At 33.4% G+C, this 144179-nt stretch overlaps 6 protein-coding genes and 1 pseudogene across 6 annotated transcripts; 3 read left to right on the top strand and 4 right to left on the bottom strand.

The window, feature by feature from the left end:
- Positions 1 to 9003: 9003 nt before the first annotated feature.
- On the bottom strand, positions 9004 to 11387 carry LOC145600283 (heavy metal-associated isoprenylated plant protein 7-like). Its single transcript, XM_081656205.1, has 5 exons — positions 11184 to 11387; positions 10739 to 11027; positions 10323 to 10528; positions 10022 to 10109; positions 9004 to 9541 (listed from the first exon to the last, which is right to left on the bottom strand). The coding sequence occupies exons 1-5, from the start codon at positions 11190 to 11192 to the stop codon at positions 9072 to 9074; spliced, it is 1062 nt and encodes a 353-aa protein (XP_081512331.1). The 5' UTR covers positions 11193 to 11387; the 3' UTR covers positions 9004 to 9071.
- Positions 11388 to 51177: 39790 nt separating this feature from the next.
- LOC145586899 (potassium transporter 7-like) lies at positions 51178 to 91857 on the bottom strand (annotated as a pseudogene).
- A 316-nt stretch (positions 91858 to 92173) lies between these two features.
- LOC145575070 (uncharacterized) lies at positions 92174 to 93115 on the top strand. The gene has a single exon (XM_081633000.1). The coding sequence runs from the start codon at positions 92174 to 92176 to the stop codon at positions 93113 to 93115; it is 942 nt and encodes a 313-aa protein (XP_081489126.1).
- Positions 93116 to 102955: 9840 nt separating this feature from the next.
- On the bottom strand, positions 102956 to 105668 carry LOC145575078 (uncharacterized). Its single transcript, XM_081633006.1, has 5 exons — positions 105600 to 105668; positions 104819 to 105114; positions 104508 to 104533; positions 104350 to 104379; positions 102956 to 103233 (listed from the first exon to the last, which is right to left on the bottom strand). Exons 1-5 carry the CDS (start codon positions 105666 to 105668, stop codon positions 102956 to 102958), a joined length of 699 nt encoding a protein of 232 aa, XP_081489132.1.
- A 3999-nt stretch (positions 105669 to 109667) lies between these two features.
- LOC145586908 (uncharacterized) lies at positions 109668 to 110143 on the top strand. Its single transcript, XM_081643873.1, has one exon. It carries the CDS (start codon positions 109668 to 109670, stop codon positions 110088 to 110090), a length of 423 nt encoding a protein of 140 aa, XP_081499999.1. The 3' UTR covers positions 110091 to 110143.
- A 282-nt stretch (positions 110144 to 110425) lies between these two features.
- LOC145575094 (lysine--tRNA ligase-like) lies at positions 110426 to 118590 on the bottom strand. The gene is made up of 4 exons (XM_081633017.1): positions 118577 to 118590; positions 113891 to 114027; positions 111324 to 111780; positions 110426 to 111107 (listed from the first exon to the last, which is right to left on the bottom strand). The coding sequence occupies exons 1-4, from the start codon at positions 118588 to 118590 to the stop codon at positions 110426 to 110428; spliced, it is 1290 nt and encodes a 429-aa protein (XP_081489143.1).
- Positions 118591 to 124650: 6060 nt separating this feature from the next.
- LOC145575106 (uncharacterized) lies at positions 124651 to 125265 on the top strand. Its single transcript, XM_081633025.1, has 2 exons — positions 124651 to 124682; positions 124911 to 125265. The coding sequence occupies exons 1-2, from the start codon at positions 124651 to 124653 to the stop codon at positions 125263 to 125265; spliced, it is 387 nt and encodes a 128-aa protein (XP_081489151.1).
- The last annotated feature ends 18914 nt before the right edge of the window (positions 125266 to 144179 follow it).

A 144179-nucleotide genomic window follows, 5' to 3' on the forward strand; every position in this document is an offset into this window, starting at 1 on the left:
TGCCTTGTATTCATTACTTCTTGCCGCCTGGAGGGACAGGAAGTTTATTTGCATCCATCAAGTCTTGAATGACGTCCTTCAAATTCCAACATTGCTCCGTAGTGTGGCCCCTTCCTTGATGGTACTTGCAATAGGCATTGGGATTCCATTTTGCGCTCCTTTCTTTAGGTTTTGGCTCTGGAAATGGCCCAATAGGTGTGATCAAGCCTTGACTGTAAAGGCGATCAAAGGTTGCATCATAAGTCATTCCTAAAGGAGTGTAAGTTCTTTTCTTCTTGGGCAATGGAGCATCAAGAGCTAACACTTCATTGATATCAACTCGGCTTATATTGTTGGTAGTATTTTCGTGCTTAGAAGACGAAGAAGAAGGATGGTCGTTCTTCTTGTTTTTCCAAGTGTTATTATTGTTACTACCAGCAGTCTTTATTAGCTCATCCTCGATATTGATGCCGATGTCGTATACAGCTTCTAAAGTGTTCAGTGGAAGAAATTTGAGATGTTCCCTATATTTATGAGTCAGATTTTGAATAAAGAGGCGAACCATCTCTCTTTCTTTGGGAGGATCTACCAAGAGTGAAGCTGTTTCCCTCCACCTGTTCAGGTAAGCGGTGAAGCCTTCATTCTCTTTCTGTTTGAGAATGGAGAGTTCACGTTCAGAAGTTTTAGTTTGAATGTTACACTTGTAACGATTCATGAAACTTTCGGTGACATCTTGCCAAGTCGCAGTACGCTTGGCATCTAGGGAATAGAACCATTGTTGGCAAGCATGTTCTAAGGGGAGAGGGAACACCGTAGGGAAGAGTGTTACGTCCAATCCCTTAAGAGCCATGGTTGCAGAGAACGCCTTCAAATGGAATATTGAATTGTCGGTAGGCTTGAACTTTGGAATATCAGCAGTGGAGAACTTTTCAGGAAGTCTGTCCTTCACATTCAAAGGAGTGGGAGGCCGTTCCACATAAGTGAAATCCTCAGAAATCTTACTCATTTGTTCCTTCAGTTTGTCAAGGGTGGAAACAGTGACCTTGTTTTGTTCCATGGTAGTGACCCTAGTGGTAAGGGTTTGCATCATGGAAGACAGTGCCTCAATGGATTTGTTGATGTTCTCAATGTCTTCTTTAGTGGCCATTGAAAGGTGATGAGTAACGGAGATGACAAAGTTCTCTTTGAACGCCTATTAGATCTGAGAGATTGTTGCGGTAATGGCTCGAACCGTATTGATCTATCTCTGTTCCTTGAACAAGTACTGTGAAATAAAATAATTCACTTAATTGTTTGACTCATTGCTCAAGATAGGAAAGGAAGGAAAAAAAAATAGACATTTGAAAACAGGTGAGAAAACTCCACTCATTTTTTATTATGACGAAAAAAGGGTGCATGAACCTAATATACGATCATAAACGACCTGGTGCACGACTCGAGTCAGAACATAAAGAAAGTGTGTGGACTATACTTGACTCGTGAGTGACTAAGTGATGTTATAAGACTCGTGGTATGATCGTATGGCTAGACATGTGAACAATAATCAAAATGACTGACGCGAGGACCAAATTAACACGGAAGACTTGACTGGCGCTTTTTTTTTTTGTTGCCGTGACACGGAAACTTCTCCCGTCAGACGGGATAGCATCCCGTGTCACGGGAATATTTGACTTTTTTTTTTTTTTTTTTTTGCCGTGACACGGGACATTTCTCCCGTCATACGGGATAAATTCCCGTGTCACGGGAGTCTCTCTTTCCTTTTTTTTTTTTTTTAACACAAAAACAAGACTTCCCTAAAATACGGTCAAAAAAGTGGTGCACGACTTAAAGCAAAAAAGTGTGTGAACACGACATGTGAGTGATTAAGTGAAGTTATAGACGCGTGTTTTGACTGTATAGCTAGACACGACTCAAAACTGGACACAGCATTCGCACAAAAATCGAGAAAAAGACTGACAGGACACTTTCCTGGGCACCGTGTCACGGTGCAGACTGTCGTGACACGGTCCAGTCTACCGTCAGACGATAAACTTTCCCGTGTCACGGCACTGTTCACCGTGACACGGCAGAACATGCCGTGACACGGTGCGCAGTTCCAGGTCAGTTTTGTGATTTTTTCAGATTTTAATCGATTTTAAGTCCGTACTAATTACTATGTGAGAATAAAAATCCTCGGTCATGGGTTAAACAAAAAGAGCAAACACATGAGGGTTAGCACCAAACAACCACATAGCATTTAGGCACGATGATGTAAAAAAGTTCGCAACCTAGGGTCGAGATCTATGTTCAACTATTGGTCAAGCTTTGGGTGTCAAAGGGGTACCATGGTTAAGAGTTTGGACGCGTTAGCAAGGCAGCCTCCCTTGAGGGTGTATGCCAACAGGCGGCTCCGCGAGTTCGTGATGAAATCGAACTCGACTCCATGGTTTGGGTGGATTTAATGACTCGGATGAACCCTTATTGCCATGAACGTTTTTGGGTTGATAGAGCTTAAATCCCCCGGGGCTAAGACGCATGTAGAACACATACGTTTTTTCAGAAAAATCGAAGGAAGTCGACTGTGAGAAAAGAAAATAAGCCACCGGACTGATTTTAGGACTGCCGTGACACGGCAGACTCTTCCGTGACACGGCAGTCAGAAAATCTGACTGGTGCCCCGTTTGCTTTTGCGCGCAATCAAGTTATCCAATTTTTCCTACGGGACAGACCTGAATGCGACGTTAAAACGTCTATGCAGATGCAAAAATGCCAAATTAATCACAGGAATATTTTTTCAAGAATCTTTCAAGTCTCATCCACTCATCTTAATTAAATACCGATCACTCAAATCGATAAATAATTAAGAATCCTCCCCAGTGGAGTCGCGAAATTGTAGGCGTCGTTCGAAGTGCGCCTACGTTAAAAGCATGTGGTGAATATGCTTGGCACTCATAGGAAGTGAGAATTGACATAATACGATTAGGGACAAATAAAGTAGGGAGCCGCCAACAAGTTTTTAAGGAACTTGTAAACCGTTCACGGATCATAAAAGGCAACCACGAATAAGGGACAACGAAGGCAACAACGATTGACCCGTGAAGGTTACACCCCATTCATAATCCATGAGATTACTAACTCCATATGGTTCGGAACCACGAAAGGAGGATCGGGGATGATGGTACGAAGTGAGTCATGGAGTCACATTCGCCCGTATTGGCCTCTACTCGATTCTTATAGTGAAAAGCATTCCTTCGATCTCAAAGGCATACAAACAATAATTCAATTCGCTCCAAACTATTATTTAACTAAATTGGTTCAAAATTAATGCACACATAATTCTAAAAATTTGGTGATCACTTCAATTAATAATAAGATTAAAAGGATCCTAAACCGGTTGTCCAAATTATCTTATTAGGCGTGATTTTCAATTACATATTCCCTTTAAACATGCAATATGGTGATCAATAAAAATAATAGAATAAATATTAATATTAAAACCAATTTAATCACAATTCCAACAACATAAAAATCGTTAGAGAAATAATAATAATAAAAAGAGCATGATCCTTCCTTTGAATCTGTTTGTTTGCAACTACAAAATAATAAACGAGTTAGTAACTTCAAGGAAATAATAAAACAACAACTAAATTAAATTAAATGAAATAAGGTTGATTTTGGGGCCAAACCCTCAAACGATTCTACCTTCCACGCCTTGGCTTAAGGACAGAACCTCGAGTAAAATATGGACTCCTTTGAGTGCTTGAAGAAGGAATTTTGAAGTGAAAAGGGTAGGCTAGTGTTTAGGTTAATAGCATAGAAGAGAGAAAATAAAATAATAAAATTCCCGGTCGCCCCGTTCATCAGAAATGAGGGGGTATTTATAGGGAAATGTGCTGAGGGAGCACACGGAACCCTAAAATGATAAAAACCCTAAAAAAGTATCCCGTGACACGGTTAGACTGTACCGTGACACGGTCAGACTGTACCGTCAGACGGTACACTTTCCCGTGACACGGTACAGTTTTGGAGTGACGCGGGAAATTTTCAGAAAACGGAATGAAAAACGCGTTAAGGGTTTACGCGGAAAGGACACGGAACATCCCGTGTCACGGCAGACCTCCCGTGTCATGGGAAGTCCCACCGTCAGACGGGAAGGGTTCCCGTGACACGGTCAGACTGTGCCGTGACACGGTCACTTCCAGTCCATTTTTCCGTCTAAATTCATTTTTAACCCTAATTTCTTTCGGCTTTTTAAGTGCCGATTGATAATTTCGGGCTTTTTTCTGACTTTTATTATTCGGGCTAAAATAAGAAAATAATAAAATAAAAATAAATAAAACATTTGGGCCAAAAATAAATAATAAAACAATAAAATAAAAAAGGTTTGGGCTAAAAATTAATTAATAAGTTTGGGCTAAAATAAAAACTATGCTTTTACCAAACATCAAGACTAATCCATGGACCTTTCAAAAGTATGAATAAAATACGATTTTTTAAGCACTCTCGGGATTAAATACTAAACCCGACCAACAATGGCGGTGAAAGGTTATTTATCATCGGGTTTGATTTTTGGGAGACATTTTTAGGTGTCTACAAGTATTGTAAGCATAATTTGTTTAGAAGCCTTGAATACCTGAAAATACTCTATCATCCTGATACATTAATAAAGGAATCAATCCTCAGTACATAAATGATAGACTAGTGATGTACACATAATTTGTTCACGAGCCTTAAACGCCATAAACAAAGTAACTCATTACATTTCATATTTGAATTTTGAACATAAGGTAAATTTCGAAAAAGAATAGTACTAGTACCACATAATAGACAAACTTTCATAATTTCATTTTTAAAAAAGTACAAAGGTATATATAAAGATAATAAAATACATATATAGTAGACACATGCATTGACATATCCATTTCAAAATAAAAAAAAATTGAAAAAAAAAAAAAAAAAAAAAAAAAAGGTCTGGTGGGCAGAAGCTCTACCATTTCTAGTTGCTAATAATTGCAATAAGAAGGGAGCAAGAGAACAGAGCACTCTGTTTTTTTATGAATGAAATTACCCTAAAAAATAAAAGCTATAAGAATGGAGACAATGAAGTAAAATCTATCGCATTAATTTTATCTATCATGGCTTTCTGAACCTACCTTTGTCCCCACTTTTCTTCGTGGACAACTATTGCTTCATTACACTTTTCTATGTTATTAATACTAGGAGTATTAAACTTCCGACGTCCCTAAATTTTACATCATTCTTTGTTGCTAATTTAGTTCTACTTTTCTTTTTCAAGTATATGGAATTTTAAAATGGATTATATTAATTACAAGTTTGACCCTTTTTCTAAAACTCAATCTCTTGGTGATTGTGAAGTTGTAGGCTTGTAGCTACAAACCTACGATATATAAACTGATCATGGACTTCAACCATTAAATTAATACTCCCTCCGTCGCTAAATTATATTCCTCTTTCTCTCTATTATGTGAGGAATAAATGTTAGAAAGAGGAATGTAATTTAGGGACGGAGGGAGTAACTCGTTGATTGACTAGTTTCTCTGATTTGGTATCAATAGTTAACATAATAAGAAAATTATGTGTTCAAATCAGATACCTCTCCTTCTAAATGAAATATTTAGCATTTGAATATGCTTACTATTCGAAAATGATAAAATTATTAAATAAATAAATTTTATATTACTAGTGTCTGTTTTGTTCAGTTTAATTTTAATTAAATCAATTCAGCTAGCTTTAATCAGTTCAGTTTACTTCAATTCAACCTCAATGAGTTCAGTTTAGTTCATTTCATTAAATAGGAACGGAGGCCCTAATTTAGAGGAAAGACTTATTGAGTTCTTGTACAATCTTTCTCTCAACACCCATGGATCACCATAAAGTTGTATAAATCATTTTCCAAATAATATAATAACGCCTTTGTTTCTTAATCTTTTTCCCTTACAGAAAACATGACTTTGAGTGACCATATATATAATATAATCAATCAATACTACGGAGTATATACTAAAGTAATCACCAGCATTTCCCCCAAAATACACGTGTCACGCTCACATTAAAAAAAATTCCCCCAAAAATCTTTTTTTTTTTTCAAAATAAGATAGCTAATAATAATCATAAAAATAAATAAATAAATAAATAAATAAATAAATAAAAAGTGAATAGACAACCTAAACAACCTGAAAGATAGAACAATAATAACAACTTAAATAAATAAAAAATTTAATCATTAATCTATAAAATGTATTATATATAATCACTTGAATCTATGTATTGTTCGTTTTCAACTTTAAAAAAAGAATTTTTACTCAATTTCAAATTCATAACATTTCAGCAAACTAAAATTAGAGATAAGTACTCTACATTACCGTATTTAATCTATAATATTTAGATAATATAAATAGATACTTCGTACAAATTTATAATAATTTATAAAAAATAAAAAATAAAAAAATTCCTTTTGAATATCCGAGCGTTGCTCGGGAAAAGAACTAGTAGTATGTATACTCATATAAAATCTTATTAGACTAGTATTAATTGCAAAGATTATTATTGTTTATCATTGTAAATATAAAAGTTGTTGCGCAAAGTTGTACATCTATACTTCTACACTATGGTTTTAAAGCTGTCTCAATTAAACTCTACTATCAGTCTATCACATGACACACTCGCCCATTTGATTTACATTTAAAGTCTCGTAAACATATAATAGAAGAATAAATTAAATAAATAAACTTATTAGTAGGCAACTCGTCATACAAGATTTGAACCATATAACCTCCCATTCTAACACTACATGCCTTCATACCAAGCTAATAAAGCTTTTTTGAGGCAAAGCTATGACATACTTTTATGCTCTCTTCTGAAATTAAAATATTAATATGTAATGAATGACAATATAAAAAGTAAATTTAATAATGAGAAGATGGAGTCACTAATAATTAACCTCATCATGTAACGACTCGAGGCATTGCTCAGACCCAAATATTAGTGAAATACTATTAAAAAGAAATAACGGAACAAACACACATCAAGCAAACAAAAGAAAGAGTAAAAATAAATACATCCCTTAAAAATGTATAAGTATTTCACTCATTCACAAATTGATATAAAGTTAGGGACCATGGTCGTTAAGATCTCAATTTGGATTTTGTATGATTCTAAGACCTAAAAAATTGTCACCAATCCAAATCTCAGGTTAGGTACTAATGTTTGTAGATGAGTAAAATTGTGGTAGGACCTTGACAATTGAAATACATGTTTAGTTACGTATAGAGGTGTCAATTCAAGTGTATAGGTAAACTTTAATGATGGGTCAAGTCGGGTTGAATCGGATCAATTTTAATATTAAGTCATACTAAATTATTGTGTTTATAAAACTTATATTCTGAATTTAATTTATTTCAAATCGGTTTCTGATTGGGTCCATCGAGTCAAATTTTACACCACTAATTATCAAGCATAATACTTATAGAGTTATAATGTGGCAAATGCTAACGAATGCCCCGGGTGCATTGGATAAGGTAGTTAAAATTAGAAAGATTAAATTAAAATTAACATTAATTACACCGATCGACGCGTGATTTTTCATGATTTCCCAAATTAATGCCACTTTAGCAAGATTTTAAATGCTTATCCAACGGCCCGAAGACGTTCGGGTCTGATTGAGCCATAAGGGGTGAAGGGATTGGCACATATAACATATCGAACAAATGCATTAAGTATTAATCATTAGGTGTAGACCTCATTGAAATAGATGTAAATTTCTAATAAATTTCACTTTTAATCAGAAGTGATTAAATTATAAACATCTCAATTAAAAAAATAAAATAAAATAAAAACCCTAATGCACTACAGTTCAAAAAGAAATGGAGAGCAGTTGCAAAACCATATGGTATTTTGGGACCAGAGAGCAAAGGCAGATAGCTCAGTTCCACCCCCACTTGAATCTTAGGGACCCATCTCTTTCTCAGTTTCTCCTTTGGTACATATTTATAAATTACCAAAGATTCTCAAAATATGCTACTATGTCTAGATTGCCTACTAAATTAACTATACTCAACTAACTGCCATGCTAATGCTTAGGATTCCAATTTGTAAGAAACACTTAACTATCCCTCTGTTGTACTTTGTGTCTTAGTTGCCTTTGATTCGTAATTTATTTCTACTTCCTAATACGGCTAATGTAATGAAAGCCAATTCGATATTGATAGAATTTACACCAATCTGAATACGTTCCCTCAACCATCAGTTTAGATTTTTGATTAATATATGTTGATCTTAAAAGTATATTATAGACCAATTTGACAACTCCGACCATCAGCTAAGGATTTTGATTAGGATGTTGATCTTAAGAGTATTTTTTTTTTTTTTTTGAAAACTGATCTTAAGAGTATATTGTTTTAGTATATATATTGAAAAACTTTATACAGCCTCCATGATTATGTTAATCATTTAATCATGTTAATTTCGTCGAATAACGATAGAAGACAAAAATCAAGTTACAAGAAACAACGATAACCTAGTTAACTTAAATCTTATGATCATGTTATATATTTAACTAGTTCAATAATCTATAAAAGCATTAAGATTTTCTAGAATATCAAATTGGTAATATAGCTAAAACAACAGTAAGGCTTGCATTGGAGAACCAAATTGGATTCCAAGTGGTATGTTACGTATGTACTATAAATACTTATTTATTTACTCATTGTTAATATAATACATTACTACATTATTAGTAGTATATGTACTACATAAATCATTATTTTGATTTCTATTTTTCTACTACATTATTAAAAACAACAAAAAGGTACAAAAGGTCCTCACCAAAAATTTCATTCTAGGATTTCTCTGCATGGATTTTATACTAAACTACTAAAAGGAGCTTGCTAACCAAAGAGCACATGTAAAGAGACAAAAAGAAAAGGCGAATTATGAATTTACACAATTACCCTTCCATTCCTCCCACCACTAGGCCACCACCCCTCACTTTTTTTTTTTTTTTTTTTTTTCTTTTAACATATCCCAAAATTATACTTGTACTAGTAAAATCAACTAAATATTTATCCCCATAAATTGGTTTTACAAGTAAAAATTTACATTATAGAACAAGCATTAGGGTTTTCATCACTAAAGATTTGAGGAGGATATGCATACATATCCAATGCATACCTAGGAGGGTAATGGTTAAACTCATTCCTCTTCAATTCTACAATCCTAGGTCCCTCCTCCACCACCATGGCCGCCCCATCGCCCTCGCCCGCTACTCCTTTTCCCTCCTCTCCTCCCCCGCCCCCTTCGCCACCGCCACCGGCTTCTTCCTTTTTGTCTCCCTTCCCCTCCCCTTTTTGTTCACCCTTTTTCCCTTCATCATTTTCCCCTTTCTTTTCTTCTTTCCCTTCTTTGCCCTTCCCATCCTCTTTCTTCTCCGCAGGAGGATCTTGGCTCACTATGCTAGCATGCTTCCCGGTGCGCTTGTATACATACTCCACTATCTTCGCCGCCTCGAACGTACCCTTTACCGTCACTAATGAGTTCTTTAGATCTGGGGTTGCTTCTTCGACCTCTGAAATCATTCAATAATTTATTCAATAAACAAATCACTGACTAAATTAATGTATGGCTGAATTAAGAATCAATTTTTAACCAATTAACTAATCATGATTTCTTCAGTTGTTAAACAATAGATAAAAATAGAAGAATGTCCTCATTTTGATGCAAGGAATAGAAAATCACATCAATTTTTTTATATTCATTGACAGAAAATCACATCATTACTACAACGAGAAACAATAAAATTCATATCAAAAATACTTGATTTGGCAAATTCGTAATTGTAGCCCCACAAAAAGTGTTGATATGAAAATACTAGTGGTGTATAAAAGATGATACACTTGGGATATAATAAGACCAATGTTCAAGTCTTAATCCTAACAATGGGGTCGGTTAATGAACCAAGATTTTATCTCTGGTTTATAATAGGGAAATAATAATAATAATAATAAAAAAAAAATAAAAAATAAAAAAAATAAAAAAAGGGAATCACCTTTCATTTTCTCTATACGTTTTTTGATCTCTAAGGAGCAAGCCTCACAATGCATGTGAACCTTGAGCACCACAGTTATTATTTTTGGCTGCATAATACAAAAATAAACACTTTTAAAATTAAACAAATTAAAATAATATTAGCCCAATTGCAATAAAGCTAAAAAGAAAATAAAAGTAGTGCGAGTATATCGAACTACACAAAAGTCACACTATAACGGAAAATAGTTAATTTAGGAAAATCCAAACAAATTAAAAGAAATGTAAAGTAACAATAAAATAATTAAATGAAAATACTACACCTCTTCCTTTTTCTCTTCTGGTTTAGGTGCTTCTTTCTCCTCGGCCTTCTTAGGCTCTTCGGCGGGTGGTTTCGGAATCGGCGAAAGTAGCTCGACTTGACGATGCGTCTTTTTTTGTACTCTACTTAACACCTTCAGCGGATCTGCTTTCTCTCCTTTCACCACCACTTTGTGCGTCTTGCAATCCGTCGTCACGTCTTCCACCCCTAACAATCGAAATAAAAGCTCAATTAATCGAATCAAAGCGACACAGGACTGAATCTCAAAAATAATAATATTAAAAATAATATATAAATATTAACTCCGATTTTTATTAGTTGCAACTTTGAAATATTGGAAATGAAAAAAAATCGGAGGTAGTATTAATAATAGTAACGGACTGTTACTAGAGCAAGGTCACTCTGCCACTGACATACCGTCAAAGCCTTTAAGGCATTTACGGACTTTGCGAGCGCAACCTTCGCAATGCATGTAAACTCTCAAAACAATCTCCGGAGGCGGAGGTGGTGGTTGTTCTTCTTTCGAATCTTTACCATCTTTGTCATTTTTATTTCCATCCTCTGATTTCTTTTCATCACTTTTTGGTTTTTCTTCCGTTGCGGCCGCCGCCGCAGCAGCCTTTTCAGTTTTCTCCGCCTTCTTTTCCGGTTCCGGGTTTTTCCCTTCCTCCGCCTTTTTCTCCTCTCCTTCAGCCTTCTTCTTCTCCTGAACAAAACAGACCATAAAAAACCATTCAAATCAATTAACACCCAAAAAAACAAAAACAAATACGAAATCATTTTAATTTACTGGTGATAAAAATAAATAAGAGAAAATCCAAGTTTGATGACTGAAATTAAATTAATAAATAAATAAACAAACCTCTCCCATTGATTTTATGAAGAGAATAGGATTTCTTTAAAATTTTGTTGATTTTTTTTTTCTCTCTCTATTTTTGAGGAATTTTATTTAAAGTTTGGTGACTGAAATGGTGGGAGGAGTAACAGTGAGCGGAGTTTAGGAGTTAAAAGAAAAGAGAGAGTGTGAGGGGAATAGAGCCAGATCTGTGGCCACTCATCGTCATCATCAACGCCCTCCAAAATGACGTGGCTTTTTATAGGGAAGCACGTGCACTGCATTTTGAGGCCACTTCTAGACACATGATATGCTCCACCTTACCATTTCCCCTCCTGCTATACAATCATCTTCTGAGATAGATTATTAGCAATACTAATGTAATTATGATGGTATTGAGACACTATCATTTTATGGCTAGATTGTATTTTGGGGTATGTATCATGGCTCAACTTTCGAGGTTAGAGTTTGGGTTTTATCCAATTCAGTAATTAAGTGTTACGGTTTGATCGACATATATTTTAAAAATTATTTAATAAGATTGAACTTTGTGATAATGAAAATTAAGCTCAGTGCACTGAGTTATTGTAAGATTATTTCATAGCATGATATCTATATATAGTTAGTTTGTCAATAATGGATGAGTAGAAGAAAGATCATGAAGGTGGAGTGAGTGAGTAAGTGAATTGATGAATCATATGAACAAGGGAATATGATGATAGCCAAAACGTAATAGATGAAATTTGAAATGACGTTAATTTAAGATAATAAATATTCGAATTCTAGTTTTGAATTTGTAATTATAAAAGTGTGGAATTTAGTTCATAAGCGAGTCGGAAACTTAGCTTAATCAAATTAATTTAACCTAACCATCAAAATAATTTGAAATGAATGGAGTATATTTAAGGGTCTGTTTTGATTTATTGAACTGAGCTGAACTGAACAGATTGGAACTAAACTAAACTGAACTGATTGGAACTGAACTAAACTGAATTAATTGAATTGAACTGAATTGTTTATAAGAGAAATAAATTAGGAACTGAACTAAACTGATTGAAGCTGAAGTGAACTGAACTGAAATTAAGCTGTGAGAACATGCCCTAAGTTTGCAATATCCATTGTATTCTTATAACAAATCACGGTCATTCAACAATACATCATAGCCAACCCTTAGCCCTTTGCTATGTCCTCGTCCCTTAGCTAGTTAACAAGTGATATCAGTTAGTAAATTCACTTATGATAATAATGTAGTTGTAGAATTTGATTAAAGTGATTTTACAGTAAATTACCTTCACATGACGTCAGTAATTACAAGATGTAAGGAGACCTTTAATTTATCACCAGTCCACAATCAAGTTGTCTTGACACAACCTTTGCGCCTTTCTCTACATTAACTTGGAACAAACATTAAGGACACCTTAGGGCACCAATTTAAGCTTTCTTAGATTGAATAGATTCATAAACTATATTAAGGATCATGACTCCGCACTTTGCAATTCTTTTCAACTAGGAAAACCTGCTAAAATTACATCTCATTGAATCAATTTAAGATGATCATAGGCGTGAATTTGATAGTACTGCTTTAAACTATTTTATGTTAAAAATGGATTGGTGTACATACTTAATCATGCGTGCATGTCTTCTTCGTCTTTTTTATTACTAATAATCAATCAACTAATCACATCATGCAGGTAAGAGGAAGCAAGTAGCTTCTGCAAGTAGCAATGGGTCGTGGAAGCCACCTCAACCAGTTTATGTGAAAAATCAACACTGATGGAGCTTGGAGTTCGATCAATGTAGCTACTAAAGCAGGAACTACAAGGAAGTAAGATTGCTCTTGGTTCTTAGGGTTCTCAAGCAAATATAACACAATCACCTCCCGCCTTTCCCAAACCCCTCCCCCTGGCTACTTAATTGAAGTGGAAAATGATACCCCTGCTTAGGTTATTAATTACACATATTTACGCGTGATTTTGCCATGCATTCCTAAATTAATACCAAATTACGAGTAGAAAGATATTAAATGCTTGTTAATGTTACATATAGCATTACCCTATTGTTTATGCAACTCATTGATGTGTCTCACAATTTTTATACTTCTTTTATTATTTATAAAAGTTCGAATTACTTTATGTTTTAAGGTGTTTCATAAAGTTTGAGTTACTTTTATTTTGTGCTATTGTTACATTTTGTGCTATTATTACATTAATGAGCTAACTTAGAAAACTAATTGAGTCGAAGTTTCAAAAACTAGGATATTTATTTAAAATCGTCAAAAATAAGACTTTGATTTACCTTTTTAAATTGATCACTAAAACTAAGTTAAAAACGTAGTCAAATTGGGTAACAAGTCCAAAATGTTTACTTGAAAACATAAAAAAAGTAAATTTATGCATAGTTGCGTGATTGATCCATGCTACGCAAGATCACTATTGGTGGTAAATTTGGATTCTTTTACGAGTAGAATTCAATGATATTTCCAAGAGCTCAAAAAATAACAAATTGGAAAGGACGCCAATACCTTCGATTCAATTTTGGCTCTTCTGTATTGGTGATTAATTCTAATGCTATAATTGTCATGTAATTAAATCTACCCAACTAAGATTTTTGTTTCCCTTCTTTAGTGATAAACAATAAATCTATTCAACTAGGATTTTAATTTTTCTTTTATTTTCATGGACTGACATTTATATTAAATGCCATGTGTATATGTGTATGGTGAAACTATTATCATTAACATTGGTTACAGAAATAGGAATTACTTGTCAGTGGTCAGTGGGCATCAAGATCGAATCCGATAATTAAAATTACAAACGGTAATGTTGCAATATATTTTCAATTATTTTCACAAATTAACAAAGGAAATAGCCAATTTGTTGACTAGATTACATGTAATATAGAGTCGTGGAGTACAATTGTAATAAGTTTTATGTTGAAAACGGTTATCATAAGACACTAGAAGTCATGAGTACAATTGTACAATATTGCCATTGTATGCTAGACATTAAGTTATCGGTCCATTTTTATTATACATCCAATTGCACATTGTTGTGTACATCTGGTTATATGTTTCCCTGCTTGCGAAAAATGAGTGTACTGGTTTCACTCATTTTGCTTTAATTTTTTAACATGTAAAAATTAGGTAAATATGTAAAGTACTCTGTGATGGGTAAGATGAGCAAAACCAATTTGCTCATTAGTGCAAACTGAATAAATTTGATTAGCTTCATTAGTGCAATTGAGTATTTTATTGAGCAACCTAGGCAACCAATGGTACCGACCTTGTAAGTTACTATTAGTTGTTGTTTGTATGACGAGGAAATTTAAATTATCATCACCAATGAACTCACCAAGTTTATATCCTTAAGTTTGCTTTACTATTGGTTGTATGACGAGTACAAAATAATCATGTTACCTCTCTTCCAATAATAACGGTGAAGAGACTGTAATGTTATTTGAGCACCTTTTTGTCATGCTAATTTTCAATTCAAGTACGAAGTCTTATATTAGCCACACATCAAAAGATAAATTAACAGACTTATAGTTCATCATCTAAGGGGACTATTCTGTCCCCTTTGTGTTTAATCATTTCGGAAACCAATGATCATCACTTGGATTATATTCAGTAGTGTTTCTCTCCTCTTTGCCTTTCACCCATTTATAACAAGTGGTATTAGAGTCATATTCAACTAGGGTTTTCACATTGTATATATGATATATACAAAATTTGCATTGGGAATTGAATGTGGAGTCGAAATCAAATTTTTGGTGGTCTCCTCAATGCTTCTTAATCGCATGATTACCTTAGTTTTTACCCTTTTGTTAGAAGGGTTGAGTATATCCATTCCAAAATTGACAGATGAACTAAAAAGTTTATATTTACTCTATATTATATTAGTTTCTTAGAATTTCACCTTTTAGTAGTCCATAATTGGTTTTTAGTTTTTTACACTCTTTTTGAGAACACAAACTCTTAAAAAAATCGGGTGTACAATAATTATTGTACATCAATTATAAAGATAGCTATAGTGATCAAAAGTTGTCCCTGAAATGAATAAAACTTACCCCAATATGCATTAAAGTAACCCAATACAAATAAAAATTATATAAGCTTTATTAGTAAAGAATCACATTTTAAATGACTAAAAATCAATTATTAGTTAGTTAATGTAATTAAATTACCTTTATAAAACTTTTCTTGTTGTCTATTTATTTAAAAATTGTATTATGTTTAAAGTTACCAAAAAAAAAGGCAAAAAGTTACCTTAAAATTAACTAAAAGTTACCCTTAATACATTATCCTTCCTACCACTTAGTGTCCCAAAATCTCTCACATTTAACTAGCTAATGATTGTCATATGAGCTTCTATCACATTTATTATTTCATTCTACATAATTTTTTTCAAATGAAATAACAAATAATGATCAATAATAAAAACAACTTATCATTTGTTTTAATTTCATTTCAAATCTTCTCGAACCATATTTGATCAATTTCCAACTAGATTTTGCCTAGCGACTACTATTTATTTATTAATTAATTTATTTTTATCTAGTGACTAATATTAATCACATTAAAGATATGATAAGGTATTTAGTCATGTAAAAATGGGGAAAATATAGAAGTGGATATGGATGAGTACGAGTTATAAACTTATATAATCACTAAAGATAAGACACTGATCTAAACTTTTAATCTTTTCATTAGAGATAGTACGTACAAGTAATCCTCTACTTTTTTTTTGTACTTTTATTTAGTGGAAAAAAATGTTTGATATCTACATATTAGCACTCAGTTAATGCTTCAAAACTTTTGTGAGCCTAAATGATAAACACTGAAGAACCGCCGTCAAAATCACTATCAATGAAAATAAACAAAATTTAGTTTAGAAGAAAAAGGGAGATGCGTGCAAAATAAGGAAGGTGATCAAGAGTTGAGAAAGTGAATGAATTGTGGACATTAAGCCAAAACAAGACAACGAACAAGCACGAACTTGTAGGATGCGGTGGAAGTGTTGCGTATAATGTGAATAATGTGATGGCCTGATGGGGTTAATACTTGATACTAGTAGGGGTGAGCAAAAACATCATGTAGTTCAAAGATCTAACAAGTCCAATAAAAATTTTCAACTAATAACCTGCTACAAAGTTGCATTATCAAACATTTACCTGGTCCAAGTAAGAAACCATCTGAATTTGCAATGATTTGTATGTATTAATGTATATACAACCGGAACTCGAACAATGAATGACTTATAACTCGAATTCGCAAACTTCGTATGAACTAGAAATTTTATTACCTCAATCGAAATTAACTTATTTGACCAGATCTGACAATGATCCAAATTGGAACAAACGTCTAAATCTATTAGAACTCAAACCACTTACCAACTGAAACATTCTATTATTGGACATCAGTTTTCATAGTCTTCTTTAAATAAGAAATTACTAGTTCAAGTTTTAGTCCAACCTAAGTGATCAAATACAAGTCTGGCCTAATTTGATCGTAATTTGATAGGGATTTATCTGACTCTGACCCGAATTTGACCTGAGCCCAAAAATGACCTACCTAAAAATTTCTGATACAATTCACAAGATGGCTAGCTAGATGCATATATGATTTTTGAAACTTTTTTTTTTTAATTTTTTCTTATTTTATAAAATCACCCAAACCCAATTTGACCAATTCCAAACCTAAAGTTGAACTTGTCCCTACTTTGACTTGAATCATACTTATTGCACCCGAAATGGTGAGCATCTTGTAATTACCTAAGCTGAACATAAACTGACTTGAACCCAAACCTAACATTGAGGACAACTAGCTCAACCAAACTCAATTCACAATGACGTGAAGCCTATCTTATACATACAGGCTTGAGTCGCACCTCTAACATCAAAGTGAGAGGGTCCAATTCACTAGTTTGAAGATTTTTGATCTTAAAACCATAGGATAAATGAAAGAGTAGCCTCCATTAAAACCAAAGTCTCAAACCGTAGGCTTGCTCTAATAGCATGTTAAATACAGGTTTAGGTCACATCCATCACCAAAAGAGAGGGTCTGCTTCATTAGTGTAAGAAAGTTTCATCATATATATCAAAACCAAATGATAATAAAAGGATTACAATTATAAGTGTTTAACTCTCTCATCTTTCATCAATGTAGGGAAATTACATGTGTAGTTTAGGAAGTAAATACTTTAATGTTAAAATTTAAAATAAACAGATTTGGGTAACCTAAACAAGGAGAGTTTCATACTAGAACCAATTGGTAATAGTAGGTAGGAGTAACTCATTTACCTTATAAGGTGGTCATTTCTCTCTTTTTTCTCCAATGTGAGATACTTACAAGTGAGCCTATAATAATGGGTTTCAACATTCCCCCTCATTTGTAAGTGTTCTAAGAAATTCAAAGCTAACTGGAAAGGTAGTTGTCAATAATAATCTTCTTGGGGCTAGCTAGACATCTCATTGAGGCAAGTTGCCATTATCTTAACCTAACTTGAGCTATCAAATTGATAGCTACTTGCAACAAATACAATTCCCTAAGATCTCGTATTCTTATTAAGAAAATAAGATTTATCAACATCAACAACGGTGGTTCATCAATTATTTAACATATATTTTCCAAGTATATAGATTCTAGAATGAAAAGGTTTGATAATTTTAATTTGATGTCACATATATTACATGGATGATCAACTGGCTAAATCAGTTCGTTAAAGTCTTGATAAGAAGTTTTATTTAATATGTTAGATCAAATCTCTGTCACATTATTTGCTCTTACGGCTCTCTATACACCATATCATTCTTGAATATAAAGTTATTATGATATCTAGTCAGTAGTCTTGCATTTAGTGAAAAAATAAAATCAAGTGAGAAAACTAAAATAGAAACATATACGTGCATGGAGAGTCTTTCAGTCCAACTCATGAGGGCCTACTCTTATGAAGTTATGATAGATAAAGTCCCACAATATATTCTTGGAACCTTATTAGGAACCCAATACTTTGCTCATCATGTGAACGTGTACAAGGTTTGAGAATAGCAATTAATTGACATTTTTTCAGCAATCTTTATGCTGCTTAATGCGGACTGGTAGACTAATAGTTCCAAATCTACAACCTAAACAAAAACAAATTAACAATAAATATCAAGTATTTAAGGGCTTTTATGTTCTACATACAACTCTGTCCTTTCCAGGATTATTATTTTTTTCCTAGCTGGCATTTTTGAAGATAAATCTCAATAATGGAGGCATATTGACCTACTGTATAGTGACAAACAAAAAGTATGTATAAATTTATAAATAACTATATCAAGTTCATTCATCATTTACTTGACAAATAAAGTTTGATAAATATATGTACTACCTACATGACTACATGTATATATATACGAAGTATATATTTGAATAAATTGTCCAAGACATTATTTTATACTCCGTATTAAGTTATATAATGGTAAAATTCAACTTATATAAACTAAGGTTAGAAAATAAAATTTAATAAGTAAAGGATGTATACAACAATTCGGATTTTATAAGAATATGTACATTGTTAATCATGTCTTATTGATTAGGGTTATTAAAATCGTCAAAATAATAGCCTAAAATTAATTTTGGTAGAAAGAAATAAAGTTTTTATTATTATATTTTTATCTTTAAATTTTTCATTTAATGTTGTCAAATTCTCAATCAACCTACAATTCACTTTAACCTTTATAAAAATGACTATCAATCTTATTATCTGACTCATTACTAACACACAGTCAAACACCATCCATGACCCGACCCGTGCAATAACCAAGACTATACAAAATATAGCATAGATAACTATCAGTTTAATTAAAATAAATATTAAAAAAAATAAAAATGGTACGTGTTTGATATGTTAGACTGCCATGTAGTTTATAAACATGATGTTCTCCACTTCTCCAGTCCAAATGCTTCCAAGTAGTACTAGCAGAATTTGCCATCATGACAACATCTTTGTTACGGCTTTTATCCACGTGTATTACTTTCATGTCTTATACTTTCTTAATTTAGCAAGGCTTTCCTCAAGGTTTCTTATAAACAAGGAAAGCTATTAAGCTAAAGATTATAATACAAATATCTTATCTCTTCTTTCCTATTATAGTATTATTTTTTAAGAGACTATAATACTATAGTATATTACAATTCAAGTAGTTTTCACCTTTTGCTAACAAGAATATGGCGAAATTTATCAGTGTATTTTCTCATCTATTATCTTTTTTCATTTATTTATTTTATAAAGATTGTAAAGAATAACCTAAAACTCAAAAAGTACAAAATGATTAAGACAATAACATTTTTGTTGTGTACAAGGTCAGCAGTATTATAAAGTATGTGCAACTTGGTTCATGAGCCATAATAAATACTACTTGTAGTTGTTATGGACCACCAAAATTATTTGCATTAACTTTTGCTTTATATTAATGTCTTTACTAAAGACTTGAATTTACCACGGTATGAAACTTCAAAATAAACCCATGTGCAAGTTTGTAGTATGTCATATTAAGCATAAATGACTTTATATTGTTAATTTGTTGTAGTAACTTAGTAAGTACAACATTAAAGAACAGAGAAAGTATTGAATATTTATGTGTTTACGTAATTGATATACGTAGTATATATATTTGGTTATGGCCAAGCTTTTTGGATAGCTAGCTTATCTTTTGAATATGTTGTAATTGTTGTTAGTGTTATGAAAGCAAACAACTAACATGTATATTCCATAACAGTTTGAATAATTTTTTCACTTTTGTTTTTTAGAGGAGGTGACATGTGTTTGTGTTTTTGCCGAAATAACTTTTTAAATTATATTTACACAATTGTATCCAAGTCAATTCCCAAATGATAATGAAAAATAATGCTTATAAGATGATAATATAATTAGATGTAAGAACATCGCTTTAAATAAGTTATATTTCCGACTCACATAATATTAAGGAGTATATGCTCCCATATTGTCCCTTAATAAAAAAAAACAAAATTATTGTATTTTGTAAAATTATAGCAGATAAACATCTAATACACTCTAAAACTACAAATAAATATTTAAGAGAAGTTTGATAGAAATAAAGGATATGGATTAAGCGGATAAAATGAGAAAATAAGAGTATAGAATCATCCATTGTTATAAAAATTAGGGATAAATCATAATTGTTTTCTCATGTTTGATACTGGTAGCAACTAAGATTGTGATGATGCATCGCAGAAAGTTATTACTATTGTTTACTATATACTACGTACTAACGTACTATGTAGTTACTATATATATGTTTCATTCTTTTCTCTATCATTTCTAGAAAGTATAAAATGGGTGAGGTAAGTGGATTTTATTTTTTTTACCACTAGCCCTATCTCTCCTCTAGCTAAGCTAGATTTCATTTTTATATCCTCATCTCTTTACCTATCCTTATCTCCTCTCATCATCGGACATATCTCTTTAAACAAACACCCTCTTAGGAACGAAGAGAGGACGTACAATATAGGGACCAAGTGGTTCCCTCTCTTTATAAGGCAATTTTAATGTAAAAATGAAGTAGAAAAGATTTATGGACATATTACATTATTAGTATTCTTTATAGAAGTCAAAATCAATCGATGTTAAGCAAAAAGTTTTAATAAGAGGTAGCTTTGCAACGACCAAAACATGCTCCAGCTAATCCACTCACCAAAATTTGGCCACTCGTTAAAATTTTGATGAATCATAGAAAGTGGAATTTTTCTGAACCACCAGTAAACCAAAATCATTACTAAGTTGTCTAGTTTCTACAGTACTAACTAGCCACATAAACTTTGTCAATAGTTTTCATTTATTTGATACCCTTCTTTATTTTTTTTTAATCCTTTACTGTTGTTGTTTTTTTTTTTTTTTTACAAGCTAAGTCACTTGAACATGGTAGTTTTAAATAGTAGTGCAGTTGAGCAATGTAGAGGTCTAGATGTAAACACTAGAGGTGGCAATTTGGTCATGAAATCTGATTTGGATTGAGTCAATTTGGTCGGATCATTTTTTGTAATACTCGTAGTCATTCGGATTGACTTTGGGTTCACATCAAGTCATATCACTTTTGATTCTATTGCCTGAATAGTGAAAAAATTAATAACAAAAGTCAAAGTAATGCATTATTAAAAAAAATAAAAAATAAAAAAAAAACAACAGAGGGAGTATTAAATAATCCCTTTATTTTTTTGCCGAGCTTGGTAACGCAAGCTTATGACCCAAGTGGGATCATTAAAGTGGTGGATCATGTTGAAGTTTTAGAGCATCTGTGCACAGGTAAGGGACGGTAGCTAATTCGACATACGAATGAAACTGAGCTACTGGCTAACACACACGCAGGGCCGAAGGACAGACCTAAAACAATCCCCATAGACGGATGAGGTCACACCCAAAATAATCAGTGTTGTCAACATTTATTTTTGGATTAAGTCAATTGATTTAGGGTTTCAAATAAGGTGTTTTAAATATGGTGATATCGAGTATAGATCAGTTTTGTCTTCTTGATCTTTGTCTTCTTGATCACAAGAAACACTTGAAATTTAATGAAAACTTGACAGTTTGGATGGCCCAACCAAGGTAGGCAATTGGATCCATTGAGTTACCAAATTAATTAGCCTCTTGGCCCTTGCCATCTAATTATGTTGCCTTTTTATTGAAGTGTTGTGTGATCGAATTGAGATTCCATCAAATTTATATATTGTGGGTCGTGTCATTTGTGATTGTATTAGAAATTATAATTGGTCGGCGCCTTGGTGGGGTTCATAGAATAATCGAATAATTGCATGATTAACTACTGGGTAGTAATTTTTCTCGAAACACTTCATAATGCATTTAATTTTTTTCTTCGTTTAGGATTGAACTTGACTCATATCCACGCTAAAGTACGAATATCATTTAAGATATTACATTAAAAAATTGTATTTACTTTATTGTTTATGATGTATAAACTAAATCATGTTGTTGTATTCAATAACTAATGATGCCAAATTAGTAATTGAATAAGATTTGGATCTGTTATTTTGGTTTACAGCTTTAGTTATTAGGAAAATGTTATACATAACTCTTAAATTAGGATTTTATATAAGCATTGAATATACACTAGTAAATCGTATAAATTTAGAAAATCATAAAAATACAAATCCTAATTATTATACTGATTTACGCGTATTTTTGTCATAAATTTCTAATTTTATATAATTTTCAAGAGTGTATTTAATGCTTACATATAGCCCTAAGGAGTACATATAGCATTACCCTTTTATTTATTAATCTTTCTTCTTGCATCTATCATATCATGCATAACACATTCCGATTAAATCTCCGAACACAGTTAAACAAGTATCACTAATTAATGACATATTTGTTGTATATCAATGTTTTGATCAAGCTACATCAATGATTGTTTCAAGAACGCCCCCACCCCAGCTTTACATGATTAAATCATGATTTGGTAATCAAGATTTCTAAGGCATGTATACAATTCAAACATTTAACAAAAAACTAAATTTCTTCTCTTAAGAAATAAAGAATGATAATATTAGGGGGAATAAAATCCTCTCACTATGCATGTGACCAACATCGAAGTAGAATAGCACAAACAACTCAAGATAAAAGGTCGGCAACCTAAAGCCATTGGCCCTAAACTCAAACAACTAGTTAAGAAACATTATAATAGTGCTTCATATTATATATATAGCATAAATCAATTGTCATTTGAAATGTCTCATAATAGCCTAACAAACGATTGTAGAGCGCAATATGTTTGGCAATGCATGTGATATGTGAACGTAAAATGGATGAATATACGGCCATTTACCCCACTTTGAACAATATTATTGTGTAGCATGCTTCATAACTTTGCCTAGACAAAAAAAGCTTTCAATAATGTTTATGATTCCTTGCACATTAGGCATTCCATTATTTTAATCTACCGAATTTGAATATTTGCTTTATATGTACTGTAATTGGACAAATATTGATGAATTATACGAAGTATAACAAATGATCCATATAAGTCATGTGATATTGTATAAAACTTGTTTTGAAGTAAAGTTTTCAAATATAAACTTGTATTTTAATTTATTGAAAAAATATGACATATATGATCAAAATTTTTTTACTTCTGATGTGGGTCTAAAGGACTGTTCTCATTTACTGAAATGAGCTAAGTTGAACTGATTGGAGCTGAACTGAACTGAACTGAAATGAACTTGGATATTTTATGAGAGAGGGAAATTAAGAACTGAACTAATTGGAGCTGAAATGAACCGAAATTAAGTAAATGTGAACAGACCTTAAGTAGACCCACTTAAAATTAACTAGGATAGATCCCAATTTTGTGGGAATAAGGGTTTTTCATCAATTCTTTTCAAATCCACCATATCAGCAAATGTAAAAAAAATCATAATCACTTAATAAAATTAATAATGTAATATAAAATAACACAAATTCTTATATGTGGCTAGCCATATGGTTTCACATATAAGGTAATTTAATTAAATAATAGGGATTACGGTAATGAATAAATGGGGTTACCTTGATGTATGATTGTATGTGGGTTACTTCAAGAGAAAATGGGGAACCTCTATTAAATAAGTGAAATTATTCTTTCATTAGTAAAAAGGAAGAATAAGAATTACTCGAATAAACTAATGAGTAATTGGGGTTACTTATTTTTTAATTACTTGATTTTACTTACATAATGAATTTGGTTTCCTTTTATAGAAATTTGAACCTACTTTTAAGAACAAAATGACTGCAATGAGGTTACTCATACAGATAAATAAAGATTATTACTCTTATAAACTAACGTGGTCACCATATAACTAGTCACATACAAGACTCGCAGTATAAAAATAAAGTTATTTTTCCTAAGAAAAATAAAAAATAATTAAGCCTATTTGAGGGGTATGCCACCAATGTAGCCAATTGGGCCCTTTGAAGTTTATCACAATCCGAGCAATGCATCACTAGGAAGACTAAACAGATGTGACAAAAGTAAACGATTAGCTTGGATATGAGGCCATTGTCGACTGACGCTTCAAATATGCAATCAAACAGTGAATCTCTTTGGACCCTCCAACTTGCTATTTTTCCTACAACTGATTAAAGAAAAAGAAAATCACTTATAAGCTACTTCCTTTTTATTTTTTTTTATTTTATTTTTTGGAGGAATTATAAGCTACTTCCCTAGTTTGAAGTTAGTAAAACGATCGTCTCTGCATTGATCGATCTAGGGTATGACAAATCGAGTAATTTAAATAGTTTTCCCTTCACTTAATTTCACATATTTTATATTATTTGAATACATTTGTCCTGATATTATTATCTAAACTAATTACTATACTCCTAAACTTTATCCATTCTAAATTTATTAGCTATAAATTATCGTTAAAATCTGAAATTATTTGATCTAATATAAGAGAAAAATAATTTTGGAAGAAGAGGGGCAAATACAAGTTTATCTGTCAGATAAACGAATTTTTGTTAATCTGATGACATTTTTGTAAATATGTTGAAAAAAACGTGTTAATTTATTCAGTACTTTTGGTGAGCTGTTCAATTACTGTTTGCAACTTGCTTTTACTGTTTGGTGAGGAAATTACACATGTACCCCTCAACTAATACATGAAAAGACACATGTACCCTTCCATTGGTACTTGAAAAGACGATTATACCCCCAGATAAACAAATTTTGTTTATCTGGGAAATTAACTGGGTACAGCTCGAAGAAGAGTGCCCTAAACTTATTTAACTAATTAATCTTAAACTCATATAATATGATTTAATTAGCAATTTACTTATGACATTATTAGGCTTTGAATCAATCTATCTGAATGTATAAATCTTATAAACTATGAGTTTAAATTATCTAAAATGTTAAAATAGTTTATGGGTTATTATTCTTAACAAATGTATTTTACTTATCCTGTACTTCGACAACAATTGTTTATTAGTAATTTGGACACTATATAAAAGATGATCGAATTCAAAATTTCCTCATATGAATGATTGACCGCTTGTGTTCATCCAAACAATAATCAATCAATAGTCGCCTTTATTAACTTATCAAGCCACCATAGAGTCAGTTGATAACGCATAGGAGTTCCATCTTCAATTCCATGTACCTAATAACATCAAACATGACAAATACCCTATATTATCCTACTACAATAGGATTACTTGATTTTGTTTTTGAATCATATTTGATCATCTTTGTATCTATTAGGTTAAACCTTGAAACAAACAAGCAATAACACATTGGAGATTACCAAATTTTAAACCATTGTAAAGTATGAAAACTAGGTAAAGAATTTATTTTTCCAGTTTTTGTACGTTACTTTATACTTCCTCCGTTCTTTTATTATTGCACCATAAGGGTTTGATACAATATTTTTGGTAGTGGAAAAAAGGATGAGAGAGAAAGGTAGAAATACAAAGTTGCCCATGTGATTGTACAAAATAAAATGTAAGTGTTGAAAAGCAAGGGTATATTAGGTAATTACAGTGTGAACACAACTATTTCTTTTCCTAAAATAAATATGGTGCAATATTTGTGAAACTTTCTTAAAAAACAAGTGGTGCAATATTTGTGAAACTTTCTTAAAAAACAAGTGGTGCAATATTAAAAAAACGGAGGAAGTACTAGTTTTCAAAATTAACATTATTTGTGTAAGTATAACTAACTTTATTTCATCAACAAAAATTGTTCTATACGCAAAAATTATAAGATATTGTGACATATATTCCTTAGAAGAATCATCAATCAATAACTATATACTAAAAGACACACCAGCAATGACACATGTCAATTTCTGGTGTGTCCTTAGAATTTTTGTAAAAAAACATATTTAATAGAAAATTTATTTAAGGAAATTATTTGTAAAATTTAATTACGATATAAATAGAAATGATATTTACCTTTTTTCTATATTCACATTCAATTAACTAATTAATATGAAAAATAGAATAGCAAAATATAATCTTTGTAAATATTTTTAAAAAATACAATCTTCTACTATAAGTTTTTGTGTGGCAAACATAATGTTCGTTTCAAGGATACAATTGAGATAGACAAAAGTTAATGACTAAAACGAGATATTACAATATATGATCACTGATAAGTATATATGTACATAATTTTTTTTGTCAATAACCGTGCATGGCACGGGACCTAACCTAGTTTACGTACTAACCTTGAGAATAAAATGGCAATCAAGAAATAAAGTTGATTTATTATTTATTTTTAGGGTGAAATAGAGGGGAAAGCTCCAACACTCAGTTGATTACTTGATTAAGGTAAACCAAATAAAAAAATAAAAATAAATAAGGGAACTTGAAAGTTAAAAGGTATTTTAACAATTTTATATTGGTAATTTTGACAATTACCACCTTCTATTTTTTTTTTTTTTGAAAATTACCACCTTCTATTTTCAAAAACATCAAAAGTTACCACCTTCTTGCCTCCCAACTAGGGGTGTTCAAATCCGGGTACCCGGGTTTTCGGGTAGTTGTTCATTCGGAGTTTCGAGATATTCGGGTTCCGGGTACCCGAATTTTTTTTATATTTTTTTTTAAAACAACTGTTTACTTAATTTTATGTATTTATGGTTTAAAAAAAAAATTCTCAAAAAAAATAAAATGTATTTATCCTACTGTAATCTAATGGAAAAAAAAAAAAAAAAACTAGGGAAACAAATACACTACGGATACCTTGAATTCCATGAACAATGAAGAATATAGCCATAGACAAACGCAATACCACAAATTCAACGAAATACACTACGGATTTAGTCCAATTACCACAAAATATTATCAATTGGATTACATAAATTCAAATCTACCACAAATTACAAAGAAATTTAAAATACCCCTAAAAATACCATAGATTGAAGGCTTCAGTCGCTTGAAATTGTGTGAACTCAGGATTGAGTCGCGTGAAGCCTTGAACTCGTGTGAACTCGTGAAGGCTTGAATGAAGGCTAATCCGTGAAGGCTTGAACTCGCGTGAACCCTAATTTGCAGTCTTTCGAAGCAGAGAGGAACCCTAATTATTTCGTAGCAGAGAGGAAGAGAGGGGCACGAAAGCGGCAGTCAGCACGAGAGAGAAGAAGAGGAAGAAAGGAGGAGAGAGAGAGAGAGCAGCAGATGAGGAATGAAGAGAGAGAGAGGAAGAGGAAGAGAGGAGGAGAGAGAGGGGAAGAGAGAGAGAGAGAGAACGGCGAGAGAGGAGAGAGGGGGGAAAAGAGAGAACCCTAATTTGCACTAAACTGAAATACTGAATGGGCTGGGCTAAACTTTGAGGTTTATTTTTTTTATTTTTTTTTTATTTTCGGGAAATCCGGGTACCCGAGTATTAAAATATGCGTCCCATGTCCCGACCCGGATTACAAGTAATTTTCCCGGGTCGGGTACCCGTCCCGAAAAAATAGTTTTTTTTAAAAAAATTTCCCATCGGGTATCTATCGGGTCATCGGGAAATCGGGTCGGGACAATCGGGTCGGGTTTTTTTGAACACCCCTACTCCCAACTACCACATGACGTCATTTTGGGCTCATTCTTTCCCTTTCCTCCCTATCTCTCTCACATTTCTCATTCCTATTTTCCCCCAAACAATAAAAAACACATCAATTCACTACTCTAAATCAAAATTGACGAACAATTATTGGTGGTTTGGGGGAAAAAAAGTGAAAAGGGAGATGAGAATCCACATAGAAATGAGAAATGTGAGGGAAATAAGGAGGGAAGAGAAAGAATGAGCCCAAAATGACGTCACGTGGTAGTTGGGGGGCAAGAAGGTGGTAACTTTTGATGTTTTAGAAAATAGAAGGTGGTAATTTTCAAAAAAAAAAAAAAAATAGAAGGTGGTAATTGCTAAAATGGACATAACAGAAGGTGGTAAATGTCAAAAGTTCCTTTTATATTCATAATTTATTCCTAATTGTAGAATACATGATAATTTTAATTTTTGTTATGTCTCTACTTTATATGTATTGACTTATGAGCAAATTACACTGAGTCATTACTATAAGATTTTTTATTTGAGCTCATAGAAACAAAATTATAGCACTAAACCATGGCATAATAGATTTTTTTTGCTTGTTAGCCTTAACTTTAATCTGTTAAAATGTTTATTTATAATAACATAATAGATAGAAATGGATTGTTAAATCTGTCACTAAACTTCTTGTCTAGTGAAAACCTCCTTTCAGTGAGACGAAACAATGGTTATCCAATAAAAAAACACAGAAATTAAAAAACTTGAATTTAAAAATGGGTCAAATAAGATCGAGAATCTCTGCCAATAAAAAAGAGTCTTGTTTGTAATTACTGTACTTTTGGATTAAAGGTTCAACAATTATTGAAATGCGAGTACAAATTGGTGAGTGCTGAATTCACCTCTTTTCTATAGTGAAAGAGTACTGAAAGCGGCCCACGATCTTGTACATCCAGTAATTACATACTTACATTCATCTTTGGTTTTCAACTGACTAAAGGATATTCGACCCCACATGAATCTCTATTGGAAATTACATAGTGGTAATTGGGTTGTTAGAATCGGGTTAGCTAACGTTCACTTTGAATGATGAGTTCTCTAGCTAGCTAACTAAGGATTTCTGTTACTTTTTCTGTCTCTAAGTTGAAGTTTTTGTTTTCCTCAAAAAAAAATAAAAAAAAAATAAAAAAAAAAATAAAAAAATTGAAGTTTTGTTTGTCTTTGGCGCATATTTTTAAGTATGTAAAATAATTATTAAAAAAAAAATAGTGAAGTTTGGTTGATGAGTCGAAAATATAAAAAGTATGTTAGTATGATAATGAGGTTTGGTTGATTTAGAGGGAAGGAAAAAAAAAAGAGATGGCAAGATTTGGTTTTATTGAAGTGAATAAGGGTTTATTCTCTTCAGATTATTTTCAGTTCAGTTTCGTTCTAATAAGTTCAGTTCAGTTCAATTCTTAATTTCCTTTTCGCATAAAATATTTAGTTCATTTTAGTTTAGTTCAGATCCAATAAGTTAATTTAAGTTCAGTTTAGTCAATTAGAACAGACCCTAAGTTTTTTATTTAGAGACATGAATCTTAGGTGAAACAATAGTTTTATTTAGGGAAGGATGGAGTTCAACTTATGAAGGATCTAAGGGTCAAGAGTAATTCAGTTTGACTTTGGAATTTTCAAATTCTTTCTCTTTCAAAATAAATGTCCTTATTTGATCCGTAAAAAAAAAGAGAGGAGTTCGGTTTTCCGAAACTACACATTGAGACAATTTATTGAAGTACCACAGTCACAATATCATATTTAATGTTATGTAATGTATAAAACATTAACATTGATTAACTAAATTATGTAAATTGTACAAATGTCAAATAAAAGTGTTTATTTAGAAACGTACTATAGATGAATATGACAAAGTACTCTCTCCCTTTTTAAATACTTGCTCTATTTTTCTTGGATATGCATGTCGATGTTAATCTTTGATCACTAATATATTTAATTATCAATAAGTATAAATTCTAATAATTGAAAATTTATAATCTATTTATTGATATGATTCCAACAAATACCCACAAAACTATATTTTTTCCTATGTATAAATCACAAACATTAGTCAAAGTAGGACAAATAAATAGTGTAAAAAATAAAAATGGAGCAAGTATTTAATAAGGGAGGGAGTATCAAATACTTCACCTTACATAAAATTTTTACTTGGGTCAGTTACATTTTGGATCAAAGTTTCGAATTGGCAGAGCTTGATGATTTTTATAAACCATCCGATGCCAAACTAACAAAGTATAAGCTGGGCTGGATATGATTTGGCTAAACTGTACATTAAAGTCAGCCACACTTATAAGAGTTATAGCTGTAAATCTGTAATGTATCAGTCCAAATAAAAATGAATGAGGTTGGAAAACAAATCTACTAGGCCCATATACCATGGACTAGATAATTCACACAGATAATTGCACATCGTCTTTCAATCTAAGAAACAAAAAGATTTCTATGTCCTACTTCCATTTTTTTTAACTAATTTTTAGACCCGAACAATGTTGTTGGTTATACATGTTTTACAATAATTATGAATGATATTCTTGATAATCTCTAGCTCAACTCAAAAAATGGAGAGCGAAAGAACTCTCGAGTGAGGAAAAAGACCAAATGTCAAGATCGAACAAAAAATTCAAAAGAACTCCAGAAAATTCTCCTAGCAATCATACTGATTATCAGATGAATGAAATGGAGACTGAAATTGTGCCTGAAACGGTTGAAATGATGGTTGATTCAACACCACTGGTGAATCGACCCTCCTATAGCCATACGACTGGAAAAGGACATGGTGCGGATGGAATTAGCCTTAATCATTCGGCGATAGGTGAGGACTGGGACTCTGATGACGACGTCCCTCTTGACTGCGATTCGGATGATGAATCATGCCCTACCTTTCTGCTCACAAAAGAAGAGAAGAGAAGGTTGCGCCTCCCATGGCAAAATGCGCTTATCATTAAGCTATTTGATAAAAAATTCAGTTATGAGGTTTTTATCAAGAGACTACGACTCAAATGGAGTCTAAAAGGAGACATTTCCTTGACAGATGTAGGATTCGACTACTATGTGGTAAGATTCACCAACATGGAGGATCATCACCATGTCTTGACTCAAGGGCCGTGGATTATTGGGGATAGTTATCTTACTATTCGAAAATGGGTGCCTAATTTCGTTGCAGATGAGGCACCTATTAAGTTTCTAACAGCCTGGGTTCGTATCCCTCAATTATCCTTGGAGTATTTTGACAAGAGATTTTTGCATCAAATAGGGTCCAAGATTGGCAAAGTGATTAACATTGATAAGAACACTGAGTCAATAAGCAGAGGTCAATATGTTAGATTCAGTATTGAAGTTGACCTGTCCAAACCATTGCTCTCTAAATTCAGACTCAATGGTAGGGTATGGAGAGTTCAATACGAAGGATTAAAGCAAGTTTGCTTCAAATGCGGCAAATTAGGCCATAAAGAAAGTGATTGTGAATTTGAGGTAACTACTGATGTCAATGGTGACAGAGTTCTCAAAAAGATCGGTGCTCCTGTTACGAAACAAAGTCCAGTAATAAGACCAGAGGAGCGTGATCAGTTTGGTTCGTGGATGTTGGTCCAAAGAACCACTAGAAAGTATTCTCCTAAGTCCAAAGGGGAGATTCAGCAGAAAACCACAGAGAGTGCGAAAGCCAAGGGAGGTAACAATGGTTCTAAACCACAGGCTATAACCAAATTGGGTCAACAAAAATCTAATGATGGTGCGAATGGAGCAGCAGGGTCTAGCAAGCAAGGACATAACAAAGGGTCTAGGTTTATCATTTTGAACCAGGATCAGGATATGGAAACTGAAGAGGAAACCTTGAGGCCTAATCAAATGGCTGAAAATAAGGAGGATACAGTTGAATGCTCAACTGAGATTAGCAACTTGGAAACAAAAAAGATAATAAATTTAGGAGAGGATAATATTGAGGGGCTCAAGGATAATTCCTTAGGAAATACTGGACAGCTTGGAATGAAGATTGACTTAGACGGAGAATCAACTATTGATTTGGGTATATCCTTGAAAAATAATTTCAAGAGTGGTCAACAAGTTTTGGAGACTTATAAGGAAATTGATAGGAACGAATATGACAGAATATTGGGTAATACCAATCAGAAATATCTTCCTAACAACTTTCAAGATTCAGTTACCAAAAAAAATAAGGAGAATATTGAACCGAATATTTTTGATATTGAGCTGAATATTTCTCCTACCCAATCGAGTCCTGGGGGTAAGTGTAGTAAAGGGGGTTTCCCAATTACTTCTCACACCTCCTCTCCTTTGACACAACAAGTTGAAGCACTCCCAAGTGATCAACATGCATCCCCTTCGAATTCCAATCTCTTTGGAAACTCAAATACCTCCAGCTTACGCGGCGTTAATGGACTATCCGATGGATGGTCCATCAGTAATCAAGGTGCATCCCTCGGCAAACAGAGCGGAGATCCAAGTGAATTCATTCCTGCCACCGCGACACAATCCCCCGGAGATGTTGGTGACAGTGGAGATTCCAATCCAAACGGACGGACCAATGAAGGCGTTGAGAGACGCGTTCTTAAGTCTACTGCCTAACATTCCTAGTAATGTATATGATCGTTTCCCTATTTTTCCGATGTTTAATATGTCGATAAAAGTCATGGTGTGGAACGTTCAAGGAGTAGGTAGTAAACTAGCTGCAATTCGTGAACTAGTTAGAATTAATGATCCGACTATTATGACTCTTATAGAAACTCATATAAGTGGGGATCAAGCACAAAAAATATGTGATAAAATTGGCTTCTCAGGCCAAACGAGAGTTGATGCTCAAGGTTTCAGTGGTGGTATATGGCTTTTTTGGAGAGAGGAATTGATAGAGGTGACTGTTTTAGATAATCACTCTCAGCATATTATTGTCGAAGTTAAGAAGAAAGATGAAAACCCTTGGATCTTTTCAGCAATCTATGATAGTCTTGACTCGACTTTGAGAAGGGATTTATGGAGAGAATTAGAAAATATTAGTAGGTCTTTTTCTGGCCCTTGGATGTTGGCAGGGGATTTTAATGATACTATGAGCATGACTGAAAGAATTGGTACTGGAGGTTCGGAGATGGAGAGAAGATGCAAAGAGTTCTCAGATTGGGTGAATGAAAATCATCTCATTGATTTAGGTAGTTCTGGTCCACAGTATACTTGGAGTCGGGGTCTCTCTGAAGCAACTTATAAAGCGGCAAAGCTAGATAGGGCGTTGGCTAATGAGGACTGGCGTTTGAGATTCGATGAAGGAGCAGTTCGAAATTTGACTCGTATAACTTCAGATCACTGCCCGATTTTGGTCTCACTAAATGGTTTTACTCCGATCCCTAAGGCCTTAAAACCGTTTAGATTCCAGGCAGCTTGGTTGAAACATGACTCGTTTAAGGATTTTGTTAGTGGGAAGTGGAAAAATAGCGAGCCACTCATTCCATTCTTGAAAGTTTTTGCTACAGAATTGAATATATGGAATAAAGAGAAATTCCACAATATTTTCAGAAAAAAAGCTGAGCTTTGGGCTCGTTTGGAAGGAATTCAACGCGCTATGGCTAATGGAGCTCCTATTCATCTTCTCAAACTCGAAGCTGAATTGAAGAAAAAGATGACAGAAGTTCTAGAGCAAGAAGAGCTTTTATGGTTTCAAAAGTCGAGGGTTGAAGCTATTTGTGATGGGGATCGCAATACTCGTTACTTCCATTTATCAACCATTATTCGAAGAAGAAGAAATCGAATTGAGACTTTACAAGACTGTAATGGAAATTGGATAAGTGATTCAAGAGAAGTTAAAAATTTGGTCATGAAATACTGGCAAGATTTATTCTCCGAAGAGGTTAATACAGGGGTTAGTAGGGGTAACACTTCAGGATTACTCTTGGACTATTTTCCTCATATTGACCAACCTGATTGGGAGCTGCTAACAAGACCGTTTGCATCGTGTGAGATTCAAGCGGCTATTATGCAAATGGATCCATATAAAGCTCCCAGACCAGACGGATTTCAGCCAATTTTTTATCAAAAATTTTGGGAGACAGTCCAACCAAGTGTCACGAAATCAATTCTGGAAATTCTGGAAGGGCGTAATTTCCCTGCTAGTCTCAACGAAACCTTCTTAGTCCTTATTCCTAAGGTGGATACCCCTCAGAAAGCTAATCAATTTCGCCCCATTGGACTTTGTAACATTACATACAAAGTGGTGACAAAGGTCCTTGTAAATCGGTTGAAACCTCTCTTACCTCACTTGATATCCCCGACTCAGTGTAGTTTTGTCCCGAAAAGACAAATTACAGATAACATTATCATAGTGCAAGAGATGCTTCACACTATGAGAAGAAAACAAGGTAAGAGAGGCTATATGGCGGTGAAGATAGATTTTGAAAAGGCTTACGATCGTCTTCGATGGTCCTTCATCAGAGAATCTCTTCTAGAGCTTAGGTTGCCTCAAAGGATTATTGAGCTTATAATGTTGTGCATAAGTTCTACTAAACTAAGCATTTTATGGAATGGTGAACCAACGGAATTCTTTTCTCCTTCAAGAGGAATCCGACAAGGAGATCCACTTTCTCCCTATATTTATGTCATATGTATGGAGAGACTTGCTCACCTTATTGATCGGGAATGTAACTTGGGAAGTTGGATACCCGCAAGAGCTAGTGTTGGAGGACCTCCCATATCGAACTTAGCTTTTGCAGACGATCTTATTTTATTTTGTGAAGCTAGTTTGGACCAAGCTCGATGTATGAAAACCTGCCTTGACACCTTCTGTGAAGCTTCGGGTAGCAGGGTCAGTGTTGAGAAAAGCCGAGTATACTTTTCCAATAACACGAGCTATGACATTCGTGAAGCAGTATGCGATGAATTAGGAATGGAGCATACAGAGGATTTTGGGAAATACTTGGGTGTGCCAACGATCAATGGCCGTGTAACAAAGGAAAATTACCAATTTTTAATTGATAAAATCAATAATAAACTGGAAGGGTGGAAGTCTAAGGTTCTATCGATGGCTGGTAGACTTACCTTAGCCCAATCTACTCTATCAGCAGCTCCATATTATGCTATGCAAACAACCCGGGTTCCTCGAGGTATTTGTGATAAAATTGATAGCAAAATCCGTGGGTTCTTGTGGGGAAGCACGGATACAAAGAAGAAAATGCATCTTGTGACTTGGGATAAAGTGGCTATACCTAAGAATGAAGGAGGGCTTGGCTTGCGTTTTATGAGACAAGTTAATGCTGCTTTCTTGTCAAAACTAGGATGGAGAGTGCTTGCGGAGCCAAATTCACTTTGGGCTCGTGTCATTCGTCAAAAATACTGCAAAGGCCGTTGTGATATTGAGATGTTCAAACATAAAGCTGACTCTTCTAATGCTTGGAGAGGTATAGTTGAGAACATCAATGTGTTGCGCAAAGGGATTGACATAGCTGTAGGAAATGGGAAATCAACTTCTTTTTGGCATCAAAAGTGGGCTACAAAAGCCCCTTTGATTGAATTAGTCACAGTTGCCCCTCCAGATTCTGTTCTTGGATGTACAGTAGATGAAATGTGGGATCCTTCTATTGGGTGGAAAATTGAGTGCTTTGCTGATTATCTTCCAACCAATGTAGTGCAAGAGATATACTCTCATGAATTAATAGCGGATGATGAAGCCATTGATTCGATAGTGTGGAATGGTTCGACAAAAGGGGATTTCTCTTTGAAATCTGCTATGAACATAATTCGAACAGGGAGTGCTGACAGCCCTCAAGAGGATAAGAAATGGAATTATATTTGGAAGCTTCAAGCTCCTCAAAGGATCCGATTGTTTCTTTGGCTAGCCTATAATGATAAACTTATGACAAACGCTAATCGTTTTATTAGGCACCTTACGGCTGATCCCAGATGTTACGTTTGTGGATATGTGGAGGAGAATATGAATCACATCCTAAGAGAATGTCCAGCAGCAAGGACAGTGTGGCGCAAGTTGGGTATTAACTGTGAGGGTGGATGGAATAGCCTGAGCTTCCAGGACTGGTTGTTGCATAATTTGAACCCACCAAAGCCTAATGAGGAAAATGATTGGAATTTAACATTTGCAACCACTTGTTGGTGGCTGTGGAGATGGAGGAACGAGAGATCCTTTGAAGAGAATGCTGTTATTCCACTTGAGCAATGCAGCTTCATTATGGCTCGAGTGGGGGACATTAAGCGTGCGTTTGAAAGAGATATTGTTGGAAGTAATATCCGCAAGAGGAAGAGAACTGAAATACTGATCAGATGGATTGCTCCTCGTGAGTATTGGGTGCGTTTAAATACTGATGGAGCTTCACGGGGTAATCCTGGACCAGCAGGTGCAGGAGGCATCATTCGAGGTCATCGAGGTGAACTATACGAATGCTTTGCCTCTAATTGTGGAATTTGTTCGAATACTAAAGCTGAGATGCTTGCGGTGATGAGGGGTCTAGCTATAGCTTGGAATGGGGGTCATCGAAAGATCCAAGTTACAGTCGACTCGGAGGTTATTATGCGTATGTTGGTGGATCCAATTCCCCCCAACTCTCCTTATATACACTTACTACGGAAATGTAAGTCCTTAATCACTAAGCGTGGGTGGGAACTTACATTTAGTCATTGCTACAGGGAAGCTAATCGGGCTGCGGATTGGTTAGCTAACTATGGAGTAACGGCTACAGAGAAATTAATCATCTTTGAGGCGGTCCCGGACGATCTTCGAACCGTTTTATTGGAGGACTTGAAGGGAGAGACGAGGGCTAGGATGGTGCCGACCGAAGCTCCTTGATTTGGAATAAGAGGCTGCTGTAGGTGGCTCTTAGCAGCAGCCTAGTTTAGTAGTTTGTTTGTTTTATTTTACTGTTGCTTTATTTCCTTTTGTTCCTTGTTTCTTGTTTTCTTTTTTTTCTAGCTTTTTTCTACGTATTTTCTTCCATTTTGGGGCTTGCCCCTCGTGTTCACCAAAAAAATAAAAAAAAAAAAAAAAAAATGAATGATATTCTTGATTCAAATCTTGGATTATAATAATTGTGCATGACATTCATAACTCAAACCTACTTTTATTATTATTTATTTATTTATTTATTTATTTATTTATTTATTTATTTTTTTTTTTTTTTGTATTATGTTGCTGTACAATTACTGTTTTTGCTATCTTAAACACATATTACGACTTAATTCAATGGTTAAGTTCCTATCAATTAAATGAGATAAAGAGTTCGAATCTTATATAAATCATGTTTCTAAGTTTTATAATGTGTAATAACATGGAATAATATAATAGCCAAAAAGAAAGCGGGGAGAGTGTTATGTGGCATGTGGGCTTGATTCGACACATCTTTTAATATATAATAATAATAATAATAATAATAATAATAATAATAATAATAATAATAATAATAATAATAATAATAACTAGTGTGTGACCCGAGCGATGCTCCGGGTTATTTTTTTTAACACCTGTAATTGAATAGATAAGTTCATTCTTTATTATTTATTTATTCATTATTTGTTTAAAATTTATAATAGTTTCTCATTAAACCTTTGAATAAATTATTTATGGAACAAAATTGACTAATTATATAAACATAATCTAATAAAAAAATTATATAGATATATTCTTTGTATATAATTTATAATATAATGAAAGATAATTAAATAAGTAAAATTTATAAAAATAGTTAATTTTTGTTGCTTTTATATATTATCTCGATGATCATAATTAGCAAATAATAGGGTATGGTTAACCCTAAAGGGTAAGGTTGTATATATTATCTCGATGATCATAATTTTTGTTGCTTGAGGGAGCCCAGATTTATCATTTTGATAAACTCGTTTTGTTTATCAAATGGCAGTTCTGTAATTATTTTGCTTTGTTTTTCGTGTAATAGCTTTAAAAAATATTATTTTCGCTACATTGCCAGTTGGCAGTCACATACCCTTGTTAACGGCAACCAAATGTTGTTTTGTTGACTCTAGAAACCAAGAGTTACTTTTTTCATTCGTGAGAAACAATGTTGGACAAACAACCACCCTTCCCACATTTTTCAATCCTCCATTTCCTGCATTGAAGTTGCTTGTGAACTCAACCACCATTCCTAACACCATGCATGTTTCCGACGGCAAAAACCCTAAGAGAAAATGGTGAAATTAAGGGTATGGTTAATCCTAAAAGGTAAGGTTGTATCATTCTCCTCCATTAAAGATGCTTGAGAGTATGTGTATACTTTCTTCTCCATTAAAGTTGAGGAAGTTGAAAGCCGACTTCATTCGTGAATATAAAATTAAACTGTAAATGAGCTTACCATTCTTAGATTTTGCCAAAGCTTCTATCAAGTAAACAAAGAACAATTGCTGTTATGGTAGACTAATTGCCCAGCTCCAGTGTTCGATTGCTATGGTGGAACAAGAATATAATGCTTGATATGGCAATTGAAAGGCACTCATGGAGACATGGCTGCTATGGGTAAAATAAAAGGAGGAGAGAGAAAATGTTAATTATTTGCCATGGTTAAACAAGAGTAAAGCCTTCTAACGTCGCCATGTTATAACGTCAATGAAAATGTCACTAATGTCTATAACTTTTCAAATGAAAGTACAATAAAGCCCCTTAATAAACATAATATGCTTATCATATTGAGAAACTTGAATTTTCTCATTTTTTTTAAAGAATTGCAGTTATTAAATATCAAATCTCCATTCAATCCGTATACTTATATATTTATGAGTCGAGTATTAAAATATGATTAATATATGGATGAAATGGTAAGACATCTAATGCATATTTTTGTGGTTGTGATTTCGAATATCATGATACACATCTATCTATATCTATACTTAGTATTTAAAAACACAAACCACATATTTTTCACATGACACATGTCATCACAAGTCACTCATTATCCTATATGCCACATGTCACCTCCCTTAATTTTTTTGTTCAAGTCTTTATGCATTCTATAACTTGGAAATTCAAGAAAGAAATTGAAGTGTTTCATTTCCACCATAATTTGTACATATTACATAAAATATATGAATTATAATCAAAATTGTCTTTTCATCTCCTACACTTAAAATATAACTTAAACTAATACGTCATTTTATATTCCACAATCTTCATGTATAGATACCTAATCCTTCATCTTCTTTCAAAGTTCTACTCTAACCATTTTTTTTTCCAGTTTTAGCAATGAAACAATTACTTCATATACTATATCAAAAGTTTCAACTTATGAAAAGTATACCTTTATTTGAAAATAATTTATCCAAGTAACAACCCGTGCATCGAACGGGTCAAAAGGCTAGTTTTTATTAGAATATGCTGAAAGATGACATGGCAAAGGTGCCACGTGGCACATAAACGTGCATCTTACTGCATTAATTTCATGATTAAAATCCTTAATACAGTCTATCTTTAAAAACATTCAAAACGAGTTAACTTATAAAGTCAACCACATGAAAGTAAAGTCAAACCAAAGTCAACCTACAACTTGGAAGTTGGAACCATTGTAGGCCCTTCTTAAAGACCAAACCAACTTCAAAACCTTGCGTTAGTCTCACAGATAAAATAATAAAATATTCAAATAAAAAGCAATAAATCACATTGCAAACTTATGGAAAATAAGCATGATTCGCTCTTCACTCATGCCCCATCTTGAAATATGCTTCATCACCTGAAAATATTCTCTCTACTTGTTCTCACTACTCTCCATTATATTAAAAATGGGTCATCATAGGACCAAAGTAAAGACAAGACCAAACAAATATACAAACACACAATCAGCAAAGCTGAGTACATAAGCGTAACAAAACACACTAACATGCTTTCATCCTACCATCACACCACTTACCTTGTTGCACCTGTTTACAAGCATACAACATACAATATGACTCCATGACTAAGTAACTAAATAATTTATTTAGCTTGATTACGCATCGAACGGGTTTCCCCCTAACTTGCCCTAATAAAGGGGTACTAGCACGGGAGCTAACCGTGCTAGTATACAAGAACCACTCGTAAGTGGCGGAATTCTTGCGCATAATAATAAAAGGAAAATATAGCGTCTTGTACTCCCAGTAGAAGTTATGGTCAAATATAAAGTCGCATAACTCCCCCCCATATGCTCTTACTCAAGGTATATACGTTACAAAAGTTTTGGTGCGTAATCTCTTTCACTTTACGTTATTTAAATATTATTAGACTTGGTGATAACTCTCAAACCATAATCATTCAATAAAAAAATAATTATTCAAACAATCAAACATACCAATTTAATTCTTGAATAATTAGTGACCACATAATATTTAATGTTGAACCCTTTTTAAATCTACCTCGGTGTCAAAGACACCTTAAACGCATATAGCGCCACAAATCCTATCCATCGGTGTTAAAAACACCTTAAGTGCACTAAGGCACCAAAATATAATTTAACCCTCGTGTACAAAGACACTTAAATAGCTCTTTCCTCATGCTTAAAGCATCAATAAAAATTATATGAACCATAAATAAATTCCTTTTCAATATTCCAAACTTAATTAAACATGTAGTTTAATTAAACATGCATTCTAACATGCCATAAATAAATGTGCGGTTCATATACAACATGCCAAACAATAATTCCCAATCAATATTCCATCACAAATAAATCATGCTTCATAATTCAATCACCAACATCAATAAATCCACAATTTCCAATCATAATCTTAGCATGATACTGCTTGGGATTAATTAATCAAGCCTAGCATGTTACTACATGATGAGTCTATTTTATATATATTTTATTCCCCGTCTCACGGTCATATTTGTGCTAATTTGAGCTCTACGGAGCTAATTTTATTACTAATATACGTTTCTTAGTGTTTTTGTAGAGTTGGTATTATTTTGTAGAAATTTGCAGATTTATGATAATCCCCGAGCTTATTGAGCCACTACGAACACATTAGAGTCGAGTCGTATTTTTATGACCGGGTATTCAAAGCCCAAAATCGAGTTAAAGGAATTTAGTTCGGTGAATAAGGGCTCGATTTTATTGAGGTCCAACGTTCCCCAAGAAATTACAAACCAAGGTCATTGAGAAATTGGGCTAAAGTTAACAAGATCCAACTTCAAAGCGCAAGTACCACAAGAGAAGTCCAGCTCGCTGCTATGATTGACGGGTCGGTCGGGCAGAAGCTGGCCTGATCGGACGTGCTCGTATACGCTGATACTACGTAGTTTGTTTCATCATAGTGGGCTATGTTATTTAGGCCCACTTGATTGTTGTTATGTCGGTGAGATTAATTATAAAGGGGGTAATAGTATCTTTCATCATAGGAGGGGGGCAGGACGGAGGTTAGCTTATTATTCTTTCTTTTCTTAGTTTTAGATTTCCGTAATTTGTTCAGTTAAGAATTTTCATAGTCTTTGTTTGTTCATCAATTTCGTTTTTATGCAAGTGTTAGTTGACTTCTTTTAATTTGATTATATTATTGTTTTCTTTAACTTTTAATATAATTATTTTCTTAATCTCATAATATCTTTTTAATTATGCTTTGCTTTTATTTTGTTAGTTGAGTATTCATACGTAATTATTATAATAATAATAATAATAATAATAATAATAATAATAATAATAATTATTATTATTATTATTATTATTATTATTATTTAATCGCCTTGATTAGTTTAGTTTTAATTATGCACGAGTAGTTTAATTCTAGGGTTGTGGGGATCCATAATTAATATGAAGAGATACTTTATTATTGTTGATTGTTAATGTTTTGGGTTAATTTCCTATTGATTGATTTAATGCTATGCAATTAGATTAGCGCTGGTTTAATTGTATGAGTAACGCAATATTGATTCGAGATTCAAGAGATGAGAATTAATATTAAGGCCTAGTTTCAATAGGTGGAATTAATTTATAAATGGTTAGGTCAAGATTCGAGAGATGCGATTTAATACCGATGAATTAATTATATGATTATAATACATAGCGAAAACCCTTTATAATCTGGTTAATTTATGAATTGATAATTGATTGTTATGTTTTATCCTGGAGTATTAATTATTGGTGAACCTATGGCCCTAGGCTTTTTATTTATTGATTTCTCCTTACTTTTATTCTTCGTAGTATAATTCCCTTAAATAATAATTACTTAATAATTTAGATTATAATAATTAATTAGGAATAGAAAGACCAGTTTCCCTGTGGATTCGACACTACTTCCCTATCTATATTTAGTTAGTGGTTTTAGGTAATACTTTTGATAAGGTGATACAACTTTAGCCTGTCACTACATCATCAAAAATTTGCTAAGTACGCGAACATACCTTGAATAAGATCTTAGAATCGCCACGACTATGAGAAATCACTTAATTGGAAATCTCCTACAAATCAAAATTATAAGAAGGCATTAATATCTAATCAACAAAAATTTCCAGTAATATTAACACTCATTAAATCCCTTATAAATTAATTAAAACAAGCTGAAAATTAATTATACTTGTGTGTTAGCTAGCCACACCGTGTGGCCAACCATACACAAAACCTGATGTTTTAACAATTTCGTATTTTAATATGAAGCAAATCAAGCCTCAACTTTATAAGGCCAAATGTAAAGGTAGGATTTATGTAACATGTAAAATTGGAATAAAAAAAAATAATAAATGGGTACCCGAAATTTGAATTGGTACCCAATGATATCAACTTCAATAACTAAATTTTAGGATGCGATTGAAGCAGTTTCAATTCTAATTCCAATTCTGAATTTTATAACTCGGTCCAAACCAATTTCAAATCCAGTTCCTAAAATATTGGTCGAGTACCCAATTTGCTCACCCATATTCTCCCCCATCTCTTATTCCAAAAGATTATGGAGTGAAATAAAGGAGAGAGACCACTAAAGATTGAGTGGTGGTGGGAAATTGGAAATGAAAATGAAATCAAAGAGATGAATGGCTATGAGGAAATTTGGGAGAGGTGAAGGAAAAGAAGTTGACTAAGAGTGCTATGTTCAAAGTAGGAGTGCTCATGATGAAAGTTGAGTTCGAGTTTGGGGTAGCTCGACTCAGCTCGTTAACATATCGAGTTGAGCTTAATCGAGTTGAGTTGTGACCGAATCAATCTTTGACCAAGTCGATCTTGAGTAGCTTGCAATTTAATCCATCCTAGTAGAACTCTCTATTAATTTTGTCATTTGAGAAATATACATATGATGATACGAGTACATATATAATGTTTTATTTATTAATTATTAATGTTAAAAAAAAGTTTTATTATCATAATATTTTAATTTTTAGTACATATAATATCATACGTAGTTAAAGGAATTCGAGCTTCTCACAAGTAGAGTAATGAACTAGCTATTCGACTCGACTCATTAACATTTCGAGTAAACCTCAAGTTCAATTAATCGCGCTCACTGAAGTCGAGTTTTGTCCGAGTCGAACTCGAGTAGCTTGCGAGTTGTCTCGTCTCCTAATTCAAAGTCTAAGGAAAGAAGCTAACCACGATAACCTAAGCAATTGGGAGGGGACTAGAATCTAACCACACAGAACTGATTCTCGAATTTGGATTTGCCCAAAGGGTGGATTACCCAAAAAAAAAAAAAAACCTAAGTAATTTTGGAAAGAGAACACAATCGAGGGTATTTTCGGGACATTAAGAGACAATGAATTGCCATCCCTCCCCTATTTATTTCTCACGCCGCAACATTATTTATTCATTCCTCCGCCCTTTTTACCCTATTCCTCCATCAGAAGTTTAGGAGGTTTTTGGCAAGTGGGAATTAAGGGTGAGATTGAGAATTTTAATCCCTTGTTTGTTTGGTGGGAATGAGAATAAAAAGGGATTTGGAAATGAGATTATTTATGGGTGAATTCCCACCATTTTATTACTTAGGGAGGGTAGGTAATAACTGGATGGGAATGGGAATAGGGGTGAAATGACATTTTTGCCATTAATAAAAAGAATGAAATAGTAATCTTAATAAGGGTATATTTGTAAAATTGTTATTTATTCCCTATATATTACCACCCACTATCCAAATAAGGTATTGACAATTTTTCATATATTACCAATTATTTACCATCAATTAATTCTCAATCATATTCCCACCTTTTAATCCCAAATTCCCATTCCCACAATCCAAGCACCCCGTTAGGGTTTTATCAAATTGTCATAATCGATCTCCAATCTTCGCGCATCAGATCACTGTATTGCTAAGGTAATCGATCTTCATGTGTTCTTGTAACTTATGATGGGATTATTGATTGGTAAAAGTGAGCACATGATTTTTTATGGGTTTTTTTTCTAAAACACAATTGAGTAAGTTCTAGGTGAATATGTTTAGAAAGTGGGATGATGAGTTACATAAAGAATTATCCTTTTCTTTTTTTTTTTTTTTTTTTTAATTGTATGAGACGAAGATAATTTTTATTTTTTGTAATTTGTTAGTAGTACCAGACTACCAGGTATAAGTTGTTTTAAATTTGTCGGAGTCGTTTGAATTCATTTTAGAATTGTCAAGATTCCGCTTTTCAATCGATTGAGATAATATAACATTTTTGGAAATTTTGTGTAGAACTACCTTAAAGATAGGGTCATTTGTGAACAACTACCCAATTTTTTTTTATTTGTTTAGAACTACCCACAAGTTTGAAAATATTTGGGTATCACTACCCATTAACAGTTTCCGCCCAATTAAGACGTTATCGGAGCTCATTTTTTTTTCACTTTTGCCACCCAATTAATTCTCCCAATTTGTATATAGGTTTTAATCTACTTTAATTAACCTAATTAGGGTTTTAATCATAATTCATTTTAGGGTTCATGAGTGTAATATTATTTGGGGATTTTAATTTCTAAGGTTTGGAGGTTTAATTGAATTGGGGTTTTTGCTTATTTTAGAATTAATTGACCATTGTAATTGAAAAAAGTGAAAAATTGGACAAAAATAACGTTTTAATTGGACGAAAAACGTTAGTGGGTAGTGCTACTCAAACTTTTCCAAATTTGCGTGTAGTTCTAAAAAAAAAAAGGGTAGTTGTTCACAAATGACCCTATCTTTAGGGTAGTTCTACACAAAATTTCCTTTTTCAGGTTGTGCGAACGATTTGGGACTGATCCGTCACTGGTTGAAGATGGGAAAACGAAGGGTGAGAAAGGTAAAGGAAAAGGTTGAAAGGAAGATTGAGAAAGATGTCAAAGGCGACGGTGGACATAAAATATTTCTACAAACAATAAAAGGGGGTGTAGAAGATTGTTATAGCGAATTCCACATTGTTGATATGGATAAAGATGAGGTGGTAAAATGTCCTTGTGTTCTAGAAAAGGAGGGAGGTAATAGTTCTATGGTAGCTTTGGGAAGTCGGATCTACCTCTTTGCTGGTTTTGATGAAGGTGAAACCAAAGGTCAAGGTCATGGTGGCACATTGTATTTAGATTTGAACAATCAAGTTGAAGGATGGAAGTCATCTCCTCCTGTGGAAGCGTTAAAGAATAGATGTTGCATGCCTGGTTGTGATGCCTTTGGTGGTAACATCTATTTGCTTCTTTATGGGGAGTGCTTTTGTTCAAAACTTAACCAGCGGGTTAAGCTACCTCCACCCCCCGGTATTGGTTTTTTCTCACTATCTAAGCCCTTCCTCACTGACCCTTCCAATAGCCGCCTGTTATTGCACTTCCCTCGTCACAAATACCTCTATGCTTACTATCCTGCTCAAGCCCGCTGGGAACTACTTGCCGAAAATTTTAATTTGTGGACTTCTGGAGTTGTTTTTAATGATGGCGTCCTCTTTTTTTATGTTCCCTCAGATGTCCCTTGTTCGAATTCTAAATATAACGTCATATATGTTGCTTATGATGTTGCCACCAAATGCTGGTTGAATGTTATTCTCTCGTCTCCCTTTGATCCCATAGTTAGGAAATGTCCATTCGAAGCTTTTTTTTTTTTTTTAATTTAGGCAATGGGATCATGTGCCTGGCTACCTATTCCCCTTGTTGACTCGAATGAACAATACAAGAGGGGGGGGGGTGAATTGTATTGTAGAGGAACTAGGGTAGTTTTTGCGGAATTTATAAAGGAACTCAAATAAAAACTAAAAGTGCAAAGAGAGATTTTACGTGGAAAACTTCTTGGCCCTAATCAAGAAGAAAAACCACGACCACAAGGGATTTTAAACTCAACTCTTAATAATAATAGGGCAAACAACCTATTACAAATTAAGATTCTAAACTTAAGTTCCTCAACGAACTCAAGCTCCCTTCAACTGATCCCTCAATCAGTTGATCTCTCTAACTCTCTCTTTCTCCTTGCTTCACTCAAAGCAATAAAACACTCTTAACACTCAAGGACTTAAGTGGATTATTACTCTTTTGAAAGCTAAAAGACTGTAATGCTCAAGTGTGTCTTTCTCAACAGAAAACCGAAGCTATTTATAGAAGAATTAGGAAGTTAAAATAGTCGTTGCCTCAATCACCACTCAACCACAACTCCCTTAAAATTAGGAAGTGCAAGGAGTGGGATCTTGGGCAGCAAATAAAGCGATATACTAGGAAGTGGTTTTACTGCTTCCTCAGTTTTCTCAAAAACACTTTTGACAAAGTAAACATATGTTGATATAAAGATTTTCCAAAAAGATAGGCATGATCAAAACAGAAAATCTTTTCAAAAAGATATTTTAACTTAAAAAGATATTTTCGAAAGTCAACAAGTTAAAATATGGAAAATAAAATCTTTATCATAAATAAAATTAAATCCACTTAAATCCTAATTTATCATTGTACTTAACATAAATACAAGAAGCCTAAAATAAAGACAAAATAAATTAGACTCCTTGAAACTCTAAGAAGCTTTAACTCTGAAGCTTTAGTTCCTCACTCAAGGAACTTGCCTTTGAAGCTTCAACTCTGGAGCTTCAGTTCCTCACTAAAGGAACACGACTTGTGATTGACTTCTTTATCCTCTCATAGCTGACTTAGACCTTGTGCCATGCTCCCTTCTTACTCCAGAATTTCATAGCATAAGCCTGTCATTAATCAAAGCTAAAAACGAAAGTTAAACTTATATGGGTTTGCTTAGGTTCCTTGAGTCATCATCAAAACATAAGGTCAACACCCCTCCAGCTATTAAACCACACTACACCTCTCTTTACACTGCCCTTTTCAAAATCCACCGCAATGCTTGTCAAGACATAGTTGTCACTCCCATTTCTACCAAAGATTATATAATTGAGGATGACTGCGTATTTGGTAATTATTTACCTATATGGTAATCTTCTCTACTTTACTTCTTCCATCTCAATTGCAATTTCTTTTTGTTGTTGTTGTTGTTGTTGTTGTTGTTGTTGTATGTGTATGTGTGCGCTAGTTAGTTTGCTATATGGTAATCTACTCTACTTCTTCCATCTCAATTGCAATTTCTTTTTGTTGCTGTTGCTGTTGTTGTTGTTGTGGTGTATGTGTATGTGTATGTGTGCGCTAGTTATTTTGTAATCTACTCTACTTCTTCCACCTCAATTGCAATTTCTATTTGTTGTTCTTGTGTATGTGTGTGCGTGTTTGAAAAAATACGTTCGGTTCTCCACAATGCTAGCACTAGGCAGTAGTACATGAGATCTATTGTTCACCTTCATCTAATATAATAACAACTGATTCGTTGTATTCTTCCATTTTAGCACCTTTGACTACTTTGTTTCTTTATGTAGATATATTGAGAACTATACTGGTGGGCATTATTGATTAGTAAAAAATATTTTGAATTGTAGCAACTGCATTCTTAACACTGGTACTCTCATCATCACAATATATCATCATTACCAAGCTTACTATCATTGCTGCACATCCCTACCATTGCATCATTAATGCGATGCTTGACACCCCATTGTTTTCATTTGGTATCTTCGTTCTTTTTTTGTAATTGAATGTTGTCTCAATGAAGTCCTTTTTTTTCATACCCCATGTTTGTACCTGAATCTGATGGAAGAGGTTTCTTCTTTTGTGTGCAATTCAACTTATGTTTGAATGGATATATTGATGTGATAATGGCTAGATAGAGAATAACTATCATTTGTAGGTTAATGTATGATTGTGTGTAAATAATTCCAGAATTATATCTGCTGCACTAGGGTAAATTACTTTTTTTTTTTAGGAAATTTTGTCTAAAACCACCCAAAAAAAAAAATGTTGCCTAAGACCACCCAAATAATAAATTTTGTCACGTGGTTGTCACGTGCCCTTGGTCAACGCCGGAATTCAAAGTCAATGCCGGAAAGCTGATCCAGGTGGTGTTCAACAACAGAAATTTGAAATTGGGTGGTCTTAGGCAACATATTTTTTTGGGTGGTTTTTGACAAAAACAAGAATTTGGCGGGTGCTTTTAGACAAAATTTCCTTTTTTTTTATACACCTAAGATCAAAATTTTGAAGTTCCTTGTATCGGATAAAGAGCTCGTATTTCTTACATTAATACTTTGTACAACTGAAGGAATGGTGTTGCCTATGTACCAGAGAACTCTGCTGAGATGGAGGAAACGTGAGAGTTGAGTTGAAGACCAGTTATATTTATATTACGTTTTGGGGCTTGCCCCTCTCTTTCACCAAAAAAATAAAAATATTTATATTATGTAGTATGTCATTTCGTGCTCTGTCTTTCTTTTGGATTTATGTTTTACATTATATTTGGTTGATGATTGAATTTAATGTCTTCGTGGATTATTTATGGATTAAATAGATTGTTTTTCTTTTGGGTCTCTTTTGGACAATTTGATTCTTCAGACACAGCAAAACAGAGCTCTTAACTTTTGCTTTGGTGAGAATATAATCAATCGTCCTTAATTTGGAATATTATACTACCTCCGTTACACATTATTTGCAACGATTAGACATTTTTCCTCTCTACTTTATGTCAAATCGTTGCAAATAATGTGTAACGGAGATAGTATTTAAAGTGTCAAAAGAAAATGTATTCATATCCTTGTGTTGCAATGGAGATTGACCAGAGATGCATTGGAAGTGAACATCTTGACTAGCGTACGCCAGTTTAAGTAGGCAAGTAGCCTGCCCCGGTTTGAGTGTGAGTGTGTAACTCAGATGTGAGGAAAGATAAAGGTAGGGTCCTTATTTATTTTATAATACAAAAAGCATTTATAATACAAAAATCATTTACGAAAATGATACTACCTCCGGTCCAATTTACTCGCAACAAAGGAATATTTTATATCTCACAAATAATATCCCTTTGTTGCAAGTAAATTGGACCAGAGGTAGTATTTACAATCTATGGCATTAGCATGCATTGTAGTTACTCCCTCCGTGTTTTTTTTAAGTGTTACAGTTTGTCCGGCACATAGTTTTAGACAATTTAATTGAGTTAAATAAAATAAGAGGTAAATGGGGTAGTTGGAGTATTAAAAAATTGTAAAAGAAAGATAGTTGGGTTAATAGTTTATTGAAAAGTAATGAATGTGAGAGGAAAGATATAATAAAAAAGTAATAGTGGGTTTTGGGTGGGGAACATGAGAGGAGAGAGATATTATATTTTAATGTAGCTTTTTGCCACAAAAGGAAGTGTAACACTTAAAAAAACACGATTGGAAATGGAAAAGTGTAACACTTGAAAAAACACGGAGGGAGTATATAAAATCAAATAACTGAATACCAAATGCTTACACAGTTACACTTTTCCATTTCTTGTCATTCAACATTTCCTACTTTGAGATTTAATTTCTCCTTGCAATCACCAGTTTCATTTTAGCATAGATTTTGCACTAACACTTTTAGAGATATTTTTGTGTCAATTTTATTAGGTGAATTTAGATGATGTATAAAATGCTTAATCTTTTTTTTTTCTTTTTGAAAACAAAATGCTTAATCTAATATATATAAGGAAAAATTAGAAATAATAATCCCAACATTCATCAATTTTGGTAGAATAATCCCAACTTTGGATTATTTAGGAATAATCCGAATTTTGAGGGGTCTTTTTTTTTCTTCAATTCCTAATCGGTCAACAAAATTCAATGACCGATTATATCAGGTCACTTGACACGTGTTAATTCCTGATAGGTTCCAAACAAAATTTATAATTTTTTTTTGAAAAAAAGGAAAAAAAAGCCCCAAAATTGACAAACTACCTCTCAACCTCCACTTCACCAACCGACCCACCCTTACCTCCACCGCCCTACCAACCTGCCTCCGCTCCCTCGCCGGCCTGCCACGCTTCCCCCACTCCCTGGCATCGCCGTTTTCCTCTCTCCCCGAAACACCCTCCCATTCCACCACGAAACCTCTCCCCACTGCCAAAAACCCTAAATCTTTCCTCCCACCACCCCAAAATCCTAGCGGCTAGGGTTTTCGATGGTGGGGGAGGGGTTTTCGGCAGTTTTCGATGGTGGGGAAGGTGGTTTTAAGGGATTTTTGAGAGCAGGGAGAGGTTTCAAGGGAGGATGGTGGTTTTCGACTGAGAATTTTTGCCGGAAATAAAGAGGGACGGTGGGGGGTTCACAGCACCGACGTAGGGAGGAGGAAATCGACACAATGGGAAGGGAGTTTGGCGGTGGTCGGAATTAGGTTGTTAGGCGGTTTTTGGGGGTCGGCTGGTTGTTTTTGCGGTTTGGCCGGTGGTCGGGATTAGGGGGTTTAGGCGGTGACGGTGGTTGGAATTATTAGGTGGCAATTCACGTGTGACACGTGTAACATTAAAAAATGTAACATTAAAAAAACAAAATTAACCCATTCAACCGGTCACTGGTTTTTGGGATTGAAGAAAAAGAACTACCCCCAAAGTTTGGATTATTCCAGAATAATCTAAAGTTAGGATTATTCAACCAAAATTGATGAAAGTTGGGATTATTATTTCTAATTTTTCCTTATAAGGAAAAATTAGAAATAATAGAGTAGGAATTTTTGTCCCAAAAAAAAGTAAGTAGTTTTCGAGAGCATTTGGAGTGCCACATAAGCAAAGTCATTATTTCGACCAATGAAAAAATTAATTTACAATTTATTTTAGAATAAAAAAATTCAATTGCCACATAAGCAAAATTAATCTAGTATTCTCTAGAAAAGGAAAGGAAGAAAAGCCAAATATATTGATCAAACTCAACTTTACAAACTGTTAGAGATGCATCCACATCAGTTCAACGAGGAACCAATTGAGCTGAGCAAAAAATACTTTCTCAAAAGATAAAATTCCTCTATGGGTGAAAGAATACTGGAATGTTACAAGTATCTATTGAGTATACACCTCTCTCAATACATTTAAATTCAAGTAAGTTGAACCTTGGACTCTGCATGACTTCTGAACCTTCCCAAAATTCTACAGGTTCAAATCTACGAAGACATCCTCTTCAGAAAATTGATAAACAGCTTTTGTAAGCACAAAAGGCTTGTTTAAGAGCTCCAACCCCCTTGATTCAATCTTGATGATATACAAAAATCTCACTATTCCTACACATTCAAACCATGTACGTCATGCCTACTTGCATTAGATGAGAATAAGGCACACTCAAGTTTGCAGTTCCACTGTGGCTGTTCTTCCGTAAGAAGGCGTAAAAGTAATTTACATTTTACAACAAGCTTTTTGACAAACCAAGAATCTTTTCTTAACCTAATATCACCATGACCTAGCACATAAACAACCCCGGATTCCTTCGGCAATTCCATGTTTATCTTTATGATTGTTTTATCTCGTAAATCTAAGCCTAGTTTCGTCATTTCAACTCCTTTACTGAAGGACACAAACGTCATTTCCAGGATACACGCTCCATATGTGTACCTCCTGATGTGTACACAAGTCCAGGTCATTTGTACATATCAGGCATCCCGTTATATGCCTACCCCCAACTACCGTTGCCGTTATGACCCCACCGACCTCGACGCAACCTTGACGTGTTTTAGGGTTACCTATCCTTGGCCTCTTTACAGTCCATTTTTGACATTGAAGTTTCCAAAGTTTTTTCTAAACAAGCTCCACCCAACTCAGTTATCCCTGGGATCGCCTCTAATTGGAACTACAGGTAAAGCATCTCATATAATGTATATTTCAATCACTGCTTTGTTTCGTATCGATTTCTGAGTTCGTTTCCAAACCATCTTGCCCTGTTCGTAGGTTTTATAATGTTCAGTAACGAATTGGGAAAGCGCTACCGATCTATGACCCAGTGTATGGGGTTTGACCTTGTACTGCCGGATTCCAGTGATATGTTAGCATCGGATGAAGTGAAGGTTAGTAAAATTACAGCTTTGTTGCAATTTCCTATGGATTTTAGTATTGCGAATTTTATTTTCAATTTATGTGTAGTACTTATGGCAATTATGAATATTTTTTCCCAATTTATGTTTTACTAATGGCAATTATGGCCAAATTGTTTAATCCAATACGAGTCTTACTTTATATATATGGGACTTATATACAGTTATTCCTAGTATACCGTTTATTATGTGTTATTCCGATTGGATTTTTAATCAATTTATAAGTTAAATGCTCAATTCATATTGCCATTGTACATATAACCTTAAGGAATGGGGGAGTATTACACTACTACAAAAGTGAACTTAAGTAACATCCATTGGTTATGCTCCAAAAAAAAAAAAAAGTAACATCCATTGGTAACACTTTTAAAATTTCAAGATTATTTAATTTTTTACGTAACACTTTTGTAACATTGTAGTATTAGGTAACATTTTTTGTAACACATTAATATTATATAACACTTTCCGGTAACACTTTGATATTAGGTATCATTTAGTAGTAACACTTAGCGGTTTTATACAAATGAACATTGTTAATACCGATACAAATTAAAAACTAATCGGAGCCCTATAGTCTTTTTTTTTTTTAATTACTGGTATTTAATTTTTCAGTCTAATGTATCTTCCCCCCTCATTTTATGTGAAATACTTGTTCTCTCTCTCAGCCGCACTGCCGCAGCTGCTGCCACTGCCGCTGCCGCAACCATCGCTGGCCAAAAATTCTTTTTCCCCTTCCTTTTCTCTCTCCTCTAGCTTGGTATTCTAGAGTTTTATGAGATTTTACTTATGCAATTCTCACTTTTTCTCTCCTCCATCTTGGTATTCTAGGGCTTGACAAAATTTGTGATTTTATTTCGAAAAATTCATCTTAATTTATGAAATTCAGGCTTGATTTTCAGTGAGATCAATGAAATTTTCTCAGCGCTTCAACAAATTAGAGAAATGTTGCAAAAGACAGTCAAAATAAGAAAGAAGAAACGATTTTTAGGTCTGGTTTGTTTTTCTTCTTCAATCGTTAAATTTTTAAACTGTATTCATAATTTTTGGAATTTTTACATTGTTTGCCTTCATTTTCATTTTAATCGCAATGATGCGTCACTATGAGTTTTCCTATCAAGCTGTTTGATACTTTGATGTCAACATTATAGTTTCTTAATTTGTTGTTCCTATTAAATAAATTAAATTTACAATTATGCATCGGATTTTCTCTGATATATTTGACAAGTACTGTACAGGTAGGATTTCGAATTTTCGAATTTTTTTATAATTGTGATGAATGAATTGATAATTTGTGATTGTAAATAATTGGGTTTAGCGTTTAATTTATGATTGAATCTGAATTGGGGGTAGATTATGCTTGATTCCTTAATTGGGGGTTTTGTAAATAATTCATATAATTTAATTAATATATTGAATTAGGTAGTTTGTAATTGAATTGAGTGTTGATTTTAGGGTTCTAACTCTAATAATTGAATTTTAGTTAAGGGATCAGTATGATTAAATTAGCCAGCTCTAAATGCTAACAATCATTTATGGGTATATATTATTCATTGACTTTCCTCAAAATTCCATGTAAATTGGTGAAATTGGCGTTTCGTAGAAGGATTAATAATGAATGCAGTAGTTGCAAGCCCATGGAAGAGGTAGAAGACCCCCAAATCAAAGACGTTGAAGTTTTGATCAAAATTGAAGCAATTACGCTTAATCGTGCAGACATCATTTAATTTAGAGGAAGGTCTCTTTGGAACTATCCTGGTCTACAATGTTCTGGAACTATCCTTCAATTTGGAAACAATGTCACTCGCTGGAGAGTTGGTGATTAGGTTACAAATTTTACCTTTTCTGCTTTAATTTTCCAATTATTTGCTATTGCTTGAAGTTTGGTGATTTGGGTTTTCATAATTTTTAATAAAAGTTATAATCTTGACAATTTTTTATTTGTGGGGTGTGATTAACTAGTAGTTTTGTTCTGTCTGCGATTAAATTGATTGATTAATCATGTTAGTTGGTGCATTTTCTCTTTTCATTTGATATGATTTATTTCTAAATAGAAAGTGATAAATGTTGCTTCAACATGTTGTTGATTGATGGTAGTGGAGGTAAGCTAAATATTGTTATATAAGTTGGTTGTCTGATTGATGCAGTAGAATGACTAGTAATGCTAAAGATGAAATGCATGTAGAGCTGGCCAAAATTGCCTTTGACGGATTTGATTTTACCATCTAAAGTTTCTTGTATCACATTTTGAACCATGTAGATCCTAAAGGGAAATTATCATGACTAGATACGCATTTAATGTTAATATTTATACAACATGGGTCTTAATTGATTCATTATTACTTATCATTATTCATTAAATAAAAAAGAAATATATCTCATGAAACTAACAAAAAAGATTGTGTGGGTGTAGGGAAAAATTTCAAGCCTTTAAAATCCCACTAGCTTGAACCACACTGTGATCATACACTAAAGTACGGTGGCGTCCAAAAGGGAAGAAGATAGAGCAAAAGAGTCGCCAATAAGTTTTAGGAACTTGTAAACCGTTCACGAGGTGAAGGTTACACCCCTTAACGATCCAAGAGATCGTCAACTCCATAAGGTCATGAACCAAATAAGGGTTCGGGGATGAAGGTACAAATCCAACCTAAAAGAGATTGAACCTGCCCTAATAATAGGCCTCTACTTTATTCTGATCGTATTCATGTGCGCTTTCTGACTAACATGCAATCAATAGGATTAACCCTAAACCTGTTTAATCTATGTTGGTTGAATTTAATGCACAAATAAATCTATTATTGGCGATCACTTGAAATTATAATCACATTAACCCTAACAAGATTATTAATTCTTATTAAGCGTGATTACAAGTACCAAATTCCCTTTAAACATGCATAAAAGGTGTGATCAAGCAATAAATAAAATATCAAGCAACATAACAAATAATAATCATAACAAATATAATTAAGAGTAATCATCATGAATTATACAATTATAATCATAATCATGTTCATGTTAATATTAAAGCATAATAATAGCAAGATCCTAGGCATGATACTAACAAGATTAATAACAAACCCTAGCATGTCACTAAGCATTAAAAATCAAATATTTAGCCCTAACATGATACTAGCATGAATAAATATTAGGAAGAACGTAGGAAGCATCGTAACAATCATATTTAATATTAAAATTTTCCTAGACATGATACTAGGAATATCATAATAACAATTTAAACATGATTTCTACATCATAACATCAATAAAAACCATTAAAGCACTTACTTTGATGCTTCGTACCTCTTTCTAATAACAAAATACACACGTTAGTAACTTCAAGGAAAATAATAATCAAACAATCAAATTAAATAATTGAAAGAGAGATTTGGGACCAAACCCTCAGAAATTATACCTTTCACGTCTAGGGCGAAGGCAACTTCGAATATGGCTAGGTGTTTCTAGATCTTGTGAATGCGGAATTTTGTATGAGAAAGCAAAGTAAGAAAGAATTGAATGTTTTAAGAGAGATGAATGATTAAAGAGAATAGGTGAATGATGGATGAATGAAGATGATGAATGAATGTAGATGATGATAATTGGTGAATGAAAACTGATTGTTGGTGAATGAATGAAGATGATCGGTGAATGAAAACGGAGTTTTTAATACGATATTTATAGAGAAAATCAGCCAAAAAGATAAATTAGACAAAACAGAGTCTGACGCTCAGAAAACAGAGCTGGCGTCAACCCTGGCTAGCTGGCGCCAAGCACCAACACTAGCGCCAGGCGCCAATGGCTAGCGCCAGGCGCCTGGCCTGGTTCCAGGCGCCAAGGCTTGGGGTTAGGCGCCAAGCCTGATACCAACGCGTTTTCGAAAATCCGATAAGTTTACCGTACTGGAGGATAAAATAATATAATTTCTTCGAAAATGCTATTTGATTTTGATTAAAACTCTGAAAAGTCAACAAAAGTCAATTTATCAATGCTAATTGAATTAGGAATGAAAAGAACCTTCTAGAAGATTCTAGAAGACTAAAACCATTCCTAATTGCATTAGGAAAGATAAATCATATTAGGCCCTCCCCTAGATCATTGGGCCGTATATAAAGCTCAAACCGGGCCCAGTTTAGTAAATTGGCCATAACTTCCTCAATATTCATCGGAATTGGGCTTATAATATATCGTTGGAAAGGTCTTTGCAAGCCCCATACAACTACACTACTATTGGACCCATATCATGGACCAACCAAACTGGATTGGCTGTTTTTCTAAAAATAAGTTTTCAAAAACAGAGAGAAGAGAAAAGAAATAAAAACTTTCCGCAACACTAGACCTTTCCACACTTTCGTTTCATTCGATTATGATTCGACGTGAAAGATACTCATCACTGGGTTTGATTTTGGGAAGACACAAATGGGTGTCTACAGTGGGCATATTTGCTATGTATCAAAAATTACAAAATTACTTTTAGTGCAATCGTAACATAATCTGAATGTGACTATATCCTCTTAATCTAGTATGGTAGTTCATTTTATACACAAATCTATAATTCCTTATTTATGTATAATTGCTCTTTACTAGTTCAAAAATCTGGTATGAAGTGTATGTTTAGTTTGTCTATTATCAGTGTTCTAATAATTTAGAATTTTAGAGTAAGTATGGCGTTTGAGTTATACTTGTTATGATTTTTTTTTTGAAGGTACAATTCTCTTTTGGTAGAGAATGAGTCATACGTACATACTTTTTTCTTAAAGTATTTCCGTAATTTGATCTTGTTGCAGCTAGAGTTACCAATTAGTTATTGATTTAATACTCTACAATTGTTAGCTTCTACATGATGAATTTACAAATATACATAGTTTCATGAGCTAATATAAATTAGATCATTATCATCCAAATGTATCAAAAGTCAAAATCACAAAGCAATACTGAAGGAATTTTGGAATTAAGATAGTGTGATTAACAAAATGTGAACCACGAGGCTCACTACTTGCAAATTTTAATTGTGAAATAATTAGTGCAAAGAATTTTGATCTCTAACATTTGTGAGTCAAGTAGGTGGTAGTAGCCTAGTGGCCTTTTTAGCGTTTTATCTGTGTACTTCTAATTTATAAGGGAAGGCAAAAGGAAGTTTCTATTCGATCAACTGTCAAGGGCCTTGAGATAGCTTGTTGTGACCTGTGAGACTGGAGGAGCCTACTGGGCAATTTTGCTGATCAATTTGACTAAACTATTTTCTTTTTAGTCTACATTTGTTTTTTTTTTTTTATATATATATATATCATTCTCTTTTGTATTGTAAGATTTTGTGAGTGCCCCGTTCTTTTTAGTCGATTAGAAGTTCTAAACATATCAGTAAACCATCTGCTTGTGGAACTTACCTGTCCACCATATTGGATAACTGCAAAGGTGAAATTTTTTCTTTTTTATATGTTCTAATATTGTTTTCGTAATTCCATGAATCAATACTCAAATCAATTCTCTTGGTCTTACTATGAAGGACTTTAAAGTCTGAATATTGAATCTTGGCAGGACATAACAGCCCTATATTCATTAACTCTTTATCCAACTGACTATCGAATCTTGGGAAGCTATAAAGGTGAAGGGTTTTCATACTTATTTGCGGCTGTCATTTTGAACCTTAACTTTCTTATAACTGTGATAGTTGTAGGTTCTTAGAACTTAGATTGTAGTGAATAATTAATGAACTAAAATTATTGTAAGTGTGGTTAGCATCTCCATTTTATTTGACCAACCTTGGCTGATGCACTTGTGTTTGCATTCCCGAGGATATGACTCCCACCCCAACAGACAGTACTCACAAAAAGGGAGGCAGCAGCGGAAGGAGGATGTGAATGATCATGTTTCAGCATTGTTTAAGCATTGTAGTTGTATTTTATTTTAATGAAATTGTAATTTTTTTTGACACAATGAAATTGTAATATTACAAGCATTTATTAATAATAAAATCTAAGTTTATCTATATACATTGGTTTGTTTATCAATTTTAGTGAAAAAAGCAAATTTTTTTTTAAAGGGCACTGGTGACCGATCTAAGGAAAAAACCGGTGCATATAATAATAATGATGAAAAAATGATGGAAAAGTGTTACCTAATAATCAAGAAGGTGTTCCTTAAGTTTGCAAAAGTGATACACAATGTTAGATAAAGTGTTACTATGTGATTGAAAAATGTTACTAAAGATTAGTAAGTGTTACATAAGAAATAAAAAGTAACACTATAAAAATGATACTAATAGTATAAATAGTGTTACATAAAAGGGTTTATAGTAACACTTTTAAAAGTGATACCATACGTGACCCAAAGTGTTACATAAGACCTTAGGTAACATGAGCGGATGTATCACCCACTAAAGTGTTACCTATTGTCTATAATAACACTTTTATCACTTTATGAGACACTTTTTGGGTGTTACTTAAGGTCAGTTATGTACTAGTGTTATGTAGTATACTTATGTAATTATTTGGGAAATGCAGCAATCACACTGTGGTATGGCGCAGAAAACTGTAGACATACATCCTGCATTATTTAAGGTATCTATTTACTTAAAATGGTTAGTTCTTATGGAGGTTTTGTGCCGTTTATACAATTAAATTGACGAGGTTTCTTTACGGAATAGGATAACTCTATAAGTGTTGGTGGGTTTGTGAAAGAGAGAGGCATAGTGATACATCAATATTCCACTTCAATTCGGAGGGTAAGTGGTAGTTTTAAATCACAAAACATTATTCATAACGCCAAAGTAACAATGTTATTTTCCTGTTTTACCGTAATTTAAATATATTCTACGTTTGTGTCAGCCTCCCAATATGAACTGTCGGGTTGAGTCCTTTGGTAGGATATGCCAAAAATTTGATGAGAGGAGAACAAGATGGGTATGTGAGATGGGTTTTGGCGGACTACTCCATTTTGCTTCCCATCATATGCATTTGCCACGACAATTATCATATTGGATGATGACTAGAATTGATCCCATTAGTAAGTTATTTATCGGTCCAGATGGCCGTGTCTTTCCGTTTTCAAGGAATCAAGTTCGTTGGATATTAGGAATCCCATGTGGAACAAAGCCGGTACCATCAACAAAAGATATGTTAGACAACGTACGTGGGAAGGTTCAAAGCATGATATTAAAATATGGTAGAGCATGGGAGACTAAACCATCAACACTTTATGGTCGGACATATACTTCTGTGGGCATTCCTGTAACTGTAGAGATGATGGATAAGTTAGAAAGTTATTTTGAAGAGGAACAAGAAGAAGAGTTTAAGACATTGTTCTTGATTATTGCACTTCAAATGGTTTTATGTCCAGCTTAATCACCAAGACTTGCTCATGACTTGTTACCTGCCGTAAGCTGTGCAATGGATTGTAGCCAGTATGATTGGTGTGAGTTGGTGCTTACAAAATTGATGGACAATGTGTCAAGCTTTGCGAGAAGGTTTTATGCCAACGGTTTTGCTGGAGGATGTGGTGGATGTGCGATTTTTGTAGTTGTAAGTGAATTAAAAACTTATAAACTGGTTATTGATAAAGTTTCCATGATAAATTATGTTGACTAATTCTGGTTTATGAATGAACATATTTTTTTACCTTGACCGACTAAATGTGGAACCTGTCAATTGGGAAACCTTTCCAAGACTGAAAGCATGGGACATGAAGAAGATTGGCAATGCCGGTAAGCGTGATCGATGTTTTTCTGGGGACTATGGTAAATTAGGGGTAAGTTTTGTCCCTGACCGTTTACTAGGTTTTGGCATCAGTCTATATTTGAGGAAAACAATATAATAACTGTATCTCACAGTTGATCGATGTTGCTTACGGTGAGAGACACCCAAGACAAGCACGGGACACTTTCGAACCTCCGGGTTGTCCAATCTACCGCGTAAGTTGTTTTGAACTCTCTGAGCAATGTTAAACATGGAATTCCTATACAAATAAAGTTTGACTTTGTAACAAGTTTTGGGTTGCTTATTTAAATGTTTCAGGACGTTTCCAAACTAGTAGGCTGTACTAGGGACAGAAGAAGGCGTACTGATCTGCGTCATTCTCGGGGAGGTTCACAACATATACCTCCTCAGATACAATCCCCAGCTACAGAAGACGTTGATGTAGAATGTACAAATTCGGATTAGTATTATGGAGTTTAATTACATAGTGTGAAAGAAATATTTTGTTCAATTAAGGTTGTAGCTGTACTTGATCATTAAGATTAAACCTTGATATTTCATTTCATAAAACTATTTAAGTAATTTTGTTTTTTTTAATCAAAGAGTGGTTCAGTAGCATTATAGAAAATATAATCGAGTTTATATTAATTACAACAGTGGCCATATGAATAGGCCGATACCAAAGTGTAATATTGGTCTCGTGTCAAAAAGTAATATATATACTTGGCCCAACAACAAATGCATTTATACACACGTATTGTTAGCAGTAACACTGGCCGGCATTTCACTTGAACAGTGTAGTAACAATTCACAAGCCCTTTGATTATTTTATAGTTATAAAAAGTACGTATACAAATACATGTATATGGTTAATTAAAAATTTTTACAAATCGAGGAGTCCCAATTTATGTTAACAATATATACATACCTATAATCAAATACAAATTCAAAAATTTGCAAAAACTTCTTACCTCATTTGTTACGCAATTTGGAAGAATTATGGTGGTATCATATAGAAGGTAGAATATATATACGTAGAATCATACCATATTTGTGTTATCAAAAACTTGTATGACATATTTAGGGCCAAAAGGATATATATTTTAGGATAGGTATTCAACCCCCCCACTAAAGGATAATATTTAGCCTTAAAAATTTAGTAAATGATTGTAGGGAATATTTCAACCATCATCCCAAACTTGAACCCCACTGTGATCATACGCTAAAGTACGATGGCGTCCAAAGGAAAAGAAGATAGAGCAAAAGAGTCGCCAACAAGTTTTAGGAACTTGTATACCGTTCACGAGGTGAAGGTTACACCCCTTAACGATCTAGGAGATCGTCAACTCCAATAGGGTCTGGAACCATGACTGGTAGTTCGGAGATGAATGTATAAATCCAACCTAAAAGAGATTGAACCTTCCCTAATAATAGGCCTCTACTTTATTCTAATCATATTCATGTGCGCTCTTTGATTAACATGCAATCAATAGGATTACCCTAAACCTGTTTATCTATGTGTTGGTTGAATATTAATGCACAAATAAAACTATTATTGGCGATCACTTGAATTATAATCAAATTAACCCTAAGCAAGATTATTAATTATCTTATTAAGCGTGATTACAAGTACCAATTCCCTTTAAACATGCATAAAAGGCGTGATCAAGCAATAAAAATAATATAATCAAGCAACATAATAAATCATAATAATAATAATAATAATAATAATAATAATAATAATAATAATAATAATAATAATAATAATAATAATAATAATAATAATAATAATAATAATAATAATAATAATAATAATAATAATAATAATAATAATAACAATAACAATAAAATAATCATGATTAAAGTAATCATGTTAAAGCATAATATTAATAGCAAGATCCTAGGCATGATACTAACAAGATTAATAACAAACCCTAGCATGTCACTAAACATTAAAGATCAAATATATAGCCCTAACATAATACTAACATGCTATTAGGAAGAGAATAGGAAGTCGCAGGAATCATAATTGATATAAGCAAATCACCCTAAATATCATACTAAAGAAAGCATCCTAACATGATAATAGGAACATCCTAAACATGATACTAGGAATCAATAAAACATCCTAACATGATACTAGGAATCAAAATAACATCCTCATCACTAGACTTTTCACACTTTCGCTTTGTTCGATAATAAAATGACGTGAAAGGTATTCATCAGTGGGTTTGGTTTTGGGGAAACACAAATGGGTGTCTATAATGATAGTATTATTAAATTAAGTACCAATACCGCCAATAAACTATAAACATTGTAGACTTTTTCAAATATCAACAATAGAATTGAAAAAATAATGAAACACTATGGAATGGGCATTGGGCAACCTGAACATGGTGGAGGATAGTTTGATCTACAAAAAAGGCTTTACTAAAAAGAGTCGTCCCTTTTTACCAACATTTTATATGTCACAAGTCACAACAATTATTTAAAATATTATCCCTTTCGTTCTCCCATTGTTTGAGTTAGTACAGTTACTATTTCATTAATTGTGAAGTAAAATGTCTAATTTAATATGTTTTAGTATACGTGGATATTTTTTGAGGTGGATACTTGTTAAGCAAGTAATGTCTGTGAGGAGAACCATTCATGCCTCCTCCCGCATGGTGTTTCTATATAAAGGGTTGCCCCTAGCCTTCATATCTCACAATACAACTCAAATCCCTTCCTCCTTGCTACGAAATATCCTCATAAACATCCCACAGTTTGTCCAATTTTTTTTTTCCTCTTAAAAATGGCTCGTCGTGCACGTACTAGGGCTGGAACTGTAGCTCTTTTGTACTTTACACCTCCTTCCGGCCTTGTGTTGGAGATGGATTTCAAGTCATTTGAGTACCTACTCAAAGAAAAATCCAATCCAAACACCTATACAGTAATAACTACCGACACTATTGCTGCCTTAATACTCAATCCCTCTAGTCCCAATCACAATCACTTAAACAGTATGTTAATGCGTAAGGGTTCCGGTGATGGGGTTATCCGCCCTGCTCATCTTCCCAACTCTAATGATATTTACCCCATTAGGCCTGAATATCATCTTTTCCTTAAATGGTGTCTATGAGATTCTTACAACACAGACCATGTTACCCCAACTCTGCATGTGCTTGACCCACAACCTGTAATCAAATTCAATGAGCTTGTTATGGACCTTGATATATATGGGATGCGTTTGTGTATGGGAACATACACAGACGGATTTCAAGTATTAAAACTCCCAGCCCTACCACACATCTTGCATGTTTGGGTATCTTATGATATTCACACCGATCTCATTCCTGGTTACCACCACGTTAATTTTACTCCATTTCAAGGTGCAAGAGTTGCATCCCTTGTCAATAGCGCATGTATCCCCATGCCAAAAGACACCACTGTTTGTTGCTGGAATGTGAGGGGTCTTGCAAGAGCATCTTTTATTGAGCACTTCCAGCAACTATTTGATCTCCATAAGCCCGGTATAGTTGTTATGCTTGAGATGCGTCAGAGTGTAGAGAATGTGCAGGTAATTGTTGCTTCACTCCCTGGGAAATACAGCTGTGTATTCTCGTCCCCTAATGGTCTTTCTGGTGGCCTTGCCATACTTTGGAGGAATGATTTCATTGCCGTTGAGCAGAGGCGAATTCAGTCTGACCATGTGAAGGCGGACTTGTACTTCAAGGTACAAAAGTTTTCTAAAAAATTCATATTTTGATTGAATCTGTTTTGTATATCTTTATAGTAATCTATTATCCTTTTTATTTAATGCAGGGCCACCCAATTGCTAGGCGTCCTTTGTTCTAAATTGGAATGTCTTCATGTGAGATGTAATATCGAGACTAGGCTGGGAGTGTGGTTCAACCCATCATCTACATCACGTTTATGGTTTTATGCGTTTGTTGTAGTGAAAAATAATTGCAGTAGGCAATGTCTTGTGTTGTATGCTTTCGTTATTATGGCATTTTTATGTTTTAGTTGTTTACTCTTGAATGCATGGTTTGTCATCCCAATGTCGGTTCTAATTTAGTAGGTGTACTAAACTCTGTATCAATGTTATCATGAATGTTAGACCATTTTCTTTTACGTTGATGTTTTATCTACATGTAGTTGAAATTGTTAAATTTGTTAAAAGTAATCCATATAAAACTGTATATGTTATAATTATCCCACCTAGTGTGATTTCAAAATAATAAAAATAATAATTTTACAGTAAAGCGGCCAAGTTGAATATTATCCATAAATTGGGGTACTCACAGTTTGCTTGTAGCACGAAAACGCAAGTTTTTATTCATAGTAAAAGTAGTACCCATTGGCATACAAATGAAACTTATAATTCCTAAAGACTCATGATGAAATTTGATTATGAAAGGGGTACAATTTGTCAAGCAGTAGCCACTACACCACGGAATGACAAGTACATCGCTAAGCACACTATTACAACAAATGAAATTAAGTTGTTCCTTGATGAAAGCTTTAAGTTATGCGTACACAATGACTTGTTAAGTTTCATCACAGTTTGTAACTCCGACCTTAGCTCAAAATTCTCTCTAGTCAGGGACTCGATAATCTTTGTTAATTTATCAATTTTATCTTCCAACTCCATTCTGTCAAAACTTGGTAATTTAGGTAACGCATCCTCTGCCCACAAGAAGAATCCACAATCGCGTGGCGCAATTTATTTAGTCACAAAATTAATATGATAATTTCTAAGTACAATTAAGGGGTTATTATTTTCTAATACTAATTGTAAGTGATGTTGTTACCTTCCAGTAAGGACACCCGAAAAATCGCTTGCCGGCGTTAACACCTTTTCGTACATTCGACATTCTCGCCAAGACACCATGGTTGCAAGTCAAACAAGTCGGATTAGAGGGTGTTGAGCTACTTTCAGAAGCCATTTATTAGAATTATTGGATTTGCATGCGATGTTGTATGGCAAAGAGCCAAATATATAATTATGTGTTAAATAATTGCACGGCGTGGACAACAGATAGCCCTCTCATTTATGGTTTTGTGTAATAGTATTTTTATCTTGCATCGAAAGTTTTATGTAGTTACCTTACTCTATACGCAATAGTCATTTAAAGTTACCTTACTCTATACGCTATTGTTTATACCAATTAGATGACTTAAGTGTTGTTCTGTACACCTAATGCATAGGGGACTATACTATGGTAGCATGGAACGTGATCTACTTCAAATTTCAACTGTGTGTTGACTATGGTCTGCGTCACATTTATGAATAAATATGCATACCTTGATTCTTAAAGGCCGTGTATACGCATTGCTAAAGGTGATTATAAGAGCGCTGCGTGTCTGTTTTAGAGTTGCAACACTCCTCATGTTATAATGTTAGACCACTACCACGGTATAAATATTCGGTGATTATAAGAGCGTAGTTTGTTTGAAAAAGAATGTCAGTAGCCGTGTTATTAAATTCTTTTGGAAACAATTACCATTTTTAATAATAATTCAAGACCAATAAATAGACAATCATATTAATATACTTATATATATTTTTTTCAATTTATTAATAAAACGTGGTTATTTTTTGTAAATAAGTTTAATAACATTAAATTTGTAAAAAATATATTAAGTATTTAAATATGCACGTATACTATAGGAACGAGAAAGGGTAGTACATATTTTTTTTATCCAACCGTTAAATGCATTTTATACAAATTATTGTGTTGTGTTATGAAAATCATACCAAATATATTGGTTTATAAAAAGTGGGAAAATTTGGTTATAAAACTGAGAAACAAATATAATTGTTTGTTCTACTGAATGTGTATTAAGACGTATGAATCAACACGATTTTGACATGAAAATAAAGTTTAATACTATCGGGACTTGTGTTATAGTCCCTGCTCGTAAGTGTTTTATGCATTGTGGAAGTTATATCTCATCAAGGAAAAAATGATTTTAATCTACGGAATTACGCCCATAGTCATCATTTACTAAAGTCCTACAAAGTCGTATCTTGAAGGGAAATTTTCATAGTAGAGAGGCAATATCGTTTGCCATTAATGCCGGCTACCATTACACATGAGTCAGGTAGTATACATGGTAAATTTTTAAAAGAAAGTTATCCCAGTATCTGTTTATAATTTATGGCCAGCCATTGGTTAAATGGATATGGATTATATAAATGAAAGAAGTCTACGCCTCTGCGCAATGCTTAGCAGGGTAGTTGGATTATTTGACTTTTTATCTATTATACATGGACTTTAATTCTGAAACTAGGTTGGACTTTGTCTTAAAACATTAAATACGGAATACACTACATTAACAAGTTACAACAACTGCCCACAGTAAAAAAAATTAGTAATACGAATTAACAAAATGTAATACGTTGTACTTGTAATGCTTGTATATGGCCATCATGAGGAGAAATTCAAGGTAAAAACCCAAAAACATGTATCTAAGGGTTATTATGAGACTGAGCTATTTGTGAACTATTCGAGCTGTATTCGGTCAAAGCTATTACCTATTTCCTTCGCCTGTTCAACGCTCGATTCTTGGTGGGTGAGGTCTTGTTTTGAGTTCGGATAGAGACCTTAACGAGCAAAGCTAAGTTATGCCAAGGTCGGCTCGAAAAGTTTGTAAACAAGCTCGTTTATTTGTTCGATATAAAAAATCATGTATAAAAATATTATTTTTTTTTATCAATGGATATGACACAACAATAAGTTAGTATTTTCATTATTAAAACAATAAACTCGTTTTAAAGTAAAAAATTTAATAATGAACAATAAAGAAGACAAGTAAATTAGGGGTAACAATAAATCAAGGTTGTTCGTGAACAGTTTGATTTCAGCTCGTTCAATGTATATTCAAAGGTCGGCTCGGTTGAAGCTCGACTCATAGAGGTTCGAATTCGGTTTGAGTTCGAACAAATTTAAATGATCACGAGCCGAGCTGACCATGGTTTTGGCTCTACTCGCCTGATTAGCACCCCTACATGTATCCCACATTGGCAAAAACATAAATAACCGTAAGGAAAATCAGAAATGCCCAAGGACATTACATTTTTGTAAGGCTGAGTGATATGAATGATTGTCGATAAAATTATTGATATTAACGTAGATTCTGGATAACTGTTCATTCAAATCTAAAATTTTTTATGTCCAACATTTAATAAAAGGAAGAATTATTTCATTTTTTTATTTTTGTAACAAGTTTATAAAGACTTGACTGTATTGAAGGCCACTTATGTAAGCCTTGACTGTATTATTTGGAGAATGTATTTTCGTGAAATTTAATTATTTAGCAAAGTAGGTATTAAGGATTGTCCATAGTATTGTATTTTATAAGTTATTCTTTTTTTTTTTTTTACATAACGGAACATATAAATTGATTTTAATAAAAAAAATTAACGAAACATATAAAGTTTGACATGTGCGAAACATATATTCATTTTTTTGACACATATATGATGATAAGTATGAAAACATTAACACCTAGTAAAGAAAATGCGACTATGCTTAAAGTCTTAAACATGTATATGGAAAAATAAAATGAAATAAGGAGGATCGAACCACGCTTCATCAAGCCTTGGTTAAATGAGTTACGCGGTTCAGTGGATCTAAACGTAGAAACTTTCTCTAAAACGATTCATGTCGGCTTCATTTGTGTTTTAAAAAAAATATATATGATTTTTTAGGTTAAAATAATATGGGCCGACAATTCCTTTTAATGACCCTATCTATTTAAAGGCCCATTGAGTTGTAAAGGCCCAAAGTCGTTGCTGCATATAACTACTAAGCTTAAATTCTATTGAAATATGGTGTTGGAATAAATAAAGTTTAGGACCAATACAATTGTATCAAGTATCTATAATAAATTTTGGAATGGAAATTTAGCACGTTTATAAACACAACATTGTTTAAAAGAGGTTACTATCAAGTTACTTAGCAGTACAATAATCGTAATTTCTACTTTATTGTCTACAATCAGTACAATTTTACTAAACAGCTAAGATACTTAATAAAGCAACAAATCACTACAACACATAATACTAATAAACCTTTCCACTACACCAGAAGTACGCCAAAAAAAAAAAAAATACAGTTCTAGGGATGGTGCCTAGGAAAGTAACAAAATACAAGAACCAATCAAACATGCCTTCTAACGTACAATAGAGGAGGTGTCACGTCGCCATAAAACTCAACTTGGACCTTGTCACCAGGCCTAATGTTCTCACAATGAATCATTCCTTTAACACCTTGCCTAATTAAACATTGCTTGATTTCTCGGTCTGAGTCGTACTTAATTGTCATTTTTGCATCCCAAATGTGGCTTCCCATGAGCAGTTGCACCGGCGTGGAGTCCGGATACCCCGGGTACCCATTTACATTCTCTCGTGCAAAATATACTGGAACATACTACAAAAAAACACATTTGATTCAAGATTAAACTAACTGAGTTAACCAAAACAAATATTGAATTAATGTTGGCCAGGGATGATAAGTGTAACAATGTTGTGTTAGTAACCATACCATTCTCCCTGCTCTTATGTAAGGCTTCATAAAAGTGACAATGAACAAAGGTGGGTCGCTATCAAGGCTATCCACATCATGATCCCCCTCTACCTCACCTACCATTTTCCCTTTTCTGTATATTCTGTGCCTAAGATAGCGACTACCTCTCCACAACATCTCCGTTCCTAATGTCATTTTGTACAAGATAATTAGCCCATCCATCTTTGATATAGCACTTCCATAAAAGCCCAACCTCAACTAGCCTTAGGATGACCCGATATGGCCCATTAGTGTCACCCCTAACTAGAAAGTATTCCCCAGAGGATGTTTGCAGCTCTGCTGTGATCTTGTTTGGGATACACTGATAGTTTTTAAAACATAACAACATTATATAAACAGATAAAAAGTACAAATTTTAGAATGCATGTAAGTATACAACCCTTAAAATCAACTGACGACAGTAATTATTAAATAATAATAGATTAACTAATCACTCTCTGGCTAGTGGAATCATCAACCATGAACTGAAACCATGGTATTTTTGGGAATTCCATATCCTTCATTTTCACTGTTTGAACACAAATTTATAACACTACTTGTAAAGATGAATCATGCGTGTTGGACTTTCTACAGTAGTTCGTAAATCAGATGTGTGAAACAAAAAATAGAATGCAACTATGCAAATCATTAGTAGTTCCACCCCTATTACCCTAACACTTTAATCCCCATCAATCCTAATACTTATATGAATTTAAATTATTTATTCTAAGCATTTGAAAATTTAACAAAACAAAATTTTTAGAACAACTAATTTTGTTTTATGTCATCTAATTATAAACAGAAACATTATTTTGTCTAATTGTAAACATAAACATTATTTTATCATTATCATTTAAACAAATAAGTTAAAGTGTTGGTGTTCGATTTAAACACCACAATAATTTGAATAATGAAAACAATAAAAATTTATCAGTTGAGTGGAGTACCTTAACTAGTGATCGACAATTAGATGCGCTTTGAAAAACAAAGATGTTTTGCCCTTATCTGTAAAAAAAATTGGAATGCTCCTCCTGGAAAAGCTGTTGAACTTTTCTTATTTATTGGGAAATTCGTGGTGTCTAAACCCAATTTCTTCACAACCAAGCAATCTAAGTTGGTGAAGGCCTTAATCGCACCTTTGGACTTTGGTATCGGTATTTACTTGTTATTTTTATTTTGTTTAATATTTTTTTTATAACCTTTTCATTTAATCACGATTGTCAATACAAACCTGTAACGATCAATAACTTATATTTCGTGTAATAAAAATTATAAAGTCGTTTATTATGATAGTTCGTATTATAAACAATAGACGGTCATTGTAGGGCGTGGTAAAAATAGTGAAAGTCAAATCGGATCAAGTAATAAACAACGGGTGAGAAGTATGTTGTTAGGATGTTTAATTTCCCAATTTAACTGGGGTACAACCTCCAATTTTACCGCTACAGACTTAGGCCCTGTTTGGCACTGTTGGCGCTTAAATGTTGGCTAGTTTACTTGGCTTGTTTGACTAGGAAACGTTTTTGATGACTATAAATTCGATTATCAAACACATGTATTGGCTGTTTGACCACCTAAAAAAGCCAAAAACAAATCAAAAAACCATTACAACGCCAATTACCAAACATTGCCTTAATAGGATACGTATATATCACCATGTTTAATTGCATAATTGCATATTTCATAACTAACTACCTAGTACTATCTGATTTCATATATGTATCTGTTAATAATATTAGGTTACTTCATCTTCTATTGAATTATTGTAAAACAAACTTTCAATTACTATTTTGATATATTAGGTTAGTTCATCTGTCAAACAATTGACTATATGAACTAACCTTAAGATTTTGTAATTTTTTATGGGACTATTTATTGTTTAAACAAATTAGGAATTTTTACACTATTATATGTATTACAGGTATTATCCTTAATAAGGAAACAACAACCTATAGTGCATTCAGTTTAGGTCGATCAATATATTCTGGTAGTATGTAAGTTGAAGGCATGAATTATTGTAAGAAACCTACAGAGTGGAAGAATAAGAAGATAAAGAGAATTATGTTAGGTCCGTTAAGGATGTATAATTTCAAATTTTTCCTTTTGACTTCCCTATTACGACTTCCCTATTATGTCTCCCTTTAACAAAAATATGATACATATAATTATATAGCAAACTACATTATTTTATATAACAACAGACTCTTAGAATTTCCATTTTTAGATATCTACTGATTGCGTTTATTTAATATATTTAATATCCTTAATCATTACCAACTTCGTTACAGATGGTAAACCCCATAGGATTAGTAAAAATACATTACGACATTCACATACTATTACTTCTTTGTGATTAGTTTTTTCGTACGATTAAATTCGAAGTAATTTTATCCCAAAGCTTTTGCTTAAACAAAGAGGTAATGCACTATCGCAGTACTACTTTAACCCATAAATTAAATGGTGCCTTATTTAACGGGTCTACAATTTACAGAACCTACAATCTAGACACAACAATAGCCACATAGGTGTAATGAGTAATTTCCCAATATTATTAACATATAAACATCTTTATCAAAAATAAATTAAAAAACATATTAATAGCTACAAGCTGGATAATTTTTTTGCATGAATTTTTTTCAGAGCAAAGTGCAATCCGTGTATCCATTAAATATAAAAACTGAAGTGCAATTCATCCATATAATTTTAGTGCTAATAGCAATTACCGGGTAAGATTAATGTAACAAGATAAGAAGTAAAACTCCACAAGGTCTTTGTGCTCCTTTAGCTGATTATAAAGACAATCGTCACTTCCATACATACATTACTTGAAAATGTATATAATAACTATTTACGACATGCAAATATAGTTGCGTTTAGACCATTTGATTAGTTGCGGTTAGACTAATCTTGTACTACTTATTTGCATATTTGCAATATATGGGTTTTTTGGGTCACCCAAATCTATAATAAGCATACATAGGTGGTAATTGATAATCAAATAGTAACAAACTTCGGCAACGGATTAACCACATTAATGTTGTATTAAAGATTTTATAGACATGAATTTCATTTATAATTTAACAAACAAAAGATTTATCCAAAAAATACCTAATATATATATATATATATATATATATATATATATATATATATATATATATATATATATATATACTTCGTCCGTCATTTTTTACTTGACCCGCTTTGACTTTTACACTATTCACCAACCCACCTTTGACCGTCTTTCGTGAATTAAAGAAAAACATATTCATGTAGGATCTTGTTAGAATAGTCTAAATAAATACTATCACAATATATAGCTTTTATAATTTTTACTTATAGAGTATTAAAATTATTGATGGTTAAACTTGTGCATTGATAAGTGTGATAAAAGAATCACGTCAAGTAAAGAAAAACAGAGGAAGTATATAATTATATATATATATATATATAAAGCAAAATTGTTAGTGGTCTATATTATCTTGGTGCCTCAGACCCTGACTACTGGTGGTAAATTTGTAAAAAAAAATTTTGGCATCGTTAATTTGTAGTTTAAATATCTATTTTTTTAGTAAGTAGATTGTGATATAATGTAATGAAAACTAATGAGTACAGTAATGAGTTTACTATCCAATTTACGTATGCATCCAAATAAATAATAGTGAATGTTACAAAATATCATTGCCTAATGTTGACTGTTCCCTTTTTAAGTCTACAGTGTTTAAATGGAAAATAAAATCACCTAGCAGTAGGTTTTATTTGTCAACTGACGTCTTCGCCAGTAGGCCTTGACTTTCCTACCTAGGTTTGATGGAACCGATAGAGGCTTAGTTCAGACTTATACTAAAATTAAATGTCCACCAACCATATGGACAGGTTTAGCGAATCAAAAGCTAACACGTCGTGTTTATCCTTCATGAGGACGCTATCTTCCGGTTTGCGCCTTTTGATCTCTTCCTTTACAGCTTGTTTATGTAGATAGATTCCAAAGGAAAGTATCATGACGTGACGTGGGAGGCTAGTATTTGACAGAAGACACTTAATTCGTTCTCTTTTCCAATAAACCAGAGCATTTCTACAAAATCTGACTGATTAATTTTTGGCAGAAGGAAAATAATTTCCTCAACTAATGGCAGCAAAATAAATGTAGGTAGTTGGGCAGTTGCGAAATTATTTTACATGGCTATTGCTCTTTATAGTGCATAATAACACATAATGATAATTATAATTTTTTGGCATGACAATAAAATTTTTGCTATATGTTTGCACTACTTACACTCAAGAGTCAATAGCATAAGTTTTTAGTTTTCTTTAGGATCTTTTACCAAAATAGCTACTTGAACAAAAATATTTACCAAAATGGCTATTTTAAAATATTAATTCCCAAACTAGCAATAATATTGGTATATAATTCAAAAGATATGGAACACTAATCTTTTTCCTCATTTCTTTTGAACTGATTTTGCAGAAGAATTTTATTTGGTTTTTTTTTAAAAAAAATACAAAAACAAAATAAACATTATATAAAATAATCGATCAATTTTATTTGGAATTAGGTTTAACCTTCCCACTTTGCCACAAGTTTTCAATTGATCCAATACCCTCTTTTTAATCTTTGATTAAAGCTAGATACTTCTCATCATTCTATAATTTGTAATTATGTATACTGTGTTGTTCATATTTTTTAATTGCGTATCTGATTGAATAAAAAACTTTTTTTGCATATGTATTTGTAGGTTACGTAACTGTAGATGATGAACAAATTTAAATAGCAATTTTTTTTTTTGAAAAAAAAAGAATATGCTATAATTAAACATTGTTAATAAATTATTATACTATTAATTTAGTGCAAATGATCACTTGATTCCATATTGTAATTATCCAATATAGGTGAAGATCATATTATACTTTGATGCTTAACAATGTTGTGAACTTAATTTGGGTATTTCATCAAACACCCTTACGTGCAAGAGTATGTAGCTAATAATAGAGTTATGAAAAAGAGAATGTTGAAAAGCTTAATTATATTGATGAATATACACGAGTATATATAGTACAAGATTAGAACATTGAACATACCAAACTATGACTAGATACAATATGTGACTAGGTACGTTAGGTAATTATAAGGGATATACTTTGACTATCGAAATTAAGGAGTAAATCAAGGGATTTATATATTCTAAACATTAACTAATAATGATAATGATGATATAATCATCTTTATCCTTTATAGCTAGTGGGTTTAATTAAAAATAAATAAAAAAAAAAGATTCTTTTGGTAAAACACAAATTTTCAAAATTCATAAATGATAATTAAATGGTAATGTATTATTTAGTCAATGTTAGAGCTAGTTTTTTCCTAAAAAAAATTTTATGCTAGTTTGGGAATTACATTTTAACTATAGCCATTTTGGTAAATATTTTGGCTACAGTAGCTATTTTGGCAAAATATCTTTTTCTTTAGATGCAAGTCAATAACTTCAGTCTCATGAAAATATAAATTAAAAAAATAATTTTCGTCACCGAATTGAATAAAATTCAATAATCCCGACTTATTAAAGAACCAAGAAACAATATTGTTAATGTTACTATTCGCGTACCCATTCGACAAGTTACCTTATCGTAATCATTAGAAATACATACCCTCGTTTTTATAATACTTTCTGCATATATGTGTCATGCACAACTGGTTTAATACGATTAAGGAACTCGCCTAGGATCGAATCGTTCAAACCGTTGGTCTAACCAAATGAGTCCAACTCGAAGCCATTTTAATTTATTTTAACCATTAACCATCCCTCTTACAATATTAGGAGCGTGTGTTATCATTTACTGAACTAAGCGTAACTGAATTGAATTGAAAATTGAATTGAAAACAAAGGAACTGAAATGAACTGAACTTGATCGAAATTGAAATGAATGTTTTATAAGGGAAGTAATGTAGGAGCTGAAAAGAACAGAACTGAACTGGGAGATTAACTAATCTGAGTTGAAGAACTGAACAGGACTAAACTGAATTGAGTTGAAGTTTAACGTTTGAGAACGAGTCATACTTAAAGAAAAAAGTAATGGATACATTGGTTGGGGCCATAAGTTGTTTGCAAAATAATTACGTATTGTATATGTTTTCCAAAAAATGAATTAGAACAAATGTATTAAAACGCTGGAAATTGTATCAAGTACTTGCAAACGGTGGGAGTATAAACAAATAGGATTAAAACCCACCCGAAAAAACTTTTTTTAAAAAATAATCCAAATCGATATGAAATCAATAGAATTTTAACAACTAACAAAATGGTAAATCCATTTTATACCGTCTCATAACACCCAAAATCGGTACTTTCAGCCTAAAGTGCAAACCCGATTGAAACCCCTAGTTATATATCTGGTTTATTATTATCAGCTAACGATGTACCAATTGGTGAAGGTTGACACTGATTGTCTTGATTGCTTAAAATGTATGATATATTGGTTATCTATTATATCCATTTTTGACTTATTGAAAACTAAACTATAAAAGCAAATATTATGATGGAATGATTTTATTACTTCTCGAAATGTGATTGAAAGACTAAATATGGTGTACTCCCTAAGCTCCTAATTACTGTTAGGCTTGGCAATAGACATTTTAGTAGGTGTTGTAATAGGCGTTTCAATAAATATTTCATAATCTATCTACTATGTAATATTTTCCTGTGTTGGCAAAAATAACTTAAATATACTTCCTATTAACCTTTAATGGTCCCCCAACTACAACCATATTTTCAAAATATGTTTATGTAATTAATTATTTATTATAAAAACAAAACTGAGACTAAATACATAACAAGTAACCCTAATCTATTCCCATCACAATAAACACACTGTTATGTTACCCTAATCTTATTTAATTTTCAAACTTGAAATGATCTAACAACATCAATTACATGCTTACGGTAACAAATAAACTATTTTCAGTGACTGAAAATTCTTTTAATGTAACATACATGTACAACGTATTCATGCTAAAACCATACATCGGGCCAGGTAATGCTATAGCTAAAGACTCAAGAGAGCATTTACATTTAATGGAGAGCCTTTACATTTAATTCTTAAGTTGAATAAATAATAATCCATAACTCGAATGAATTATAATCTAGATACCATTTAGTCTTTACGATTAGATAGCATTGTTGGGGTGAAGTTGGATTTAAAACATATTTAATAGAATTTCATTTTTTTGGTGGAGTATTTCAATTGCCGAAGGAGCAAACATTTGCATAAAATGCCTTATTTTATAGTTTACCTCAGTTCAATTTAGCTCCAACAGAATTTAATTCAGTTTTGTTATTAAGCTCGAACTAGATTAGTGATTTTCATGTTAACATAATGTCCTAATTTAAGTCTCTATAAAATCACTAACTTAGGTCATTAAGTTCAGTTGAGCGCACTTCACTTCTGTGCGGTTCAGCTCCACATACTTCATTACAGTACGGTTTAGCCAAGCTCAGGTTTTAAGAACATTACAGTTAAGGATCTGAAGGTGTGGATTTTAGATGACAAATCACGAAGTATTTCCTACATAAAGCCCCACACATGAAAATAGTTTTCAATAACGTTAAGATATTAAAAAAGAATTCATTTGTTGTAGATCGTTGTATTACGATGTTGTATTAGAAATAAAAGTTTATTACACAAAAAAATCACGTTTTTTAAATAACTTGTTTATATCAAAGTCCATCCAGGAAAACTCCTATTTGCATTCTCACGTCCTAATTGTGATGATAAATTTTATTAAATTAAGTAATTAACACGGTGGCATCTTGCTACCAAGTTCGCTAAACATGCTCATCCATAAGGTACTACATTAGTACATGGCTCGATTTGTTTAATTGATACCCCTACGAAAAGGACCCTGAGCACCACGTGACTTACTATAAATACGTATGTGCCCTAGTTGAATTTCCCACACTAAAAATATTCAAACATCATTCCACATAATAATAACAAAAGCACTAGGTAAAAATGTCTTCCACCCACACCATTGTCAAATCATCATCTCCTTCTTCTCCATCAGTTTGCAGTCCACTCTGCTCCAACCCTTCGAGCTCTTCCTGGCGAACATAGCGTCGGAGCTCGCTTCCGTCGAGTACCTTGTTTGCGGCCCGAAGAAGGATCAACCTCTTGGCAAGTGTACTTGGTCGGCATTTGGCTCGACTCAGGCGCACTCGTGTGAGACGCGGTGTCGTACCGCCTGTTATTCAAGGTGAGGCTGTCTTTGTCCCTGATTTGAATAATGATGTTCTTGATGTTCCTGCAGTTGATGCAGTGCAGCCACAACATGTTCATGCACCACCTCCTGCCGATCTGGACATCCTAAACCTTTTGCTGGCTTTGAAATTCTGGAAATAGCGCCACTCCTTGGCGATATTGAACCGGAAAACAACGAAGCTGAGCCTGAGTTCCCTATGGTAGAACCTGACTTAAACCTTAATCCGAATTTTAATTTAATGCCTTTGTATGCGATCATAGTAAAAAGCAACAATGATCTTAACCCTGGTGTAACCTACTACGTACGAGGTGACGAGACTTTTCAGCGAGTCTATCATGACTACGCATGGAAGGTTGATAGACGTGTTCATGAAATACTGATCTACAAGCAACGCTCTTAGATAGACATGTACGATACTCCCATGGAAGTTGGGATAGTTAACGGCGAAGTGCTGATTGTTCTTGGCCAGGTGTGTAATTAAATGTTTAGTAGTTATTGTATTTTTTTTAATTGAATCGTGTAGGGAATTTATTTTATTGTTTGTATGTTCAGCGACTCAGCAAGTGTATACATATACTCGTGTCTGCATAAATTATATTAAATCGTGACTAACTGATAATTGTTTTGGTATTAATTGTCTTACAGAATCCGGAACATAACATGAATGCCTGGGTCAAACACTTTTACGTGAGGGATCACAGGACTCACCCAACTAGATTGAAGATCACCGGAGATTTAGACGCATAGTTAATTGGTCTATACAACTTGTATGCAGAGTTTGAGAACTATAATCCGGAAGGATTAATCATGAGCTTTGAGAATGGTATGCTGACTCGTTATCACACAATGCGAGTTGCTCAGATAAAAAATGGTGCTGAGGTCTTTGTGTATCCCAGCGCTTAGATATTTCTGGGTGTTAAGTTGTTAAGCGGTCATCTAATTAAATTTTTTCAGCCAAAACAGTGGCCTCCTTAATACCGGATATGGTTAAAACAATTAAATATTATGGTTTTTAATTTATTTTGTATTTAAATTAAATATCAGTCATTTTGTTGTTTAAAAAATCATAAGTCTAAGGTAGTACGTAGTATAAATCTAGCTTGGAGAACGACTAGGGTTAGTGCGTTGTGCTTTTGAAGTGTTAAAACGTTTTAAGGAATTATTTATTCCACTAGTAGCAAGGTACTAAATCGTGGCTCCATTGTAATATAAATTATTCTATTAAGTAATGTAATATTTTCTACTGCTTTATAAATGTTATGTTTGTATTTTTTTAATGGAACTATTTTCCATAAGAAGTTAATAATTTTAATACGTAACATGTGCAAACATAATCGATTGTATCACGAAGTATAAATCGAGAGAATAATTTGATTTAAACAAGGTTAAAAACACCATTTTAATACTCTTAGGGTCATATGTCGTAATCATGTATACTACTCATGTTAGTCATGTACAATTACAAATTATTAAATGCTGTAAATTTGGTATAATTTCATTAAAACCAATTTACAACACTGTAATATCTTACAAATTAATTTGTAAAAAAAAAAAGCTCCATAATTTATGAGAGATGACAAGCATTAATGTGATACTCCCATTTCCTTATGTGTCAATGTATGTTTTATCTTTTTGGTCTCATAACTCGACCTAGTAGATTAAGTACATTGAGTAAAAGGGTTGCATTATATTTATTAGAATTTGACTATTTGTAGCTAGTATAACCCCCAATAATGTGTTCGAAGTTGATAAAGTATGATGTCAAAAGCGAAAAACTGCAATAAAATTTCAATGTTAGTAGTTTTTTTTTGCAAAAGGTGTAATTTATTCACATTAATAAAAAGGTTAAAGACATGTAATCATACGTTGCATGAAATTCAGTTCAATTTATTTAAGTTCCAGGTAAGTAAGTCGAGTTCAGAATACGAGAACATCCACTTAATGATGCGATTCTTATATCTCAGTAAAATTTACGTAAGGACAAAATTCCTCCAAAATCCAGCAAAAATATTCATAGTTTCACACAATTAAGATACAAAAGAATTATTACAAAAGGAGAATTTTCAACTACGTTGCTCAATTACGATGATTCTTTGACGTCATATTTATGTAGTTCTAATGACTTATTATATTTTTGTTTAGAAAGTATCATTTCTACTTGATACTAGGCATAAACACTATTAGCTAGTCATTATGTCGGCTATCCATTTATTTGGTACCATAATATATAAAACCGGCGTCCCACATAAAATACGTTATTATAATTTAGTCTATATATATATATATATATATATATATATATATATATATATATATATATATATATATATATATATATAATTATCATTTATAATGGATTATTTTATTTTTGTTTGGAAATTATCATTTATACAATGATACTAGACATAACATATTTACGATATATGGTTAGGAAAGTATCATTTATACAATGATACTAGACATAACACATTTACGATATATAGTTAGGAAAGTAAAAAGCTAGGGTGTTAGAGAGGGATTAATAAATTGATAATTCTGTTTTAGTAAACTAATTGCAATATAAGGGAAAGCAAAATTAGTAAGGTAACTTAAAGGAAAGGGGATAAGAAAATTAGACTTTTAAGCCTAATTAATACAACGTCGTCTATCAATACGACCATTAGGTCAAGTTGAATAGCATGAAAAATTTTCATGTAATAGTACCTATTTACACTATTACTACTTATTCTTTCTCCTTAAACGAAGTAACTTAATTGAGCATTTCTATCATTGAACGCGTTTGTCGAGAAAAAAATATACATGCATGTAGACATACACTTCTTCATTTACTAACCTAATTTACATTTATGAGCACTTGAGCCTTCACTTAGAATTTGCTCAAAGGATGAGGAAAAAGAACGATACCTTGTAAAACCTCGGGGCCAACTCATCAAGAAGACAACAATCATTTCATGTAAAGAATACGAGCAGTACTTAATTGACAAAAACATATTCTAGGAAAAAAATTCATAAAAAAAATTGGTCATCAACGTAAGGTTAGAATATATATATAGGAAAATATAAAGGTTAGAATGTTGGTGATCTATTGTTTATGTAATAATTAGTTACACCCTTACAGTTATGGAAAAAGGTGTTTTGTTAATATGGGCTGAACGCAACAACATTACGCTACGAAATGAAGTTATAATGTGTCAATCATCCAAATAGTCTGAATTGGATGTGATCGGAATTCAATTATTTGTCACTCCGGATGTTAAGAGCATATCTGTGCTACCTTTTTTTTGAAGTATTATAAATATCATAAATCACGCGAAATCTAACCCAAGTTTTAATAATATTCTTATGTAAACCTAACTCAGTTACAATTTTGTTGGTAATCACGTCACATTACTGTACAAATATGTTACCTTATGTTTTGAATCTAATCTGTATTAATCAAGTGTTAAATATGAATGGATGAATACTTATTAATTGAATTTATTTATACTTATATTTAATAAAATTTCATAAACAAAAGCGAGTTTTTTAGTGGGGAATTTGGATCGGATCCCTAAAAACAAATATTTTAGTGGGATGGGATGATTAGAGAACTTCATATGTGACTGGATTAGTAAGATTGTGCATTTTAGTTCTGAATAAATTTGGTCTAACTAGTAACCGGAAATTAATAACTAAACCAAGAAAAGCATTAGAAAGATTTTTTTATTTTTTTGACACACGAGCATTAGAAAGATGTTGAATTGAATTTACTCTAATAATAATGTAATATAATGACGTTGTAATGTCCAATTAGGGTATTATGAAACAAGTTTCATTTGAGTATGTCTTCTGCACTTCCAGTTTATCACAAATATACCCATTTTAAACTCAATATCATTTACTTTTATGACAACTTCTTAATATAGAATAAATCCTTCACCTACCTTTACACTCAGTAATAAATTCTTCTTCTCTCATAAGTTCGAACTATAAAAGTGAAAGGGTCCTCTGTCTCAATATTCCCCTTCACTTAACTTCCATTGTCAGAGAAAAACAAAATTAATATATACAAATGTACTCACACAACCATGTTTTATACTTCCTTTCATAAACTTCATGCAAAATACAGAGCAAAATACCCTTCAGCCCATATTTAAAAAAATTAAACAACAGAAAATTATCAAGGACGAAGTCAAGTGCCGCAAAACGTTGGTGTGGGATGGTACGGTGCTTCAAAAAAGGTGGGTGTTGTATATAATTCCGATTCATCCAAAATATATTGCCTTATAAATCGAATTATGACCTTGTTTTTACAAAAGTTTGTTCTTATTTTGCTGTGGCACATAATTTTGTTTGTTATTTATTTCTTATTTTTCCAATTTTGGCAGATCCGCAAGTTGAACAAGAAGGTTTTTCTGATTTTTGCAACAAAGTGGTGGATGCTGTTGACAACTCGTCGTGGGATGTACCAAAAAGACAGGACAACTTCTCTTTCCCAATACTATGTCCAAACGTGTTCACATACACTGGGTTGCTCAAACCGCTTGGAACACCGCCACATTCTCGCTGTGGCTCTAAAGATGTTATAGAAATCCTGGATGTTGGTAAGTTAACGGAAGATGATAACACAATTTATTTGGATGGTTGCACCGTTGATTGTTGTTGGTTATGGTGTAGTGGTGAGGTAGACAGTGTTTCGACTGGAATAGGGTCGTTATCAAACCCAGAAGAAATATTGGAGGGCCCTAGACTAGGATTGTTCTGGAAAGTTGGTTTTTTTTTTTTAGGTGTTTCGTATTTCCCTAGTTTCCGAGGACTGTGGGTGTGGAACTCGGTGTTAGGGGCGGGTATTAACTGGGCTCAAATATAAACAAACTAATGTTAGACATCACTAATTATAAAATGTTATGCTTTATTAAATTTTTTGTACAGTCTAATTCTCATGTCATTATTGGTGGGAGTTTGACTTTTTTAGGTGTTTGACGCGTTTATGGTGTTTTAATATATTTGTACTAAATGGGCCTGTACCTATTAGATTAGGCACAACTTAGACATTTTGCGATTGAACAATCAGATATTCAGATATTAGACTGTCATTTTGTAATTAAGCAGATATTTTTTACGTTATTTATCGATCCCTGCAGTTTAATTCAGAGTAGACGTTTTGTAAATGTTGTTTATGATATAAAGCGTGGTGTTTGTTGTTCCATTACATTGCATTTTATTCGTTTTAAAAATAAGGTTTGTGGTACTTCAAATTCCTGATACAAAATGTCGGTACTTAGGTGATTCCCAAAATAAGCGTTGCATTCGTCGTCATAAGTTTGTATGGTAAACTAATTTGATTTTATTTTCTAAATTTGACATTAAACCGAGACCTATATAAATTGTGGATATCACAATGAAGAATAAAACACGTTTACGGCGGTTTTGTAGTTTAAAATATAAAGCAAATTAAATTCTTGAATGTATTTGATAAAGAATTAAACGTGGTGTTACTTATAAACATTTAACCAAGTTAGAATATTTTTGTTTTTTAGGAATTTATCCAAGTGAGATAGATTACAGGTAAAGTAGTCATAACTCTCAAGGACAATTTTAATGTAAATAATAATTGATATGAAGCGTTCAAAAAGTTTACCCGTCAAGGATCAATAGATATCAGTCATACTGATTTATAAGAACCGAATGAATAAAGACTTTACATTACATTAAGGTTAGTACATATAAAATAAAGTAAATAATAAATAATAAGGAGCAAATGTAGATTGAATAGAGCGTTGAAACTGGCCTATTATAAATCTTTGACCTAATACCCATGTATTATGGAATTAGAATTGTAAATAATAATTGAGCAATGATATATATGTCATTATTAAAGTGAACTTATCTTGATCCTTTTAAGTATACGAGAAACCAATTAATATGGGAGTACAATTTATGTCTCTAAGTCGTGAAATCTCGTAAAGTTATTTTTTTTAGCCTTTTAAGTTATTTTTGAACCAGACCATCAAAGTAATTGAAGGAATGGCAGCACTCCCTTCTAACCAAAAAATTGTACCACGGTAACTCACTGTATCAAATCTTTAATTCCACTTAAATAAAGTAGATGTATATATCACGTTTAACTCCAATAAACAGTGTGTTTCCAGTATTGCCCTTACTCCACATCATATTTTAAGCGTAAAATGGTAATTTTGGCATTTTTAATTTCGAATTAATTTGATACAAACACAATGTCACTGTTTATCTTCCCCATTCCTTCCTCCAATGAACACCAATGTCAGTCTGACTGTGTGAAGCGGTGGGTAATGAAACACCTGCTTTTACTATAGATTCTTCAATATAATTCGTACTTCAAACAACAAAAAACTAAACAATTTCTTCATTATCGGAAAGGTAAGATGAAATGAATCAAACCCCCTTTTGATTACTCAGTTGCTTAATTTTGTTCCATAGTATGTTTAATAATCTCACTTAATAGGTGTTTCTATGATTTATCAGGCGAAAACAACGCTTCGAACTCAGTCAAGGTCTCAAATTATTCAGCACACAGCCATCTCATGTCATTACGGTACAAATCGCAGCCGTATGTTAAGTTTGATGTTGTTTTTGTTGTCTTTATCATATTTTGTATGCTAATTTGTTTGTTTTTTGATGGATTTCTGGATATTTATTTAAAGTTTGATATTATTGATTTCAATTTTGTTTTTTGAAATTGGAATCAATTTTGATAATCTTGCCAAACCCTATGATTCAGTGTAGTCACATTTCCTTTCCATTGCGTGTCTGTAATCAAATTTGATAAATATGTTTTTTGGAATACGAATCCAATTTTTATTTCTTTTAAAACCCTAGGATTGATTGTGGTCCCATTTCCTATCTTGTGTGTGTAATCAGTTGTTGTTATAAATTAGATCTCTGGTATTCGATTTAAGTACATATTGATATTATTGTGTTGTGGGAAACACGACTATCACCTCGCCTCTGTTCAATTTATGTCGAAATATCTTTCCTTAGTAAGGACCTCAGTGTCTACCCATTAGGTATCCAGTAAGAGTAGAGGAAATTGGAAGAGTACGACTATGCATCATTTTTAATTGGTGTCAAAGAACAATTTAATGTTTACTGTATCGTGTTTGTACGAAAGAGCTAAATACAATTAAACATAACATAGGCACATCACACAGTTGAACTTCACAAAGAAAACTATTACAATTTTTACTTGGAACAAATAACAGGCAACATTAGAAATTCAAAACACAAGGATAAAGCAAAAAATACATCACAAATTCTGAAGATAATTATTGCAGTACAACAATACAAAGAAACATGGAAATAACTTTGGTAGTTCAAAGAGTGAATTACTAAGAACGTCCCGCAGATCAGTGTTTTTTGGTTATACGAATTTACCCAAGCGTGTATTGGCTTAAAAACATGCGTCCTTTAGGTTGCATTTGTAGTCTTGCGCTTCTTAGTCTGTTACAAACAAGTCAATTCAGTACTAGTGAGTATTGCAATTCATTGCTAGAACATACAAATAGTATTAATAATTAATACCTTTTGTGTCGGTTCCGAATCACAAACTGGAACCAGATCATGTAACATCCTAATCTTACGAACCTACATGTCATTAGTGTCTCCAACATTAGTTCTTACTATGGCTTTATATAATTGGTAAATTAGGGGGTAACTCTTACCTTAGGTGATTCCGGAATTGGCTTCGCCATATTAACCACTGCTTTCTTCTTAACAGCGCTCAATATGACCTTTCCTGTACCCTTTCTTGTATCCACTTTTGATCTGTTCTTGGTCATCTTTCCTTCCACGTTTTTCACAGCAGTACCATTTGATTTGTTACTGTCGACAACTCCTTTGTCCTTATGTGCACTATCCTTACATTTGTTTCCCTTGGCAGCACTGCATTTGCTGGCTTTGTTCTTGTTTGCATTGCCGGCTGTGCATTTGATTTCCTTGTTCTTATTTCCCTTCACAGCAGTGCATTTGATTGCTTTGATCTGTTTTCCCTCAACAACAATAACTTCCTCATTGCAGATACTAGCACTTTTATTCTTCTTTCTATCTCCTGGCTTCTTAAAGCCCATCTCACCAAGTGTCTTGTGTCGTGATGCCTTCGGCTTACCACGCCGTTTCTTATTCACAACGGGATCCTTTATGATGATATCACAAGAAGAGGGACATGTCTGTGAATCACCATAATGGGGTTTGTGGCCTGTTGACATAATAGTCGTGCTAGGTGATGCTACCAACCCTGATTCTGTTGTTTCCTCCGGGAATGAAATGGAAATGGTTTCCTGGTCCTTACTATTCTTGAACTTTTCAACTTCCGAGCGTATATTCCTCAGGGAATTACTTACCAATTCCACAGCATCATCGTTCACCATTGCAGCTTCATCACACAACGCTTCAAACTCACCCATCATCTTATTGTACCTTTGTACAGCTAAACTCTTATTTGGGTCATGATAGGATACACGAACTCGAGTGTGTTTCCTGAGGATATCTTTCCGCCATCGATTCACAATATATATCTCCGGTATTTCTAGCACACGATTCTGATCAAGTATGCGCATCATGTGCTTTCACATTATACCGTTTGTTACAAATTTTCGACAGTTGCAGGACACAACTTTCGTCTCACGGTTGTAAATTGCAGAATAGTACCTTCGACGGGAGGTTATGATTTCCTCACTCATTCCTTCTGGTACAACCCAGACATGGTCTTCTACAACATACTGAACTGTATTTTCATCCAACATATTCTCCTCCGTACAATAACAATACATCATTCGAGACCATTCTGTTTGTACCTCCTGAAACTTAGTGTTCGTATACAACCGATGAAAAAACTTCTCTACAGTAAATCATGTAACTAGGCGCCTTAAATATTTTGCACAATTCGCATCAGCAGCTGTCTTATCCCACACGCGCTTATCCATGGCGTTAGCATACTTTTTGGGAAACTCAAATAGTTTGGTGTTCCGATTCACAAATCCATCAAAGAAACTATTTATACTCTCCACCCGCTGCGTAGTCTTCATGCCAGCCCAAAAATAATCTCTCATGTATGCTGGAACCCACATATGACGTTCCTTATACAGACTACTTAACCAATCGTTATTTTCCAGCTTAAACTCAGCAATTAGCTTATTCCAATCACTCTCGAATTCTTCCACAGTCATACTCTCATAGACAACAACCTTAAGCACTCCCTTGAAATCTTTGTACTTGAAAATTAATTGATGGTCCCATCCATTAAGAACATGGTTTCTAACTATAAAATTATTAAATTAGTTTTATGATATGTATAATGACTAACTCACCTAGCACACTTTCCAAGTTTTTCTAGAATCTTCCTCATAATGTGCCATATGCACCACCTATGTCGCGTCAAAGGCATGACCTCTTCTAAGGGCTTCCTCATGGCCGCAGCCTGATCTGTAAGGATGGCAGCAGGAGCTCTGTTATTCATACAAGAAAGCCACTCCTTGAACATCCATGTAAATGTATCACAATCCTCACGAGAAACCAATGCACAGCCCAACAAAATAGATTGCCCGTGATGATTTACGCCAACAAAATTAACAAACGGTAACTCATACTCATTTGTCAAATAGGTAGCTTCAAAGCATACAACATCACCAAATTCTTCGTACGCAGCTCGACTACGCGCATCTACCCAAGGCACATCTTTCAACCTAGCCTCAGCATCTACCCTCTGTGCATGATAGAAATTCTGGTCGGTTGCTTTCAATGTTTTAAAATAAGCCATCATCGCTGCTGAGTCCCCCCCGACCATCTTCAACCTTCGAGCCTTATACACCTCGTGCTACAAGTCTTTCACTGTCCAATCCATGTTGCCTTGGCCTTCATGGTCAGTTGCAAGGCAACCATGAATTTGGCTAATACGCACACCTTCGTCGAAATAATGTAGCAACTGTTTTCTAGCCTTAGTATTGAATTTCTTCATTCTATATTCTTTAACCAGCTTGGCCTTACCAGGGGTTGGGGTGTGGTTAGAATGTGCTAACACCACCCTCTTTATCACCCACTCTCTTGCACGATTAACACTTGCATATACCTTTGCTTTACATTCACATTTTTTGGACTTCCTCTTGCGTTGGCTCAATTCACCCACACAAACTATACCATTCACTACACCTCCAGACCCAGAAACATCCATAGCTTTAGCCCTCTTCTGTGCTTCCCTCCTCGCTCTCATGTCTGGTCTACCCCAGCACTCACACCTCCATGTTGTGGTTATTCTCTCTCTCACCTCCTCCTTAGAATAAACACCTTGTGCTTGAGTTACTCCAAATCCCTGTTGCTCGGCGTATGCTTTGTAGTAGACCTCCACGTCTTGCCAACTCTTAAAGACCATCCCAACCTCAGGAGGCTCAACATAATTTTCTACACCCACATTATTGCTATCAACACCGGCTGATAAATTCCCTAGTGTGGGAACTAGAGACATGTATTGCATATTGTTCCGGTCACCATAGCCCTGTGACTTGGTTGTGCTTTGTCCATCTACTAGTGCAACAGCCTCTTCATCAACAAGTTGTCCAATATTATCAGTGTTGTTGAATACAATTCCACAATCTATATCAATAACATCATCTTGGAAAGCAACTGCTTCACGTTCGCCTGTCATACTTTCGACTATTAATGTAGTTTGATGCTCGATATGTCCGCAACTTATACCTGCGTCAAATATGTCCTGGTGTTAGATTCACTCGGCGACCTTCTTGTTCAATGACGCAAATTGGAACAAATAGATCGGCACATGACAAATACGCTTTTTTTAAAAAACATGTAACATTAAATCTGCTATAATTCTTTAATCTATTGTTGTTATATAATTCTATTTCAGCGCGACAATACCTTCAACATAATGATATGCTATTAAGATCATATCCAATAATACATCATATTTGAGTATTTAATATGATCGGTGAATGATGCCCCCTTATTCCATTAACAAAACAATAACACAACTGTACATTACAACCAAAATGAAGCATAATTGCAATTAAGATATCCAGTGCAACCAACTCCTTTGCCAGTATTTTTAACATATTCGGTAAAGACTTGGTAAACGTTTACTTGAAGCCCTAGTATAGATTACATTTGCTCGCACAATTATTGATTATAAATTAAATAAACACGCAATTTAAATGTCTACAAACTCAAAATTTCAAGATCCATTCAGTCATATTATGAAAAAATTTATTATCAAAGATTTTTGGTTTTTTAAAGGTTAAAGCTACCAATTTACACTGCAATTTGACATTGAAACCATAATATTTCAATATAAGTATTAATTTGTAGTAGACTATTGTCAAACCTAAAAGATTCATGTTTATTAACTAAACTGTCAAATTTCCATATGGTAGCTTAACATCCTATTTATATATATAATAACATTAGAATAATACATTGTTTATAACTTAAGCAATATCTACATGAAATTCGGTAAGGGTTAGAATTAACATGAACTAACCAAAGGATTTCTTATCACTGCGATCGTTCAACTTTGGTACCTGCCCATCATATCCACACAAACCACTTGAGCAATTTTTTGGAGGAGTAGTTATGTTTTGGGGTTTTCCAGATGTATATTCAAACGAGAGTTGTTATGCAAGAAATGAAGCCCACATACTTATCGTTCAAGTTTTATACCAACCTTGACTTGCTATGCAAGAAAAGAAGCCCACATACTCATCATTCAAGTTTTATACCAAATAACCAACCACTGGACCACCCATTTAATTTCTGATCTTAAAGGCAGCTTACACATCAAGTTATATCCAATATTCATTACTGCATAACGGGGTCTAATAATCACCTACTTGTCACCTTCGCCGCTACCTGTCGCATGAGTCACTGCCCTATTATTACATTTGCTTAGTTGGCAAAAAAGATTGACATGCTAAATCAATCATAAAGATTAACTGGGCAAGCCTCGGATTCCTTAGCCTGATGAATGAAGGACAACTCCCTCTCAAGACTTTGTTCTGGATCAGATGTGTCTGATGGAGTGTCTGGCTTCATCCCTCTAGAAGTGCTTGGCTCTAAAATGTGCACATTTGTGTCATTGAAATCTGTTAGAAGAGGGCCAAGTGAAAAGGCACTTCCATTTTGGGCAACAAGGAAATTTGAAAAAAAGCTACACATACATTGAATGTATGTGGCTCCCACATACATTGTGACATGGTAGCATTTTATTGGTTCTTTTGAAGGGGCCCAAAATCCATTAGTTTTCAAATTTCATTCAAATTTGAATAAAAATTCAGAGGTTTGAATTTTAAATTAATTGTCATTTTCAATGCAATTAATTTAATATTTTTTTTTTTTTGCAAAAAAAAAAAAAAATCATTTATGCAATACTCGATGAGCGCAGAGGAGAAATCAACAGTATTTTCTCATGATCTTATTTTCTTGTGATTTCTCATCCAAGACATGTTAATTTATGCAACACTCGATTGGTGCGGTCTAGTTGCGGTGGTGAATGGAGATGAATTGGAGCGAATTGATGTTGTTGTAGTGGTTGTTGCGGTGGTGATTGGAGGTGGTTTGGGCGGCTATGCGAAGTGGTGGGAGGTGCAAATTGGTGAGCTGAGAATGCGTTGTGGTGACTGTGAATTGAAGGGCTACCGAATTCAATTGGTGGCTAATGTTGCGAGTTGGCTGGGCAGAGGTGGTTGCAGTTGGGCGATTGATGAATACAGGGGAATTATGAGAGGAGGAAATGCAGGGGAATTGGTGATGTTGGTGTGGTGTAGGATAGTGAAAGGTGTGGTGATTGTGGGGTGTAGGATAAGCTGCTAGCAAGAGGGCAATTAGTAGCATAGAGCATTTGCCTCAAACCTCGTACCTTGAACTCGATTTGAACTTGTAATTCGACCAAGGATCCGAATACACCTACAACCAAAAACAAACACGAGGGAGAATCGGGAAAAAGACTAAAATAATAAAATAGAACGAAGTAAAATAAAAGGTTAAACTAAAATAAAATAAGAAAATGAGATAAACTAGGAATTATTAACTAAAAAATATTAAAAACTACGAAAATACTCAAATTAAGAGACAAGAGACGAGAATAAGATAAATAAAGAACAAAATGAGCTAAATTATTGGAAAATAAGCCGAAAACGACTCTAAAAACACCCCTAAAAGTGAGATAAAAGTCACTTCTCAACAATAAAAGTGTATTTGGTAACCACAGTAAAATTGACTACAATAAAAATTACAATCGGAGCAACATTTTGTATTTGTTTGGTAACATGTTTTGTTTAACTGGTATCCCAATATAATTAATTAGTAGTTGAACAATGTCTAAAGATAGAGTTTGAAACAAGTTTTCTAAATATTATTCAACACATAGTATTTTTTATTTTAGTTGTTATAAGGAAATTATTCATGATATACAATTTCGTCCTAAATAAAGTGATATCCTTATTTAGACGAAATGTACGTATGTGGTAGATCATCGGTTTTAAACACAAATTCAAAACAAAAATTAAATATAATATTCGAAACTATATATTTTATTCTTATATAACACTTTTTTTTAGTAACAACCTTTTTTTATAAAAAAATGAAAAGTAATAACCTATTATTTAAAAAAAAATATCGTAAACACATGGAATATTTAGTATAAGTGACATGTTTACTGAAATGAGCTTAACTGAACTAAATTGAACTGATTGGAGCTGAACTGAACTGAACTGAATAGAGCTTAAATGAATTTTATGAGAGAAGGAAATTAAGAGCTGAACTAAACTAATTGAAGCTAAACTGGGCTGAACTGAACTTAACTGAAATTAAGCTGTAGTGAACATGCCCTTAAACTCTTAATTAATTTATTTAAATCTTCAAATCTATAAAGTAAATCTACTACACTTATAGTGTAACTCTCAAAGGCCTCAATAATGTTTCAATTTTGAAGTTTACAAGCATATAATTCATCCTTTTTTAAAAAAAAGCATCCTTTTGTTTTTTTTAATAACACTTTGTATTTATTTTATTAAGACTTTGTATCTAACACTACTTGTTTTTATAAACCAACTTATTTAGTAACGCAAATAAAAAAGATAAGTTATAAACACACGGGAGAATTTAGCAATAAGTGATAAAAGTTTGTGTGTAACCTTAGCTTTTGTGATTTCATGTTAACTCTCAATTATTTGATTAAAAACCTTCAAGAAAGGAATAAAACCCTCCAATGTATGAATTATTCTGTACAATACTTGATAATTTCATGTAGTTAACACCTATTTAATTTTATATAGTTCCTTATATGTAATAACAAATATAAACTGTTCTTTTTTGGTATGTTTGAAATTTTTGTAGTAACAATAATGATAAATTACTAACACTTCTTTAACAAACATATTAAGGTTAAAATTGGCCAACTTTATAAATTTTTTGAAAATATATCGATATGGATGTCTATAAAAAGATCTTTAAAAATTAATTTCATTGGTTTTTTTATATTGATTTTTTGATTTATAGTTTGTAAAATATCGTCAAATGAAGTATTATTCGATTTTTATAATAAACATCTCTCTTCATTAATGACGTTGACTAGGATGCTATTTTCTCAGTAACAAAATTGTATATTTTAGTAACCTAAAATATTTTTTTGGTAACAAAAGAAACATTACTTGGCGCTAATGAAATTTATCCCGCCTTCTTATGGTAAATGGCGCCAAAAACCAAAAATTTTCCCTCTCATTTTTTAGCTAATGATGAGTTGTCAATCTTTAATTGGTAATGTATGTTGGGACCACATACATTCAATGTATGTGTATCATTGTCTAGGAAATTTGAAAAAGATTCTTCCTCGTAATCTGTATAGTCATTGCCATCACCATCACTTTCTAGAGATCGTTCTTGCGCTTCTCGGCGAATAAATTTCTCAAGGCTGTCAATAAGTAACTGCTCGAATATCTGATGAGTCTCTTTGCGAACATATTTATACCCATACCTGTCCATTATCAAACCATTTTGACTCAAACTCCAAGGACGTAGCAGCATCTGACCATACTTTTATAAATGAAAATGCAAGAGAACATATCTTCATGAATATGCAAGAAGCATATGTTCAAATAAAAAAAACCTGACCAGGCAATGCAACGAAACATGTGATAGGCTGATAGCTCTTTGAGCACACACGTCGGAAGAGGAATCTTTCATTTTGTGGCACCATTGACACTGGGACATACTTGATGCACAAAAAAAAAATCATGGAGTGAATAGCAGGAAGGGTGGTTATAAAATGACCAAATATGGCTGGGATTCCTCTTACTAGCTCATTGTAAACCAAACCTATACCCGGAGCTCTAATGGTCCCAAGATTAGGGCCCAGCTGTCGGAGAAGATCCATAGACATCTTTCGCTTGACTTCAGTCTCATATTTCAGTTTACTCCCATAGTTCCATACACACATCATAAGAAACAAAACTACAGCAAATAGCAGTATGATCCAACTTCCATCACCCACAAACCATAAAACTGAGGAGAAGAAAGTTAATTCTATCCCCATGAAGACAACAAGAAAGGCCACAACGGTAACGATATTTATCTGCCAAATAAGAAGCATAACAAGGGTTACCAAAATGGATGATTCTACCGTAGTTGTCGACTACGGACGACTACGGTCGACTACAATATTATAATGTGCTTGGGTGATAATATGGGGTATGGAAGCTTCACCTAAGGTCCGCCACTTTTTCTGGCGCTTCTGCTCAAATACTCTGCCATCAAAGGCCCTGCTGAAGCATCGTCACCTACTGGAAGATGCCACTTGCCCATGGTGTGGGAACGAAGAGGAGACGAGCAATCATGCTATCTTTGACTGTATCAGAGTTAAAGATCTGTGGGAGGAAAGTGGGTGTTCGAGCTTAATTTGTGACAGGAGAGGCGGTGCCTGCGACATGGTAGAGAGATGGAGGAGTCAGGATGCAAAAAAGATGCAAACTGCAGCTTTCCTCGCGTGGCTGATTTGGAATGAGCGCAACAATCATGTGTTCTCTGGGAACACAACTCCCCACAATGTCTTGATGGGGCGTTTGAGGAGGCTGGTGGAAGATTATGGAGCATATGCAAAGAAGATCTACGGGGTTGCGAGACCAGCAGCAAAGCGCAGCCCATCTAAGTGGCTTCCTCCGTCAGATTCAGTGATAAAGTTAAATGTAGATGCAAGTTTGGTGGATGAAGGGTGGGTGGGATTGGGTGTTGTTGCGAGAAATCACAAAGGCGAGGTGCTGCTCACAGCGTCCAGAAGGATACGTGCTTGGTGGCCGGTAGAAATTGCAGAGGCAAAAGCAATGCTCATGGCTGTTAGACTCGCGAAGAAATATGGCTATAAGGAAGTGATGCTGGAGTCGGATTGTGAAACTCTTATGAAGCGCCTGTCGAAAGCAGCAATATACTTCTCTGATCTTGATGGAGTAATTGAGGACATTCTGTTTCTAAGTAGTGAATTCGATTCCTTCTCTTGGTCTCATGTAAAAAGGGGAGGGAATTGGGTAGCTCATCATCTATCTAGGATGATACCTTTTGGGGTAGAACAAACATGGATTAATCATTGTCCACCGGAAACTGCTCCATATGTACTCTCGGACGCGTTGTCTATTGATTAATAAATGTGCTCGATGCGTTTCTCAAAAAAAAAAAAAAAAAAAAACCTCTATGATTTCATCAATGTATAAACCCATTAATATTTTTTTTTATTAGAATAAGGTAGATAATATTTTAGAAAAAAAAAGAGAATCGAGTCGTGCATATTAATTTCTTATGTTGCACACGCAATTTGCGAGTGTCTCACAGCTTGTAAAGATAAAATCGACAAAAACAAATAATCAAAACTCAACCTTGGTAGTTGGTGTCGTTGTAAAATAATATCTCAAATACAAAAAAAAAAAAAATTGCAACGTTCATAAAAAAGTATACATCAACATTTATCTTCAAACTTAATATTAAATAAATTTCACTTGAAATCATTACTAACTTACATCAATTCCACATTTTTCAGAAACATATAAAGTATTATTCGTTCGGTCATGGGTTATTCGGTCGGTCACGGATTACGTACTCTCACACAGAAAAGGCGCTAACGGATTGAGAAAATTTAGTAACCAATGACTGTTTGAGTAACCCCTACATAAATAATTCCGGCGAAAATGCGTTAATCGACTGAGTAACCCCAGAATAAGTAATCTTGGCCGACTAAGCAGCTAGTCCCGACCACACTGAAAAAGCACCGAAATTTTATTTAGGCGGGTTGAATAATAATTTATAAAAATAAGTAAAGTGTTAAAAAGTGAGTCTTTTTTATTTTTTATCTTGTTTATTGGGTCGTCCTATATTATGGGTGGGTATCCCCACCTTGTTCGGGTATGATAAAAATAATAATTGTATTTTTGTCATTTTCCAACAATATGACACTCAGCCTTGTTAAATTAAATTAATTGTCAAATACAATGGTGGTAATGATTTAATAGTCAAATGTTCTTATCAATTTATTACCAACAATGTTCTTCACCAAAACATGTGTATACATATTAATATATTATATAAAAAAATATATATAATTAAATCGTCCTAAACTCCTAAACAATCATAGGCAGTCCCAAAAAAAAAAAAAAGCAAAGATTAACTTGAATCAAAAACAATTTGAAGAATAATCATTAAAAAAGGCTACCATATTTGATTGTAATAACCTTCAAATATTCTTAATAAGGATTACACAATATATACTCCCTCCGTTGTTATCATCTTCTTATATTCCACTTTGCTATGTTCATTTTTTTTTTTATCTTCCCGCTTATCATTTATTCCTTTTATGGTTAAAAAAATCACTTTAAACACTTATTTCGTCACCACATAGCCTACACAAAACTCTATTTATAACGAAACGAAGGAAGTACTTAAATGAAATTGTCTAATTTAATTGTAATAACTTTACAATTTCTGTATTGGGACTCTACAAAAATTAGTTGGGTCAGCCTAATTTGATTGTAATAATAATCTTCAACTGCTAGACTCTATAATACTTAATTATTGGGACTGCCTAGTATTTTTTATTGGACTCTATAATACTTAATTATTGGGACTGCCTAATTTGATTTTAATAACTTTCAAATATTCTGTATTAGCACTCTACAATACTTAGCTGGGACTGTCTAATCTGATTATAATATAACCTTCTTCAACTATTTTTTTATTAGACTCCATAACACTTAATTAGGATTGCCTAATTAGATTGTAATATCCTTTTTATTTTTTATTGGGACTCTATAATGCTCAATTGGAACTGCCTAATTGATTAAAAAATATTAAACCTTCTATTATTTTTTTATTGAGACTCTATAATACTTGATTGAGATTACCTTATTTGATTGTAATAACCTTTAAATATTCTTAATCGGGACTACATATCATTCCCACGATTTTTTTTTTATCTTCTTATATTCCATTTAGCTATGTTCATTTTTTTATATACCCTCTTACCCTTTATTCTTCTTACAATACAATTTTTTTTCACTTTTATTATGTAAAAATAATTTCAGTTCAGCAAAAATAAGGTGAAGAGAACGGGGCCTTACTTTTCTTTTTAGATTATAAGTTTATACCGTGCTCACTCACTGACACACAATTTTAACTCGAACTACCTTATTTGATTATAATAACCGTCAAATAATATTCTTAATTAAAACTACATATATAGTTCTCTGTCCATTCTTTTTTATCTTCTTACTTTTCATTTTGATATGTTGTTTTATTATCTTCCTACTTACCCTTTATATATTCCTTATAAGGGTTTTTTTTTTTTTTTCACTTTTAACACTTCTTATTCTTACCTCACTACATAAACTATATTTAACAATACCAGTGTTTATAAACAAATTTCTATCTCCTATCTAAAAGGTAAAAATATGGACCCACTTTTCACTTATTACTTCAATTTATATGATCAGTAAACGAGAAGATTATTAAAAAGAAAAACAAAGGAGGAAGTACTTAGGGCCTGTTCTCTTACGTTGAAATTCAGTTCAGTTCAGTTCAACTCAGTTCAGTTCAGTTCAGTTCAGTTCAGTTCGGTTCGGTTCAGTTCATCTCGGTTCAGTTCGGTTCAGTTCAGCTCCTTATTTCCTTCTCTTATAAAATATTCATTTCAGTTCAGTTCAGTTCATTTCAGCTCAGTTCAGTTCAGTTCAGCTCAATTCAGTTCAATTCAGTTCAGTTCAGTTCAGCTGAGTTCAGTCAATGAGAATATGCCCTTAATTGGGACTATCTAATTTGATTGTAATAACATTCAAATATGCTGCTAAAAAAAAAACTTTTATTGGGATTTGGGACTATATAATATTTAATTAGGATTGCCTAATTCGATTGTAATAATCGATCTTCAACGGTTCTTTATTGAGACTCTATAATACTTAGGGCCTGTTCACATTTACTTAATTTCAGTTTAGTTCAGTTCAGTTCAGATTCAATCAGTTCAGTTCAGTTTAACTCCTAATTTCCCTTTTTCATAAAATATTCATTTCAGCTCAATTCAGTTCACTTCAGTTCAACTCCAATCAGTTCAGTTCAGCTCACTTCAGTAAATGTGAACATGCCCTTAATTGAGATTGCCTAATTTAATTGTGATAACCTTCAACTTTTCTTTATTGAGGCTCTATTATACTTAATTGGGACTGACTACTTTGAATGTGATATCCTTCAACTTTTTTTTATTGAGACTTTATAATACTAAATTGGGACTGCCTAATATGATTTTAATAATCTTCAACTTTTCTTTATTGAGACTCTATAATACTTAATTAAGACTGCCTAATTTATATTTTAATAACCTTATATAATGTTTTTAAGGAATATTACAATTTTCGTTTAGTGATGAATAATACAATATTCGTTTAATATTGTAGTGAAATCAATATGCAGATTATATATATATATATATATATATATATATATATATATATATATATATATATATATATATATATAGGGGAGAGATCCGGTGAGAATAGGTTCATATGTGAGAATTCATACTTATATGAGAATTGATTTTAAATTTAGAACATGTGAGTAAAAGTTTAGAACATACGAATAAAAATTTAGAACATGTGTCTGAAATTAAAATTTAGAACATCTGAGTAATAATTTAGAACATCTATGTGAGTAATATGTTTAGAACATTTGATTTAAGAATTAGAACAAGTGATTAAAAATTTATAAAATATGCTTTATGAAATTTTAAACATATGAGTAAAATTTAGAACATCTAATTTAAGATTATGAACATGTGAATAAAAATTTAGAACAAACTGATATAGAATATAGAAAGTGTGAGTAAAAAATTTAGAACATATGAGTAAAAAAATAGAACATACGCTTTAAAATCTGGAACATATAATTAAAAATCTTAGAACACACATTTTAAAATTTAGAACATATAAGTTAAAATTTTGGAACAAGTTATTTAAAATTTATGATATTAAACTTAACTAATTTATGGTATAGAATATGTGAGTACTAAATTAGAACATTTGATTTAATTTAGAACACCTAAGGAAAAGTTTAGAACATTAGATTTAAAATTTAGAACATACGAGTAAAAATTTAGAACATAAAGAGTGTTCTCACATAAGAAAAATTCTCACGAGAGCCTCCCCCTATATATATATATATATATATATATATATATATATATATATATATATATATATATATATATATATATACTAGTTTTGTACCCCGGCGATGCCCGGGTAGTTTATAGACTTTTAAGATAAAATTATACTACGTATTATAATTCAATTTGATTGAAAATAGAATTCTAAATTAACTCTTTTTGCTACAAAGTCAATCTATATTTATCCAACATGGATACTTGGCGAAAAATTAAAACGCTAAATGATGCTGTCTTGTGGCCTAATTATAAATTTATTATTTGGTATTTTATAAAAAATATAATTCTTAACTAATAATCTTATTCTAAAATTCTATCCTATAGAATTCTTACCTAATTTTTTTTTATCTTATGAAATCTATCCAAGGTGGCGTGACACTTGACGGTTTTTTTTTTTTTATCATATGAAGTCTATTTAAATTTATCCAAGGTGGCGCGACACTTGGCGAAAAGTTACAATGCCAAGTGTCGCTATTTCGTGATCTGACTAAAAGTTTAGCTTTATATATTAGTTATATGATGATTATTTTTTTTTATCAGAAAAAAAAGTTGATTACTTTTTTTATCTTAACACAATCATATCATTAAACATATATAATAATTTTAATAATTTAATTTAGTAAAAGATATATAATGGAGATCAATTTGATAGAAGATAATTGTACTCAAGTTGATTATACCCCGTTTAAAAAAAAAAAAAAAAAAAAAAAAAAAAAAAAAAAAAAAAAAAGTTGATTACACAGTTGACTAAGTTCCTTTTCATCTTCTTCTTTTTCTTTTCTTTTCTTTTCTTTTTTTTTTTTTTTTTTTTTTTTTTTTTTTTTGGCAAAGATTTCCAAATTTATTTTATTTTATTGCTTTGTTATTTAAGTAAATGTAAATATTGAAGCCTAGAATTACGCCATCTACTATTGTAAATAAGGATGATAGATTATACAGTAAATTTTATTCAAGGAATATATCCTCATTCACATTTTGTTATGTATCCCTTCCTAAACTCACGCCAATTTAAAAAAACTCATCCCATTTCCTAATTTATAGGTTATTATACAAAAAAATAAAAATGAAAAATTGAATGGTTATTCAATTTTTTAGAGCTTTAAACGTTCAGTAATGGCAGACAAATAACAAAACTTGACTGATCACAACATAACTTATAAAATAACCAAATCAACCATAATACATATATATTGTTATGCTAATGATTATAAAAATACTATGTCGACCTTTGTCAATATAATTGCTGCTTCAGCATTTAACAATGGCAAATTACTCCCAAAATCATATGATTTTTAAAAATTAATAAACGCTTAAATCTTAGAGTTATTTTGACTTAATATTGAAGCACATTTATGATAAATTATCATTAATTTTATTGATTTCATATACACTTAAGTAATTTATATGGACGAGTTTTATATGATGGGTGAAGGTTTTTGGTTGGAGATGAAGATTTTAGGTTGAACATGACATAAGATGTAGTTGATCGAGATTCATAGGAAGGTTATTTAAGGTTGAAGATGACATATTTATTATTTGCTAAATTTTTTTATTCTAAAAAAAATAATAATTTCCAATTGTTAAACATAAATCAATTAAACAAACAATCCCTTGATGACTGTTTTGTTGAGGTATTGAATTGGACGGCTAGGATTAGTCAATTAAAAAATAAACGGATGAGATTTAATCTCTTACCGTAGTCGTTCATAGTTTTCCGTAGTCGACGACTACGGTAGAATTTTTATACCAAAATTGTTGTCATCATCATAACTGCCAGCTCAACAATGCCTACCTTTAAAATAAAAATAAAAAATAATAATAAAAAGAATAATAAAAAAAACACTATTAGAATATAATTTTAACATAATGAGTTATATGTCCAAATCATCTTCCTCAATATATGAGTACTTTTAAAAGCTCTAAGTCCGTTAGCTCGCGGACAAACCCAAGCCGTTTACTAGGGCGGGTATGAATAAATTGTCAATCCCTCATAAAAGGGGCTTGAGTTTGCTATATTAAACCCGTTGGAAAATATATGAACTATATGCCAGGTCCGTTTCCCGCCCAAGCTTGCAAAATTATCATCTCTACTTCATTTGACCCATTTTTTTCTCTGTTTACCTAGTCTCCAACACTTCTTTTTATGAATTTAATAGAGGTTGTTTGCAACTCTAACGCACCCATACATCGAGGAAGAGGATTTAGACATATAAATCATGGTTTTAAAATTTGTGGTTAAACAAATAAGATGGCTGCTATGGGTTGAGTATTTATGTAAAAAGAGTGAAAACAAAAACTAACGATTAGCTTTCTAAATTTCAAAATAGTCATTTCATTATTTGGTGATTTAAATTTCATTTAACAAAGTTAGGGCATTTGGTGAATTATTTAACAAAGTTAGGGCATTTGGTGAATTAAATTTTATAACTAACGGACCTTTAATGTCAGGGGCATTTTGAGGTCACAGTATGAATAATAACAAACGTCAGTGGTATTTGGTGAATTTTTGAAATACTTGAGGGTATTTGGTAATTTTGAAAAACTTGAGGGTATTTGGTGAATTTTTCGAAAGGTCAAGGGCATTTGGTGAAATAAAAACCGTTTTTTATTTATTTATTCTTATTAAATATAGTTAATGTATGGCATTCGTTTTTTTGTTTTCTACAAATTATTTTCTTCAAATAAGGGCCTGTTCATATTTACTTATTTACAGTTCAGTTCAGTTTAGTTCAGTTCAGCTCCAATCGATTAGTTAAGTTCAGTTTAGTTCAGTTCAGCTCCAATCAGTTCAGTTTAGTTCAGTTCTTAAATTTTTTTTAGATGTTTTAGCATATTACAACAACAAAGACAATAATAATAATAATAATAATAATAATAATAATAATAATAATAATAATAATAATAATAATAATAATAATAATAATAATAATAATAATAATAATAATAATAATAATAATAATAATAATAATTATTATTATTATTATTATTATTATTATTATTATTATTATTATTATTATTATTATTATTATTATTATTATTATTATTATTATTATTATTTTAAATTATATTCGTCATTCAAAATGGTCACATTTTTTTTATAGTTGAACTCATTGACAAAATGAGAGTACAACACAACAGTTACTAGCTTTCATAATCGGTTAGTTCTTCGTCTTCTTCTTCTCCATTAAGTTACTCCATTACCTCGGCATTCCTTTGAATTGACTCCTATATCTGATCAGTTATTTGGTTTCGTACAATATCCATAGCTGCTTTTCTGTTATCATCGTACATTGTATGATCTTCTATTGGTCCCATGACTTCAACTTGGTGCATGAATGGAATCTCTAGTTCATGTAAATGAACAAAATTGTGTAGAGTACAACAAGCAACGATTATTTGCAACTGATAGCAAAAGTCCATTTGCGGCATCGAATTAGGTTGTAAAACCTTCCACCTATTTTTCAGAACCGCAAAAATTCTCTCAATTACATTTCGACAAGAAGAGTGTAGGTAATTGAATTGCTCAATCTTTCCTCGCGGAGGACCTGTTCTCTTGAAATTAGGCAAATGATACCTCACATCAGGTCCTCCATGTGGACTCAAGTACCCGAGTGTATTAGGATAAGCTGAATGGACCACATATATTAGGATGCCTCATATATTTTTATGCATTTTAATTTTTCAAATCATTTCAGTTCAGTTCAGCTCCAATTAGTTCAGTTCAGTTCAGTTCAGTTCAGTTTTGTTAAGTAAATATGAACAGGCCCTAAATCTATATAATATATAATTGCAGAGTGAGTTAATGAGGTTTTCTCCGAAACTTCAATCCTCAATTCTCATGCACTCTTTTTTTTTTTTTTTGGCACCATCCTCCAAATAACTTCCACCTTTTAAAAAAAAAATAAAAAATAAAATAACTTCAACTATTACTATTATATTTATTTTTCCTAATAAAACATGTACTATCCATTTTACTCACTATTACAAAAATAAAATAAAATAAAATAAACAAAAAACAAAAAATTACCTATTATAATATATCAATCAATAATTTGGTTTTTAGAAACCCTAAAAGTACAAGGAATTTATATTGTTATTGCACATTTTTTTCCTAACTTATCCGCATAACACTTGAAAATTAATCTTAAGCTTATATGTAGACCATTTAAAATAAACAACACAACCACCATAAGATCCACTATTTTCCGTTAAATTAACAATTATTTTTCTTTTATATTTTTATAAATCACACCTTTTTATTAATTCAATAGTAATCAAAATTAAAACAACACGATTTCTGTCGGGCTGGCCACACTGCGTGGTCAACTGACACACTATACTCTAACCATGTAATCCTAGTCGGAGTAACTTCTGACCAAGTAACCTCTGTCCAACCGAGTAACCCTTAACTAAATAACTCTAGACTGATTAACACTTGACTGGCCGAATATCCCCCGACTGATTAAAAACTGATTGACCGATCGAGTAACCCCTAATTGACCAAATAACCTTTGATCTGGTAACCCCTAAGGCCCTAACAGACCAAATAACACCTGGTCAAGTATCCCCTAACAGAGTAACCCCTGACCAACCGACGAGTAACCCCGATCAAGTGACCCCTTATAAAGTAACCCTTGATCAACTGAGTAACTCCAAAACAAATAACCCAGCCACAGTTTGTGAAACAAAAAATGTACACATCATATTTACTACCCATCCCAATAATTTTGTTTTTTTTTTTTATTATTATTTTTTATTTTATTTTTATATATTTTTCAAGGAATTCATATAATTACTACTACGTAACATATTACTTTGTGTTGTTTTCCTTCGCGTATAATATAATCCATGCATTACCACGGGTATGCACATTGAATGATATATCTAAAAAAAATGTTCAATAACTACCTTTTTGTTAATCCAATAATCACCAACAACAAAAAAATATAACTCCAATAACACTGACGGAATAACCCTTATAACAATAACGGGTTTACATGTGTAACACTAAATGGATAACCCCTATAAAATTAAACTAATAAAATAACTAAGCACACAGAATGGTCAGCCACATATAAAAGTTAGTTATCATATAAAATTTAACTTCATGTATTTAAAATATTATTTTTCCCGTGCATTGCACGGGTACACTCTAGTATAATATAAGTATTTAAGATTATTATAATACAAGAAAACTATAATTTGAAGTAAAAAATATTTAATGTATAGACCCAAGGCATCACTCGAGCTAAACATTAGTGAGTGTGAAAAGTGAAAAGAAAAACGATAAATTTTTTTTGCAGGAATACATCACACCAATTATCAACACATGTCGTCACTCTTGGTGTCTACTTTAGTACGGAGTGTATAGTTATAGATTGTTTAATGAGGCATGTGTGTGAATATTTGACAGTCATAGCTTCTTGAATTAGGAGAGTCAAATAATTATAAATATTACTTGCGTCATGTGGGATCTTATTAGAATCGTATTAATAAATACTATCATAGAATAATTTTTTCTTTCTTATTAAAAATTAAAGATAGTGATATATAAAGTTAAGCATTAACAAACTTGATAAATGAAATAAGTTAAGTAAAAAAAACCATGAAAGCATGATTTTTTTTTCAACAATATTTTTTTCTTATTGTAAAAATCACATTCAAAATATTGATAATCATATCTTTAATAATTTTAAACAATTTCTACATTAAAAAAAAAAAAAAAAAAAGGTTCAAACTTTAAAAAGTAGTTACTACTAAAAAAATAATGCTCTTCTTCAATTTAAACTTTATCATCAACGATTGACAACCAAGTTTCTACTACCTTGATTATTTTGCTATTTGAAAATTCTACCACAGTGAAAGCCCGAATTGAACCTCCTGAAGTCGGATATTTCACTCTACGAACAATGGCTGCATTTAGGTACATGGTGTCAGCGTCCATGGCTATCATCTTCCGCGAAGATCCACAAGCCAACCCTTTATGCATGTGTCCAAATACTACCAAAGGAATGTTATAATTGGTAGTCTCTTTCAATTGCAAGATTGCTTGAGCTAAATCTGTATAATAGCATAAAATAATAATTATCAATTCAAGAAAATATTATAAATAAAATATATATGCAATAATATAATTTTGTTTATCTCTAGACAAAATAATACTTCCTCCGTTTTTTTATTATTGAACCACTTGCCTTTTTAGGAAGTTTCACAAAGATTGCACCATTTCCTCTTTAGGAAAAAAATTATTTGTGTTCACACTACAAATACCCAACATATCCTAGTTTTTTCACACTTACTTTTTAGTTTATCAATTATCGGACAATTATGTAATTTTTACCTTTCTCTCTCTTACTTTTTTCCACTACCAAAATATTTGTACCCAACCTCTATGGTGCAATAATAAAAAAAAACGGAGGAGGTATAAGTTTAGTTAAAATAAATCCAAACTCATAGGAAATTAGATCAAAATTTTATCAGGATCTCCGTGATCTCCACCTTCAGGCTCCCAATCTATGCCGCATATGTCGTCATTACTGGAACCAAGACCTATCAAACAAAATTACAATATTCAAAATGGTTTTTAGTTTTTTTTTTTTTTTTTTTTTTTTTTTTTTTTTTTTTTTTGGATCACAAAAATAATACTCGTAACATTTTAATTGTGTACATTATTCACTTACTAAATTTCAATTACATTTCGTGATTTATACTTAAAGAAAAAAATAGTCATATGAGATCTTGTTAAATTCGTCTCAATGTCTACTTATTAAAATCTGATTTTATAGTTTTTACATATGTATAACTAAAAATATAAAAAAAATTTGAAATCTCATACTCCGTATTTTACATTAAAAAAATAGTCATATGAGAAAAGGAAGTATTTCGTACTCCGTATTTTACATTACAATTATCACTATTGACTTAAGAAATTTGTGTAAAAAAAAAAAAAAAAACTATCCACAATTTATGACGCTCACTTTGTTGGTTAATTTCATGCTATATTACAAAATTAATTTGATATATGATAATAATTTAATGTGTCAATCTGTTGATAGACATGAAAATTCTAATTTTATACTTGTATAGATTTTGAAACTCAAATTTTAACAAATGAGTGTTATTAAAGGTATTTAAATTTTAAAAATTATTAATAAACTTAAAGAGAAGTACTATTACCTGAATGACACAGAGAGACACTAGGAGTAGCTAAATATTCAAGGCAAAGTTTTAGAAGTCAGTAAATACCTTTTGGTTCGTTATGAAAGAGAATCAGAGAAGTATTATGGAATTCTCCTTTGGAGTCCGTAAAGCAGCCTTATAAATTTGTTCGGCACTTTCTTCCATATTATGTACACCATACCTGAAAACACATATACGATCAATGAATAGCATGCAAAAGCCACATTGTAATTCATTTGACATGGATTATCCTACTACAATAACTGGTCATGCTACAACTAAAGGTCTGTTCTCTTCATCTTAATTTCATTTTATTTCATTTTAATTCAACTCTAATCAGTTCAGTTCATTATTTAATTTCATTCTCTCATAAACAATTCATTTCATTTCATTTCAATTCAGTTCAATTCAGCCCAATCAATTCAGTTCATGTCCTAATTATATATACAAGTATATAGTGTGGAACCTGGCAGTTAAAAGCTTTTTCCTGAATAATTGGTTGCCTCCACAAGAAAACGGTCCCCCACCTACAACACTAAGCTTTAATGGAGGGAAGTCCAAGTGGTCATATTCGACATGCGCTTCACCGAGACATTCCAGCTGGACTTGAACTCCATCTTTCACCTTCTTGGAGAGATTACAAGTAGACCAGGAATCATGATTTCCAAGTATTGCTCCTTTGGGAAAGTTAAGCTTTGCGATACCCTTAACAAGCTCAACATTCTCGTTGCCGAAGTCACCTGTGAACAACACTAGATCTGGCTGCAGAAAATGGAGTGCTTTCGAGTCGTACTCCAATGACGTAGAGAGGTTAGCTTCTCGGTTCGACGAAGAAGTGCAACGTCATAAGGCTTGATTTTCAGTTTTTAAGGGTAATGATTTCTACTAGTCGGGCTCCCGAGTCAGATTGCTTAATAAAATACATTTTCGGAAATGGAAACGGGCCAATGAGTTCAACACACAGCTTCGCCGTGACTGACAGGTTTTTTAAGCCATCCGATTTCGTTTAAGGCCCGAAAATAACGTTTAAACATTTTTCGGATTTTAATTTTTATTTTATTTTCGCATTAGGGTTTTGTTTAGACTACTTAAACGTTTTAGCCGTCTTTGATATTCAGTTTTTGGACATTTTTTTAATAATCTCAAGAGTTAAACTCTTTTCTGGTGGATTCCGGAGTCTTTCAACAGATTTACCGTTTGTAAATCTGTCTGTTTCGCGAAGGATTAGCGCTTGCTTTTCTTGCAACCTTTCCGACTGCGTCAAGTGGTATCAGAGCAGGCTTTCTCCTGTTTCGTTTGGAAGCTTGAACAACCATGGGTGAACCAGCCACCAAAGCAGATCTTGAAGGTGTTACCTCGGCTTTTACCAAGGCCCTTACTGCTTTGACTAATCAGATGACAGCTATGACTACACAGATGAATGATATGCAGGACAAGGTGAACCAGCAAGGAGACAGGAGAAAGGAATCGAATAGGGTTCTGCGTAATAAAGGAAAAGGACCCATTGCTACAGATAGTTCGAGTTCTGAGGAAGAAGAGTCCTACGATGATGTACGAAGTGACGAAGGTAATCATTACCACAAGCATGATTATCGAGTGAAGGCTGATATCCCTTTGTTCTATGGAACCATGGGAGTAGAAGAATTCTTGGACTGGCAGATTGATGTTGATAGGTTTTTCGAAGTGATGGAAGTTCCTGAAAACAAACAAGTCAAGATGGTGGCAATTAGGTTGAAAAGCACTGCTGCTGTTTGGTGGGATAAACTAGTTGTACAGAGGCAACGACAAAGGAAGGGACAATTAAGACTTGGCGAAGGATGAAACAATTGATGTTAGAGCGTTTTTTACCAGAAGATTATGAGCAAATTCTGTACAAGATGTATATCGAGTGTGTTCAAGGAAAACGAACTGTGACGGAGTACACTACGGAGTTTTTGCGTTATTCTGAACGCAATGACTTGAGAGAGTCCGAAAATCAGAAAGTAGCTCGGTACATTAGTGGCTTGAAGAGCTCCCTGCAAGATAAAATGGGATTGCAGACCGTGTGGACTGTTGCAGAGGCATCCAATTTGGCTTTGAAGGCCGAGTTAATGGAGAAGTCCCCTAGAAACTTCTCGTCCTTTAGAAGGTACTCACCCCAGAGTAATTTTGACACTGTAGCAGTAGATAATGAAAAGAGTGCAGCAACTAAAGACAACCCTAGCAATAAAAGTAGTTCTAGCAGTGCACAGCAGGGAAAATCAACTTTTCAGAAGCAGAGAAATCCCTATGCCAAGCCTAGCGGTGATACGTGTTATCGCTGTAATGGCAAAGGTCACAGATCGAATGTTTGTTTAACCAGAAGAGTAGCTGCCATGGTAGAAGGAGATGGAGAAGAGCTTGCAAGAGAAAATGATGAGTATGCTGATGTTGAATTCGCAGAGGAGGAATCTGATGAAAGAGTTAGTTTTGTGTTGCAAAGGGTTCTGTTGACTTCTAAAGATGAAGGGCAACGCAAAAATTTGTTCAAGACACACTGTTCAGTTCAGAATAAGGTTTGTAATCTTATCGTGGACAATGGGAGCACGGAGAACCTCGTCTCACAGAAGTTAGTAGACTACTTGAAGCTTCCCACCGAACCTCATGAGAAGCCGTACACCCTTGGTTGGGTTAGTAAAGGGTCCCGAATTCAAGTTTCATTAACTTGTAGAGTTCCCATCTCCATAGGGAAACACTACAAGGAAGAGGTAATTTGTGATGTTCTTGATATGGATGTTTGTCATATTTTACTTGGTAGACCTTGGCAATTTGATAATGATGTTACTTATCGGGGAAGGGATAATGTGATGTTGTTTACTTGGGGTACACATAAGATTGCTATGGCTCCTGTGTTGCACTTTAACAATAACTCAGGCGGAAGAAAAACAAATTTCCTAGTCATGACTTACAATGACAAGGAGTTTGTTGAGGCTGTAAAGGAGACTAATTACTTCTGCCCAATAGTTGTTAAGGGGTTATTGAGCGCTGTAAAGGAAGAAACACCTATTCCTGTAGAAGTGTTGGAAATCCTTGAGGGTTACTCTGACTTGGTTGCCGACGAATTACCTGATGAATTGCCGCCCATGAGAGATATACAACACCAGATTGATTTGATTCCTGGTCGTAGCCTACCGAACCTCCCTCATTACCGCATGAGTCCCAAGGAGAACGAAATTTTAAGGGAGCAGATTGAAGACTTGCTCAAAAGGGGATTCATTCGAGAGAGTATGAGTCCATGTGCTGTTCCAGTCCTTCTTGTCCCTAAGAAAGGAAACCAATGGCGGATGTGTGTTGATAGCCGAGCCATTAATAAAATAACTATCAAGTATCGCTTTCCAATCCCTCGACTGGAAGACATGCTTGATGAGTTGTCAGGTTCTAAGGTGTTTACGAAGATAGACCTGCGTAGTGGATACCATCAAATTAGAATCAGACCCGGGGATGAGTGGAAGACAGCTTTCAAGAGCAAGGATGGTTTGTATGAGTGGTTGGTGATGCCTTTCGGGTTGTCGAATGCTCCTAGCACCTTTATGAGGATGATGAACCAGGTTCTTCGCCCTTTTAATGGATCTTTTGTGGTGGTCTACTTTGATGATATTTTGATTTATAGCAAAAATCAGAAAGAACACCTCGAGCACGTGAAACAAGTGTTGCAAGTATTACACGAGAACCAACTGTACATTAATTTAAAAAAATGTACTTTCTGTACCCACAAATTGCTCTTCTTAGGCTTTGTTGTTGGTGAGGATGGAATCCAAGTGGATGAGGAAAAGGTGAGTGCAATCCGAGATTGGCCCACACCTACATCAGTGACTGAAGTTCGTAGTTTCCATGGCCTGGCAACTTTTTACAGAAGGTTTATCAGGGATTTCAGCACTATTACTGCACCCATCACCGAGTGTTTGAAGAAAGGGAAGTTTAAGTGGGGAGATGAACAGGAACGCAGTTTTGCATTGATCAAAGAGAAGTTATGTCATGCCCCGGTGTTAGCCCTTCCTGATTTTGATAAGGTGTTCCAAGTCGAGTGTGATGCCAGTGGGGTAGGTATTGGAGCTGTTCTGTCCCAAGAAAAAAGGCACGTTGCTTATTTCAGTGAGAAGTTGAGTGATGCTCGACAGAAATGGAGTACTTATGACCAAGAGTTTTACGCCGTGTTTCGAGCTCTGCGACAGTGGGAGCATTACTTGATACAAAGAGAATTCATTCTCTTCACTGACCATCAAGCTCTGAAATTTCTTCACAGTCAGAAGGTGATCAATAAAATGCATGCAAGGTGGGTGAGTTTTCTGCAGAGATTTCCTTTCCTCATACAGCATAAATCTGGAGTTTCAAACAAGGTGGCTGATGCGTTGAGTAGGAGGGCTTCCCTGCTCATTACTTTAGCACAGGAAATTGTGGGTTTTGAGTACTTGAAAGAGTTGTATGCTGAGGATGTCGACTTCAAGGAATTATGGTTCAAGTGTTGTAAAGGGCATCCGAGTGCAGATTTCCATATCCGGGATGGTTATCTTTTCAAGGGTGACCGGTTATGCGTTCCTTGTTCTTCTTTAAGGGAGAAACTGATTAGAGACCTTCATGGTGGTGGACTTGGTGGTCATTTGGGCAGAGATAAGACGATTGCAGGTTTGGAGGAGAGGTATTTCTGGCCTCACTTAAGACGAGATGCTGGTGCAATAGTCCGACGATGTCGAGCCTGTCAGGTGTCAAAGGGTCAGTCCCAAAACACTGGTCTTTATATGCCATTGCCTATTCCTGATGATATTTGGCAAGATTTAGCAATGGATTTTGTGTTGGGGTTACCTCGTACTCAACGAGGAGTGGATTCTGTTTTTGTGGTGGTTGATCGTTTCTCCAAAATGACACACTTTATTGCTTGTAAGAAGACTGCTGATGCCTCGAATGTAGCAAAGTTATTTTTCAGAGAGGTGGTACGCCTTCATGGAGTTCCTACTTCTATCACCTCGGATAGGGACACTAAATTTCTCAGCCATTTTTGGATCACTCTTTGGAGACTGTTTGGGACAGCACTGAATAGGAGTTCTACTGCTCATCCACAAACAGACGGCCAGACTGAAGTGACTAATAGGACCCTAGGGAATATGATTCGTTGTGTTTGTGGAGAGAAACCGAAGCAATGGGACTTGGCATTACCTCAGGTGGAATTTGCGTATAACAGTGTTGTACATTCAGCTACAGGAAAGTCACCTTTTTCCTTGGTTTACACTTCTGTTCCTAAGCATGTGGTGGATCTGATTAAGTTACCTAAAGCCTCCGGAGTTAGTCAAGCAGCAGGAAAAATGGCTGAGGAAATAGTTGCTGTCAAAGAAGTTGTGAAGGCTAAACTTCATGCCACTGGTCAGAAAAATAAAGATGCGGCTGACAAACACAGGAGATCCAAAGTCTTCAATGTGGGAGATGAACTCATGGTGTTTCTGCGTAAAGAGCGGTTCCCAGTTGGCACTTACAGCAAGCTGAAGCCGCGAAAATATGTTCCATTCAGAGTGACGAGAAAGATCAATGACAACGCATATGTGGTAGCTCTTCCGGATAATATGAACATATCCAACACTTTCAATGTGGCTGACATTTATGAGTACCATGCCGATGAGATACTTTATGAAGATACGAACTCGAGGTCGAGTTCTTTGGAGGTGGAGGAGACTGACGTAGAGAGGTTAGCTTCTCGGTTCGACGAAGAAGTGCAACGTTATAAGGCTTGATTTTCAGTTTTTAAGGGTAATGATTTCTACTAGTCGGGCTCCCGGAGTCAGATTGCTTATTAAAATACATTTTCGGAAATGGAAACGGGCCAATGAGTTCAACACACAGCTTCGTCGTGACTGACAGGTTTTTTAAGCCATCCGAGTTCGTTTAAGGCCCGAAAATAACGTTTAAACATTTTTCGGATTTTAATTTTTATTTTATTTTCGCATTAGGGTTTTGTTTAGACTACTTAAACGTTTTAGCCGTCTTTGATATTCAGTTTTTGGACATTTTTTTAATAATCTCAAGAGTTAAACTCTTTTCTGGTGGATTTCGGAGTCTTTCAACAGATTTACCGTTTGTAAATCTGTCTGTTTCGCGAAGGATTAGCGCTTGCTTTTCTTGCAACCTTTCCGACTGCGTCATCCAATATCGAATCCTCATGGATGTCTCCAATGACAACAACCCGGAAAGAGGAAGACTTAGATGTTGATGATAAACATTGATTTTCGTGAGCAGATGGCTCAAACTGAGGCTTCATGGTTGGAAACAGCAGGACTTCCTGTATGCTTTGGGAATCTGTCACCAACATTGCTAGGTGATCAATACTCAAACCCCAATTAGCATAAGGAGGCAGCCCATGCTCAAGCGCCATAGAAGCCTCATCCAAAACCATTAGTTGTTCTGCAAATCGTAGGATGGGATCATTTAATTCGGTACAAGCATTGCAAAGCATGCGTTTGTTCACAAACAGCTTGAAATATTCACTCAATCCAAGCTTTGATCTATGGCACTCGGCCAAAGGACTTATCATTTCTGGATAATCCATGGTGAAAGTTGGGTTTATACAAGTATCCTCCAAAAAATGTCCGACCAGTTTATCTAGCAAGCGCGCTGTAGTTTTTGGAGGTGGACATTTGACATTATATTTCACACAAGCATGCATCAGATATCTATTTGCTTCCTCGCTAGCTAAATCATGTTGTATCGATATATGTGTAACTTTCTCTAATTCTTCTATCACGTTAATCCTCCTGCAATTTAACAAGTCAAGGATTTAAGTGTGTTTCATATCCAACGATTTGAATAAAAATTGATAGATTATAAAACATATTCCTAGATCTCGAACCATCAGCTTAAGCTTTTGGTTGAGTTTGTCATTCTAAAAAAAACCATCAGTTTAATTTTTGGTTGAGGCCCAACAATATGTTTTATACTCTATAAAAAATAAACAGTGATAGTGCACAGACCTGAATGGAGGGGTAAAATCAATCTCGACCAACTTCTTTTCTGGGTCATTTGAATGACATGTAAGCTTGAAGCTACCAGTCAATACCTTCACCATCTCACTCAGCAATTTTTCAGTTAGCTCCATCATATCGTTGTAATCTGCATATGCCATATAGAATTTGCAAGTGGTGAACTCAGGGTTATGTGTCTGGTCAATACCCTCATTGCTAAATTGCTTTACAATTTCATAGAAACGATCTATTCCACCAACAACAAGCTGCTTTGGATAAAATTCAGGCGTACTACGCATGAACAACTTCATATTCAGCTCATTATGATGGATCACAAATGAACTTGCACCACCAGGAGCAGGATTCATTATGGGTGTTTCAACCTCTAGGAAATCTAAACTGTCAAGAAACTTCCTTATATATGTGATAACCATTGAGCGGGTCTTGAACCCCCTCTTGGTTTTTCCTGGAAATCCAGTTTAACCAACAATATTAAAACGTTTCATAGAAGAATGGAACTTGGAAAATTCAGCTTCTTCTAATTTAGAAGTCATAGTATCAGCGATAACATGGACTTTGGCATCACCACCATTCAAATCGTAGAAGACAAGCTTTGATGAAGATTGGTGCTTGCTCATTGTTATTTCAGATGGTATACTACAAGAGGGGGGGTGAATTGTAGTAAGTTCCTAGTGCCTAATTTTTGCGGAATATAAAACAGTTATAGTTAGGAACTTAAAGAGTGCAAAGCAGATTTTACGAGGAAACCTTCCAGGGCCTAACTGGAAGTAAAACCTCGGCCCTTTTCGGGACTTTCAAACAAACTCCACTATAATAGGCAATTCTTCCTAGTACAACCTATTATTACAGACCTTTCACAAGTTCCACCACAGACACTTGCCACTTGATAGGAACCTATCCTACCAGACCTAAGACACACTCAGGTTCCTTTTTCGACCCAAGACACACTCAGGTTCCTTTCTCGATCCAAGACACACTCAGGTTCCTTTCTCGATCCAAGACACACTCAGGTTCCTTTATCTCACTGTGCAACCCAAGACACACTCAGGTTGACTAACTACCACTTGAATTTTAGAGAATTCAAACTCATACACTCAAACGTGAATTTGTAGAGAATTCACAATCTCACCCTAAAACCAAAAACACTCAAACCCTTTTTCCCATTACAAGATCTCATCGAATGACTCTAAATACATATCTATGAATAAAGAGATAAAATTAATATGTTGGACACTCGAGATCTGTATGGAACTCACTAGACGTACTATAACCAGAACATGATAGGAACTTTGACTAGGGCTGAGCAAAACTACCCGAAAAACCAAAAACCCAAAAAAACCGATCCGTAACCGTTCCGAAAATTAGGGTACCCGATCCGATAACCATAACGGTTCAGGTACCCGTTCCGATAATTTGTTATCGGGTATGGTTATGGGTATCATTTTAAAATTAACGGTTACCCGATTCGATCTGATAAGCATTTTTTTTTTTGCTTTTTTTCCCTACTTAAATCTATTAATATAAATCTAAACCTATACTTTACTTCATAATCACTTTATAATATCAATGATTAGTAATATTATTAATAATTTGGTCAAGATCATATGGTATTGTTGTTAATTAGTTGTAAATTATATCATAATAACTATATAATTAAGTTTAATTATCATTATTGAATATCTTATTGGGTACCCGATAACCAATCCGAAATTCTGGGTATCCGAAGTTCGGGTACCCGAACTTATCGATTCTGGTAATGGGTATCACTTTTAGTGATTTTGGTTAGTACTAACGGTACGGGTACCCGTCCCATGCTCACCCCTAACTTTGACCAGGAGGACTGACTTAGCTTTGTGGTGAAGGACGAAACCATTAAGCACGACCACTACACTTCATCAGCCTCAAATTTGAATGAATACAGAGCATATTTATAGTACACTCGAATTATTCATTTCATCTTGAAAAAGATAAGTTTTCTGAAAAGATAAATTCAAAAGATATTTTCTAAAAACAAGTTTTCCGAAAATTTATCTTTTTGTTAAGAATAAAAACTGTCAATAATAATAAGATAAACTTAACATAAAATCAAATTTTATTCAAAACTTATCTTTTTGTTTAAATATACTTTTTAAACAAACTTATCTTTTTCCAAAAGGGATTTATTAGAAGATAAATATCTTTATTCATTAAAACCAAATCCCTAAAAGATATGCACGTAATAGGTAAATATATACATCATTAAAATCGACTTTTAACGACGTGCATATATACTTAAGTTACTGTTAGGTTCCTGAACTCTAACAGTCTCTGAGTTCCTGACAAGTTAGTTACTCTAATTTCATTGACTATCTGGAGTTCACCTTGGGTTCTATATAGACTTGTTCCAGACCGACTTTTATGTCCAACATACTTACATGAATCCTAAAGCAATATACTTCTATTTCTCTATCTTCATGTTGCTTCTCTGAAACTCTTGTTCTGGAATCTTGTAGTCTTGATATATTTTGGATCTTAGGGTTTGCCCCAGCATTACACCGGAACCAGGTTGTTACAACCCGTTGCGAAGTTCCTGTTAGGAAACTTCTTGAAGTTCCATTTCTGGAACTCTTTTTCTAGCTTTAATTGTATCCTCATGGATCTTCTAAAGTTCGTCTGTTTCAGTTCCTTCTTCAACTCCCAAAGTTTACTAAACCTGTAAACATCACAACACTAGAAAATCCTTATTAAATGGAAGTTTGCACAATCATAACTATCATCATCAAAACCTCATAAGGGTCAACAAGTTTCCCCTTTTTGAGGATGACAAACTGAGCAAACTTCTGAGGATAACAAAGTAAAACAGAAGTTTAATTTTTTCATTTATAAAGACAATAAAGAAAACTAAACTAAATTAAAAGACTCCTACACATACATGACCTATATATGCATAGGATACTTACCTTATGAAGCTAACATATGCAAAATGGTTCCTTAGCCATCATCACGCTTATCAATCATAACACTTATCATTGTTCTTGTTCCTCTGTTGCTTATCATATATTACTCAAGCTCTTTACATATATACCTGTCATTACTCAGGTTCCTTGTACCCTGTTCCAAGAATAACTTGTTCTTTCTATGCACAACTAAAAAAACACGTTAGATAGATAATCATCATTAGTTTACAATTATCAAAACCTAATTAATCAACAATTTTCCCCTTTTTGATGATGACAAACTAATGATGCTTATCACATATTAAAGGATAATGGTTGTACATTTACTCCCCCTTAGTTTTTCAAGGAAATAGCATTTCAACAGGTTAAGAACATACATAGGAACTTAACATTCTTAGGAACTTAGCAATACACATCATTTATCAATAAATATATACTTTTAACGATCATGATGTAAGAACTTTAGACTTAATTACTGCATATGTAATACCCCCAAATCTCCCTCTACGGAAATACTAGTATGATACATATAATTATACCGTAGAGATAGACTTGGGCGTATTACCGCCGCGTGATTATGCAAGGCTACTAAAAAATACTTAACTCAACAACAAAACTTGCAGCGGAAACTCAACTTTCTTTTATTAATACTTATAAAAAATAGTAACATTGTTATGAGTACTCAAAATAAAGACAAGACACATTCCTAAACTAGGTGAAGCAATCCCGGGACTCCCATATGCTCATTCATGACTCCACTTAAAAATAGTCAATGCTGCTTACCATTATGGTAAACAGGGCGAACCAAAACAAATAAGAAATACGAATTACCAAATTATGCTAAGTACGGTAAGTGCAAGATAGTGTAACTTCAATTTATTTGCAAGCATGCTTTTAAAACCAATTCCAATAATTAATCCAATAAATTCAAAACTCATTATTCCAAAACCGATTCCAATGATTCATATTCAAAATAATAGTTAATAAAACCAATTCCTTTATTAAGAACCAATTCCTTTTAATTCAATTCCTTACCCAAGTGTGCACACCCCTCAAGCTAGTCTCCTTATATTACAAGGCTATTCTTGAGAAAAGATCCGGTCATACAAAGTCCAAGGCCTTATCAATAAACCAAATCCGCATAGTGGGATTACTAACATGCTTATAAAGCATTAATAATAATAATTCAATGGTTCAATAAATCCTTTTAATATCCAATAATTCCAATATAATTCAAAATCCTTTTTAATTAATTCCACATGCTTTCAAAATCAAACCTTGTAAATAAATACTTGAGAATAAAATCTCATATTAATAACTTTTCAAAATAAAAAAACTCTTCCTTGAAAAGCCTCTATTTAATTCAACAAACATTTTAAAATCAATTCCTTTATTTAAACATGATAAATAATTCAAACCATTCAAAACATGATTTTAAAATCAATCATTCAAAATAATTTTATTATATTCAATACCTCCAAACATAATTTATTTCAAAATCATAATTTAAGTACATTTAATTTAATCGCCAATCAAATCATGTAAAACATGTTATTCAAACCAATCACTTTCAAAAGTATCTAGCCACCTAAATGTACCTTGATCCTTGCTAGAAAAACCACACAAAAAGAACCTCAATAACCTTGATCGAACACACCCTACATATAAATATAACCTTAATCAATAAGGTTAACAAATAATTAAAAACCCCCAACTATATGTACATGAACCTTTTAAATTAATTTCTCATAAACATCATTAAAAATCTGATTTTATATAATTAAAACTACTCATAATAATTATTTATAAATATCCCAAATAATAATAATAATAATTGAATAAGAGAAGAGAATAATAAAAGATAAGAAACCAAGGAAAAGAGAAGAATTGGATTTGCGTTGGAAAGAAAAGACAGAACTTGCAGAGGCTATAACTCCTTCAATATAACTCAAAATTGGGTGATTCTTGAGCCTGACCTCAAGGATATTTTGAGAGAAACAATTTAATGTGAAACGTCAATACCTCAAAACTTACCAGAAGTGCCCGAAAATTGGCTTCAAAGATAAACGGGATGATTTGTGTAAAATTGAGGAGAAGAAAAGAAGAGAATTGGTGTGAAGAATGTGAGAGGTATGAAGGGGTATTTATAGGCTAGCTCATGCAAGAATTATGAAAAAAGAATGTGTGAAGAATTATGGCAAGTAGGGTTTACAGGATTACTTGGAGAAGTGAGTAAAAGAATTAAGGAAAGTTTGGATATTAAGGTGATTGTGTATACTTGAATATGGAAGGTATGTATGTCATGAAAAATAATAAGGAAATTAGAATTACTTGGGGAATAATTAAGAATAATGAATGACAAGAAAATATGATGATTAGATATTAAAAAGATGGAGAATTAGAATTAAGGAAAATAAGAGATTTTAAAAATATAATTTTACCAAATAAATTCCCCCAAAATAATTCATGAGGGCCGAAAATATTGAGCTTACCACAGCTCAAATATTCGGAATCCTAAAATATATTTAGGAAGATTTTGCTCGGTTTTTAAGGAATAAAATAATTGTATAAAAATATAGAATAAATAATTAAATAATTAAATACCAATTATTTACCAATAAATAAACAAGAAAAAACATATTTTCCATTCGTGGAAAATCCGAAAATCCTAGCTAGTTATTTGGTAATTTCGGCCATAATAATTAATTAATTAAAAGATTATTTTGCTTTAATTAAAATATCCGAAATATGTAAATAATTCGGTTTTTAAAATAGGATAAATGGATAATGAATCTTATCCAAAATAATGATTAGTTTTCAAAATACTTTTGGCGCCAAAATTCAAATATTATTTTGGCTCCAAATAATAAATTTACTAAAATACCCTTTTTATAAAATAATTCTTAATTAATTAATTAGAAAATACGTACTACCTCCGTTACATATTATTTGCAACGATTTGACATAAAGTAGAGAGCAAAAATGTCTAATCGTTGCAAATAATATGTAACGGAGGTAGTATGAAAATATGGGGTATTACAACATACCTTGAGCATCATACATATTCTTCCCCCTTTTGTTATTATCAAAAAGGGTATTGTTCCACATGTTTGTTTTTCATAAATTATACACATGTAAAGTCATATGTCACGCCTACCACCATATAATAAGTAAATATATAATGGTTAAACACTTGGTGTTCCTAAAAGACTCAAGGTACTCACTTTTCAAACACGAATACCATTTCCACACTAATTTCCAACTCACAATCCAAACGCCCAACTTCAAAAGCCTTAATTGAACTTGAAAAATAAGAAGTTAAAAATCAAGTAAAGATCAAAGCTAAAAAGTTAAAAATGGATTGCATGAATAGGCAATTGAAAGCGCAAGCTCAAAGGATATATGGAGAAGCATATGGAACAAAATAAGTAGAGGGAACATGAAGTGAAATTTGTGCTCTTCGTTTAGACCTTTTGAGACGAGGGCCGCCACATTGTACTTCAACTCAAAACTCTTGAACCTCCTGCTAAACACAACACATATTCATCTTGCCAATTGATAATCAAGTTCCCCTACTTCAACCACCAACTTCTTTGAGGAACATTCTGCATACTGGAACTTAAATAGATTTCAGTTTCATCATATTCAAGTTCCTTCATCGTTTATTATTGTTCCTTCACTAGCTCACCAATTATACGAGTACACGACATCAACATAGTCAACATTCTTCATATATAGATATCTAGGAAATTAAATATTTGATCACCCTTTTTCTTTTTCTTTCTTTTTTTTTTTCACAAAGGGTGTCATTACACAGATTTTGCATGCTTTCCTAGAATAACACATTTTAAATTAATGAAGATAATATTTACTCATACACTTGAGTTCCACAATCAGATATGAACCATTTTGAATTCTTGGTTCCTACCTTATTCCCCTTGAGTCCCTTACCATTCTTCTTCCTTTTCAAGTACTTACTTCTTTCTTTTTCTTCAACTTCCCTCATGTAATCACCATTTTCACGTTTCATCGAACCATAAAAAGATGGTGAACAAACTTAGAGCACATGGGAATTAAGAATAAGAAGTAGGGCTATATGATAAGATAAGGAAATAGGGTGGATAAGAATACTTGAATATATGAAAATATGAAATAAGTATAGCACAACACGGACATACAACTAGAAGTTGTAGAATAATGTTGCATTCAAAGATATATGGCATGGATGCTTGAAAGTTGGCTAAAAGATAGGTTAGTTCCCTTTGAAATTTAAACAAGTGAGGTACAAACGGTCTGGTAACTTACCTGTCTTGTTCCATCAAAGTTTCTTCCATTGTTCCTTTGACAACTTAGGAACTTCGTGTTTGACATCATCCATAGTTCTATTATATGAGACCTCTAATACTCTTAGGCAAGTGAGTATGTCTTTTACAACACAAGAACTAAGTGTGACACATAAACAATAAGCGCACATTCTTTACTTTAAGTTTAACATGCATAGGAACCCTAACTTGACATAACTTAAGGGAAAAATACTTTATACTCATGTTATGTTTCATTAAGTCTTGTTCCATTAAGTAATAAACAAGAATATGACAAGTCAAGACAAAACCATTAGAGAATCAATTCACATATTCACATATTGCATTCATACCAAACATATATCAACTCAACTCATCTAATGCAGACATGAGAAAGGAAATTTATATCTTATGTAGTCTTCTACCAGTAAAAATGTAACTTTTAATACACTAGTTGATATGATGGCTTACCTTGGAGTTCTTGAAGTGGCTGTTTTGTTCCTTAATGATCTCGAATCTAATATGAACTTCCACTTCTAACTCAAGTTCCATTGTCAGTGGTTAATGCTTACAAATATATTTTCTCGTTATAGAATTAGCAAAAGCCAATGCACAATGGCTCGTTAGTTGTATAAAAAAAATATGATCAATGTAAGTAAGTAAAACTAATAAACAATTCCATATTAAAAACACTAATTGACAATTTTAAAGCTCCATTTTCAAGAAGGAACTTGGATAGCAATCTATCCTGGCATAGAGTATGTTCCACATAGACGTTTATATAAAAATTCATATCAATACATACAAGACATCCATGTGTTACAACTCTAATCTCATATAAACAACAAGAACAAATAATAATTAATTACCTTCAAGTTAAGCTACACATGAAACAAGTTCCTTAAAAACAATACATACCTTTGTATTGGTTGTTTCCTTTAAGAACCAACCTGGCCTTGTTCCATTCACGTGCCTTACTCAACAAGCTTTTTCCAGAACACCCTTTTTAATCTCCGACCCTCTTTAGGTGTTCTAGAATAGGTTCAGGATGTAACAAACACCTTCTTCCTTTTAAGCTCATTGAGTTCCTGTTACACATCTAACTTTCAAGCTACATACATCCTCAAATGCTTTAATGTCGTGAAGCTCACCCTTGGTTACATATGCATATAAGACACTGTAGTTCCATAGTTTGTTGAGATTTTGCTTGTCGGAACAAATATTATCTCAGCTCTGGAACTTCGTCGGAACTTGCTTTCTAGTATTGAGTTCATTGAACTTTGCTGCATGAGTTAGAACTTAACATTTAAAAGTTCCTTATTATGTGTAGCTACCCCTTGCTGTTATTCTTAGTGACATATTTCTTTAGTAGGAACTTAGTTAGTTCTAGGAACTTGTGAGTTCATCTTTTATACCTGTTTGATGGGAATAAATCTATTAGTCTCAAAATATGTTCACTTATTGCACATTAAACAAGATAGAGTAAACTCTTTATGTTTTACTATTCTAGGCATTTATGGGTAAATCGCCTTGTCACTTCTATCATCAAACATCCCTAAGTGGAACATAAGGTGTCTTGTTAATCAAAGATCTATTGCTTTAGTGTTGATGATGTAGCAAGAGCCATTGAAAACTATTCCAAAGAACCTGCAAAGACCATTAACATATAACTTTGTTCTCTTCGTGTCTTTCATGATTCAAAATTGGAAACTTGTTGTCAGTCCTGTTTTCCTACAAGAACCATCAAACATGACTGGAACTAGATTCCTTTATTAGATCTTTAATTTCATAAATGATGAACACTTAGCCACATATCCTATTACAGAAAAAAAAAACTTTCAATAAATAGTTCATCATCTCTTCTATTAAGAAAAGTAATCAAGTGCCCATTTTCATTCAACACTTATAAACAAGACATCTCTTTCAATTAATCTCAAAATATCACATGGTAAAGAGATCCATAAATATTACTAAGATCCAAGGGATTAGTGTTGCTTACCATCTCCCTGATGTTGAAAGAGAATATAACATGTTTTGATTCTCATTCTTCTCGATCTTCACCTGATTGGAACTTACATATACATATACCTATTATCGAGTTCCTACCAGGTTTATCAAACATGAAAAGATTAACATGTTTACAATTTGAAGCATAGAAGTATTTCATCTTCAATAAAACCTAGAAATGTCAGATTGTTGTTAGGAATCAACTTGATATCCACAAATGATGTGTTCCTTATTTGATTCCCTTAATATATGACATTTACACTCTTTATTGATAATGTCATCTTGAAGCCATGAAACAACTAGAGTTACAAGCATTTGAAAACCATAATGTGCATTAAAAACTCGACAAGAAAAATATTCACAATGGGATAGGAACTTGACTTACTAACTTCCTGTTATGTAGCAATTTTACCTTTCGCGTTAGTCTTATAAGTTATAGTTCTTCCATTGTAGGTTTATAGTAGGATATATCTTAATTTGGCTATCATCATATCTTTGGAATCTCGCTGTCGAGATACTACGAGTTCCTTCCTACTGTAAATCTTCAACTCTCCATATTCCTTTTGACATAAAGTTGGAACATGTCTTTTTGGTCCTTTAGACCATTGTTTCTTGGGTAGAGGAATGTGTTGATTTCACCTTGTCAAAGTCCCTCATATTATCATTCAAAAGATATACCTTCGTGCCATTAAAATGTCAGTAGGTTAGTCAAAAGAGATAGATAAAACCTAAAGCATAAAAGTATTGAAGCATAGAGTTCCTGTAAGAATACTCCCTTTTGGATGTCGTTCCATCAACGAAATTATGAATCTTCAACACACAGTCAAAGATAATCATCTTAACTCATCATCCTTCATAAGAGTTTGCTACAGGAATTAATGCGTTGTTCCAAGGAACTTTGAACTGTAGGAACTTGACTGGAACTTGACCAAGAAACTGAACAGAAACTTATACATTAACTCCTATAGCACCTTGATATAGAAGCTTTGTTATTTCTATATACCTAATCCGTTTGATCATTTCAAGTTCACCAAGTTCCAACTCCTTTCAGCATTGAGTTCCTAAAGGAACAAACTTTTATGCCTCGATTTATCTATATGGACAAACCTACACAATCAGTAATAACTTGCACAAAACTAGAAGAGAAGTTAGTTTGTCATGATATATATCATAAGCTTTAAAACAACTTCTCTTTTACATCCATTCACAAATACCACCTTAGAAATATGGAGTTGAAGTTCAATAGGAATTTGTGAAGGATTAATACATACCAAAAGCAAATGACCATTATTTACAGAGAGATGTATAGGCGACTCACAAATAACACCTTAGAAATATGGAGTTGAAGTTCAATAGGAATTTGTGAAGGATTAATACATACCAAAAGCAAATGACCATTATTTACAGAGAGATGTATAGGCGACTTACACACTTATCCATGTCAGCGCTTAACCTATTACAAACCTCTTATAAAGGCTCTCAAGTGAGAGGAACTTGCACATAATTCCTTATATACAAACAACCAAAGATCATCGTTATTAATAAGTTGTCTCCACTCACATAGCCTGCAAAATCAGTCGTCTGTTGGCTTTGGTTACCCAATATATATTGGGTGCCTTCATGTTAGTAATAGACGTCAATAATCCATAATTAAACCAACTACAGTTAAACTAACTATCTTTACTAACAATAAACATCATGTGTCTACATAATAAATATTCAAAATAATAAAGACATATGATAAGGTCATTCTTTGGCAAATATTCAAAATATGCGTTCATTACCTTGCCCAAAGAATTAAGTTTCCATTCAGGGGTAATTCAGGTTCCAAGAGACTAAATATGCATAATTCTAAACAATATGTTTCTTGAACTATTTCTAGCAAATTGATTCTTTAAAAATAAATCAATTTGTAAATCTAAAAAATACTTTTCACACTATAAATCAGATTTGAGGTTACACAAAATTGATTTAAAAAACTATCAAAAAAAAAAATCCAAAATTTAACTAGAAATACTGCAAGGAACTTGTACACATAATAACATGCATATAACCAAGAATTAAAAAATGAGACACTTACCTCAAAAATGTTCTTTGAATCACTTCTTCTTCACAAGCAAACTTTGGTCTTTCACGTGGTATTGGGAACTAGGGTTGAGTTCCATTCGTTGCATTCCTTGTAGGTATCCATCCTAGCCTGGAACTTGCTCCTCGGGGTTGCCTGGTTTATCAAGAGCACTGGATCTGATACCAATTGTTATTTCAGATGGTATACTACAAGAGGGGGGTGAATTGTAGTAAGTTCCTAGTGCCTAATTTTTGCGGAATATAAAACAATTATAGTTAGGAACTTAAAGAGTGCAAAGCAGATTTTATGAGGAAACCTTCAAGGGCCTAACTGGAAGTAAAACATCGGCCCTTCTCGGGACTTTCAAACAAAATCCACTATAATAGGCAACTTTTCCTAGTACAACAGTAAACTGACAGCTCATCAAAAGTACTGAACAAATGACCACGCTTTTTCAATATATTTACAAAAATGTCATCAGATTAACAAAAATTTGTTTATCTGGCAGTTAAACTTGTATTTGCCCTTTTAAAAAGGCAAAAAACTGGTACATTAAAGAGACCTATTTTTACACAAACTGGTCTCTTTAATTACGTGTTTTAGCTGCTCTCTTCTAGCTTATGTCAGCCTATCACTGTCAGACAAAATTTCAGTTCATATGTTAGAGACCGCCTATTTTAGAAATCGGGTCTCTTTTCTTAACAGGTTTTTTTTTTTTTTTTTTTTTGAGAATGGGGGTACAGTTGTAACTCTATGTACCCCCTGGATCCTCCATTGGTATGGGGTGTGTTAGGAATTTAGGCTTGTTCTTCGTTTGATTAGATTATATGCTTCGTAAGAATCGTAATTGTTTTTTTATGGGATATGCTTCTTACTAAATCATGATGTTTATAATTCTTATGCTCCTAATAAAAAGAAGAAAAAGAAGAAAAAAAAAAGAGTTCAAGTTTGAAACTTGCTAGTTATTAGACGAGAGGTGCGAAGAGATTGTGAAAGAAGCCTGGAGTGGTACGGGTAGGGGAAATGCAGCTCATAAGATAGTAGCATTGAGCCTTAAACTGAGGCAATGGAGTGAGGTGGCCTTTGATAAACTTGGTAAACATGTTGCAGCAATTGAAGTCGCTCTCTTAATTGCTCAAGGTCGTCCCATCAGTGATGATAGCTGCAAGGAATGCTCCGACCTTGAGAGTCTTCTCGATCATTTAAATGACAAATATGAGGCCTATAGGCACTTGAGATCGAGGTGGCTGAGGTTCGAGATGGAGACAAGAACACCAAATATTTTCACCACAAAGCTTCGCAGAGGCAACGGAGAAGTCATATTATGGGATAAAAATGCAGTGTGGAAGGAAGAGAAGGAGGAGATCGAGGAGGTCATAGGGGCTTACTTCAGGGGCATATTTACTTCGGCAAACCCATCCACTAAAGACATCAGCTCAGTGCTAGACAAAGTGCAAAAGTCAGTCACATGTGATATGAACCGCAAGCTCACACGACCTTATACCAAAGATGATGTGTTCACCGCTCTCAAGCAAATGCATCCTAGCAAGGCGCCTGGCCCAAATGGTATGCATGCTAATTTTTATCAACGTTTTTGGCATATTATTGGCGATGATATGGCTACTTTTGTTACTAATATTTTGAATGGAGGTTCTATTCCGGAAAATTTAAATATAACTAATATTGCTCTTATTCCGAAAGTCAAAGAACCAAAATTGGATGTCGAGTTCCGCCCTATTAGTCTCTGTAATGTGCTATATAAGCTTATCTCTAAGTGTCTGGTTATTCGCTTGAAAAGTATTTTGTTTGACATTATCTCCGAAAACCAGAGTGCTTTTGTGCCAGGGAGACTAATTATTGATAATGCTCTGATTGCTCTGGAATTATTCCACACGATGAAAAAGAAGAGTCGAGGCTGAAAGGGCCACATTGCCATGAAATTGGATATGAGTAAGGCCTATGACAGAGTAGAGTGGGGTTTTCTAAGACAACTTTTACTGAAAATGGGGTTTGATGGCAGATGGGTCGTGAATAGGTGATGAAAGTAGCTTCGTCTGTTAAATACTCTTTCATTATTAATGGAGGGGTATGTGGCTCGGTAACCCCTTCTAGAGGGTTACGTCAAGGAGATCCTCTTTCTCCTTATTTATTTATTATTGGGGCTGACACTTTTTCGTTGGGAAATTCATGGGGCTAAAGCAAGTCAGAGTGGCCCAAAAATTTCTCATCTTCTTTTTGCAGACGACAATCTCCTCTTTACCAGGGCAAACTGGAAGGAATGCGAAATAACTATTGATATTCTCAACCAGTATGAAGTAGCATCCGGGCAAAAAATCAATTATGATAAGTCGGAAGTGTCCTTTAGTAGAGGGGTTCGAGCAGAGCAGAAAGAGGAAATTCTTATTATTCTAAGTATGGAGCAAGTTGACCGGCATGATAAATATCTTGGCATTCCGAATATTTTGGGAAGATCGAAGAGAAGTGTTTTTGAGGCCATTACTGATCGTGTATGGAAGAAGTTGCAGGGTTGGAAAGAAAAACTCTTATCACAAGCCGGGAAGGAAATTCTGTTAAAATCGGTTATTCAAGCCATTCCAACCTATCTTATAGGTGTTTAAAAATATCCTTGTGAAGTAATTAGAAAGATGCATTCGGCCATGGAAAATTTTTGGTGGGTCAAAGTGAGAATAAAAGGCGTATTCACTGGAAGAGTTGGGATTCTCTTTGCACCTTAAAATGTCATGGGGGATGGGTTTTAGAGACTTGTTAGTATTTAATGATGCACTCCTAGGTAGACAAGCTTGGAGACTAGCAACAAAGCCGGACTCTCTTCTTATCCGAGTAATGAAGGCTAAGTACTACCCAAATTCCGATTTCTTGGAGTCTTATCTAGGCTATGGTGGGAGCTTCTCATGGAGAACTATTTGGGGTTCGAAATCGCTGCTAAAGGAAGGGGTTTTTTGGAGAGTAGGCAATGGTGGTAACATCAATATTTGGTCGAACCCTTGGCTTTTGGATGATAGTGGCCGTTTTGCAACAAGCACTCCAACAAATGAGCTGACTAAGGTGAGTGATCTGATTTGTTTTGAAAAAATGGAGTGGAATTATAATTCGCTTCGTGATGCGTTCAATGAGAGGGACACTCGCTGTATTCTAGCCATTCCCTTAAGTTCATCGAGATTGCCTCGAGATGAACTTGCTTGGGCTTTCTCCAAAAATGGCTTATACTCTGTAAGTTCAGCTTACTTGATTGGTAAGGGATGTAATTTGGATTATTTCCATCATGCTTGGGTCAAAATCTAGAAAATGAACGTCTTCCCAAAAACTCGCAATTTCTTATAGAGATTTTGCGAGGAGACTTTACTTGTGCGAGAACTTCTTAAGTATCACCATCTCACTGATTGTGACTTATGTCCCCGGTTTAATAAAGAGACTGGAAGTTGGAGGGATGCTTTTTTCGAGTGTGAACGAGTTAGAGAGCTTTTGTATGATCTGGACTGGGGTGAAATGGTTAAACACGAGTCCTCTTAGGGAGCTTGCGATTTAATTGAACAATGGAAGGGAATGCAAGCTGATATGTTGGTGCGTGGAGTGTACCTCATGTGGGGAATTTGGCAGGACCGTAATCTCAAGGTTTTCCAAAACTCCAGCACTCCAAACAACATTCTCATTACTCGATTTTTGAGATGAGCTGAGGAAACGAACAAATATGCCAATGTTATCTACAAGTCCCCTGCTAGCACTCATCAACCTAGCCCTGCAAGTTGGTCTCTCCCCCCTGCTGGAACTATCAAAATTAACACAAACACGTCCCTGGCAGAAGAGGGTTGGGTGGGATTAGGCATTGTAGCACGCAATTCGAAGTGTGAAATGGTGTTTGCTGCAACTAGGCGAGTAAGGGCATGGTGGCAGGTTGAAATTGCTTAAGCGAAAGCTATCGTTATGGCTCTCAGGCTGGGGCTTAATATAAGTATGGCTGTGATAGAGTGGTTATTGAATCAGACTGGCAGCTGATTATCAACAAGTTGTCACAGGGGGCTGCGTTTAATACTGATCTTGATTTTGTTCTTTGTGATGCTATGTACTAGAGCTCCCTGTTCTCTAGTCTTCAATGGCAACACGTCAAACACGATGGAAACATGGTTGCTTACAACTTGGCTAGAGTACTTCCATTTGGTGTAGAGCAGATTTGGGGAAATTGTACTCCCCCTAATGTAGCTTCATTTGTACTCATGGATGCTTTGATTAATGAGTAATTTGTGTGCTCCCCCTCGGAAAAAAAAAATTAAAAAAAATTTATGATGTTTATATAGTATGGAGTATTAAAATTAAATCTGATATTTGTAGGCGTCGCTCGAAGTGCGCCTACGTAAAAGCATGGTGTGAATATGCTTGGCACTCATAGGAATTGGGAATTGTCGTATACGATTAGGGACAAGGAAAGTAGGGAGCCGCCAACAAGTTTTTAAGGAACTTGTAAACCGTTCACGGATCATAAAAGGCAACCACGATAAAGGGACAACGAAGGCAACAACGATTGACCCGTGAAGGTTACACCCCATTCATAATCCATGAGATTACTAACTCCATATGGTTTGGAACCACGAAAGGAGGATCGGGGATGATGGTACGAAGTGAGTCATGGAGTCACATTCGCCCGTATTGGCCTCTACTCGATTCTTATATTGAAAAGCATTCTTGTGATCTCAAAGGCATACAAACAAAATATCCAATTCACTCCAAACTATTATTTAACTAAATTGGTTGAATATTAATGCAACACATAATTCTAAAATATTGTGATCACTTGAATTAATTAATAAGATTAAAAAGGAACCCAAACCGGTTGTCCAAATTATCTTATTAGGCGTGATTTTCAATTACATATTCCCTTTAAACATGCAATATGGTGATCAATAAAAATAATAGAATTACCATTAATATTGGAAACAATTTAATCACAATTCCAACAACATAAAACCGTTAGAAAAATAATAGAAATAAAAGGAACATGATTCTTACTTTGATTCTGTTTGTTTGCAACTACAAAATAATAAACGAGTTAGTAACTTCAAGGAAATAATAAAACAATGATTAAATTAAATTAAATAAAGTAGATTTGATTTAGGGCCAAACCCTCAAACAGTTCTACCTTTCACGCCTTGGCTTAAGGATGGAACCACGAGTAAATTATGGACTCCTTTAAGTACTTGAAGAAGGAATTTTGAAGTGAAAAGGGGAGGCTAGTGTTTAGGCTAAAGCATAGAAGATAGAAAAATAAATTCGAGAGAATTAATTGATGCCCCGTACATCAGAAATGAGGGGGTATTTATAGGGAAAATGTGCTGAGGGAGCACACGGAACCCTAAAATGATAAAAACCCTAAAAAAGTATCCCGTGACACGGCAAACTGTACCGTGACACGGGAAGTCCCATTGTCAGGCGGCACACTTTCCCGTGTCACGGTACATTTTTAGTGTGACGCGGGAAATTTTCAGAAAACGGGATAGAAAACGCGTTAAGGGTTTACGCGGAAAAGACACGGAATGTCCCGTGTCACGGAAGACTTCCCGTGTCACGGGAAATACCACCGTCAAACGGGAAGGATTCCCGTGACACGGTGGGTACCTGCCGTGGCGCGGGAATTTCCAGCCTGTTTTTCCGTCTAAATACATTTTTAACCCTAATTTCATTCGACATTTTAAGTGTCGATTGATAATTTCGGGCCTTTTCTGACTTATTATTATTTGGGCTAAAAAAAGAAAATAAAAAAATAAAAATAAACAAAAGGTTTGGGCCAAAAATAAATAATAAAACAATAAAATAAAAAGGTTTGGGCTAAAATTAAATAATAACTTTGGACTGAAATAAAAACTATGCTATTACCAAACATCAAGACCAATCTATGGACCGTTCAAAAATATGAATTTAATTAAATACGATTTTTTTAGCACTCTCGGGATTAAATACCAAACCCGACCAATAGTGGCGGTGAAAGGTTGTTCATCATCGGGTTTGGTTTTGGGGAGACATTTTTAGGTGTCTACAATATTCCATTTATTTTAACTAATTTATCCTATGTGAATATGTATACTTTTGGAGAGAGCCCAGGTTACTCATCATGAGTAACTTCAAATGCAACTCAAATGCCATTAAGAGTAAATAAGTGCATTGCTTTGCAATTGAATATGTTATTTTAATTAGCCCAGGTGAGTTGGCAAGTGGGAATGCACAGTTATTTTTGTAACGACGTTATTTTGAACGTTTGAAGGGTTAAGTGACGAAGACAACGAAAACAAAAAAGGTGGATAACAGTCATAACACATAGTAGGTCGACGACGGCCATAGTTCTGGTGTTTCAATTAGCTTAATGATCAGCGAATGTCCTCTGGTTGTCTATTCACGGCTTAGTTTAAGGTGCGTAATTGCTGAATGTTCTCTGGTAGCCGCAAAATTTTAATTTTTTTATAATTTTTTCGGACATATATGCGTGTAATTGTTGGATTGAAGTTTTAAATTGCTGATTTTGGGGTTCTTTGGTTGATTAATCGCTGAATTGATGGTGATTTCGGCTGGAGTTTGGTTTGGTTTGCTTTTGGTTGGAGTTTGCTTTAGTTCGCTATGATTTTTGGTCTGAATTGGTTTCGGTTGTATTAATTAGCTTAGCTTGCATTTAAATTTTGTTTGATCCTGCACTCCATTTTGGTGTATCAATTAGTTGAGTTTGCATTGAATTTGTGTTTGATTTTGCGCTCCATTTTAGTGTGCTTGAGTTTAACTTTGTTTGGATTCAATTGCTATTTGGTCTGCAATTGCTGCAGTGTGGTTTTGATTTTGTTTCTGGGTTAGTTATGGTTTTCAATTTGTGAATGTAGGGTAAAATGGATGCAATTGATGGTGAATTGAGTGATTCTATTGCCTTTATGCAAAATGACTTTTGCAGCAGTCCTAGTACATCCCCATTGGTTCCGATTGTTGAAAATAAATGCATTACTCCCTAGAGTGGAAACTCACTGGTTCCAGATTCTATAGAAACTTGCACTGCTGTCATGTCACCACCCATTGGTACTGTTCATACAATTGACACCATACATTCAAGTAATAGGGGTGTCTTTGTGTTAGAGCCTCCGAAGGTAGGTATGATTTTCAAAAACTGGGAAGATATTGAAATGTATTATAAAGATTATGCTGAATAAGTAGGTTTTGGGGTGACTAGGTGTCAGTGGTCTTCGTATAAGAAAGACAAGAATGTAAAGCTTTGTTTTACTTGGAGGTGTGAGTGTTGGGGTCCACCTAACCTCAGGGCCAGAAGGGAAGCAAACAAACGGGCGAAGGCCATGGGTGAGGGTGGTACTGGAGGTGTTGTGAATGGTGTAATTGGTGAGGATGAGCTTGCCCGTGGGAAAAGGAAGTCCAAGAAATGCTTTTGCCTTGCAATGTTATATGCTGGTGTTACTTCAGAAGGTTCTTGGGAGGTCAGAAAAGTTGAGTTGTATCATGTGCATGAGGTGAACCCTGATTTGTCTAAATTAGTCAAAGAATACCGTATGAAGAAGTACACCGCTACAGTGAAGAGGAGGTTAGTCAATTATTTTGGAGAAGAGGTTCCTATTAAAAAGATCCATGGTTGCTTAGCTATGGATAAAGGCGGTGTTGAAAACATGCCAAGTGTTAAGGACCTCCAACATGAGGCGTACAAGGACAGGAGGCTTAAAATGCAAGGTGGAGATGCTGCCGCCATGATGAGGTATTTTGAATACATGCAACGGGGCAACGAAAATTTTTATCATGCTATTTAGTTAGATGAAGAGAGTCGATTGAAAGACGTTATGTGGGTTGATGCTCGTAGCCATGTTTCTTATGAGGAATTTGGTGATGCGGTGTGTTTTGATGCAACGTATTTGACGAACGAGTACGAGTTTCCATTTGCTAATTTTGTGGGGGTCAACCATCACGGCCAATCCATCCTCCTTGGATGTGCTCTTGTCTCTCATGAAACCATAGAGACTTACATATGGGTGTTAGAGCAGTGGTTGTTGGCCATGAACAACAAACCTCCCCGGGCAATACTCACTGATCAAGCACCTGCAATGCGTAGAGCAATGTCTAAAGTTATGCCCGGTTCTAGGCACAGATGGTGCATTTGGCATATTATGAAGAAACTGCCAGAGAAACTTGGGAAGCTTGAGTTGTAAGTTGTTCACTAATCATCGTTTGTGTATGTTTTAATGTTTATTAGTTTAGTTATAAATTGCTTATCCTTATATGGCTGCTGGTAACTTTATTGTTTGTAATGTCTGTTGTGAGAGCTCTTAGGTTCATTTTTTGCTATAGTTGTAACTTAGAGTTTAATTTTTGTAAGGTGTTTGCTATAGTTGTATGCTCATTATTAAACTTGATAGAATTGAACTTGTCATAATACATAAATAAAGAACATGCATCTGACAGTTGTCTTTTTTAAGTACACATACATTAACTAGAAAGAAATTGATTTTTTGTTGAGAATGCTTATGTGTTATCTCTTATGTTCTAGAATGATGTTCTAGAAGAATATGAAAGTGCTAGCTTTTGTCTTCCAAATTGCTTGCTGTGTGAGATGTTTATTTTTTTGATATATTAATGAACTAATGAACTACTAACCATAGTGACTACTTTTGTATTTCCTTTTCTATTTTATGAATTTTTATTATACTGCAAATCTAGGGTCACCATCTCATTGAATTGGTGTTGTTTCATTTTACAACTGAAATTCGAGTGAGTAGACTCAGGAACAAATTTATGTCACTAGATATATTCTGATAGGCACTAGATATATTCTGATAGTCACTAGATATGGGTCAGAAAGAAATAGATTTTTTGTTGAGGGTAATCTAGAACTTCATCTAACATGTCTTGAAATCTAAAAATCGAAAAGAAATAAACATAGAGCATAGATATAGATCTATTCCAATGATGTTATGGTTTTACATAATATTTGTAATGTTTGAGCAGATACAACGACTTCAAAAATCCCTTGAAGGCCGTCATATACGAGAGCTTTACGGCGGAAGAGTTTGAAAGTAGTTGGTGTTCTTTAATGAAAGAGTATGACCTTGAGGGAAATGATTGGTTGGAGGGGTTGTATGATGAGAGACACATGTGGGTGCCAGCCTTCATGAAAGAGTATTTTTGGGAAGGTATGAAGACTACCTAACGGGTGGAAAGCATTAACAGTTTTTGTGATGGATTTGTTACAAGGAAAACCAAATTATTTGAATTTCCACAACAGTATTGCAAAGCTTTGGAGAAGCGTGTTGAAGATGAAACAATTGCAGATGACAAGGGGATGAAGTATGTGAGGAGGCTAGTAAGTGGTTTCAGGGTTGAAAAGTTATTCTATAAGCTTTATGCCGATGCAAAATTTCAAGAAGTGCAACAGGAGTGCGCACGCATGTTGTACGTTGTTCATCACTTTCATCGACAATTAAATGAAACTAATTGGGAGTATGTGATGGAGGATAGGGTCTGGATTGTTCCGGAAGGTTGTAGAGAGGAAAAACTGATGGAGATGAGAATGATGTACTCTGTGACATTTAATTCTGTCATAAAAGAAGTAAAATGTGACTGTTGCAAGTTTGAAACATTTGGCATCCTTTGCAAACACTTCATTCGTGTACTTGATCAAAATTACGTCAATGACTTGCCTAAGAAGTACATCCTTGATCGGTGGAGGAAAGACGTGCCAAGGAAGCATGTCCGGGTCGTAGTGCCATATCATGATCCCACCAAAAGTATTGAAGTGAAGAGGTTCAACTTGATGTTGTCTGAGTATGAGGCCGTGTTTGATGATGCAGCTACAACCAATGATGCAACAGTTGAAATTGTTATGAACAATTTAGCTAAGTTAAAAATTGATGTCAAGGAAAGCAGGGAGAATTTTAGGAACAGACAATTAATTGACTGTTCGGAATTACCTCCACCTTCTGAAATTGGATCTAACAGTCAACAGAAACAACATGGTAGTACTCCTACATCAGCTTTCGTAATAGGGCATGAGGCTGCTGGATTAGATTTCCCTTCGGTGATGGAGGTAGGTTTTCAGTCCAACAACACCAATATTGTGAAGGATCCAAAGACTTTGAAGAGGCCACGGGGTCGGCCTAAGGGAAGTAGGAACAAGTCGTGGGCAGAGACAGGTTTCAAGTTGCCTAAATGTAAACCGGGTGCTACCAACAAAACTGTTTCACGTGGACATGAAGTTCCAAATGTGCTTCCCAAGAATCAAGTCAATTGTTTTGTTAATTTTTTTGTTATTATGTTTATGTTAGTGTGTGTTATGTGTCTGTATTTGGGGTTATGATTTTGTTGTCTTATATTTTGGGGTTATGAATTCAGGGCCAAAAAAATTGCGGTAAGAGGTGTAACGAAGGCAAGGCTGCTACAGCAAGTAATGGAAACAGAAAGCGCGCAACAAAGGATGGAGATACTGTCGTGAAAAGGAAACGATATAAACGTGTGATTGATGTGTCATTTCCAACCCATTCATTTGAGTTCTGATGTGGTGGCCATATGGGGTGTTTAATTGTAATGGGCTATTGTGTAATTGTAATGGGCTTATATATCCATTGTAATGGGAAAAATGATTTCCCAACATTTTGGACTACTATGGATTGTTCATCATTTTAGACCTATTTGTTTAAATATGGGTTGTATTTAAGTATGGACTGTATTTAAATTGTTATGTTTTTTAAATATAAACTTTTTTAATATGGGCCAAATAGCTTTTACACCTATTTTAGACCCATTTGTTTCAATATGGGTTGTATTTAAGTATGGACTGTATTTAAATTGATATGTTTAAATATGGACCATTTTTTAATATGGGCCAAATAGCTTTTACACCCATTTCACTAGATTAGCCAAATGCCAAAATCATAATGGGCCAAATAGCTTTTAAACTCGTTTCACCAGATTAGCCAAATGGCAAAAGGCCCAACTTTTATCCAAAAATATTGTATATGATTATTTAAATTCCTTCCGAGATCATTTAAGTAATGAATATACTACCAAAATTAGTTTGAGATCAATTAAATGACGAATATGCTACAAAATTATGATGTACTTAGAGCTGTCAATTTCTGACCCGAACCGTTAAACCCGACTGTTTCGAACCGATCCGAAAAGGAACTGAAATGTTTAAAACCCGTTTTTTAGAAACCGAAAACTGACCCGACCCAATTTTTTCCAACCCGAAACAGAATTGAACCAAATTTGTGCAAACCGTTACTAACCCGACCCGTTATCAAGCCAAACCGTTACAACCCAAAGCTGAAAGCAACCCAAACCGATTACGTTTAAACCCGATAGTACCCTACCCGTTTTAAACCGAAAAACCGTTAAAACCCGATAAAAATCCGATAAACCTAAATCGTTCCAACCCGTAACCCGTTGTGACCGAACCGTTTACGACCCGTAACCCGTTGTGACCAAACCGTTTAAAACCCGTAACCTGTTATGACTGAGTCATTTAAAACCTATTACCTAATATGTTTATGATCTAATTTGTTTTAACCCACTACTCAATAAACCCAACTTATTTATGACTTGACTTGATTATAACATGACTCGTTCCTACCCGTTATCTGACTAATTCGATTCGATAATCATCCGACTCAATTTTAACCCGATATTATTTGATTAGAAACCCGCTTCAAATTGGGTAAACTCGTTTTCAAACCAACCAAGTTCAATCTAAACCGATTATAACCTGAAACGATAATGATTGGACCCGATTTCACCCGATCTGTTTTGAACCGAAACCCATTTTCGAACCGACCCAGTTAAACCCAAACTGATTATGACCCAAACCAATTACGACCCGTCCTGATTAAGACCCGAACTGTTTTTAACCGAAACCCACATTAAACGGGCTAAACCCGTTTTCAAACTGACCCGGTTCAACCCAAATTGATTATGACCCGAACTGACTAGAACCCGACCCAATACGAATAGAAACTGCAATTAAAAAAAACAAACCGAATTGACCCGATAATTTTCAAAACCGACCCAAACCGATTCGCTTATTATTTCAACCCGTTATAACCCAAAACTGATAAACTCAACCCAAATCCGAACTGTTTAACCTCATTGACACCCCTAGATGTACTCAAATATTCCATATTAACCGGAACTCAAAACTAACCATATTAACGAATATGGTAAAATAATATGATGTGTACTCTAACTAATCATATTAACTGGAACTCAATTATTACCCTTAACTATTTTAAATGATTATTTCAAATTCTAACGAGATCAATTACATTATGAAATAAAGTACCACAAAAATATGATGTGTACTTATTTCAAATTCTGGGGGTTTAATTTATATCAATTGTGTTACTCCACAATTGAGTAATTCCATTTAAAATTTTTAAATGTAAATGAAAATATTAACACCAATATTCAAAATAATTGTAACAAAATCAAAATAATACCAATCACAAAAGGCAAAGTTACCAAAATAAAGAGTAACATCCCATCTGCATCATAATATGTTACAAAAGTTCATATCCAAATTAACCAAAAGTTGACTACTAACACATATGGGTGTACTAACATCCTATAAGGATACTACCCACCATTTAATACAACAAAAGAAGGTGGATGTCAATAGAGTCCATGATACTCGAGGTTCACATTTGCCTTAACACTTCCAAAAGGGTGGACCTAGTCCGCAACCAACTTAGTAAGCATTGTTGAAAGCCACCACCTTATCATTGTTACGAATCCCAGCATCGCTCACGGTCTGGCTTGGCTTTAAGTACTTCCTCTCATGCATAAGTGTGATGTTTGATGGGTCAGCTCCAATCCTGTTTGCCCACACGAAGAACACTCGATTCATGGAAGTGTAGATACGACCTTTCACCCTATGTTCAATAGGATCCCTCGATATATCAACAATCCAAAACTTTTTAATTCTTGTATCAAGGTTGACTACGCCCACCTGGTCATATAAAATACGTGTAAAGCTTACTGCAATGTTGACTTAATTGATTAAAAAAAACAAAAAATTGTAGAGGAGAATTTTGAAAATCAAAAGGAGAATTTTGTATTATTTTCAAAAGGGTATAACTTTTGGGCTTTCACCATCCTAGCAATGTGATTAGCCCATCAACTTAGGCCCACTGCCAAAAAAAGCCTACTTATCAAAATGCTTCAGCCATGAAATGTAAATGATATAAATTATGGGAATTCCCGAAAATTTTTAATATAAAGTTATTTGCTAAAAAATAAAACAAAGTCTTCATTCTATTCATGATCGTAAATATAGTTAGGCCGAAAAAAAAATTTAATAAAATGGAGCTTAGTGCAATTTTGACTTAATTTATTAAAATAAAAATGTAGCTAAGTGCAATTTTGGGATAATTAATTGAAACAAAACATAATAAAATAAAATAAAAACAAAACATAATAAAATAAAAACAAAATAATTAGAAATACCAGTCCATGGACCAACAACACATCCCCAGTCTGAACACCCGTAGTTGCTGGTGTAGCTTGGCGCGCAATATGGTTACCCAACTTGAACAAGTTAATTTGATGAGGTCCAACGTCTATCTTTGATGAGTAGTCTCTGTAGATTCCCATGAAGGTTTCATTATCAGCAATCTCATACATAACTCTAAGATCACCTGGTTCTTCGCTCTTCATCAATATTGAATTTCGTGGAACTTCTTCTTGAATATTTGGATGCTCAAGAAGGTCCATATCAATATCAGGCGCGGGTTTCCTGATATTAGGTTCATCATCATAGTCAGTAGTATCGACATCCCCATTGTAGACCCGCATATCAGCTTCAACAAGGATACCCGTAGTATCAACATTCATTCGACGAGATAGTGTTTGTGCAAAGCTAGGAATCATGAAGGCTCGTGGGAGCCACAGAGATTCCTCCCTGCTGATGAAGCGAATTCTCGGTCGTAAAGCAGGTAAGCCAGGAGCAATCGGTATCCGACGAGGTCGTCTTCTTCTGGACCTACTTTTATTCTGAGGTGCTCGGAGAGGTAGAGGTACAGCAGATTGTTGCTGCGCTTGGGAGGTAAGCGTAGGCAGTGTAAGAGGGAGAGCTTGTGGATGGCTACCTGAAGACTCACCTTTGCAAGTTATCGAAGGCAAAGTGAGGCGGGAACGTTTCTTGGATGGTGCCATGTTTGTAAATTTTATAATTAGTTTATTTAAGTGAAAGGTCTAGACAAAGAAGAAGAAGAAGATCGAAGAAGAAGAAAGGTGGTTTATATATAGCAAAACAAATGAACAACATGCCTTGGCTTCTTACCAAATTGCCACTTAACACTTGTCATATTTTGGGCATATGTAGCAATTTCTCATTTTTTAACCATAAAATGTAGAATACAAAGGATTAATCATAAAGTTTTTAGATTAATTGGAGTAAAAAAAAAAGGATTAATCATATACTCTAAATTAATTTAATTCTAAATAACTTTAATAATCAAAAGTAAGCATTATTGAACCTATTAAATTTGCGATTTTACATCAAACCGTATGAATAATGTCGCTTTTCATAACTAGTCAATTTCAATAATGATCTATCGATGATAACTATCGATGATAACTATCTATATTATGAATATTTACAATCATGTGATATGTACGGGTTTTTTGAAATTTTAATAATGATCTATCGATGATAAGTACCGGTCACATAAATTTTAACGGGACGATAATTATATTATCTTTGTATGACCTATCGACGAGTTCTCATTGCAATCGAATTAAAATTGAAGTAGAGGACCAACGCATTACCGATGACCTACCCTAGATCTTAAGATTATTAAACTTATTAAATTTGCGATTTTACATCAAAACGTATTAATATTGTCGCTTTTCAATAATGATGACCTACCATAGTCAGTTTCAATAATGATCTATCGATGATAACTATGTGTATTATGAATATTTACAATCATGTGATATGCACGGGTCCCGTGAAATTTTAATAATGATCTATCGATGATAAGTACCGATCACCTAAATTTTAACGGGACGATAATTTTCTTTGCTATGGTGCCATTTTAATAATGACCTATCAACGAGTTATCATTGCAATTGAATTGAAATTGAAGTACAAGACCAACGCATTACCGATGACCTACCCTAGATCTTAAGATTATTTATGACATCATCATCTCAACTTCACACTGAATTCAACACTCAATTTATAGGTGCTAAAGTCGTATCACCTAATCAAAATTAATTCCTAAATCCTCTAACTAATGTAGATAGAGAAGTAGGGTCGAATCCACAGGGAAATAGGTCTTTCTATTCCTAATTAATTAAAGCAATCTAAATTATCAAGTAACAATTTAATAATATGGATATAAAACTAAACTACGGAGATTAAGAATAAAGAGAAAACAATGAATTAAAGGCCTAGGGAATAGGTTCACCTATAAATAACATTCCAGGGTAAAACATAATAATCAATCATCAATGCATAAATTACTCAGATCATAAAGGGCTTTTGCTACGTATTACAATCACAGAATTAATCTACTGGAATCAAATCTCATCTCTCGAATCTCGACTTAACCATTTATAGATTAACCTGCCTATTGAAACTAGACCTAAACATCAATTCTCATCTCTCGAATCTCGAATCAATATTGTCAAACTCATGCATAAAAGATCAGGTTTAATCTAGTCATAGAGCATTAAATCAATCAATAGGAAATTGATCTAGCATTGATAATTAACAATAATAAATTACCCCTTCATATTATTTATGGATCCCCACAAACCCTAGAAATAAAACTACTCACACATAATTAAGTCTAAATTAATCAAAGCAATAAAATAAGACATGATGAAAGAATTAAAATTAATAACTGAGATTAAAGTAGAAGAAATCGTTACCAAATAATCTGAATTAAGGATTGAGTTAAGAACAAAGTTGTAGAGAGAGAGAAACTAATCTAAAAGCTAAGTAGAGAGAGAAAATCTAAAAGAAGAATTAATAAAGAGTAAAAGAAGATCCTAAACTTGCTTAACGAAAAAGTATTTATACCAAGCAAGAATCCTAAACTAAAACAAACTTAAACGACGATTAAAACCTCCTAATAATGACACGCGCCCGATCGGGCGAGGCCCACCTTTTCACTCTTAGATGCGTCTCTCGTGCCCGGCCGGGCGCGAGTTCGGGCGCCAGCTTTTCTTCCCCACCCGGTGGGCACGCCTTCGGGCGGAAGCTCCTATGGCCGAGCGGCACTCTTGGGCTATTCCTTGGACTTCGATTGGGCTCCAATTCTTCAGGCCAATCTGGATCTCCTCCTCGGGTCTTGAATACTCGGTCCAAATGCCCCGGTATCACATATACCGAGCCCTTAATCACCGGTTCGATGGCTCTAACCGGCCCTGGGCTATAGAAACTAGTCGTGCTTCTCCAATACTCGTAAATACTCCATAATATCTTTGGAAAATGCTCCAAAAGTGCAAATCCCTACAAAAGTCAACCAAATCTACGAAAATACTAGAAAACACCAATTAGTAATAAAAGTGGCTCTAAAGAGCTAAAAACACTACTAATTATGATCAAGGGACGGGGTAAAATACTATATAAAATGGACATATCAATAGGTTTTTAAAATGTTCAAAAAACTATAATAATTTCATTTATACAAAGTGGCGATACACTTTATCGAGTCATAAGGAGTCTTTAAATAGTATTTTTATTAGAAAAAAAAAATTAAATTCATCTCAAAAGGTTTCTAATGCTTAAACATAAAGTATGTAATTTTTCATGCAAATTTTATAAATGTCCTAGCCCGAGAGGCTGCGGTTTTAACACCCATTTAAAAATGTAAATAGTTATAACATTACTTATCAATATAATAATCGCTTTTACAATATTTATACCATTACCTATAAATATAATAATCCGCTATCTCAAAAACCCAAAAATGTCGTAAAATTACTAATATATCATTATCTCAAAAAGTTTGTAATATGTTCCATTTTTTATTTATACTTTATCGCTCATTACCATAGCTAAATAAAATATTAATATCATTAGTTTTAAATAATATTGTCAATTTATTTCAATATTAATATCATTATCTATAAACGTTTGTAATTTGTGAAATTTGACTGAATATTTATAATCATATTCAATTTGCAAATATTTGTTTCTACGACAATTGCTAAATTAATATCACATTTGAATTGAAATAATAATATATTAAAAACTTCTAGAGCTGCGTGCACAACACTTCATTACCCCGAGGGGTACTTTGTTATAGTCACATCAACTTAAAAAAGTACAATTCTTAACAGCGAATAAGATTTACTCTTATTTTAAAACAACAAATATATAGGATTATAAGAGTCATTGTACACATGGTTCAACCTTTAATAAGCAACAATAGAACTAGTAGGATTATAAGAGCCACCCACTTCATACAGCCTGCTCCAACGTTGTGTTGTGGTTGCGGGTTAGTCGGGTCAGGTTGTTCGCCACTTATGAGGTTCACATAACCTTTATAAGTGACATCTGCAGGACTGATCCACCTGAAATACCCACAAGCAGAACAACAAAAATATGCCCTTCTCGGATTTGTAATTGTTGTTAATGCTCGGACATCAGGGAATTTGGGTGGGTGACAACCACACAAAGGTGTGTTCAACACCACAGGGGAAGCAAGACCATTAATTACTTGCGTGCGCCGCCAAGGTCTCATCATTGATTTGGCAAAAAAAAAAAATAGGAGGGGTACTGGGAGTAGGTTTGGTAGGGAGTTGAGTGTGTTGGTAAAAATTACAATTTATATAAAGATATTGGTTGATAATATTGGGACACTTGTAAAGGTACTCTACTAGATTGTTGATACTTGTAAAGGCAATTTTTTTTTTTTGGAAGGGAAATGTCATACTTTAAGTTTTGGATGAGAAAACTTAAAAGTAGTACATTAGGTCTGACTCTCTATTAGACTACAAGACATGAATTTAGACTAGAACTCCACCTAACCAACCTTGAACTAGCTTCTACATTTAATCATCCATTAAAAAAGTTTCAAAATATAAATTTTACAAAAATTACTTCCTGTATTTTGTTATTATTTCTAATTATTAACCCGGGTTTTATATTACGAGTACATAATAAAAGTGAATGGCCTAATTCTTTTGTTAAACGTTTCATTTCTTTTATTACATAATTAGAGGCCAATTATATTATGTTATTTTTTTATTACATATTTCATACTTATAAGTACTAGCCTATCAATTAGACTACATGAAAGGACTTTAAACTAGATATTGCACTTCTCAATAAAATTAAAGTTGTGATTTAAACTAGAATTACAATTTTCAATATATTATTGTGTTGATTTGACAACACAATGCAAACTTTATTTTTTAACATAATAACACAGCACATGTATAGAGTATATGTACTAAGTATTAAAAAGTGTGTTGATTTGACAACACAATGCATATGTCTTTGTACCTTTTCAATCAAATTTTACATCAAAGATTTTTGAACCTCAATACCAGTTTCAACCAATTCAATTAACAAAGATGTCTTCATTATTCAAGATCAATTGTCTTAATTATTTAATTTTTTTTTCAACTTATAAATCAAAATTAAGAAACATACACCTTGTTAATTAATTTATTGATTTGTTTTAAAGAACCCATTATACTCCCTATATTAGTCTGTATGTAAATATTTAACTTTTCATTTATGCACATTTTATAAACATTGGATTTAGTTCATTCTTGGAGTTTGTATGTTTAATTTTGCAATCAAATTGGCTCAATTTTACAAAACATACGAGAGCATATTATAGTAAATTCTTTATAAGTTGATGCATATATATACTTAGCTTTGTGAATATACATTACCTCAAATGTATTTCAGGTATCTAGTTGTTAACTGTTAAAATTGAATAAAATCATTACTATGGACATCCTTACATAAATTTTGCTTAAAGTGAAGTTATAAGAACAGTCAATTTTATTAATTGATTTTTAAAAAAAAAAACAAAATTTCATACATATAAGTATTATCAATTAGACTTCATAAAAGGACTTTAGACCACATATTGCACTTCACAATAAAAAAAGGATGCGATTTGTCCTACAATTCCAATTTTCAATAACTTAAAGTGTTAATTTAAACAATATTTTTGACATAATAGTACAACATATATACTACCATAGGGATTATGTAGTACTATTAAATATTTTATGATTTGACAACACAATGCCCTTGACTTTCAACCTTTCCAATCAACTGTTGTAGTTTAATTTTTTTTGTTTAAAAACTATCATACTTAAAAGTAGTACACTTCTCACCCAATAAAAGTAGTAAACTAGGGGTTTCAATTTAAAAAAATAAAAATCAAAACTAGGCAAAAAAAAAATTAAAAAAAATAAAAATCAAAACTAGGCAACTAGGAGACTATGAGTCTATGACTGCAACAACAGACTACATATTTCTAAAAATGAAAAAGGTGTTTACACTTCAAATTGTACTTATCAATTTTCAAAGTTATGATTTAGACTATAATTCCAATGCTAAAAAAATAATAAAAAAAAGGAGTGTAGATTAGAAACTTTTCATCTGAATTTAATAAGTTGTGATTAACATTACAAATCTCAATAACTTAATGTGTTGATTTGACAACACAATGCAAACAACATTTTGATTGAAATGTGAGCTCCAATGAACAACACAATGCCACTAATGCCACTTGTCTTGGTAACTTCCAATCAACCTTAAGTTTTTTTTTTAATGTACAAATATAATAGTTTTTTTAAAATTAAAGTATTTAAAAAAACAAAATTAATAATTTAACGTAGACCAGGACTATTTGTAATATTCATTTGCTTTATTGCATTCTTCAAGACAAAATATCAATCTTAACTAGTAAGCATTGAAATAAATCTCTTACAAGATTTCACTTACTTTTGGTTAATATCAAGATCCAACTTGAGGATATGGTCTTATTTACTTCGTATTAGTTAAAATTCTTGATCAAAATTTTCATACTTAGACTATAAAAGCTACAATGAGGCTAATAAATAGGACGAGGGGAGTATAATTAACTTACCAAATGAAGTCAAAATACAAGTAACATATAAGCTTATCTATTAAAATGAAAAGGTTTATATACTCAGTATTATATTTAAATAGTCAAGTGAAATTTATCATATTCGTATATTGATTATATGTAAGACTTTTAATGTCTTTTACCAATAGATAATAAAAAATATATAGATCATTACTAACTAGTAAAATCGATGGCATTCCAAAGGTTGTAATAGGACAATATACAATTCTTGATTTGTTAGAGATGCAACATACTTACATACATTATTTACTTCATATGTTGGATAATCCTTAATTTAAAGTATAACCAACATAAATGGACTAATATATAATGTATAACTTAATTAAATAGACTAGGATCGATTATCTATTAGACTACAAGGACAGGCTGTAGACTAGATGTTGTACTTGTCTGTAATAAAAGTAAACTTGGGACTTAAAATAACAAAAGTGTCGATTTGACAACACAATGCCACCTTTTGCTAAAACCAACACAACTGATACACTACTCAAGTGTTTGGCAGACAATAATGCTTTTGTTTTTTAAAATAATAATAATAATAATAATAATAATAATAATAATAATAATAATAATAATAATAATAATAAACAGTAAAAATACTAAATCAACTACAAATCGCAATCATGAGACCCAATTGGCACATATATTACTTTATCACACACATCATCTATTTGGCAAAACTTTTGAAAACAACAAAAATTTTATAAAAACAAAAAACATATAAAAAAAATAAAATTAAAGTCCTAATTTCATGTAACAAAGTATATGAAAATAAATTGTACGTAGAATATACTATTATATTGTTACAAATATAAGTAAAATATTTAAAATGTGATTTTTAAACAAAATAATTAAAAAAAATGAAACATTTAGGCAGCACACTACCTTAGTATGGTATAAAAGATTTTTTTGTGCTAAAATCAACACAGTCAAAGACTGTCACAATGGCACATGGTACTACACAATCTCCTTCTTCTACCCACACATCAAGGGTTTGAATCCTGCTACACCCCCCACCCCCAATTTTATTTTTTTTATTGTTTATTTTTGTTGCTTATTCCAATGTATTCAGAAATTTTTTTTTTTAATATTTTTGAAAATTTTGGCTTCGTGTTGTTAAAAAAGTGTAAACTTTTATTTGTAATTTAGTAGTTGTGATATATTTCGAAAAAAAAAATAGTTGTGATATATTGTCACATTTTACCCTTAACATTAGAATTAAACTAATAAATAATACGAAGTACCTATAGTTTTTTTTTTTAATTTTAATTATTTTAAGATGGAAAAAGTTAATTGGTGTTAGGAGTTGATGGCTATTGGTCTTAACTTGTACTTGTTTTAGAACGTGTTTTAGACTACATGACCAAGCTGTAGACTACAATACCTAAGTGTAGACTAAAATT

The sequence above is a fragment of the Chenopodium album genome, chromosome 2, assembly GCF_948465745.1.
Source record: "Chenopodium album chromosome 2, dcCheAlbu1.1, whole genome shotgun sequence".
NCBI lineage: Eukaryota > Viridiplantae > Streptophyta > Magnoliopsida > Caryophyllales > Amaranthaceae > Chenopodium > Chenopodium album.

Bases quoted from the DNA above. Each gene is read 5' to 3' on its own strand.
- LOC145600283 (XM_081656205.1), bottom strand. The intron at 10,110-10,322 runs GTGTAGTATTTT...TGTATTATGCAG, and splicing joins CAGAAGAGAAAAAGGAAGAG to CCAAAAATAATAACTGTGGT. The intron at 9,542-10,021 runs GTGATTCCCTTT...GAATGATTTCAG, and splicing joins ACGTATAGAGAAAATGAAAG to AGGTCGAAGAAGCAACCCCA.
- LOC145575070 (XM_081633000.1), top strand. From the start codon at position 92,174: ATGGAAGCTTCACCTAAGGTCCGCCACTTTTTCTGGCGCTTCTGCTCA.
- LOC145575078 (XM_081633006.1), bottom strand. From the start codon at position 105,668: ATGGTTGTTCAAGCTTCCAAACGAAACAGGAGAAAGCCTGCTCTGATA. The intron at 104,534-104,818 runs GTTCCACACTAT...ATGTGTTTTCAG, and splicing joins AAAAAGCTTTTAACTGCCAG to GTATGGTGTACATAATATGG. The intron at 103,234-104,349 runs GTAATAGTACTT...GCTATTATACAG, and splicing joins TGTCTCTCTGTGTCATTCAG to ATTTAGCTCAAGCAATCTTG.
- LOC145586908 (XM_081643873.1), top strand. From the start codon at position 109,668: ATGGCTGAGGAAATAGTTGCTGTCAAAGAAGTTGTGAAGGCTAAACTT.
- LOC145575094 (XM_081633017.1), bottom strand. The intron at 111,781-113,890 runs GTTGTAACAACC...CTGGATTTCCAG, and splicing joins TAACAGGAACTTCGCAACGG to GAAAAACCAAGAGGGGGTTC. The intron at 111,108-111,323 runs GTCTGTGCACTA...GTTAAATTGCAG, and splicing joins GATTTTACCCCTCCATTCAG to GAGGATTAACGTGATAGAAG.
- LOC145575106 (XM_081633025.1), top strand. From the start codon at position 124,651: ATGGGGTTTGATGGCAGATGGGTCGTGAATAG. The intron at 124,683-124,910 runs GTGATGAAAGTA...CCTCTTTACCAG, and splicing joins GGCAGATGGGTCGTGAATAG to GGCAAACTGGAAGGAATGCG.